The sequence below is a fragment of the Ursus americanus genome, chromosome 6, assembly GCF_024610735.1.
Source record: "Ursus americanus isolate L20-20 chromosome 6, mUrsAme1.1.p, whole genome shotgun sequence".
Taxonomy (NCBI): Eukaryota; Metazoa; Chordata; class Mammalia; order Carnivora; family Ursidae; genus Ursus; species Ursus americanus.
In genome coordinates this window covers 718,726-840,621 of record NC_142132.1, presented here as the reverse complement: position 1 = coordinate 840,621, position 121,896 = coordinate 718,726, and the positions used below count along the sequence as shown (strand labels likewise).

General features: G+C 54.8%; 1 protein-coding gene and 1 pseudogene across 3 annotated transcripts; one reads left to right on the top strand and one right to left on the bottom strand.

Annotated features, from left to right (window-relative positions):
• Positions 1–410: 410 nt before the first annotated feature.
• On the bottom strand, positions 411–89,128 carry CFAP46 (cilia and flagella associated protein 46). Of its 3 annotated transcripts, none has more exons than XM_045809411.2 (60): positions 89,029–89,128; positions 88,475–88,599; positions 88,140–88,271; positions 87,559–87,623; positions 86,070–86,234; positions 85,041–85,164; positions 84,484–84,578; positions 83,499–83,609; positions 80,178–80,294; positions 79,170–79,269; positions 75,621–75,719; positions 73,867–74,057; positions 69,541–69,769; positions 69,308–69,428; positions 67,955–68,078; positions 67,592–67,722; positions 66,654–66,781; positions 65,606–65,739; positions 64,086–64,298; positions 62,633–62,798; positions 62,135–62,284; positions 61,363–61,470; positions 60,942–61,108; positions 52,708–52,839; positions 52,195–52,357; positions 46,626–46,710; positions 45,949–46,087; positions 45,426–45,609; positions 42,259–42,418; positions 41,840–42,045; positions 40,817–40,981; positions 39,959–40,108; positions 34,412–34,560; positions 33,541–33,639; positions 33,028–33,160; positions 32,105–32,251; positions 29,952–30,152; positions 29,751–29,857; positions 28,432–28,608; positions 27,440–27,575; positions 23,155–23,343; positions 22,264–22,452; positions 20,617–20,751; positions 20,363–20,542; positions 19,723–19,893; positions 14,925–15,022; positions 14,367–14,446; positions 13,685–13,815; positions 13,051–13,172; positions 12,229–12,308; positions 10,732–10,893; positions 6,186–6,250; positions 6,037–6,097; positions 5,931–5,966; positions 5,256–5,358; positions 4,126–4,238; positions 2,823–2,904; positions 2,074–2,210; positions 1,906–1,986; positions 411–993 (listed from the first exon to the last, which is right to left on the bottom strand). In XM_045809411.2, exons 1-60 carry the CDS (start codon positions 89,075–89,077, stop codon positions 869–871), a joined length of 7,917 nt encoding a protein of 2,638 aa, XP_045665367.2. In that variant the 5' UTR covers positions 89,078–89,128; the 3' UTR covers positions 411–868. The 3 variants fall into 3 exon arrangements, with proteins under 3 accessions (XP_045665367.2, XP_045665369.2, XP_045665377.2); XM_045809413.2 differs by having other exon boundaries at positions 20,617–20,715; XM_045809421.2 differs by lacking the exon at positions 80,178–80,294 and having other exon boundaries at positions 14,367–14,443.
• On the top strand, positions 35,795–36,212 carry LOC123800027 (phosphatidylinositol N-acetylglucosaminyltransferase subunit P pseudogene; annotated as a pseudogene).
• Positions 89,129–121,896: the final 32,768 nt, after the last annotated feature.

Below are 121,896 nucleotides of genomic sequence, written 5' to 3'. Positions count from 1 at the left end.
CCTTCCTGGGGACCAGACGTCTTTTCATCTTATGGCCACCCTCAAGTCTGGCTGAATGTCCAGCTCTGCGGACAGTGGCTTCTCCCAGGGCTCCCCTGGACTGCTGTGGTGCCCACAGGGGTAGTGACACGTCCCACCCTGAGGGTCTCTGAGACCGGGGGCGGACGCCTGACTCCAGCAGACACACCGTGACTCCCTGTGGGGCTTCTGGTGGCCTCCTGGGGGGCCAGTCTCACGGGCACATCCACGCGCCCTGCCTGGGGCTGGACGTCATGCACGCACTCACTCATTCGGCAAACATTGGCTGAGCCCCACCATGGCACAGCGCTGGACAGAGAGTGACCCTCTTGAGGGACTCGAGCCCGGCCGCGCAGCCGTGGTCACAGACAGCACCGCAGACACGTGAAGCAGACACTTGATGTCATCGTTTACTAAAGCACTTACACCCAAAACGATGGTGTTCCCTGTCCAGGGACCACCGTGGGCCTCCAGGGACCGAGGGCCTCACCCCCAGGGCCGGCCCCTACCCCAAATACAGGTGGTTCCCCCACCACGGGGACAGAGCAGGAGAGGATTCTGGGGGTCCAGGCAGCTGTGTGGTCAGCCCCGGTGCACTCCTCACCCCACCCACCCCATAGAGCCCCCAGAGAGACTCTCGTCCCCTCCACGAGGGTCCCTGTGCGAGCCAGGCAGGAGGAGGTGGGGGAAGAAGCGCAGAGCAGATCAGACTCGGGAGGGCCCTGGCGTGACCCTGAGCAGAACTGGGGTTCAGGGGCGGGGCACTGGAGGAAGGGCGCCTACGGGTGGGGAGGTTTGGGTGGTGGGTCCTCGGAGGGACAGTCAAGGTCCCTGCCCTGGGAGGGGGGTGTCACCCGATGGCCAGGTGTGGCAGCCCGTACAGGACCGAGTTGAGGACGATGGGCAGCCGCTCAGAGTCGCTGAGCTGTGGCCAGACGTACAGCAGCTTGTCCCTGGAGGCCCACGGAGGCTCACCTGAGGGGGAGTGGGACAGCGTGTGTGGACAGCCTCGTGGACAGCGCTCATGGGGTGCGCGGCTCCCTGGGGGCAGGGCACATGGTGGACAAGGGCGCTCCTGCCTCTGCCTCCAGACGCAGCCCCACACGGGGACGCTGCCACATGTCTACACCCACAGACGCTGAGGCCCACAGGCAGTGGCACACAGCCAGGGAGCGACCTTGCCAGGCCCGGGCCCGCCTGCCCCCTCTCCACACCACACCACTCCCAGCACTGTGGGCAGGCGGCCGGGAGATCCCACCAGCTCCAGGCCTCCTCCTGCCGCCAGCTGGCTGCCACTGCTGACCAGGGGGAGGGCTTGCGTGACAATCACGGTTTTGTCCCTTCCTTCCGACGCACATTCACGCAGAACAACAGAGCCCACGTGGGCGCCATGGCTTCCCCTTCCTCTGTCCCCAAAGCAACTCGTTGGCAGCTCCTCACACCCCTGGCTCTTCTAGCCGCCCTCCACCTTCACACACCAGCCAGCTCTCCACCCCCCCCCCCCCCCGCCCCGCTCCGCTCCCTCCCACATGCATTCAACAGCGTTTGCTGTTTTGAACCATGTTCTGGGCACTGGACCACGTCACTTCTAAATTTAAGCTCCTGCTGTGCGGTATATTTTGAAGGGTTCATGCTCCCGCCCCAGAGAGCAGGCCTGGGCTTCCAGAACTCGGGCGGCTTGAGCCCTTCTACCGCCCAGTGTGTTTTGCCCCGAGGATCGGTGCTGCCGGATCTCACGGGGGCTGTGCTTTCCGTCAGCACACGCTGAGCCGTGGAGGTGGCCCGGAAACACGGGCACCCCAGCCTGGCAGCACCGCTGGGACGCTGGCTGGCAGGTGGCCCTGCTCAGCCTGAGGAACGGCGGGGAGGAGGGACAGCTTCTGTTACCGTGGTTCCTCAGGTCACCAGCTCCCATCTTCTGAAGGAGACGGACTGCTCTCCCGATTGGCCTGCCAACTGTCAACAGATCTAGGAAGGAAACATCCCTCAGGCCGGCAGGCTTCCGGAGAGGCGCACAGGGCTGGGGACGGGCCCAGGACGCCCGCGCCCACTCACTTTCCCACAGGACGCTGGCCCGCAGTGCGTTGTCCTGCAGGAATGTCGGCCACTGGTTTGCCAGGATGCTCCTGACCCCCGCCAGACTCAGAAGGACGGCCGTCTTGATGGGCTCCTCCAAGGACAGCTGGGGCACGCTGCAGGGACCGAGCTCCAGTGGGACGGCCCGAGCCGACCCCAGTCCACAGCCCAAATAGCACCAAGTATTGGACTGACGGCTCTTCAAGTTCTTGAAAGAATCAAGAACACCCTCCCCCATCCCCCCACTCCCACATGAAATGTCATTTAACAAGACAAGGCATTCCGGAGTGCTGCCAGTCCCTCTGGACCACTCCCAACCTTGCGGTGGGGTCAGGAGGCAAAGCACCCATCATGAGACTCTCCGCCACCTTCGCAGCCCACACAGGCACTGTGCTGCATGTGATGTGGGGAGCTCTGAAGCCAGGGCGCCCTCCCAGCTGCCGGCCCTCTGTCCCCTGGCCCAGTCCCCGCAGGCCTTGGTCTGCTGCTGGAGCTCCCCTCCTTCCTCCCCTGCACCCCCCTCCAACCAGACTCCTCCAGGGAAGGGTCTGGGCAGATGGTAGAGTTGGCTCCCTCATGGGGCTCTGCCCATGGGACGCAGGGACACTCTGTCCCCGCACACTCCCTGGGGAGCACATCCGTTAGTCCTAGGCCCCCCAGGCACCCCCTATTCAGTGTGTGGGGGCCAGGCTGCTGGCTCAAGCCGGTGCAGGGGGGACAGCAGGTACCTCTTGTTCTCTGACTTCTCCATATGCCGCCGCATGCTCTCGTAGGACCGCGTCAGGCCCAGCAGGACCATCATCTGGCACTCTGCAGGACACAGGAGGGGCAGTCCAGCAGCTGCACGCCCAGGAGCGGGAGGCCAGTGCAGGCTGGTGGTGTCACCCAGGGCTTGGGAGAATCAGGCTCAGACTTGACATCCGTAGACCCCTTCCTGAGACCCAGTGGCTGCACAAGCACACGGGGACGTTAAGTGCTTCGGGAACCCCACAGCCTGCCCAGTCTTCTAGTGCAGTCGGCTCAGCTCCAAGCATGCCATGCCAACAGGCACCCCAGCCTGCCAGGGGTGGTCTCAGGCACGTGGCCCCCCGTGTGTCCACTGAAACAGCCACACTTGGCCACGGGCATGCTGAGAGCCCCATGTGCACAGAGTTGACTCCCTACTTCCTGCAGTGGCCTGGCTGAGGGCAGGTGTGGGGGGCTGTGCCCAGGGGCAGGCAGGCCCTCCAACTGCATGAGGGTAAGTAGCATAGGGCACCAGTGGTCACCCCACATGAGCCTGGTGAGCTTCAGAACTCCTCTGCCCTCATTCATCTGAGAAGGCCTTGTTTCTACCTCCCCTTGGGGCAAGGAATGCGCCAGGTGACAGGCTTCTAGGGTGGGGTGCGCTGTGGGGTGGCCTGTCTCCAGGGGGCTGGGAAGGAGACAGGTAGCAGGTGATGGTGTGGGGTGTTCAGGTGCCCTGACCACGGAACACACGTCCACGTCCTTGTTACGCTGTCGTCACTGGGCCATGTGCTTCCTGAGGGTCCCCGAAAGGCTCTCCTGCGACTGCGTGGTGTGGCCAGTCAGCCACTGCCTCAGGAGACGGTCACTCAAGGGCAAGACAGACGGCCCACTCAGAAGTCCTCAGGGGATAGCCAGAGGGCATACAAGGCCTAGAGTGCCCACATTTACACTAGGAGTGGTGGGGGGGCTGTGGTCAGTGTGTTCTGGAAATGCCCACCCTATCCTTCCTGGACTCTGCAGGCCCAGCCCTGGGGGGTGACCATCCCAGCTCCTGCCTCTGGCCGTGCCTGTCAGGTCTGGAACTCTGAACTGGGTCTCTGAGAAATGGAGGAGGGGGACAAGGGCAGGAGGGGGCTTCCCCCCACTGTGTTTCCAGAGTGCCCCGGCCCCCCAAACCCTTTCTCAGACAGACGATGACTGATGGAGACACAGGGCCTCGCTCTGTCCCTGTGTGGATCCATCTCACGCGCTGGGGTCCTGGCAGAGCGTCGGGCTTCTGGGGGCCCTGACGGGCTGTCTCACCTGGTAGGTTCATGGCAGCCAACCTTTCCACCAGTATGTGCGACAGGAAGCTCTCCATCCCATAGAAGAAGAAGCCGCTGCAGGTGCCCAGGAGATGCTCCCACTCGGCCTGGCTGCAAAGGGAATGCGGGTGGCCCGGTGGGCGGAGCCAGAGGCAGGCAGCGGGCGTCCCAGGGTGTCCCGGGGGTGCTGCAGCCCGGACCACATCTGTCCTGGGCCTTCGGGGCTGCGGCTGCAGGCTGGGCAAGCTCTCAGGACGGGTTTTGAAAGCAAAGCCTGTCCTGAGCTCTTCACTCCTGGTCCCACCCCTCTGCTAGGACTGGACTAACGTCCACTCTCCTGGTGCCCAGCGTCAGCCTCCATCCTGGGTTCTACCCACATGATTCTCCTGAGCATGGACCTCGGGTCCCTGGAATGAACTCTCATCTCACTGAGCAGTGGCTCTGGAAAATGCTAGAAGGACAATTCCCTGATGGCCAACCGCTTCCAGGTCTCTGAGAGAACCCACAGGAGAGTCCGCCCCCAGCAGGCTACACCACTCCAGCAGGCCCTGCTCACCGCCCACAGGCCCCGCCCACGTGCGGCCCTGCACTTCTCCAGCAGGCCCCTCCACACTGCTGCCCTTCCTCATCTCACAGGCCCCGCCCACTCACTCCCCGCTCCAGGGGGGGGGCCTTCTCTCCCGCAGCCCCACCCAGCGGGCCCCGCCCCTCTCCAGCAGGTTCTCCCCCCACAACCCCTTCTAGTCCCCAGAGCCAGGGGCACGCGCTGCACTGGACAGGCTGGGGGACCCCGGCAGAAGCACACTCCCGGGTGCCAGGTCCTCATCTGTAAATTGGGGATGAGGACAATGCCGCCCCCACTCAGGCACTATGAGGACCAAGGAGCCCGCTGTGTGATGAAGAAAGGCCAGACACCTGGAGGCTCTGGGGGTGGGGGCGGCAGGGGGGCTTGACAGGACAGAATGGGGGGGTCAGGGTTGGGGGGAGCCTGAGGGAAAGAGGGAGGAGAGAGGGAGAAGGGCGACTCGGAGCACAGCAGTCCCTCCCACCATGTCTGGAGCACCCCCCAGCTGGCTCGCACCACCCTGCTCACTGCAGGACGGTGTCCCCAGACACCCTGACACCAACCTGGGGAAGTGCTTATTTCCCAGATGTCCCACCCAGAGAGCAGTGAACGTGTCTTGGAATCTTTCCAAAATCTCCCGGGTGACGAAGACAGGAGTCAGCCTTTCTACAACACGAATTGAATGGTGAGGAAACACAGGAGTTTGTCTCACATGGGGAACAGTAAGGGAGACAGACCGCAGGCCGTCCCCTGCTGTGGCCCCTGTGTGGACATACAGGACGTGGTAGAGTCAACGTTTGCTGCGTGCGGACAGGTCAGGGCTCCTTCCCTCCTTTGTGAAGAGATTTTACACTTGATCTTAGCCGAAAGGCTGAGAAGCGATGGAAAGAGATTTTAAAAACCAATTTAGCAAAAGAAGAGCCCACAGGAATTAGACAGAGCTGCAGTGGGCGGCGGGAAGTCGTTTTGGGCTCTGAGAAGGGGGCAGCGTACCTCACTTCAGGGGTTCGCTTTTCCTACAACCATCGTCCTGACCTGGCTGTGATGGTCAAGGGCCACAGGACCGCACTCCACCCCCGCCCCCGCGGTCAGTGTAACGGGAGGCGGCAGAAGGCGGAGGCCGTGCACAGGAGGCGGGCTCGGAGGCCACAGCACTGAGCCCACGCTGCTCTGCGGCTGAGCCCAGAGGGTGGCATGTGGCGCGTGTGTGCACGTGTGTGCGCGTGGGAGGCACTCACCTATGCCCTGGGCCTCCTCGTAGGGGTCCACGACGACTAGGTCTGCGTTAAGGAGAAATCGCGCACGCACCTGCATGTCCCGGGCAGCGGGGCCGGTAAAGGATACACTTGAAGTTGTCGGCGTCGACTATGATGCAGTCCGGGGGGATGAGCCGGGGCGGGGCGTCCTGCACCACACACAAGCGTCGTTGGGGGCCGCTGGGGGGTCCTGCGTCCTGCAGGGGGGACCCAGGCTCCCCAGGCCCATCTGCCCACCTTCTGTCCCTTCTTCGCCGGACTCCTCTTCTTGCCTCTGCCCTCCTTCTTCACGGGCCCCTCGGCTGCAAATAAAAGGTGGTGTTTGGGGCCAGCGCGGCTGGCGGCCCACAGCCTTATGATGAACGCACTAAATGTCCCTGAACTGTTCACTTTAAAATGGTTAATTTTTTCACCTTAATAAAAAAAACAAAAAGTAGCGAGAACAACTGACTTCAAATTTTGTAAAGTTGAAAGAGCTATAGGTTCTAAATGTAAAGGATCGCAGGGCCAGGGAAGGCCTGAGCCAGGAGACCTCAAGCAAGGAACAGTCACCAGAAGCCCCGCTGCCTACCTGGCTGACTATTCACACAGCACGCTGGGCACCCACCAGTGTGCCCGCGGCGGCAGCCCAGTGACAGGGCCGGGCCCGGGGGGTTCCTCTGCTTCCGGCACAAGAGTTTACACTTCACTCTTCCAGTGGCTTGCAGATTCTTTTGGAAGGTCCAGAAATGATGACAGTTTACTTCCTCTCTTTCCGCCCTCATGCCTCTCATTTCTGCGCGTCTGCCGGCATCGCGCCTCCCGCAGAGAAGGGACCGGGGCTCCTGCTGTGTCTGGCCAGCGCGCTCCCTGGGGTGTCCCATCAAGAAGGCGGCTTGCTCTAGGTCTGGATGGAGCCTCAACCACGATGAGCTATGTTCACTGTCTCTGTGTGCTAGGGATTTCTATTACGAATGCACACATTTTGTCAAATGCTCTTTTCCTGCAGCAACTGAGATGCTTGTAAGTTTGCTTTCCTTTAATCTAATGATACTTGTAAATTTTTGAGGTCAGACTGGGTGATGCAAGTTCTATTTTTCTTTCTTGTGCTGTTCTTGGCAGTTTCGGTGGCAGGGGCTGACGGAAGGCTGGGACAGGTTGGCCCCTTTTCCCTCCTCTCAGGGAGATCTGTTAAGACTGACGTGAACGGTTTCTGGAAGGTCCGGTAGATCTCAAAGAAGTAAGTCTGTTCATCCCCTTTCCCTGCTGGTTCTGAGGCCATTTGGAGTCTTCCTTCTTGAGTCGTGAGCTGCCCTTCCCCAGGACGTGGTCCGCTTTGCTGAGGGGTTTGCACGTGCCGCCGTCAGGTCTCTCAGGCGCCTTCAGAGTCTGAGTGTCTTTTCATCCCTGACTTTGTGTATTTGTGCCCCATCCACTCTTTTTCTTGATCATTCTTGTCAGAAACCGTCTATTTAATGAGTTTTTTAAAATTTTTATTTCCGGGGCCCCTGGGTGGCTCAGTCGGTGAAGCGTCTGCCTTCGGCTCAGGTCATGATCGCAGGGTCCTGGAATCAAGCCCCGTCAGGCTCCCTGCTCAGCGGGAAGCCCGCTTCTCCCTCTGCCTCTGCCGCTCCCCCTGCTTGTGCTTTCTCCCTTTTTCTGTTACATGAATAAATAACATCTTTAAAAAATTTTGTTTTGTTTTCTATTTTGTTGATGTCTGCTCATGTGTTTATTGTACCCTTTCCTCTGCTTTCTTTGAGTTTTTCTTTCTTTTCCTTTTTTTGCTGTTCTTGCTCTAACTTCATAAATTCAATGCTTAGCTTTTACACTTCCAACATTTTCCTTTTCTGATACGAACGTCCAAAGCAGTGAGACCCTTCCAGACCCTGCTGCCGTAACACTCCACCGGCCGTGGGCTTGGACCTTCCTGCGATCCTTTCTCCTGAGCCCCAGGAAATATGCAGAAGTATATTTTTAAATTTCCAAATGAATGGAATTGAGGAGATCCACCCTTGGTGGTGGCTTCTGCCCTCATCATCCTGTGATGGCGCTAATGTGCGTCGCTCCGGGCGTTCGTGGGGAGGATGTCCCCAGTTGTTGTGCGGCTTCCGTGTCTGTCCACGGCGCAGCTCAGACTCTCTGCTTTTCCTCTGTTTGTCCGACCTGCCCGGACGTGGGGGCGTGCGCGGTCTACCATCGCGGGACGGGTCCCTCGGTCCTGTCCTGGGATTTGACTGCTCGTCGCTTCACATATTTTATCCTGCTGATGAACCGACCGTTATCACCGTGGAGTGACCCCAGCCCTGAGGGTGCTTGCGGTGGTCACGGCGGCTCCTCGTGGCAGCGGGTCACTCCGACAGCCTGCTGTCGAGCGCATGTCCCGCGGCTTTGGCGTGCCTCGTCATCCACGCTGTCGTGAAGTTGGCTGGTGTGGCCCATTTATTTATTTCTTTTTTGATTTATGATCCAGATGGACTAATTTCCACCACTTTGCCTTTTGATTTTTGTTTGTTCCACTTGTCCTGTCACTGGCTGCTGGCCGCTCGGGTGAGCTTTGTTTTTCTTCTTTCTTTTCCCTCTGTCGTCTGGAGCTCATACACCGATTCTCTGCCTTTGGTGGTTCTCCTTAAAGATTTACCGGGAGCGTCTCACCCGCAAACACGCCTGTGGCCGGAGCAGCTCACGGCTCTGACAGCGCCCTGCTCAGCTGGGCGGGCCCTGGGTCAGCGCTCAGGCGTGTGTCGAGAGGGACTGAACTCACCCTGCCGGCGCTGTTGTTCGAGTTCGGGTGTGTTTCCTGTCGCTGCTGTAACAGATCAGCGCACGTGGGGGCGTAAAACCGCACCAGGTAGTGTCACAGGCCTGAAGGTCAGGGTCGAAAGGGGTCCCATGGGCGGAAACCGAGGTGGGCAGGGCTCTTTCCTCCCGGGGCTCCGGGGAGAATCTGTGTCGGCCTCTTCCAGCCTCTGGCGGCCACTTCCGCGGCGGTGGCGCGGCCTCTTCCCGTGTCTCTGTCCCCCTCCTGCCTCCATCTTAGAGGCGCCTGGTGCGCCGTCGGGCCCCCCGCTCAGCCAGGACGCTCTCCCGTGTCAGCATGGTCACTGGGTCACACTCCTGGATGCCGGGAGCAGGGTGTGTAGCCTCCGGGCCGCTGCTCCTCCCTCCACCCCGGGGTGGCGCCACGCTGCCGCCATCGCCACGGCAACACTGGCCACGCAGAGCTGAGGGGAAAGAAGGACCCTCCCGTAAATGGTGTGCAGCCCGGGGTGGTCCAGCGGGGAAGAAACGTACCGCACCTCACACCGGGGGTCAGGAGGGGGGTCACCACGTGAAAGGCAGAAAAGAAAAACAGATGTATTTACGAGGTATCATGGGAGAATAGCTGCATGATTGTGAGGTAAGAAAACAAGTTTTAAAAAAGACCCCAAAGCACCAGCGGTTAAGAAAAAGATTGATACATTGGTCTGTATTACAATATTGTGTTCAAAAGGCACCATTTCGGCGTGTGAACGGACACGCCACAGAGTGGGAGGGGACATCTGTCATTCCTGTACATAATAAGACAATCCATATGCAAACCTCTGGAAACCCCACAAATCGAAAACAACAAAAACCAGGTAACCCGGCAAAACTTGGCCCTAGACTCGGACACGAGCGAGTCCATGGCGTGGTCAGCGGGGCGGGGGGGGGCGGCGTGTTCTCTGTCCTGTTATTTGAGGGGGTCTTAGATGCAGCGAGCTCGCCCACGAAGGGCCCTCCCTCCTCACTGGGGGCTGGCACCGTCTGCGGAGATGGGGCAAATACACCTGCTGTTCTTCTCCACCAGCCCCATCCGCTCTGTGTTCCACTTTCCCTCTTTTTCTGCCTTTTGCGCATTCTTGTGTATTTTGTGTTGTTTCCCTTCATCTTCTTCATTGGTGTGTGGGCTTTAGCACTCAGACTTTCTGCAGTAACGTAAGGATGTCACTCGTGACCTGCGCTGTCTCCATCGGGAAGTCGGGGTCACTCCTGGCCTCGATTCTGGGTGTTCCGTGGCTGCGGCTGAGATGATGTCAGGGTCCTCGTCACTCCAACCACCTTCCCTGGAGTCTCCTCTCTGATTCCTGTGTCTGGGGCTTATGGAAACTTCTGGACATGTGGGATTATGGTTTTCTTCAGATCTGGGGGTTGTGGGGGACACTGGTCATTATTAATTCCCATACTCCCCCTCCAAGGACTCTGATCCCAGGTCATCAGCTCCTCTAGGCTCGAGGCCGTCCTCCGTGGGGTTTGCCCTGTTCTTGGGGACCAGGTTCTGCACGGCCTGCCCTCCAGTGTCTGAAACCCACTGCTCCATCTGTTTTGGGTTTCCACTTGTTTCTGTTGGAAGGGCAAACCCGGTCCTTGTTACCTCCTCCAGCCTACAGGGGTTCGGAAGCTGGGCACATGGGTGTGAACAGCCCCCAGGACAGGACACGGTCAGCCCAAGTCGCCAGCTGCCCCCAGGCCTGTGTGCCGTCCACCCTCCCGGTCCCCTCCCTCACTGCCCCTCGCCACCTAGGGAATGAGTAAGCATGTCGTTGGTCATCACCCATCCCCGGTCTGTAGGGCAAGAACAATGTTTAATTTCTCCCTCGGGGGGCCTTTAGCACCTCACAGACACTGGGCACACAGCAGGTGTTCTGTGACTATCTTGGAGCGGATGAGGGCCTGGAATAAAGCGGGAACATCTGATAAGAAGCGTCTGACAGGAGTCCACGTCAGGCACTTAGACGGGCCCAGTGCGAAGGTCAGTATAAGCGTGGCCGAACGCACCTCTTACCTGTCTCCTCTTTGTGGAGACGATTACACAACATCTGCAGGGAGAATTCTCGGGACACGGAGGAGACCATCCCCTCCTCAAACACCGAGAGGCCTTCCAGCGGCAGCCCCAGAAGATGCTCGTCCACAATGAGGATGGTGTTGTCTGCAGCCTCGAGCTGAGCTGTGGGCAGGGACAGGAACTACGAAGGCAGCAGGAGACGCGCTTCCGCGGACAGGCAAGCCCCTGGGGTGGGCCGCTGGTCCGGGTCTGTCTGTCCTTGTGGAAGCCGTTGCACCGCACACATAGGAAAAAGTCTGAGCTGGGCTCAGTGTATGAGGAGTGGGGTCACAGGGTCGTCAGGTCCTCCACGGTTCGAGGACCTGCCCCCACATGGGCAGCCAGTGCCCGGGGCGGGTCTGGGAATGTCATGACTCCTTCTAACCACGGAGCCCGCTTTCGAAGGATGAAGATGTGTGCTGAAGGATTTGCACCCCTGCGATGTGGCAGCTTCTCCGGGTGACCATGGAGCGCTCGGAGGAGCTGTTGGACCTGCCTGGCTCGTGAGGAAACCTGCTCTTTGTGACAGGTGGAAAGGGGACGAAGGGCGAGGCCACCAGACACTTGAACTGAATTCACTATACGTACAAAGTAAAAACAAATTACTCAAAAGTGAGCAAAGGCCTTCATCTGGGGAGTTTTTAGGGCAGAATCTCAGTTCACAAAAGTGACCTCAGGTGGGCAAACTCTGGCCCCTCACCCTTACAGCGGGCCCCAGGCGGCCATAGGCACTGGCACGTGAGCTGGAGCGACCGCGTCTGGGGCGCGGTGCTGGCCGGAGAGCACTGCCAGGTGCTTTTGGAAATCAAAGCACCCTTGGATAGAGCAGCCCTGCTTTCCCTTCATCAACCAATGAAAATGACTCTGAGAAAAAGCGATTTATACCGTCGCAGGTGCCGGCTGAGAGGCTGAACCCTCATGGACGTGCCACAGCCCTGGCCAGGAGCGGGGCGTGGATGATGGTGCTGGCACCTTTCACACGTGTGGAGACACATCAAGTGAGAAACCAGAGGGGCTGTCCTGGCGACGCAGAGGTGACCAGGAAGCCACTGGAGCTCGGGCACTGGCGCCCTCTCCCCAGCACGCTCACCTTCCTTCAGGACATCAGATCACTGAGGCAGAAGCACGTCTGCCCCTCAGGTCATCTGGGGCGCGCGCACTCAGGATGCAGATGGGCAACCTCACACATTGTTACTGCCGTCAGCACACACACGCGGGCGGCCGGCTTTCCGAGGAAGGGCGAGCATGCTGGGGTCGCTGGTGCTGTCGGCAGCGTTGCGCAGAGCCCCCACCCGGGGCGCTGGTGTGGGGCTGTGCACACAGCCTTCTGGGGACCTTCCCACGTCTCTGGGAGGCCCTCTGGGGAGGCCTGTTCTCGACCCACCTAGGCTCTCCCAGAGCAGCGGGTGAACCCCAGCCCAAGTTCTCCAGCAGAAACTCCCGTCAGGCCCCACTCACCATGGGGCAGGGACACTTTCCTTTCCTTGTCTTTGCCTTTTGATTTCCCAGAATCTGCGACAGCCGCGGGAATCTGTGTTCTGGAAGTCAAAGGCACGTCGTCAGGTTTTCAGAAATACAGGAACATCACGCACCAAGAGTGGGAGTGAGTGTCATGAGGCTCCACGACTCCCTCTCCCTGTACTGGAGGCCGAGGAAAACTGGACACACAGGGGCAGACGGGACTCGAGTTCATCTCCGACCTACTGGCAAATCTCAGCAGTACCGCCTGCCCAAGCCCTCTGCCTTTTTCCCCACCGAGCCTAAGTCACAGGGGCTCAGGACCGGGCCGCGCTCGCCACTCCCATCCTGCCTCAGCAGCAGAGGGGAACAGCGTGGCCGGGACGCGTCCCCAGAGGTTTTCAGCAGCATTAGGGCTTCTTCCCCGCGACGACGGTCCTGAGCTGGGCACCGTGGATGTGGATTCAGCACGCGAAGCTCATCCCTTTCACGGTATCAGAGACTCCGACTTGCACGTGGAAACAGCACCCCCCACCCCACAGCCAGCTCTTTCTGGGATCAGGAGGCAGCAGAGCTGGCCTGCAGGCTGAGCCCCCACCCTGTCCACCCTGGCTCCCCGGAGTCCTATTCCTGACTGCTCCCAGCATTTTGGGGCACTCCTAGGGACGGAGAGATGGTGACCCTCCCCTCTGCCCCGAGGAGAGTGCCAGCTTTGGGCTTGAAACCCACGCCCGCTGGGGCTCGGAGATGTAACCAGCCCCTCCCTCGCGCTCCGCGGCCTCAGCCCTCGGACGCTGGGAGCCATCAGCCCATGGCAGGTACCTGGCCTCAGGGCTGCTGAGCACTGGAAACAGTGGCTGCAGAAACTCCTCCATGGATGCCAGGACATCACTGAATTTCTGCAGAGAGTGTCCTTCCCTTTCAAGGTACGCACTTTCCAATTCCTGTCTCAACCCAAACATCAGCTCGTGATCAGAAGCATCTAAGGGGGGGGACTCATTAAATCCCAACCCGGTTAGAGCAAAGAGTGGGAAGGACCCTGTACGGCCCTCAAACCTGCCCTTCCCAAAAAAAGCCTGGTGGCCAGGGGCCCAGTCAGCTGCACAGCAGGGCTCCATGCACCCGCCTGCCCCAGGACCAGGGCCCGTCAGATCCCCCTGCGGACAGTGCCCCTTGCCTTGTCCGCCTGCCCACTCCTCCGAGAGGCCACCCTGGCACCCCCAGCCCCACCAGTTTCCCTGCTGGCATCAGGGAGGTGGCCGTACCAGACTAGCTCAGGGATTCAGAAAGGAACTGCCTACCCTGTGTGTCCTGGGTGTCCAGCAGTGCCTGGGGTCCGGATGGCCAGTGCCACTCACCTAGCCCTCCCTGCCTCACCTTGCTGCCGCTTGGCCAGGGTCCTGGTCCCCAGCACTGCAGCAGCAGCAGCCTTGGACGCTGGGCTCAGGGTCCTCACCTCGCCTGAGCTTGGGGCCGGGCCCTCTTTGTTCACCTCGGCCTGGGTCAGCTCCCGGAACTGCTGAGCACTGGCCAACAGGCAGGAGAAGGTGTCTGGATCCACAGCCACCCGTGCCACCTTGCAGGAGCCTGTGGAGACCGACACCCCTGCTGTGTGTGCCCACCCCCCGGCTTTGCAGACCACGCTCTGGGGCTGAGGACAGACAGAGTGGAGGTGTGCATGAACACTGGGAGTGGGTCTGCGTGAGCAAACTGCAGGCACGTGAGAAGATGGTCCTGGCTCCAGACACAGCTTGCTGTGGCACTCTTGATGGCTGTGAGCAGTGGGGACACAGATGGATGTCTCTGTCCCACAGCCTTCCTTCGCTCTAAATGAAATGCTAAGTGGAATTTTATGCCTGAGATGTAAGGAAGAAAGTGGGAATATAGTGTTTTTTGAGAAAAGAAATTCTGAAGGGGGAGTGGGGGCAGCTGGTCCTCTCTGTGGACTGGAAGTCCAGGAAACACACAACCCTGCCTCCTTCCCCATCTCTTACAGACTCAACGACCCCCACGCGGCATGCACCCCCACCCGGCAAGCACACAAGCCGCCAAGCCCCACAAGTGTGCATTGTGGCCCCTCGCAAGTGTGCCCCCTGTGCTGAGGATGAGGCCTAATAAACACCTCTTGCAGAACTCACCTCCCACTTGGAAAACCTTCCCTTTGGCCGCGGAGATGGACTTGGGTCTCTCATAGGCAGCACAGTACAGATGGGCCCTGCTGGCAGGACACAGGGCAGGGTCAAAGCCCAGCTCGTGGGGTCCCAGAGGAGCCCCAGAGATGCCGATTCGGTGAACCACGTACACCCCGGCAGGAGCCCCCTCCCCATGAATGCCTTGGCCAAGTCAAGACCCAGAATGGAAACAGGCCCATCTGGGCACAGTCAGTGAGCTGTTCACACCAGGCGAGGGTTCTGTTCCACGGCAAGGATGGCCTTCAGCAGACGCACAGGCCCCGTGCCATGGACAGCAGGCAGATCGGGGTCCCCAGTAGTACCAGCGTGGCTTTTCCCGGGGGGATGCTGCCCTACCCCATCTCGGCTGGGAGCCTTTGCCAGCCGGTGTCTGTCCAGCCATGGCCTTGGGTCCACCCCTAACATGCCCTCCATCACGGCATCCCTCGAGCCGTGTTCACCCCGCACCGCAAGACTTCTTAAGAGGGTGGGGAACGGCCCAGAGCAGGAATAGGAAGGCCTTACCGGTCCTGCGAGTGCTGCAGGATGAGGATCCGAAAGGTAGGCGGGATTTCATTCAGGAGGTTAAAATGCTGCTCAGTGACCCTGAGATTTTGCCAAGCCTGTGCGTGATAAACAGGAATCAACCATGCACGATGTAGGGTGCAGGCCCAGGCGTTGTGGGGGGCCTCAGGGTGGGGGCGCGACCCCTACAGGACTCACGGCTGCCACAGGGGGGAAGAGGGCACACGCGGACTCCACCGGGACCCGCCGAGCTTCCACTTGCCCGACAGGAGCGAGCCCGAGAGCCCAGCAGGCAACACACGGAAGATCCTCCAGCACCCTAGTGTCTTCCCTCCGTCCTCCGCCCGGCACCCTGGGCGCCCCAGGTGTGCACACGGGCGCGCCCCGCCGGCCCCGCCGTGCTCCCCGATGAGCCCCAGGGGCCCGCAAGCACATCGCCCCACTTGCTGATGAAACCAGCTTCGTGTCCACAAGCGCCGACGGGCCTGCACTGGCGTCCAGGGGTGCGGGTGGAGCAGACAGAAGACAGTCGGTCGTACGCGGGCCGCACCCACCTGCTCGCAGGCGCGGAGTCCTGCGCCACCTGAGTGTGCCCCCGGCCTGCGTCCCCTCCGGGCAGCCCCCGCTTGGCCGAAGCTGCTGGACCGGCCTCCTCGGGGCGCGTTTTCCCTGGGGCCGGGAGCTTCCGGAGAGGCCCTTCCATCGGGGCGGCCCCGCTCCTGCTGCCGCACCTGCCCCACTGTAGCCGTTGGGGGGTCTAGCAGTAACGGAATGCAGGTTTAATTTTTGCATCTCCCTGGGAACTAGTGAAGCTGGGTGCCGTTAAAAATGTTTACGGACCATTTGGGCATCTCTTGTGACATTCCAGTCTTAGAGTTTTTCTTCTGTGGGAGCGTCTGTCTTTTTCTTATTGAGGGGACACAAAATGCGAGCTCCGAGGGTCTCCTCCGGGACTGGTTCTGTTGAGTTTTTTTTTTAAACTCCAGTATAGTTAACACAGTGTAGTCGTTTCAGGCGTACAACATAGCGAGTCAACACTTGCACACGTTACCCGAGCGCAGCACAAGTGCATACCTTCATCCCCGTCACCTATCTCCCCTTCCCCACCCACCTCCCCCGGTGACCATCGGCGCGTTCTCTGGAGTGCAATTGCTGGGTCGTAGGGTGGCTCTATTTTCAACTTTTTGAGGAACCTCCACACTGTTGTCTGCAGTGGCTGCCCCAGTTTACATTCCCACCAACAGTGTAAGACGGTTCCCCTTTCTCCGCATCCTTGACAGTTGGGCCTGGGATTTTTCTTTGTGGGGATGTTTTTAATAAAAGACTCAATTTCTTTAACAGATAATAAATTATTCAGATTTTCTATTCTGTCAACTTTGGTAAGTTGTATTTTTGAGAAATTTCTCTATTCCATCCAGATTGTCAAACTTCATTAGAGTATGGTTGTACAGAATATTCCCCTATCAGCTTTTTGAAGTTTGAAGGATCTCCATGATGTCTTCTTATTACTGATAGTGGAATTTTGGGTTTTCTTTCTTTCTTTTTTTTCATTTTCGGGTCTTCCTAAATGTTCATCAATTTTATTAGTCTTCTCTTTGGAACCTTCTATGCTGTTGGTTTCCTCTACTGTTTTAATTCCATTGTGTGTGTTGTATTTCTTTCTCGTTACCTTCTAGTTTTCTTAGAGGTGTTTTTATTCTAGCTTCTAGAGGTCTAAACCTAAATTACTGTTTTTAAGATTTTCTCCATGTATTCAAGGCTATATTTTCCCTCTAAGCCCTCCTGTAGACAAGTCTCATAGGTTTCGATATGTGGTATTTTCATTCTCTAAGTCAATTTAAAATATTTTCTAAATTTCATTGTGATTTCTCCTTTGACTAATTCCTGATGATAAGTATATTGTTTAATTTCAAATTTATTGTATCTTTCAGTTATTGGTTTCTAATTTAATTGCATTGTGGCTGGACAACAAAGGGAATGTTTTCACTTGGTTGGAGAGTCTTGAGGCTATGGCCCGGCACCGGTCCATTCTGGCCCACGCTCCCTGCACACTTGGAAAGAAGAGAACCCAATCATAGTTGGAATTGTGCTCTGTGAATGTCAGCCTGGCCACAGCTGCACAGACCTTCTGCACGCGAACAGCTTTCCTATACAGCCCTACATGCTTACCAATCTATCGTCTGGGCTTCCACCAGCCGCCGGGCCGGCAGTGGGTCTCCCACTGGATGCAGGCCTGTCCAGGGCTCCTTTTATTCCTGTCACTTCTGTTTCATGAATTTGAAGCTACATCATTGTACATACAGACCGAGGATGCCGATTCCCTGTTGACTGATCCCCGGGCCACCTGGCTTTCATCAGATGAGTATCTTCATGACTTAGATACTATTTCTCATCTTTTCCATCCAACATTTCTGTGTGCTTATATGTGAAGCAGGTCTCTTTTAAGAGGCATATGATTGGATTTTGTTTTTCTTTTCAGCCAATGTGACAATCTTAGTCTTTGACTTGTAGGGTTTGGTCCATTTACATTTATTGTAAATATATATATATATGAGTTTCCAACTACCATTGCCCTGCTTTTTTCCTCCTGGGACCATATGTTTTTATATTCTTTCCCCCTACTCTTTTTGTCTGTCTTTGGGATAATAAAATACTCTTATTTGATTTTTTTCTTTTTATTAACTTAGTACACAGTATTTTAGTGGTTACTCTAGGGACCATGACATTTGCCTTTAGCTTGTTATAATCTAATAAAAATGTAATTTTACCCTTCCCTAGTAGTGACAGAACCTCTGCATTGTAAACTCTGTCTAATCCTTCCTGCTTTTTGCATTGTCTTTCATTTTACTTCTGCAAAATAAGCTAAACTCCACAAGATGTTAAAATTACTGTTTTACACACTTGAAATGTATTTCCTTGTACCTAAATGTTTGCCTTTGTAGTATTCTTGGTTCTCCCACGCATTCTGCCATTTCCTCCTAGCTTCTTGTGCCGCAGGCTACCTGGTGGCCCACTCCCTCAGTTTCTGTGCATCCAAACGTTTCTCTGTGCTGCCACAGTGGGCAGCGGTCTCCTGGCCTGCTCGCAGGCACCCGTGGCTCCTCACTGACTGCCCTCAGGTTTCCTGTCCTGGGTAGCAGCGGCTTGGTGCTCGTGGATGCACTGCAACTTTCTTGTGTTTCTCCTGCATGGGGATGCCGGCGCTCCTGAGTCTGTGGACCGTAAGCCATCATGTTGTGTCACTATTGCCTCAGCTCCATGTCACGCTCTCCTGGCCTTTGGAGACAGGTTCCACATGCACTCGGCCTTCTGAGAGTCTCTCCCAGAGCGCTCATCCCTGTTTCCCTCTCCAGCCAGGGTATCTTGTGCTAGTCCACATTCCCTGTGCCATGCTAATGCTCTCTGAGGAGACCTCATGCAGCATCTTGCTGGAGCCAGTGACCTCGAGGCCACAACCTTCCAGGATGGTCCTTATTTCCCAGGTGCCATGAGAACCACAAGGAATTTCACCACCATCCACGAGTTTTCAGGCAAACTCCCCACAGCCCAGGATGCAGCTGCAGTCCCCAGGCAGGTCATCACAAGCCTGCTGAGCGTCCCAGCGGGTCAGCACTGATGCAGGGGCAGTCGGGGACAGGTCGCTGCGGACATCTTCCCCTCTCAGGAGCTGTAGCTCAGCCTGCTCTCCTGTCCACAGCAGAGGCTTTACGGACAGCAGTTTCTGCTGATCACCAGGCTCCTGCTGTGGCTGCTGTGGTGGCCTGGCTGTGGTCTGTGCCCCCACCAAGTGCAGCCGAACCCCGAGTCTGACTGCTCTGTGCACCTGACCGAATCAGTGCAGGTCTTCCACAAGAATCCTTGAAACAGCAGGAGGAGGAGGAGCCGTCACAGCACCTACGATGGAGTTGGCCGCCACAGACCCGTCCTGCCACGGACCTGTCCCACACTGGACCAAGCCCCTGCACCCCCCACATCCAGCCCCATCCTCAGCACCATGCACACATCAATGTATTTGGTCCCTCAAGTCTCCTCTGAGGTCAGTGCTGGGTTACGCCCACCCCAGCCTCAGTGGGACACACATGGATGTGTCCTCCAAGCGTGGGTGTCTGGGCTGTGCTGCTTCTCTCGGTGGACTGGCCTGGTTGTCCTTGCACCTGTGATGGGCTGTACTGCTCTTCAGGAGAAGGGGAAGCTTTCCAGCACTGGCTCTCAGCTGGGGGTGATTCTGGGGACCTCTGTTGTTGTCGCAGCTGGGGTGGGGCGGCCAGCATCTGGTGAGCACCCCACGGGGCACAGGACACCCCACCACAAATGACAACCTGGCCCCCAGTGTCACAGGGAGAAAAGAAACTCTGGATGAAGGGCTGAGGTTGGACCCACACAGGTGTGCGCAGAGCAGCAGGGGAGGAAGAGGAGTGGGATCGGTCAGAGTGCTCCAGGCTGTTGTCCCGATGCCTTGCATTTCATCAAGTCCTGTTTCCTTAAACACCCCAGTTCACATCTGCTCGTCCAAGCAGAAGAGGACGTGCTAGTGTCTGCAGTGTTCTATTGCGGGCTGAAAGAAGTGTGCCCCCCTCAAGAAGACCCTCAGGGGCCCTGTCCCCTCCCGACCTGCTGTAGGCCTGGGCACTTACAGTCACCAGGAGGCCCTGGGGGAGGCGGAGGTCAGAGAGGGCCAGTGGTGCCCCGGAACCACACAGCTATGGAGAGGCTGCACCGGTGAGTGCTGCCGTCAGGCTGGCAACAGAGTGGTACCGCAGGGCTGAGTGGCCAGGGCAGGTGCAGACGGCTCGCTCACCTTGGAAATGACAGCCAGCCTCTGTTCCACGCTCGCGAACAAGCTGGTGGACATCCTCCCCTTCTGCTTCAGCTGGTGCTCGAGCTGCAGCAGGGCCGCCAGCTGCGAGCTGCTGGTGTTGGCTGTGGCCGTGAACAGGACATCCCGCATCATCTCTGAAGCCAAGCAGCTCTGAAACAGACAAGGGATGGGGCCAAGAGACCTGAGCCCTGCCTGCCCGGGGCCAGTGGGTGCCCAAGTGGGAGAGTAGCTAGGGGCTGCTCAGCCTCTTCTGGCACCAGCTTCTTGGGATGCGTCTCCTGCCACCAGCAGTCACCAGGCCCTTCACCACTGTGCCCCCAGCACCTGCCCACTCTTTTGCTCTGAGCCCCAAGAGCATAAGGCTTGGTGGACCGTAAGATGTCAGTAATAGGGGCTGGGGCTCAGGAGAACCTCAGGAAGATGGGACAGCCTTCCCTACTTCTTCTGGTGACCGGAAGCTCCCTCTTCCAGCCGAGCACTGCTCTCTCAAGGCAGAGACCCCCGACGTAGCCTGGCTGGCCAGCCTACCAGCAGGAGGGAGTGCCGGGTGCTCAGGGAACTCCCCCTTCCAAGGTGGCCAAGAAGGGACTTGAGGAAGAGGCACACAGCAGAGCCATACCTGAGACAGCGCCAGGAACTGGCAGGTGGCTGCGGGGTCCAGGGTGCCGGTGCACTCCACCATGTCCAGGCTGGCCGCAGCAGCAATGTCCAGGAGGCCGCTGCCCAGGGCGACCTGCACACACTGCAGCAGCACCTCGGAGGCCTGGGCCAGGTACCGCTGGGCCAGCACCAGCCTCCTCTGCGGGGCGCAACGCTTGGGCTCAGGTCGGGTCTGTGGGCAGGGCACCACGGGGCAGGTGGGAGTGGCTGTACCTGCTGATCCGAGCCCTTCCTGCCGTGCTCCTCAGCGGCAGACCTCGAGGCCCACAAGTCTTCGTAGGGATCCTTGCCGGCCCTGTCCTCTGGGACGGTCTGCAGATGCGTGAGGCTGCTCAGCTCAGCGATGGCCTACGGAGGAGCCACCTCCGCTCAGCCGGCCTCCAGCCCACTGCCCGGCCCGGCGTGCCTGTCGCGCTTGGGGCATCTCTGTGAGACCCCTGGGAGAGGCATGCTGTAGGCGGCAGTCAGGCCTCTCACCGACTGGACTGACCTGCGGGGCCTTGGCCCAGGAGGCCTGGCAGCTGGCAGGTGCGGCCTGTGTGGTGAAGCAGCTCTAGAGAAGCAAGCCTGAGTGTCCCCGGTCTCAGAACAATCAAATTCTATGCTTACTTTCTTCAACCTTCAAAATCACCTTCCCCAGGCATCACCACCAGTCCGACTGGGCAGCCAGGACTGAGTACGTCAGGTGCCCTCCTGCCCCCGGGGACCTGGGCCTGCCTGACTGCAGGGCCAGCCACCCTGATGAGGTCCTTGGGGGTGCCAGGGGACTCTGCCGGGGGGAGGCAGCAGGTACAGGGGGAGGCCCTGGGTCTGTGGGATCACGACAGGGAGCAGCAAGCGGAAGGCCGGCTGGGCAACGGGGCTGGGGAACAGGGGTAGGGCAGCGTGGGCACACTTCTTGGAAGCTACCTGTGTATGTTTCCCCGACGACCCCTCTGAGAGGGAGCATCGTTAGTGCTGTTCCATAGACGAGGACCCCAACCCCAAGGGGAGGGGATTGCCAAGGCTACATCTCTGGTCGACATCCACCTGACTCAGAGCCACCTTGCAGGTGCTCAACAAACACAGACTGAGTGAGGGGCTAAAATTCCATCATTTCCCCCAAATGTGAGTCCAGTCCTAGGTCCTGGGATCCAGACAGACAATGCATCAGGACTGGCAATCACACAGGGGTACGGAGCCCAGGTGCTCGGGGCTGGGGGTTCTTCCTAAAAGAGCAGAGTCTGTGGGGATGCGCCTGACTTTGCTTTGGGCAGGTGCCTTCCAGATGGAGGCAGTGGCATCCACAGAGGATTTTGGACGGTGGCCGGCAGCTGCTACAGTGCCAGTGGCTGTCCCCAGCACTCCCTGCGAGGGGTGCGGTGCTCCCCCTGGGACCACCAGGCCTACTGGGCAGCCTTGCCAGGGGCTCGAGAGAAGGGAGCAAGCCTGAGTGCATGACGCCAGGCAGTGTGGGTGGCGGAAGGGAGTAGGTGGCTTGGGGTCTCCTGCTGCTTGTGAGGGGGGTTTCTGCACCCGGCACTCAGGCAGACCCCAGACCCCCTGGAGGAGAGGTGCTGAGGTGCAGGCGGGACACCCCCATTTGGGGCTGGGGCTTCCTGACCTCGGACCACCTATGTGCTCGCTTTCCCTCCTCTCCGGAGTCTGTCCCCAGAAGTTTGTGTTTCTCTTCCACCCACTGGTTGCACCAGACAGACTACTTCTTGCTTTTTTCCTCCCTTTCTGAGGCCACACAAGCCTTCTTAATCAGGGACAATTCGAGGTCTGTTTCATATGCCCGTTCTTACCGAGATTAGGCTAGCTTTAAATAGCCGCTTTTGTTTTTACGCATGGCCGAGGGGCTTGCGGGGAAGCACATACCGAGAGGCCCTCCTCCCAGTAGTAGGTGGGGTGCACGGGGTCTGCGTGCACGGCCAGCAGGCGGAGGGCCTTCCCCGCGAGGCCCAGGACCTGAGCACGGATGTCCACGCAGCCGGCGCACAGTGAATGCATGGTCCCGAGCTGCGCCAGCGCAGTGTGGGCCAGGGTCCGCTTCAGCGTGAACCATTTCTGTAGGAACACAAACGGCCTCGTGGTTACTTGCACCCCGCCCTGGGACATGCCAGAGGCCCACCCTTGAACACCCCCTGGATCTCCCCCCACCACTCCATCCTGTCCCCGAGTTCCCTGGTCTAACGCCCCCAGGAGTGGCGACATCCAAGCTGAGAAATGCACCCTCGGGCGTTGGGGGAGGGTCTCCAGGGCTTAGGTGTTGGGAGTGTCACTAAAATCTACTTATATAACCTTAATTTGGGACTCACTGACAAATAGAAAAGCTCGTATAGCTAGCTAGTTCACTGTTAGAGCTATCTTTGATATATTCATGGTTACATCAAGTTAATTTGATTCATAGTACATGAAATCAAAGAAAATGTCTGAAATGGCAGGATGTTTCTTTCAGATACTTTGCAAACTCCACTTTTTTTTTTTTTAACAAAATCAATTCACCTTTGTAGAGCTCTTTAATACGCTGCCGTAGTTAGTTGAAGCAAATGCATACCCCAGTAGGAGCCTGCCGTGCACCTGGGAACATCCCCCAGGAGACCCCCCAAGGCCGTCAGACTGGGGGCCCTGGGAGCCGCTGGGGCTGGGAACACCCTCGCGGTCAGAGGGCTCGGCCCCGCGCCTTCTCCTGGTGAGTCCTGCCGTCCCAGGACAGCACCCGCACACCAGACCACGAGCACGGGGCCCACTGCGTCCCGGGGCGGTTACCAGGCCAACGGAGGTGTAGTCGCTCAAGCTGTGCAGGTAGTCGGCCAGCAGCTTGTCCCTGGAGCCCCGCTCTTGCCGCCTGGCCTGGGCCTCCGCCCACACGAGCTGCAGTGTGTCCAGAGACGCTTGGACCAGCCTGAGCCGCAGGCGCGCCAGCTTCCTCATCAGAGGCGTGTTGATGTTCTGCACCTGGGCGTGCCACACACACCGTGGGAGTGCCGCCCTCACAACAACGCACGTAGCCCCTCCCCCAAATCCTCGCGCCCCTTTCTCACCGGTCCCTCCCTCCCGGGCAGCCCGGGGCCACCCTCCAGCACCACAAGCTGGTTTGCAGGTGCCAGGGTTTGTCCCAGGGGAGTCACACAGCGTCTGCTCTCTCTGGCCGATTCCACTCGCGTGATAACTCAGACCCATCCACGTTGCTGCGTGCACTCACACCTTTCCACTGACGAGGAGCACGGGTTGTACAGGTGGGCGCCAGCACGTGCACCCCTCACACCCGGGGCTACTGCAAATACAACGGCCGGCTCCTATGGGGGCCCGTGTTTAACTGCACCCCCGCCCCCCGCAGCAGCGATGAGAGTTTGGTCCCTCCGTGTCCTTGCTAACATTTGCTACGTTTGGTCTTTTAAATTATAGCCATTTTAATTGCTGTGGTGGTTTCCCTGACCCGCTGGTGAGTGCATCATCCCCTCATGTAATTACTTACCATCCACATATTTTCTTTGGAGAAACGTCTGCTCAACTCTTTGCCCACTTTTTATGGGGTTGTTTCTTTTGTTATTATTAAGTTTTAAGAGGGTTTTATATTCTGGATACAAGACCTTGTCAGTCATACGGTTTGCAAATATTTTCTCCCAGTCTGTACCTTGTCTTTTCATCCCCTGAATAGTGTCTTTTGAAGAGCAAGCTCCAATTTGTCCGTTTTTCATTCTCACATGGATCATGCTTTTGTTGCCATATGTGAGGAATCTTTGCTGAACCCAAGGTCCCAAAGGTGCTTTCCTCTAGAAGCCTTACAGTTTCAGCTCCTACTTCCAGGTCTATAGTCCACCTGGGGTTGGACCCTACGTCTGGTGTGAGGTATGAACTGAAGTCTGTCGTTTGGGTGTGGATTTCCAGCTGCCCCAGCACCACTGTTGTATAGGGTAGACTTTCTTCACTGAATTCCCTTTGCTCTTTTGTTGAAAAGCAATCTTCTGTCGTCTTTGTGTCTGTTTCTGGATTCTGTTATGTTCCATTTTCTGCTTATCTTACATTTACACTAAAACCACACTGCTTTGATTCCTGTCACTTGATAATAAGTCTTAGGTAGTGTTAGATCTTCAACTCAGTTTTTCTTTTTTAAAGTTGTGTTTGCTATGTTACATCTTTTGCAGTTTCAAAGGAATTTTAAAATGTTTTTTTTCAATTTTTATAAAAAGCCTGCAGCTTCTTGGTCAGGATTGAAGAAAATTTTTGAGGTCTTAGTAGTATCAAGTCTTCTGGTCCATGAACATGGTATATCTCTCCATCTACTTAGGTCTTCTTCAGTTTCTCTCAGTGATGTTTTCTAGTTCTCAGGGGTAAGTTTTCACTTTTTTGTCCAATTTCATTTTTATGCTGCCAAATGGTTTTGTTTTTGCATTTTTAATACCTGATCAATTGTTGCGAGTATATAGAAATATAAAATTAGTATTTGCATATTGTTCGTGTCCTGAAGCCTTACTGTCCTATTACATTTATTATTGTTTTTGTAGATTGCGTGAGATTCTTTCTTCTTTCTTCTTTTTCTTTTCTTTTTTTTTTTTTTGAGAGAGAGCTTGAGCATGCAAGCAGGTGGGGGAGGGGCAGTGGGAGAGGGAGAGAGAATCTTAAGTAGGCTCTTCACCCAGTGTGGAGACCAACGCGGGGCTTGATCTCGCAACCCTGAGATCATGACCTGAGCTGAAATCAAGAGTTGGACACTCGACTGACTGAGGCACCCAGGTGCTCCTGTGTGAGATTTTCTGTACAGATGATCATGCCATCTGTAAGCAAAGACAGTCTTACTTCTTTCTTTCTAGACTGGGCATTCTGTATGAAGGTGGAGCGAGGGCACACCGCCGTCTTAGTGCTCTTCTTTCCCACTAAGTGTGACATGGGCCCTAGTGTTTTCACAGACGCAGTCTATCAGCTCAAGGAGTTTCCTTCTAGTAATAGTTTGTTAAGAGTCTTTCTTTCTTTCTTTCTTTCTTTCTTTCTTTCTTTCTTTCTTCTTTCTTTTTTTTCAATCAGGAATGAGTATTGGGTTTTGTAACTGAGGTGATCATATGGTTTTTTAATTTTTAAAAAAATATGGTGAGCCAAATTGATTGATTTTTGAATGTTAAACAATCCCAGGATAACCCCAACTTGGCATTGATGTGTTATCCTTTTCACATATTATTGGATTTAATTGGCTAAAATTTTGTTTAGAACTTCTGCATCTGTGTTCATGAATAATAATGACCTGTAGTGTTTGTTTTGCTATCAGGGTCAAACTAGCCCTACGGAGTGGGCATGTGTTCCCTTCTCCTCAATTTTCTACAAGACTTTGTGTTGAATTGGTGTTATGCTGTCCTTAAATGTTTGGTGGGACTCACCAGTAAAGCCGTCTGGGTCTGGTGTTTTCTTTGTGGAGAGACTGTTAACTACAAATTCTACATCTTTAACAGAGGGAGGGCTATTCAGGTGATCTATTTCTTTTTGAGGTTGTTTGTGTCTTTCAAGGAATTGTTCTATGTCATCATAAAGCTGCTCAGAATATTCCCTTATTATCCTTTTAGTATGTATAGGGTCAGTGGCAATGTTACATCTCTTATTTCAGATCCTGATCGTTTATGTCCTCGCTCTTTCTCCTGATCAGTCTGGACGGAAGTGTGTGGACTTATTTATCTCAAGTAACAACTTGTGGTTTTGTTGATTTTACCCTTTATTTTTAGGTTTCCGATTTCACTGATTTCTGCTCTGATCTTCACTTTCCTTTCTTCTGCTTGTTTGGAGTTTGTTTTTCTTCTACTTTCTAACCATGAAGGCTAACATCATTAGTTTGGGACCTTTTTTCTTTTGTCATACAGTTATTTAGTGCCACAAATCTCCCCCTAAGCATTGCAATTAGAGACATCTTAAAAATTCTGACATGTGTTTTTTTCCCCTTTCAGTTCAGAAATACTTTCCCTTTTGATTTGTTCTCTGGCTCATAGTTATTTTGATGGATGTTATTTACTTTCCAAATATTTGGGTATTTCACCCATAGCTTTCTGTCTTTTTTTTTTAATTGAGGTAAAATTCACATGACATAAAATAACCATTTTAAAGTGTACAATTCAGTGGTTCTTAGTGCGTTCACAGCCTTGTGCAGCATCACCCCATCTACTTCCAAAGTGTTTCGTCATTCCAAAAGGGAACCCCCTCTCCACTCAACGGCCCTGTCCTATGCCCCTCCCTGCCCCTCCCCTACCACCACTAATCAGCTCTCTGTCTCTATGGACTTAACTATGCTATCTTTTATGTTGCTTTTTGATTTCTACTGTAATTGCATTGAGGTCTTGGTACATACTGTGGTCAGTAGTAACTTTTAACACCCTTGTCTTTGCATTCTGATACCTGTGCCAGTTCTTGGTTGGTCTTGATGGATTGTTCTGTATGTTATGAGTATGTTTTCTCTGCTTTTTGGCATGGTAATTTTGCATGCAACTTTTGATTGGGATTTCGGCATGGTAATTTTTCATTGGTTGCCAGACACCATGCATTCCTTTTTTGGCAGATGGACACTTGTGCTCCTGGTTTTGCCTTTGTTCTGGGGCCACCAGACACTGTGGTCCTCTCAGGTCTTCTACGAGTTTTCAGGCAGATCCAGGGCAGGGTTCATCCAGGGCAGATTATACCTGACAGAGACAAGACCTTCTGTCCGCTCTGCGCAGCACCCTGGGGTCACAAGGTTGTCTGGTCTGGCTGTTGGGAGCAGGTGCTACTCTGAGCCTGAGGGGGGGCCTAACACCTTCCTGACCCCCTTGGGCCCCCTGCTTCTGCAGTGAGTGTGGATGGGGTGGGGCCACCTCTGCTCACAGATGAAGGTGCCCATGTGGACATCTAGTGTGCTGAAAATCTGTTTCACATTTTTGTCCACTTCTTGGTTATTTCGGAAAGGAGGGCAAATCGCGTTGCTGCTGCTGAACCTCAGCCAAACCGGAAGCAGGCCGCCTGCTTAGGGCAGGTGCAGGCCCGTCTGTGTGTGCCGAGGGGTGCTCTGGGCGCCAGGGAGGGACCCAGGACACAGACTCACCTCCTGCAGGGACAGCAAGCCCCGCACACTGAGGAACAGCTCCTCTGTCTCAGCCACAGCTCTCTGGACCAAGTCATACGCCTCCAAGCGATATGCGGTTTTTTGCTCTTCATCTTTCTCATTTTGGGCACATAATCTTTATAAGATGGAAGAGTGGAACTTAGAACAAACTTTGAAGCATTATACCATCGGTATTAACAAAATGCACAGTACATAATTTTTAAATAATTATACTGCATTTCTATTAGTACTTCAAATTTTATGATTAGATGTTCTATAATTTTGCCCTCTATAATATTTTTGTAAAATTAAATCTATGCCTAACAGATCCAGTGAACCAACACCATGACATTAATTGTGCCGATTTAACTGCCTTGTTTTCCTATTTGTGCTTTTCTGGATTTCTTAAAGTTCTACAATGACCATATAATCGATTCTGTAATAATAGGATCAAAGTTACATTCCACACGTGTCCAGGTGGCTTTTCCCTTATAAAGGCTGCTTTTAACACACAAGATCTGTTTGTCGTGCTCTGGAATGCGTGCGTGTACACCAAGCACGCGGGTGGCCCAGGGCCGGCTGGGTGGAGGGGAGGTGGGTGAGGGAGGCCGTTTACTGAGGCCCGGCCTCGCTCCTCTGCCTCCGGGCCAGCCCCTGCCCTCGATGACAGAGCAGGTGCGGGGCGTGCAGGGTTGACGTGTGTACGGCTGTGAGCGATCACCGGTCATGTGCACGTGGGAATGTGGCCTGTGGCTGCACAAATGTGACCAATGTGGGAACGCTGTGGGTGTGTCCGTGTGTTTGCAGAGACAGCAGGTGGGACACTGAGGGCACAGCCCCTGTGCCGCTGTCCTGGAGGGAGGTGCAGGCAGCCGCAAGGCCAGGAAGAGATTCTGTGAGAGGGCAACGGGGCCCCGAGGGGGGCTTGACCCTGTGCTCAGAGGGCAGGCCCCTCAGCCACCCCAGGAGGGCCCCCCAACGGGGCTGCTCACCTCTTTATCTTTGCGCGCTCTAGTTTTATGTCCACACAATTCTCTTTGTAGCCCCAGGAGGCCAACTTTTCCTCGATCTCCATCAAGTGGTCGTGCATCTCCGTCAGCAGAAACAAGCATTCGGGAGGCTCACAGCCAGCTGGTTCCTGAATGGCCCGGATCTGGAGGCTCACACATCTGCGGGGGCGTGGACGTCCCACGTGGCGACCTCAGTCTGGCCAGTGTCGCCCTGACGCTGAGCGCACTTCCCGCAGACCAGAAACCACACCGGCCACACGCTTCCATCACAGACAGTCAAGCTGGAAAGTAGCGCCCCCGCCCCCAGCAGCAGCCTGCTGTGACTCAGGGGCAGGAACCCACAGGGAAACCCACATCCGCCCGCCGTGCGGGTGCTGCCCGCAGGAGTCCCAGGGCCCCTGAGCAGGAGCGGGAACCCGTGCGGGTGGAACAGCCATGAACAGCCCCTCAGAACAGAACAAACACAACGTGGAAAACAAAGAGAACAAGACTGCTGCTTCTTTGTAAAGGTCAGTGAAACGGTGATGCGCAACTCTGACTTAGGGGAGGAGTGGGGCACAGGCGCCAGGGGACACACCTGTGACAAAGACTCCGTGACGTTACGGAAAAGAGTCCAGAAACAGACATGCCAACACGACCCAAAACCCAGAGGAAACAATTTTCCAGAAGAATACAAATTCCCAGAAAGATAGCTCAAAAAGAAGCCAAAATTCTGAACGACTGATAAGCACAGAGGACCGGTGCCGCTCTTCAGAGCTCCGCGCCCAAAGCAACTGCCACCTGCCCAGACAGGCGACAGGCTCGGGAAGCAGCCAGCGCGGAGGGGAAGACAGAGCAGGACAGGCCCAGGGAGGCACCTGCTCATACGCTGTCTCCGGGGGGGGGGGGGAACCCTGCAGCCAGACCCCACCCCACGGGTGTCTGCAGAAACCCCACGCACACCTGGGGGCAGCTCAAAAGTGTCCCCTGAGCATTTAGGAACCAAACAAGCTACCTGCATCCCTGTCCCAAGAAAAAGGGCACATTGGAAAGGAAGAGACACTGCCCCCAGGAGCCGGAAGGCCAAAGGTCAGGCTCTGGAGACTTCTCTGGGCTGCCCCCTCCCCCCAGGGGCCACATGCCGCAGGCAGGGGTCCCCAGGGGGCAGGCTCTGCTTCAGAGAAGGTCAGCTAGGTCAGCGGCGTGGGCAGATGGCTCTCTGAATGTGATTCTCTGCACCTCAGAGGTTTGGAAAGCCGCATAAAGAATAAAGTCAACCCTGACTTTCATGTGAATTAACAGTTTTTCTTACGAAGAGCTACCTGGCTTCTAGGTCTGTGATCATAAATTGCAGGATGGGCACTCGGTTAGGTCTTTCCTTCTGCAGGACCCTGAAGGCGTCTATGAGTCTTTGAAACAACTGGCAGGCCTGAGGAAGACAGGGCGTTGATGTTTGCGTGAGGTTCCCGGCCACGGGGACCCGGCCATGTGCCCCACTCCGCGAGCGCCAGGGCGGGCCCTACCACCGCTTCACTGCCTTTGCTTTCCGTGGCCAGGAGCGTGTCTGCCAGGGTCAGGGCTGAGCTGTACCAGAACTCCTCGCTGCCCCCCAGGCGCCGGGCCTGCTCCACCATCTTCCTGGCTTGCCCGTGGTTTTTCTCCCTGTTCGCCAGCTGTGCTAGGAGGTGCAGGCATCTCGCTTCTGCACAAGGGTCATCAAGCTCCTGAAGTAAATGTATATGTGGACAGAGGACGGGGAGGGGAGCGTGAGAGCAGCTCCGGGCACCAGGCCTTCGCACACACAGCGTCCACTGGGCTGGTCCCTCACCTCTGAAGGACGCCCCGCATCTGCCCTCAGGGCACGGGGCTGGGCAGGCTTGCGGCCTGTGCATGTGCTAAAACCCACTTCCAGAGTTCCCGACCCCACGCCTTGGCGGCAGTCCCCAGTGCTCTCTGGGGAGCCGCCGTCCAGACGCTGGCTGAGGGCAGCGGGGGTGGGGGGGGACGGACTTCTGCATCCTAGCCGGCCAGGGCTGTCTCATCCCCCATCCATTGCACACAGTTGCAGGTGGCCTGGGCGTGGGGTGGGGGTGCTGCTGGCCTCTGAACCACACCTGGGCAGGAGGACGTGAGGTGCCCAGGTGGGAAGAGCAGAGTCCAAGGTGGCTGGCTCCAGACAGGGCAGCTAGCATGCAGCCCGAAGAGACTGAAGCGGGGGCCTGGTGGGCCTGGGGCCTGTGGTCCCAAGAGCCAAGGCCCCGGAAGGCAAACACAGGCTGGAGACGAAGAGGGGGAGGTGGATTCAGGAGGCAGACGTGCTGGTGGGGGGTTGGGGGGAGCCTCAACAGAGAGGCGGACTGCGACCTGCTATGGACAGAAGCAGGGGCTGGTGCCTGCAGATGCCCCCGGGAGACGTCACCAGGCTCTAACCGCTATGGCCCCACAGAGACGTGGCCATGGTGTGGGCGGTTCAGGGCAGCAGACGGCCAGGAGGGAAAGGCCCGTGGGCAGAGCACCATCCGTGACAGAAGGCTCAGGAGGGGCAGTGTGAAGTCTGGAGGAGGCAAAGGTGCCCCAACCACCCTCTGGGGACAGACACTCCCCCGGGAGCTCTCTGACACCCGGCTCCTCGGCCCCCTGGTCTCAGAAGAGGCCGTTGCCAGCAGACTGCAGCCTCTCAGCCCCACCCCAGGTGCTCCCCCTTCTGTCCCCGGCTGCGCCCCCTCTGCAGCTGGCCTGCACATGCCCGTCTCACCGCCAGGCCTGCACACAGCTATCTGTGTTGGCCTGTGCTGGCCGAGACCCACACACCTGAGCGCCCTCCCCACTGCCCAAGTCTCCCACGGCCTTGAATTTTTGTGCTTTTATTAGGGACTTCTCTGGAGTCCTTCAAAGCAGTGACAGCCTGTCTGGTCCTGTAGCTTTGCCTTTGCCCCCAGGGAATGCAGTTCTCTGAGCTGGACGTGGATAGAAATCCCTGTCTGCAGGTGCCCGAGGGCCACCATCTCTGCGAGGAGGGACGCACACACGGGCTTCCAACCTCACGGGGGACAGAGCCCAGGAGAAAAGCAACAGCTGGGCTCGGGAGGAGACAGCTGGGGCTTTGGGGCCTGCAAGTGCTGGCACTAGAAGGGCCAATCACGGGGGTGGGGGTGCAACAGAAGGGCCCAGAGATCTATGCTCAAGGGCAGAGCCGGTTTAAGCAGTTCAGCAGGGGGGCTAAGGAGCTGAGCTGAGATCTGGACGCCAGGTGGGAATGCAAGCCTTTCCGAGGAGGCTCAGAACACCCCAGGCTTCCAGTGAGGCCCAAGAGAACCCAGACACCTGCAGGGCTCACACCTGAGGAGTAAAACCCAGCCCCAGGCCCTCCAGGCTCTCAGCCTCTGCATACAACATCAGGAAACACAGCACTGGGAACCCCGCCATCCATGGAATCAGACCCACAGCCACCATAGGGAAGCAGGGACTTTACCAAATCTCAGTGAAGAGTGAACGAAAACCAGAGAACGATAGCAAAGGTCAGAGACTTAGATCCAAGTCCAAGACGGACATTCCAGAACCTCAAGCAGACAGCCCGCATCCCAGAGAGCAGTGGTGGGTGGTATGCAGGCATGTGGGGCTGCTTCCAGCAGGACAGGTGCCCCCCCCCACGCCCTAGGCCCCGGCAGTCCCTTACCTGGAAGGCCAGGTAGGCCTCCGACAGCAGCAGCCTCGCAGGCTGGTACAGGTCCATCTCCAGCAGCACTTCTGCTTTGAGGGCCCACAGCTGGGGGAACGATGTCCCTTCCAGGCCCTTCCCAGTCTCTGCGTTTATCTTCAGGAGCTGGAAGGCAGAGCAGGCAAATCTGTGCCTGTGGCTGGCGGGAAGCTGCTGGCCATCCATGGCTTCCCACCAGGCTGGGCCCCCTGCCTCTGCAGCGTGAGGTCTCCTGGGACAGCCATCTCTTCTCACCCACCAGCTCACATGCAGCACGCCCACCCCAGGTGCGTCAGAGCTGGTCCTTGCTCCCGCCCGTGTCCCATGCTCTGTGACCCCACTCTCTGGTACCAGGCAGCACCCAGATTGGCATGGGAGGGGTCACTGAGCCCCTGAGTTCATCAAGATGTACAGGGGCCTGGCATGTTCCTACCACGTCTCCCAAATGGTTGACGTTGGGGGCTTACAAATGGAGTCCCAAGGGTGGTACTCCCACGGTGACAGGTGTTCGGAGCCTGGTGGCTGGGACGGCTACTTTCCTTCATGGGCGGGCCCACACAAAGTGAGCCCGCTGTGTGGAGAGGAGAGCTGGTTAGTGGTCAGACCTCCTGGCCACTCTCTAGCTGCCCAGGCCTCGACCACACTGCCCATCTTCTCTGAATTCTGCCCAGGGCCCTGGCGGGCATGGTCCGAGGTGATCTGTAGCCCTGGCTTCCCCAGAGACATCCAGGGCCCACGGGGAGGGGACACGCCTGACCAGTCCTTGGGTTTCCCAGGGAACCCGGCATGAAGGTTTGGACACAGTTCATAGTGAATACGCGTCCTGGCTAGCGGCCCGAGCTGCAGCCTCGGCGCTGCCTCGCTGGGCTAGGAGCAAGGTGCTGCCAGCAGAGCGAAGCTACCTTATCCTTGGCCACGAGGGGCTTCATCTGCACCGGCTCCACTGCGGTTATGGGTTCAGCCAGCGTCGGCACACTGTCTTCTAAGAGAGGTTCCTTATTCTTCTCCTTTCTCAAGGCAATTTCTTTCCTGCAGCTAATGTAAGTAACATAGGTGATATGCCAAAGAAGAAATACAATGGCCAAGAAATACTGGAAAATGGTCAACATCACTAGTAATCAAGAAACGCAAAAGAAAATAGCTATAAGAAGCCATGGGTCACTCACCTATTTACAAAGACAACCAAAAATTCCCATGACTGCCCCCAGGCACGGCCCCCCACCTCTGGCACAGCCTCCCCACCCCAGGCTGAGGGTCCTCCCACACCCCATTGTCTGGCTGTGACAAAGGACTGGGCCTGGGGCTGGAGGGGACACAGCCGAGAGCAGCACTGCGCTGGCCAAATCCTTCCTTGTTCACAGGTGAGCTGGTGTCCCACCCACGGGGGACGTAACAGCGGTGGGGAAAGTCCACACCTCGCCTGCTCCAGTTCATAGATGTATGTCTGCCCGGCTACCTCTTCATGGTAAGCAGCTGCTTCTCGCAATTTCAGATCAGAACAAACAAGGGCAAGTCTAGGGGAGGGGGCGATAGGGAGAAAGAACACGGTCATGTGGGACGTGGTAGATCAGAGTCTGGCTATATCGTGCCTAACGATTGGTAAACAAAAAAGGAATGTATAATTTAGTGATGTTTTCAATAATTTTTAGACCTAAGCAAAATGACACAGGTGCCTCTACCAAATTTCAGGTAGAAAAAATTTTAATATTCACTCATTCATCTTACTCAGTACGTATGTACCACTCAGGGTCACCTTCAGAGGTAAAAATAAGGCATCGTGGGTGGGGCTCTGGCTCCCGTGACAACTGCCAGCAGAGAGGAGCTTCGATTCTGGGGTAAAACGGTTTTGTTCTGACGGTCACATAAAAGCGGCACGCACACTACAAAGTATCACCGTGCACCTCGCCCCGATCCTTCAGCACAGGCGCACCACTGCATTTGCTCTAGCCTTTGCCTCCCCGCCCCCACCCCTGAGATTTCTTCCCGGGGGAGTAGGCCACAGACACAGTGGCCCTTTATTCTAACACTTCAATGTACATTTCCCTAGAACAAGGATCTTCTCTTAAGGACCGGGTCGCAATTTTAAAATAAAATTGTTATTTTTATGATCAAGAATATTGATTTATTTGGTTTTACAAATCAGAGGAACTATTATTTATAGAAATAGTCAACCACAGAATTAATATTTGGAAATGCTGTTTGCTTTCATATTGCTTTGGAGAAATTTTTCCCTTTAGCCACCTAGATATTCCCCCATTTCCCCGAACATAAGATGGTTATACTGACCGCAGGTGGTAGAGATCTTTGAGGCTCTTGCTTTCTACCACAGAGGCCGCGATTACTACGCCCAACTGCAGCACTGGGATGGTGAGCTCATAAAGGGACACCTTCTGCAGGGCTCTGACCAAGTGGTCCAGATAATATAAAGTGTACGTCTACATAAATACACAACAAACACGTAAGGTCAAAGAGGGGAGGAAAGTTAGGCCACTAGCTTATAGGGTCTCTCTTCAAAAACCTCTGTCCTTCTCCACGCCAAGCACAATCCCTGGCACGCAGCAGGTGCTCAACAGTGTTTGCTGAATAAATGATGTGCTCTCCCCCTTCTCTCCCTCATTCAGCTTGTCATGTGTGATCATCCGTAATCTTCAACATCCAAGTACAGATAAACATCCTCAAAGAAACAAGCCATTTACATATTTACTCAAATTTACTCAAATTGATACTCACCCTAAAAACTGCTGATCCATTAAAAACAGAATTTCTTAATGAACACGGGTAGGGAAGAACCAATACTTATAAAGACAGATGGGGTTTGATAAAATAATTATTCTGCAGTAGAAAATCAGAGAAGTTGGATGAAGTGTTTTAGAAACGTGCCAAAAGCTCCGAAGACTGGGTGATGCTGGGAGAAGTTACTGGGCCAAGCACCAGAAGACAGTGGGTATCCAGAGAAATGGGCCTGCCACATTGAGGTACGTTTGTCCTGGGCGTTTCTGCGGATTCAAGAGGCAGCTGGGATTTTGCTTGTTTGTTTGGTTTTTTTTTTTTTTTTTTTTTGAAGGGTGGAGACAACAAAGTGGTGTTGAGGGCCCACTGAAAGCTACGTGGCCAGGCTGGGCCCCAAAGGGCTGCACCTGAGGATTAAGGGTGGTCCACAGGTAAAGTGGCCGTCTTGGGGACTTGCTGGAAAGCCAGTGGCTTTGGGCAGCCTGAGGACACGTGGTTCTCTGAGAGACTAATAATCGGTGATGCCTGGGGAGGCTGGTCAGGAAAGAGGGGTGGGGAGACACAAACCCTACAGACCCTACAGACACTAAAAGATAATAAAAGGACATTAAAAACAACATTATACTACAAACTTGAAATTTTATATGAAGTGGAAATATCCTAGAAAAACACAATCCACAAACCAAATTTACAAGAAGAAACAGAAAATCTGAAGAGCTCCAGAACTACAAAGTAAACTAAGTCATAACTTAGGAAAAGGCCCAGAAGTTTCCACCAGGGAACTCTCCCAAACTTAAGGAAGAAATAACAAATAATCTTATATAAATTCTCCCCAAGAATGTTAAACAAAGAAAAAAAGTGGGGGTGCCTTCCGCGGTGGCGAGCAGAGTGTCCTGGCTGGCCCTGCCCTCGCACCCCGCAGGCCAGCAAAGATTGTCTAAAGTCACGGGGAAAATGGTAGAAAATTCACTGTCACTATTGCCAGAAAGAGCGATTTATGGCTTTGTTCTTTTCTTAAGCTCCCAAGTTGGCTTCGTACTATATCTTGTGTGAACTTTTACTCCTGAATCTTGACGGAACTCCTTAGGCTTAGCCTATCGGCCTCAAAAATATCGGGCAGGTGCCCTGCTGTCTACCTCCCCGTTACTATAGTACTAGGTTACATACTTTTATTTGGAATGAATGCGATGAGCACCTCTTCACTCAAGCCCATTCACGCCACCACAGGTAACTATGCTGAGACCCACGGCAGAAGACAAACCACGTAGAGGCCATCCCGGCATTAGGAGATATTCCCATTAGTGAAGTAAATCAAATGTTCTTTCTTACAGTCAAAGAACTTTATGCCGAAAACTAATTTGTATGTAGACTAATACCAAGCATTTATTTTAAGTTTTGATGTAATAATTTTGACCATAATTATTTTTATTATCTCTTATTAATACCCTGGGATTGAAATGTAAGAAATTGAACTTCTCTTAAGATTATGTTCCATTAATACTAAAATGTTCTCAAATATCAGTTATTAATGGACAGAATAAATAAAATACCATTTTGTCATATACCAGACTTTTAAAAAAAATAAGTATCAGTAAAAGCACAAAGTCCCTCCGGAAAAAGGAAGGAGGGAGGGAACACTTCCTAACTGACCAAAAGGTCAGTGTGAGGTTGTGACCCAGGAGGACGTGTACCCTTGGTCTTTGTCCCCGGTTGCTGGCACTGAGCTCCTAAAACCCTTGCAATCTTGTGACTCGTGCACCCCTTCCAAGCACACCCCAGTTTACGCCCGTGAGGTGACTCCGGGCAGCCCCTAGACAGCTCAGGATGGGAGCTGCGTGCCAGGGAACCAACCCTGTGACCAGAGGGCTGGAGCTGATGCCGGGGATGGGGAGAGGCTGGAGACTGAATAAGTCACCAACGGCCAGTGATGTCATCACTCATGCCTCCATAATGGAACCTCCCTAAAATTCCTAAGTGGAGCGGTGGCGCGTTTCCAGGGTGGTGAACACGTCCACACGGGGGTGGCGCACCCCAGCACCATGCGCATAGCAGCTCCTGTGCTCGGCGCCCGCCCAGACCTCGACCCGTGGACCTCTTCACCTGGCTGTTCGCTTGCACCCTTTCTAATAACCCGGTAATCTAGACAGTCAAATCCTTCCCTGAGTTCTGTGAGCCGTCCTAGCAAATCATCAGCCCCGAGGACGGGGTCATGGGAGCCTCCAATCTGTAGCCACGTCAGACAGAAGTGTGGTGGCCTAGGGACCGAATACTTGTTGACGTGGGGGCCGCCCTGAGGGACTGAGCTCTGAACCTGAGGAGCCCACGCCCACCAACCCTGGGTGGTCCGTGCCAGGACTGGGTTAATTCATAGGATGTCCCGCTGCTGTCCGCAGACAACAGGAGAGCTGGGTGTTGGGGTGGGAAAGCCACATGTCTGGGGCCGGTGGGGAGCAGGAAATGATTCAGAGCCTGGGCAACTTTTACCAAATCCTGACACAGGTGCCATATGAACGGAAAATGAACGTGGAGGCAAACACCCCAAAGTGTCAGTCAAGCACGATTATACATAAGATGAGTAATATGTTTCAGGCACATTGATCTTATTCTGATAATCATCAGCAAAAGATCAATGTAATCAAAAAGAATAAAGGAGAAAAAACATCATCACTTGAACAGATGGAGAAAAATACTCAGTAAAAGTCTACAGCCATTGGTGATTAAAACCCTAAGCAAAGAGAAATAAGAAACCCCCCCCCCCAGGCAGTAGAGAATGTCTGTAAAAGCACACCACCACCAACTGTACTCCCAGGACGGGTGCGAACCCTCCGCTGAAGCAGGAAGTGAGACGGGCCATGTGCTGTCACGGCGTTTATTCGACCCCTGAGCCGGTAGAACCAGGTAATGGAATGGAAGGTGCAAGGACTAGAAACTAGAAAATAAGCAGCTGGCTGTAGGTGGAATGATGTATACACACGAGGTCCAGGAGAATTTACAGGTAAATCACCAAAATTACTAAAAGGTTAACAAAATCATATTTCCGTATTTCACGTGGAGTTCAAGCATGACACAGAAAGACGTGTTTACAATAGCATCGAAATATCAACTACATGGAGATGAACCTAACATGTGCATAAGCTCCACACAGAAAACTCGCTCCTCTGTTGAGAATCGAGGGGAGGCCTCAAGCAGTGGAGAGGCAGACTGTGTTCACGGACCGGAAGGCTCTCCCCGAGTCTGCGGCTGACCCAGAGACTCTGTGCGATCACGACCCGAACCCCACCAGGGCGTGAAAGTGGAATCTGACACCCAGATTCTCATGTACATGTGGAAACGCGAGGAGGATGGAAAGCACGGCCAAGACCTCCTCGGAGAGCAAGGTGAGGGCACGTGAAGCTCGACCATGAGGTGTGGGCATGCGTTTGTGGCCACTGGATTCAGGACACACGTGGCTCTGCAAAGAAGATGGGCAATCGCTTTTCCCATAAATGGGGTTGGAACATTCAGACACCCAGGTTTAAAAGCCTGAGGCTGACCTCGCCCTACGCCACACCCACCAATCTCAGGTGGATGGTCAGTGTGAATCTGGCACGTAAAACCATAAAGCTTTGGGGAAAACATTGTGAGAGAATATCTTCATGACCTTTGGAAACAGTCTTTTTTTTTTTTTTAAGATTTTATTTATTTCTTTGACAGAGAGAGACAGCCAGCGAGAGAGGGAACACAAGCAGGGGGAGTGGGAGAGGAAGAAGCAGGCTCATAGCGGAGGAGCCTGATGTGGGGCTCGATCCCACAACACCGGGATCACGCCCTGAGCAGAAGGCAGACGCTTAACCGCTGTGCCACCCAGGTGCCCCTGGAAACAGTCTTTTTAAACAGGACACACAACGTACTAGTGACAAAGGAACAGATCACTAATTTTATCACATCAACACTTGGAATCTCTCATCATGAGAAGACCTCAGGAGAGCCAGGCCACAGAGCGGAAGGTGATCTGCCCTTCGTAAAATGTTGAAGTGTTTTCAGACCAGAAAAGAATTCCTTATTCAACAAGAAAGAGACAGAAACCTTAATAAAATGTGGGCAACAGACTGGACAGGCTGCAGAGAGGACGCCCAAGTGGCCAGTGGGCCTGGGAAGGTGTGCAGCCCCGCTGTGATCAGGGGGGAACCCCATGCAGCCTTTGCGTGGCCAAAGTAGGAAGGGAACCACACGAGGCCGGCAAGGGTGTGACGACGGCACTCCTGCCCGCTCCGGCAGGGATGGCGCTGCACGACCCCTTCTGAAGGCAGTTTGGCCAGAGATGACACAGTTGACCAAACACGCGCTCCAAGACGCACGAGTTCTGTCATGAATGTTCACAGCAGCTTCGTGTGTGAAGCCATGAACTGGAGACAACCCGAATGTCACCCAGTGCCGAACGGACACACGGACCATGGTCCAGTCTCGGGGCCGTGGGACTGCTCCACAGCCATGAAAGCCAACAGGTGATGGAAACACAGACGACTGTGGACAAATCCCACAAAATACTGAGTGTATGAACCCAAACACAGAAGGTTTTTATGGAACATTTCCATGTTTTTAAGCACAAAAGACAGGCGGAAGGCAGTGGGCAATGAAGGTCCCCAAAGTCATTGGGTCTAACCCCTGGAACCTCACATGGCCAACGGGCTTCCTTGCCAGTGTGGTTAGTGTGAAAATCCAGAGAGGGAGAGATTTCTGTGTGTTACCCAGGGGGACCCTGAGGTCGGAGCCCGAGATGGGGGGGGTGGCTGCGCTAACCGCCACAGCAGCCACAGACACTCCCACACAGCAGCATTTCGTGTCCAGGAGTGTTCGGGGTGGGGGGGACTGCATGACGAGAGGAAGCTCCCACCGACACTGGCCGTTGTCTGGGGAGGGGCTGACGTGCCCTGCGCCTCGGCCTGGACGTCGACGCACAGGTGTCTCCTTCTCCACGAGTCACTAAGCCAGCCCCCTGCTTACGTCCCCCTCTTTCTGGATATACTTCACCACAGAAAGGCTACCGGGCAGGGAGACGGGATTCGGAACGCAGGCTGGCTGGCACCCCACCAGAGCCCACACCGCCACGTGAAGTCGCCTTACCGGCTTCTGGATGCTTGCCGGGTTAATGGTAAAGTCACTCTTGTCTTGTTTAAACACCGCCAGGACTTCTTCAGGGCAGGAGTAGAAAGCCCACTCTTCTATGCTCGCAGGCAAGTCTTCAAGCTGTTTGCCAGGAGGCGCGGCTGGATGCTGTGAATGGGAAGCAGGACCTGCTTTAGAATCCAGCTCGGCCTGAGCAGACAGCGGTGAGCCTTGAGAAGGCAGCCCCTCCCTGGCACCGCCTTCGGGGACCGGTGCTGCCTGGACCTGGGCCCGCCCCTGCCCCGAGGGTGCCCCTGCACGTGCCCCTCCTGTGATCCAAGCCCGGGCTGTGACCCACACCACGGCCACATTCCGCAGCCAAGATTTCGCAGCCAAGACGCGCTCTGACGTCACTTGCAAGAGCACAGAGCTGACGCTCTCTGCCACGTGCACACCCAGCGTCTACCCGGGTGCCCCGGCTCGCGGTACTCCAGCACTGCACACGCGCGCAGTCAGTGCTGCGATGGGAGCGCCCGCTCTGGACGGGCTGTGCAGACAGGACTGTCCGTCGAGCTGCAGGCCCCATGGGATGCAGGGGCTCTTTGCCCACTGCTCCCAAGAGCTGCCCTCCCTCCCGCACACCCACAGCCAGAGAGGAGACATACATCCTGGGTCGCCCTCCTCACAGCCCGGGGTTGGGGGTGAGGTCATTGCCTCCACTTTATAGAAGAGGAAACTGAGGCACAGAGGGGTTTGTCAGGCCCCACAGCCTGGGTGTGGGTCCAGGCCCAGCCACGTGGCCCCAGTGTGTGGCCTTGGCCCTCCACTGTCGGGGGGTCCAGACACAGCCTGCACATTCAGACGTGCACACAGTACCTGCCTGGAGTCTTTGCCCTTCTCTCTGTCCTTCTCCTTCTCCTTCTCCTTCCCCTTCTCCTTCTTCTTTTCCTTCTCTTTTTTAGGCAATAACAAATGTGAACTAGCTCTTGCTGCTAGAATTTTACTTTCTGAAATTGCTTTTCCTGCTGTTAATAAAGACACCTGTGGAAAATGAAGTCCAGATTTACAACATTAAGAGCAGCCGTGCGCACACTCCCGCGCCTGCTCAGATCTGAGGGGCGGCCAGTGGTTCCAAGGCTCTGAGTGGCAACCTTGTGTCCACTCGGGCACCAGGGCCACACCCGTGAGCCCACCCCGTGCACAGGTGACTGAGTGTCCCTCGGTGGAAGGGACGCTCAGCCTCCAGGACGCTGGACCAGCGGGGACGCAGAGCTGACCTCCGAGGAGTGCTTTCAGCTCCGAGAAGTGAGTTCATGTCTCTAATTAAGAACACATAGAACTTTCAGTGGTTCTCCTAAAAGAAGTGTTAGAAAATCCTCGTTTTGTGTATAGTGGGAGAGTGGACTGGGGGATCTTGAAGACCAGGGATGCCTTCCCAGTCCCTCCCATTCTTCCCACTGCCAAGGGCTGACAGGCCCACTGTCTCCCAGCACATTGCTGGGATGGTCGGGGGCACTGCCCTTAGGTGGTCCTCAAGAACCAGAGGCTCCAAGAGTTGCCCTGGTAAGGCCCTCTAAAGAGATGGTGGGGATGGGGGATGCATGGAAGAAAGTTCTGGAAGCCAAGTGCCAGGGCTGCCAAGGGGCAGGCAGACGCAAGCATGGGAGGGCTGTCCCCTTCACATGAGGAGGCTCTGGGCACCATTGCCTGGGGGAACTTTGTGGTGGATGGACAAGGGTGGTGGGTGGGTTTCAGAGAAGAGCGTCCCTGGCCACTGCAGTGGGGTGAGGGCCCTCCTCCGAGGGGCTGCACGAGCAGGCGAGGCCCATGGGCTCCAGGGCGATGCGTGGGCTCCTGCCAAGGGCTGGGGACCGAGCAGGGAGCAGCCTCACGCCTCACCTCCCAAATGCGCTTGAGGTACGTGTAGGCCATGAGGCAGTAGTCCTCGTAGTCGGCAGCGCTTGGGGACACCATGAGGGCCAGCAGGGTGCAGGCGCGGGCCAGCGCCTCCAGCTGTCTCACATTCTGAAGCTTCTCCAAGGGGACTGTCCCCACATCCTCGGACACTGTACCTTCTGGGGCTCCCTGAGTGGACAGGGGCTCCTCTGCAAAACAGGAGTGCCCGAGCCATGAGCATGTCCCGACCAGGCCCTTCTAGAAGTGGAACCACTGGCCGCCCCTCAGATCCCAGCCAGGGGACCGGCTGGCCTCAGGGATGGCATCCCAGGGCTCCTCCGCCGGCGGCAGGACCCAGCAGGGGCCGAGAGGGCACGCCCACCCCACGCCCGGCTGTGAACCAGAGCAGACCCCACCCTCACCTGCCAGCTCAGGTGTGTCACTGGCAGGAGTCATCAGCAGCAGGATGTCAATCGCCCACTTCAGGTGGAAAGTCACGTCTTCCATAGGAAACTGCTTGTAATACAGCCACTCGCTGAATTCCATGATGTACTCAACTTTTTGCCACTCACTCTCTGGCTTCTTTGGGATGAAACAAAAAAGGACAGAAGAGACATGTACTTACCACTCAGCATCCCAAACACTGAAACAGAGGGTGTCAGCTGCTCCATTTTCCGGAAGCCAAGTGGTGCGCACTGACCCCGCCTCCACCGCGGCGGGACCCTCTATCGGGACATCTGCTGCCCCCACTCGTTAGAACCTTTCCGTTGCTGATAGTTTTGTCCCAAGACCAAAGCCTGGCAGAGTCTCTCCGGGCCCTCCAGTCCCTTTGCGGGCTCCTGCCTGCCCCACCTGCCCCCCCACGCCCCCGGCTCCCCAGCCCCTGGGCCCCTGAGTCGGGCTGTCTTCAGTCTGTGTGCAGCTCTGTTTCCATGGGCACTCACTCATGTGTGTGTGTGAGGCGCTCTCTGGATGGCTTTGCGGTTAACCGGGGCTCCAAGGGTCGGGGGAGATGCCACCCCATCCAGCAGGCAGCCCCAGAGCCCAGCCCAAGGCCTGGCCCATGCACAAACTGGTCACAAATCAGTGGAGTGGAGCTGCACCCCGGGCCTCACAGAGCAGAGCCAGCCCAGCCGATGGCACCTCCACCTTCCACCCGCCCAGCCCCACGCCTGACCCCTGGGCAAGGGGAGGAGAAGCTGCCATCTGTGGGGCTGGGAAGGCAGGAAGGAGCAGGGTGGCGCTGAGGAGCAGGAGTCTGACTTTGGGTGTTGGGTTGACACATGGTGAGATGGAAGGGGGAGTGGGCAGAGGGACATGTGAGGTGAGGGTGCAGGGGGCTCCAGGGTAGACACTAAGTTGTGAGGAGACTCAGGGTGGAGGTGGGGTTTAGCCCAGGAGCCTGGTTGAGATCACCAAGGATGGAGGGTTGTGGATGGAGGGGATCCGAGCCCTGAGCCCCCGCCCTCCGCCTCAGTAAGTAGCGGTGAGGGGGGGAGTGAGCAAGAGACAGGGGGATGTGGGAGCCCAGCGAAGGAAGCCCGTCGGGGCGGGGACAGGTCAGGTGGGGCCTCAGGACCCCCGTGGTGGTCTCGATGGCTTTGGCAAGAGCTGTGCAAGAGAGCTGGAGGGGGTGAGAGCCGGGTTGGAGGGTTTATGACACAACCACCATCTTCCCCACAAATGGTGCTGGGAAAACACGGCACCCACATGCTCACACCGGCCACACAGTGTGACTCAAAACGGATCAAAGACTTCAGCGCAGGGGCTGCAGCGATGAAGCCCCTACAACAAACACGAGAGCAGGTCTTCATGACCTTGGACCACGGGACAGCGTCTCGGATACCATCCCATAAGCAGAAGCAACAAAAGGAGAAATAAGTTGGACTTCATCAAAACTATAAACTTTTGTGCTACAAGTGACATCATCAAGAAAACGAAAAAGTGGCTGAAAAAACCACACACAGAGTGAGAGAAAAAATTTACAAATCTTGTATCTGATAACGGGTCATGCCCAGGATGCACGAGGAAGTCCTAGAGCTCAACAATAAAAAACAACCAAATTAAAAAATGGGCAAAGCATCTGAATAGACATTTTTCAAAAAAATACAGACAAATGGCCAATACATGCATGAAAATACATGCATCAGTCACCCGGGAAACGTGATGACACAGCGCTGGCACCCGCCAGGATGCTAGAACCGGGCAGCCAGGTGACAGTGTCACCCGGGCGCCGAGGGACTGGAGCGCTCGCTGCCACGGCTGGTGGGAAAGCACTCCTGGAAGGTTAGGTGGAGTGGTGGCGCGGGGCCCGTGGTTACGCTGCTCGGGCTGTGCCCAAGAGAGAGGTGACCGTGTGTCCGCATGGCGCTATGCACAGTAGCTGAACACGGAAGAGCGCGAACACCTGTCCAATGCAAGACTATGAGCCCTGAGCATGAGGGAAGCATGGACACGGCCCGACACTTGAGGCCTGGACACGCTATGCAAAGGGGAGGAAGCCAGGTGCGAGGGACACACCTCGTGCGACTCCACTTGCGTGAAATGTCCAGACAGACAGACCCCTATGGACAGAAAGCGGACTGGCAGCTCCTTGGGGCTGGCGGTGGGGAGAGCAGTGAGGGCAGACAGACTGGGTTTCTGGGTGCTGATGGAATATTCTCAAGCTGACCGTGGGGATGGCTGCGTGAGCCTGTGAGCTGACTAAAAACATCCTGTCCCGCTGAGAAACAAACAGGAAGCGAGGGAGGAATGGACTTGGGGTCAGTGGGGACAGAGAGCCTTTGCAAGGACCCTGGTGCCTTTCTCTGGAGCGGCAGGGTCCATGCTGCCCTGCCCCAGTGAACCCTGGGGGGACATTGGTCCCAGGAGCAAGGCCTCTTCATTGACCACTCAGTGATGACCACACGGGGTGGCATCCTGACCCATCCCCAGTTAACTCCTTCCCGAGAGACACACCCCCCCAGGGATCGTGGCTCAGTCGAGAAACCTCACAGCAGGATTTGCTCTGAGAGAGAGTGACAATCTGTGTAACAGACACCTGGTGCCAGTGTGTGTCTTCAGGACAACCTCAGTCCCGCACCTGACAGGGCTTCCCTGTCTTTCCACAAGTCCCACCTGTTCTGCTGCCACACAAGCCACCTCCCCTCCCCTGAATATGCCCCTGCGTCACCCCCCGTCATCTTGGTTCTTGTTGGGGTGGGGAGTGCCCCAAGACCCCTGAATCTCAGAAGGCTGCACAGCCCTGCTCCCTCTGCAGCCCAGCCCAGCCTCAGGCATCCCCCCCTTGGGTGGGCCTCACCCCCCTTCCCCCACAGTCGTCTCCCCTGCAGCAACACGGTGCCCCACCCATACGAGGACCTCATCCCTCCACGCTGGGAAGGTGCAACAGAAGACAGGGGTCTGTCTACTGCCCCTGACTCATCAGAAGGGCACGTCCCCTCCCATGGCTGCATCCTGCTCCTCTGCTGGGCAAGGTCTTCCTCCAGGGGCCTCGCACGCAGCTGCCCAGGGGCCCGGCCTCCCTCCATGGGGCCACATCTGTACCCAAGAAGCTGAGGTCACCACCACCAGAGCTCCTCACGCAGACCTGCAAGGCTTGGATGGCGTTGTGGTAGCAGACCAGCTCTCCGTAGACACTCTTCGAGTTCAAGGCCAGACGGTGCCACATGTGTGCCAGATAATCTTCACTCTCATCTTTGAATTTCTGTATTTCCATTGTAAAATTCTGGCCAAGTTTGGCCTTCACAATGACCATATGTTTAAAAATCAAGCTAAAAAAAAGCAAAAGGGAGAAATTAATGCTTGAATGATAAACAAATATAGATAATGCATCTGAAACTAAGGAATCTGTGTCCCTTTTCCTCCTTCTAAAAAATCAGAACCGAACCTGAGTTACTCGGCCCATGTGTTGTGTTTCAAATCCCCACCCTTCTTGTGCTGAGTTCCGATGGGGAAATAAAGTCATCCGTGGAAATGGGATTGTGGGGGTCAGCACCGGTGGGGCGAGCAGGGGAGGGAGGCTCTCTGGGAGGAGGTGCGGGGGAGGGGGGGGTCCCGGGTGTCCTGTGGGGGGAGGGGACAGGGGCTCCCAGGAGGGGAGCAGCACTCACAGGCGGTGTGCCGTCCGCGGCAGCACCTGCACAGCCTCGTCCAGCACCTTGAGGCCGCCCTCCCAGTCGCCGAGGTCCGCGTGGCAGTGGAAGAGCAGGCCGTAGAGCGCGGCGCGGAGCGTCAGGTCGTCCTCGGCACCTACAGCGGGGGGGGCAGCAAGGCTGGGGCGCCACAGGGAGCTCTCTCAGCAGCACCTAAGAGCCCGAAGCTGAGGACGCACCGAAGGGCGATGTGTGCTGTGTCTGTCACACGCATCGGCAACCCCGGCGGCCTGACCACCACCCTCGGGCCAACACGATGCCTGTCTGTGGGGAGCAGAGCCACGTGACATGGGTCCTTCAGGACCGGTCACTCAGAAGAGGCTCACCAGGGGCTCCCCGTCCCTGCAGCTGCCCCACTGTGCTTCCTGAGCGCCTCCCGCCCCCACCCCGCGCTGGGCTGAGAGCGCCTGCCCTGACCCCAGGGGGCCCCGGACGGGGGGCCGTTAGGCTTTGGTGTCCTTGTGCGCACAACGGGGATGCCGTGAGGTTGTTGCTCATCGCACCCAAGCGCTGAGCAGACGCTCCTTGTGACCGCCCTCCTGGTTCAGCGGCTTCACACAAGGCTGCAGGAGTTCACAGCGCTGAGCACTTCCCTTTCGTCCCGCCGTGGCTGTGTCTGTCTTGTGTCTACAAACCTGGGAGAAAACGGCCTTCTGCCATCCCTCCGCTGTGGAAGTCTGCCGTAGGCCACTGGTGCAGAAGCAGCACTTTCCCTTTTCCCTGAAGTAAAAACAAAGAAGCAATACGTATGCTTGAAAGTTGCAGTTTATTCTTCCACCATTTTGATGTTTATTTGGCTCAGTATCGATTATAGAAATTGCAACTAAATTTCTGAAATACTAAGTCATAAAAAGTGAAGTGACATTTCACCCATGAGAAAAAGCTCCCCAGTGCACATGAGAACACACACATAGAGACCACTCCCAACATAGCCTGCAGCTTTCTTAACGACTAGAGCATCCAAATCCATTTCAGAGCTTGGATTCAACGGGATCAAAAGCATATTAGAAAAAGCTTATAAGGGGCGCCTGGGTGGCACAGGGGTTAAGCGTCTGCCTCCGGCTCAGGGCGTGATCCCGGCGTTATGGGATCGAGCCCCACATCAGGCTCCTCCGCTGTGAGCCTGCTTCTTCCTCTCCCACTCCCCCTGCTTGTGTTCCCTCTCTCGCTGGCTGTCTCTATCTCTGTCGAATAAATAAATAAAATCTTAAAAAAAAAAAAAAAGAAAAAGCTTATAAGAGGGATGCCTGGACGGGTCAGTCAGTTAAGCGTCTGACTGTTGGATTTCAGCTCAGGTCATGATCTCAAGGTCCTGGGATCGAGCCCTGCATCGGGCTCCATGCTCAGCAGGAGTCTTCCTGGGATTCTCTCTGCTCCCTCCCCACTTGTGCATGCTCAAAATAAATAAATAATGAGAAACTTGTAAGATATAGCAAATGCAGTGCTCAGAGGGACGTTTATAACTGCAAATGCCTACATGGAAAAAGAAGAAAGATCTCAAATCAACAACCTAACTTTATACCTTAAGGAACTAGAAAAAGAACAAACTAAACCCAAAGCCGGCAGAAGGCAGGTAACAATAAAGGTTAGAGCACAGATAAGCAAAATAGAGATTGGGAAAATAATAGAGAAAATCAATGTAAAGATCAAGAAAACTGGCAAACCTTTAGCAAGACTAACAAAGAGAAAAAGACAGAAGACACAAATAACTAAGATCAGAAATGAAAGTGGGAATATTACCACCAACCCTGGAGAGATAAGAAGGACTCTAGGAGAACCCTGTGGGACAGCATGCACTAACATATTATAAGACAGGAAGAAATGGGCAAATACCTTGAAACACTCAACAGAGATGGAAAATCTCAACAAACGTCCACAAGTTGAGTCTGACTCCATAATCAGAAACCCCCAATACAGAAAAGTCCTGGACCCGACGGCTCACGGGTGGGTTCCACCACACATCGAAATGGCTGACACTAACCCTTCTCAACTCCTCGAACCACTAAAGGGGAAGAAATACTCCCACAATGACTCTGACGCCAGCATTACCCTTGAGAGCAAATCCAGACAAACACATCGCGAGAAAAATCACGGACCAACACCCATTATGAATATAGACGAGGCAAAATCCTCATCAAAATTTAGCAAGTCAAATCCAGCATCACAGTAAAAATATTATTTACCATGACCACGTGGGGCTCATCCCAGGAATACAAGGGCGGTTCCCCATGAGATCGATCAGTGTAATACGTCACATTAATAAAATGAAGGAGAAAAACCACATGATCACCTCAACTGATGGAGAAAGGCATTTGACAAAATCCAACAACTTTTCATCATAAAACCTCAGAAAACTAGGAATAATGGGAACATTTCTCAACACATAAAAGGTATTTATGAAAAACCCACAGCTGGCATTGTGCTCAGTGGTGAGCAACTGAAGCTTCCCCCTAAAATCAGGAACAAGATGAGGGTGCCTGCTTTCACTGCTGCTGTTCAAAATTCCACTGGAAATTCCAGCCAGAGTAATAAACAAGAAAGAGAATTAAAGGTATCCCAACTGGAAAGAAGAGGTAAAACTGTCTCCATTCATAGATGACATGATCCTATATTTAGAAAATCCCAAAGAATCCCCAAGAAAATCGTTAGAGCTAATAAATCAATTTAGCAAAGCTGCAGGCACAACGATTAAACAGTCAGTTGTTTTTCTATGTATCAGCAACAAACAATCTGGAAAGGAAACTAGGAAAGTGCTGTGGACTTACTTGTGTCCCCCACCCTCAATACCAAATTCACATGGAGAAGCCCTCATCCCCAGTGTGCTGCTATCTGGGGGGTAATTAGGATTAGATGAGGTCACGAGGGGGAAGGGGGAAGGTCCTCATAAGATGAGACAGCAGAGATCGTGCTCTCTGCCCCTGGAGGAGGACAGAGCAAGATGGCAGATGGATGCAAGACGGAAGAGGGTCTTTATCAGAACTTGACCACACTGGTTCCCTGGTCTTGGACTTCCAGACTCTAGAAGAGCATGAAACAAATTTCTGTTGGTTAGGCCACCCAGTCACCCAGCATTTTGTTACGCCAGCCAGAGCTAAGACTGAGAGCAATTTCATTTATACTAGCACCTAAAAGAATTAAATACTTCCAAAGAGGTGAAAGACGTATCTGCTGAAAACTGTGAAAACATTCCTGAAAGAAATTAAGGAAGACCTTTATGAATGGAAAACACCCATATTCATGGATAGAGAGTCTTAACAATGTCACACTGTCTGCGCCCCCCAGAGTGATCTGCAGATTCAACACAACCCCTCTCAAAACTCCAACACTGTTTTTTGGAAGAAATGGAAAAGCCAATCTTGAAATTCATGTGGAATTGGCCCCAAGTAACCAGAACTATCTCAAAATGGATTAATAATGTTGAAAGGCTCAGAGTTCCTGACTTCGAAATTTACCACAGTCTACAGTAATCAAATCAGTGTGGTCCTGGGATAAAGACAGACATACAGACCAATGGCATAGAAGAGAGCCCAGAAATAAACTCTCACCTGTACGGTGGAATGACGTTTGACAAGGATGCCAAGATCATTCGATGGGAGAAGAGCAGCCTCTTCAACAACTGGTGCTGGGGAAACTGGATTTTCACACTCAGTGAGATAAAGCTGCCCCCACCCCCTGCTCTACAGCACACACCAAAATTAACTCAAAGTGGGGGAAACCCAAACACAAGAGCTCAATCTGTAAAACTCTTAGAAGAAAACACTGGAGAAATTCCTCATGACATTGGCTTTAGCAATGAGTCTGTGGATGTGACACCAAAACACAGGCAAAGAGAGAAAAATGGTTGAATTTCATCAAAATTAAGAAGTTTTGTGCATCAAAGGATACCATCAAGGGAGTGAAAAGGCAGTCAAACAAATGGAGAAGAAAATCTGCAAATCTTATGTCTGCAATCCAGAATATACAGAGAACTCCTACAACTCAACGACAAAAAACAAAGCAATTCAAAAATGGGCCAGGAACTTGAAGAGAAGTTTCCCAAAGAAAGTATGCGGATAGCTAATAAGCACATGAAAAGATGCTTCATATCATTAGTCATCAAGGAAATGCAAATCAAAACCACAATGAGGTAAAGGGGCACCCGGTGGCTCAGTCAGCATCTGACTTCTGCTCAGGTCATGATCCCAGGGATCGAGCCCCACGTCTGGCTCCTTGCTCAGCGGGGAGTCTGCTTCTCTCTCTCCCACGGCCTGCTGCTCCCCCTGCTTGTGCTCTCTCTCTCTCTCTGACAAATAAATAAAATGTTAAAAAAAAAAAACCCACACACACAATGAGGTACAACTTTACATCTACTGGGATGCGTATGATTTTTTTAATGGGAAATAACAAGTGTTGACAAGGATGTGCAGAGATTGGGACATTGCTGGTGGGAATGTACAATGGTGCAGCTGCTGTAGAAAATAGTTTTCTTCCAAAGGTTAAACCCGGAACCACCATAAACCCAGCAATTCCACTCCTAGGTATATGCCCAGAAGAACCAACAGCAGGGACATAGAGATACTTGGACACCCATGTTCACAGCAGTGAAAAGGGTGAAACAATCATGTCCATCAATAGATGAGCGGATAATCAAAATGTGGTCCATCCATACAGTGGCATATGATTCAGTCATTAAAAAGGAAGGAAACGCTGACACCTGCTACAACGAGAACAACAAGTGTCCTTGAGGACACTAATCTGAGTGAAAGAAGCCACACATAGAAGGACACATCCTCTATGATTCCACTTAAACGAAGAACCTAGAGTCATCCCATTCATAGAGACAGAAAGCAGAGTTGTTGTCTAATGGGGACAGGGTTTTTATTGGGGATGATGAAAAAGTTTCAGGTATAGACGCCGGTGATGATCATATAACATTGTAAATATAATTAAGGTCACTGAATTGTATACTTTTGAATGGTTAAAATGATAAATATTAAATTATGTATATTTTACCACAATTTTTAAAAGCAAATTGGCAAAAACTGAACTTTAGGCTAAGGTTGTAAATGTCTAGACCTGGGCTCAGCAAACTTTTTCTGTAAAGTGCCAGGTAGTAAGTACTTGTGGCTTTGCAGCTCACACGGCCTCAGTCACAATTACTCCATTCTGCTTTTGGAGCCAAGCCACAGACAATATGTAAGCGAACAGGCACGGCTGTGTCCCAATAAAACTTTATTGACGAAAACAGGAGGCAGGCTAGATTTGGCTCGTGGGTGGTGGTTTGCCCACCCCTGGCTTAGATTATCAGAGGTCATAAATATCTTTGTAGGAAAATAGGAAGCAAAGACCAATTTCTTATATGAGGCTATGATTTTCAATTTTCTTCTTGCTGTCTCTTGAACGACAGTTTCCCCGGCCAGGGACAGCCTTGGGAAGGCCCAGCTCTGGAATCAGCAGAGGTTAGCTCCCCCATCTCGTCCCATCCCTGCCAAACCTCCCATAGCTTGTCTGGCTGCTGGCTTCTGAGGATTCGCTGGGCCCTGGACTGAGGGCTCGAGAAGCCCCATCCACAGGCTCTGTCCTAGACTGTCTGGGTACGGACCTCTGCCTGCCAAAGCCTTTGACCTGCAGGCCTTGCCTTCAGAAGGGCCCTTCTGAAGACCGAAGGTTTAGGGGTAGGAGTGTGGCCTTCCCTGGCAGATAGGAGATGTGCTGGAATCTCCAGGATGTGTACAAGACACACATCGTCAGCAGGCAGGAGGGCAGCCCTCACTGACCTCCACACACCCTCTCAAGCTGGGTCTGGTCCCCGCTCTGCCGGCCTCAGGGGCCAGGTGGACAGAGGGAGCCAGCCAGGGACCGTCACTTTACCAAGACCACACGTGCTGGTGATGGGGTGGGAGTGGGGTGGAGGCAGTCCAGGACTTTGGCTCTTCTATGGTTTTCCTCAGCTGTCTGAGTCTACTGTTCTGTTCCTACCTCCTGTGTCCTTTCCTCTCTCCTGCTGGAACTTTCTGGGTATGGCTCAGTGTTCTCTAGGAGAGGAGGAGGGAGGGGTGGGATTTTGCCCAGCTGGGATTTTGGAGATGTCATTGTCCTTCAGGCCCCCACTCTGCTGGCCTTTGTGTTCCCGGTTTCAACAGCTCCATGGGGTCTGTCTTTCCTTGGGATCTTGCCCACCCTTTCTGGAAGAAGCCTGCCCCACTGTGGCCCCACACAGCCCACCTGCTTTTTCGCTTCTGTCTTGTTGATGATGCTGACGATCCTCTGTATGACGTTCTTGGTTTTCTTCCTGTTGGCTGCAGAGGACAGGAACGGAAGCCAGGTGTTCCAGTAGTGCCTTACGGCCAGCATCACCAGGGCGCTGCTCCTCGCAATGCCCCCAAACCTGAAAGGGAATGCTGACCTGGAGAGGCGCAGACATGGGTGCACAATGCAGCGGCAACACACGAGGCTTCTGGATTCACAGGGGAGGGGGTGGAGTGGGTGCCATGAAGTGCCCCAGGATGTATGTGCTCCTTCCCTCCGATGGCCACGTGGCCTCTGGTGACCCGCTCATGCCCAAGGGGGTGGTTTGGGGTGGGTGTCACCACAAAGGTGAGATGGCCACAGGGTCACCAAGGGAGAGCCAGCCTCAGTGACAGTTCCCACTGAGCATCGTGCCTTTCACGCAGGCATCGTCTCCCATGCGCAGTGTGCACCCCAAGCCCCCTGGCCGCTCAGCACCCCACGGCATACTTGGCGCTGTCTAGGAAGGCCTTGGCGGCCGCCAGGCGCAACTGCTTTCTCCCCTTCAGGTTCTCCATCATGCTCCTGCCCTGGATGCAGGCCGTGGTGCTCAGCATCTCCGCCACCAGCTCAGTCTCGACCCTGGACACAGAGAAGTGACTCACGCATGACAGCTCTTCAGGGCAGGCAGGTGCTTTGCAGAAAGCTGAAGGAGCCCTGTGGGCATCCACGGTAACCTCACAAAAGTCCCCAAACCACAACTAACTGGCTGAGCCCAGTCAACTCACCGAACCACAACACAGAATCGCTACCTAGTGTTTTGAATGACTGCTCTGTGAAGAGGTTTTATTGTGTGGCAGCAATGGGTGAGCACAACAAGCCCCTCTGCTGAGCCCCTCCTTGTAGAATGGCCAAGCACCACCAGGAGCAATGGGGCTCCATTCCCTGTGCCCCAGACATACTGGGGTGTGCTGAGAGCTCAGTCCTATACGGTTTTGACCCAAAGTAATGTCAAGAATGCTGTGTGATCCTTTCTCCCTCAGTGTTTCCTATCCTAGCCACGCCGTGGCCTGTGCACATCGAGCACCACATACGCTAAGACGTCACCCCCTGTCCAGCGCTGGAGGGGAGTAAATCCCTGAAACTCCACTCAGGGGAACTGGATTTATTCTAAGAGAAATACACCGGTTCCTGGGCGGACTCCTCCATGGGCCACGCGAGTCTTTATTTTTGAAGTGTCTCTTGAAAACAGCTTCCGGTTAGGTCTTACTTATTGCATTCAGCGGGGTATTCCCTGCGTGTTTGGCTACAGTGACAGGCCGTTCACATTGCGCTTTGCTGTCCTTTCATCCCATCTGTTGTTTCTTTCCTCCCCTTTTGGGTTAATTGAATTTTTTTAGCATTCTATTTTGTCTCCTCTATTGGATTTTTAGTTATACTTTTTGTTTTATTATTTTTTTAGCACTTGTTCTAGAGATTACAACATACATCCTTAACTAGTCATAGTCTACCTTGGATTAATGTTATATCATTTCACAGGTGATGTCAGCACTCTGAACGCTATACTTCTATGTACCTCGTTCCTCTCATTGGTGTTCTCATGGTCATGCACTTTACTTCCACATTTATTAATAACCCCACAGTTCAACGTACTTTGCTTTCAAACAGGCAAATGTCTTTTAAAGAACTGAAGAACTGAGGGTGAAAGCCTTTTATATTTACCCACCCGTTCACCACTTTGGGTACTCTCCACGGCTTCTTGGACCAGCTTTCCACTGGCTATCATCTTCCTTTAGCCTGAGGAATTTTTTTTGGCATCCCTTCTAGGAATGCATTATCTTACCTTTAGTTTATCTTAAAACTTCTTGATTTTTGCCTTCATTTTCTGAAGGCTATTCTTGGACGTACAGTTTTAGATTGACAGGTTTTTCTTTTTTAACACTTAAAGTGTTAGGCGGTCTGCATTGTGTCTGCTGAGAAGCCTTACAGTTTTAACCTTGCTTTCCTATATGTAATGCATTGTTTGCCTTCTGACCTCTAATGATCTCTCGTTACCTTTGGTCTGCAGCAACCTGACTACAGTGAAAATAGGTGTGGTTTTCTTTGTGTTTATCCTGCCTGGAGTCATTGAATGTCTTGGATCTCTGGCTTGATGTTTTTAACGGAATTTGAAAAATGTAAACTAGTCTATCTTCAAATATATGTATTTCTGCCTCCCTCTCTTTCCTCATCCTGAGACTCCCATTACACTTGTGTTAGGCCACTTGGTTCTGCCCACCTGTTGCTAAAGTTCTGTTCATTTTGCTTTTCTGTTTTTTCTCCCTATGCTTCGATTCCAATGCTGTGTTGACCTGTATTCAGAGTTACCCATCACATTTTCAGTATTCTGACATTAAGCTCTCCCAGTAATATTTCTAGATACTGTATTCGTCAGTTCTAGAATTTCCACTTAGTTCTTTATTACAGTTTCCATTTCTTTGTTGAAATTCCCCACTTGTACACTAGCTTTTCCACTAAAAATACATTCCTGTATTTATAATAGTTGTTTTAACTTAAATTTTAAATTTGTTGTTTGCTGATTTCAAAATTTGTGTCATATCTGGCTCTGTTGACTGTTTCTATTTTTTTAAAGATTTACTTATTTTTATTTCAGAGAGAGAGAAAGTGTGAGCAGGAACAGGGGAGAGGGGTGGAGGGAGACAGACAAGCAGACTCCCCACTCGGTGGGGAGTCCAACGTGGGGCTTGATCCCAGGATCACAACCTGAGCCAAAAGCAGATGCTTAACCCACTGAGCCACCCAGGCGTCTGACTGTTTCTTTTCTATTGACTGTATCTTCTCCTGGTATGGGAGAACATTTTCTAATTTTTTCCATGTGTCTAGTAATTGTTTATCTTGTGCTGGACACTGTAAGGACTATATTGTTAAGAGTATACTGTTGAGAGTGTGGATGATGTTGTCTTCCTTTAAAGGAAAGTTGGGTTTTGTTCTGACAGGCAATTAATTTACTGGTAGCTCAGCTTATCTTATCAAGATTTGAATGAGGCTTTTTAGGGCAACTCTATAGTAGCCTTTCTAGCCCTATTCCTGGTGTGATCTTTTTGAATGCCTGGCAAGTTCAGTGAAGCCTCCCTGACTCTCGTTGGTCAATTCCACCATCTCTCTTCAGCTTAGAGAGCACACCTCAGTGCCCGTGAGCACACATGCTCTGTCCAGTAACCTCCGCTCTCATATCATATCCGTAAATGCCAGCTGCCTCAGCAGCCCTCGGCATGGATCCCTGTTGTACCTCAGTACGTCTTCTGTCTGGGCTCCACTCCCCCAATACCCCTTCAACCCCACTTGGCAGAAAGTAAGGGTGAATGTAGAGCCAGCCCACTTTTGATGTTCCCTTCGTGCAAAAATTTCTGCTTTGGACCATCTGTTGTCCAATGTCTGAAAATGATTATTTCATGTATTTTGTTAAGCTTTACAGTTGTTTGTTGGTTTTTTTTTTTTCACAGAACAAGAGTATAATATCCATTACTGTATCATGGCCAGAAATGGTAGAAAAGGGACTTTCAAATTTATATAAAGACCCAATGCTGATGATTATATTAATTAATGTTGAACAAAGTAGAAATGTCCCAAATATTCTTAGACTACTCCCTTTTAACTTTGTGTCTATTTTAAGGATCCACGTGAAATTTCTTATTAATGTATATTCCTTTACATTGATAGTGTGAATGTGAAAATCATTCTGGTAATTAAACACTCAGAGGTGAAAATACGAATTGATTAGGAACTGTACTATTTTCCACCAAGAACTAAAAATTACTTTTCTATTTAATGTGAAGTGCTATAATAAAATAACTCTGTGACCAATTCCACACTAGTTTCTTCATATAACTTGCAAAATGGAAAAATTAGCACAAAAATTTGAAATATGTGTAACTAAAAAAAAAAAAAAAATCATCTGCCGTGCATGCCATGTGGCTGAGTGTGACCATGTATCCTGCTTGCCCAGGCACAGGGTCCAGCTCTCTGAGTGACCAGCAAGATCACTACAAAGTGTGGTTTCTCTTACAGAACCAAAGACCACTGCTACCTGTCTCTGCAGCCGCCTAGCACGGAGCAGCACGCCTAGGTGTAGCCAGCACCCAAGTGTGGTTGGATGAACGCTCAGAACTGCAGTCAAACCCAGGCTAGATGGGCAATTCCACTGGGTGCAGTGACACTGGTTACCAGTAGAGGACAGCGATGTTCTACAAATGAGTTTTCAAAAGTCAAAGTGGAAATTAAATTTTTATAGTACCTGTATTTCCCTAGCACTATATGTATATATTTATATTTTTATCTTAGTATAAGATTTGTCATTTTAAAATAAAACTCAATTTAAGAATCACTGATGAAGAATGGCAAGGCCAGGGCACATGTACTTGGTTACCTGAGCATGTCCTCCTGACCAGGCTTCAGCCAGCGGCGAAGTACGTTCCAGCCCAACTACAGAAGGACTAATGCAGGGGCACTCATGTACCGACTCCTTCTCTAACAATGTCTTTGCAGTTTGTCTTTTCAAAATAACTTTTGAATTTTTATCAAGTGGCACCTGCACATGGTTAAGAGTAACTACCTCCTACCCAGCCCCCAGTGCTATTCCCCAGAGGGAATGACTTCTAAGTACTTCACCCTGTCGTCCAGTAGGCACGTGCTTGCCTCTAAAACCCTGCCATCTCACTTGATTTCTCAGTGTACCAACTTCACACAGTACCTATGAAACTCTTACAATGATCCGTGGAAGCTTAAGTTACTCAGACCCTCCTGTTGCCCGCTTCCCAACTTATGAATATAGCTGATTACAGCATTATTTTAATTCCCCTATTTATCATCTTTGTGACTTACAATATTATACTAGCTCCAGGTCTTGTGGACCCTGAGCCAGTGACACTCGACTGCTCACCTTCTCAGGCAAGGGTGTCATCACAGCTCTTCTCCTCCCTTCTGGACACTCCCCTCCCTACTAAAGCGTATCTTCCATATTGTCAAAACTGAGAACGGTTATCTTTTGCTAAGTAATCACAAAGAGGTCTCCTTTGTCAAAATGTTAATCCTAAAACTAAAATATCAGTGAACACCTTGAAAACACAAATGTTTTTCACTCAGGAGTCAAGTTGTGTATGACTCTTGTGTCTTCTGGAGTTTCCAACTGCTTTTTTCTCCATTGCATCATTTTCCTCTATCACGACACCTTGGGTCCTCTGTCTTCCCTGCCCTTAGTCACCAGGCCCTCCTCCATCCTGCCCCAGCTTAGACAGGTGGCTCTCTCAGCTAGCAGCACAGCTTGACAGCTTTTCTGGGCTGAATGTATTATTTCCAGCATCCCACATTTTTCTCTTTTTTTGGTTTATTCCCTTGTTTTTCTGGAGCATATCCTTCAAGGAACTTTCTAAAAACAGGTGTGTGGGACATATATATTCTAGGTCTCTGTCCTTCTAAAAATGGCTTTCCATACCCATGGACTTGACTGAAAGTTTGGGTGAGTTAGAATTCTAGGCTCAAAATTATTTCCACCTAGAAAGCTCCATTTTTCCTCTACCTTCCAGTGACGGGTTCTCAGAAGCCTGTCACACGTCTGTCTCCTGTGACCTTGTTGGACGCTCCATTTGTGGTGACTTAACGTGTCCCCGTGGTCTGCACGGGAGGGTCTCTTCGCTCCCCTTGCTGCTCATTGGTGGCAGGGCCGCTCAAAGAAGTGGGCTGTCTGCCTGGGGCCTCTCTTCATCATCCCCACTCAGACATCTTTCTCAAGAGCACTTTCTGCTCCTTCTGGACTTCCAGAAGTTACATGTTCCACATGTCTTCTGGCTTCTGTCACATTTTCTGTACGCCTGTCCTTTTTCATCTACTTCCCGCGAGATTTCCTCACACTTCGTCTGCACTGAAGTACGCTCAAGAGATCTTGGGTCTTCCGTTTCCACAGCAACACTGTGCTTCACCTCTTCAATGCTGCATCTTTTTCTTGATGTTCTCCTCTGGTCGTTGTGCAGTGGCTAAGATGCTGCTGGGGAGCTCTCGGTACATGGCTTCGGCCCATCTGCTGACGGGCACAGCTTCATGCTGGCTGGTGGAGAGCCAGTGGTGGGTGGGGCACCCCCGATCCCCCGCCTGGGGCCAGACGTCCAGTAGGCGGCCAGGTGCTCTGCCAAGGCTGCTGCACATCCCGTCTCAGTGCATGTGGCCTACGTGGGCTGAGGCCAGCAGTGGGCAGTCTCCTTGCAGCCCTCGAGCTGCATGGCCAGAGACTGCCCCTTGGTCCCCACCCGCTGCACAGTAAGCCTGGGTGGGAAGTCGCAAAGCATGGGAGATTTTCCTTTTGGAAGCAAAGTTTCCAAAGATTGTGAGATTCCAAAGATTACAGATTGTGAGAAAAAATAACACCTAGCCTCTGAGCACCATCAAATACAACATCACCAAAATCAGTCCACACTGTTTTGGAGGAAGGGTCACTCATGATGGAAAGCCCCTCAGTGCTGGTGGTGAGAAACAACAGGCTCCATCACCTTTGCTTTCCCAGGGAGCCTTTCTGACGTCCCCATGGCTACTGCCTCACCTGGGTGGACATGGGCATGTGGGCAAGGCTGGCGGGCACACGTCCCAAACACTCAGCTCCTCAGGGGGCTTAGTCAACTGCGTGCTCATAAACTGCGGTTCCTATGACTTTCCAAGAGCCCTCACCCTCTGCCCGCTGACCTTTCCTCCCCTCTCGTGGGGAAACCTCCTCCAGCTCTACCTCATCCCAGCAGATGTCCATGGCTTGGGCATTCTGGAAGCCTGTGCCTCAGAGGGGCAGCCCTGCGCTCCAGGCTCCCTCGGGGGTGGCCCTGTCTTGACGGGTCGTGCAGCCCGGGGTCCTGGGCATCCACCCTGACTTTCCCTGTGGGGCCACCTTGTCATCCACGCTGCCACCCACTAGGCTGGGCCAGTGCCTGCAGCCCCCCAGCAGGACTTTACGGCCACACATCCACCCCCTCCCCACCCTGGCTGCCCCCAGAGCAAGCTTCCTGTGCCCCCATGTGGTTGGAGTCACTCTTCACGCTGGGTCTCTTGCCCTGAACTCCCACTCCCCCACTCCAGGCCTGAGCGTCCCATCTGAGGAGGGAGGGCCCTGGTGGGCACACACCACCCCAGCCCAGTCCCCATGCAGCGGTCACCCTGAGGGTGGAAAGTCGGCAGCTGAAGCGTGTGACTCTGTCTTCTGTTTGCAGGGCAGCTGGTGCTTGCGCAGGCTCTCAGAGCGGGAGCTGCCATCAAGGTGTCTGATTCTGGAGGAGGGTATGTAAACTAACCAAATACGAGGATTCCTAGTTCAGCTCAGAAGGTCTTCCCAGTCCTTTCCAGGAACGGACCTTGTTCCTTGGGCTCGGAGCCCTCCCGTGGGAGGGAGGCCTCTCCTGTGGCCAGCTGCCCTGTGGCCCAGGAGCTCCTGTCCCCCTGTGCTGTGCTCATCTCGGGGACGCGCACTCACAGGGACCATGGCTGACTCTTCTGGAAGCTTCCGGCATGCTCCTGCTGACAGAGTGGGTGACACGCTCACATCCGAGAGGCAATGTCCAGTGGTCTCTGGGAGTGTGGGCTTATAGAACCAGATGCCTGGGCCCAGTCCCAGCTCTGTGCCTGCCAATAGGGTGGCCTCAGGCCAGTGATTTGGCCTCTACCTGCCTCAATTTCTCCCATCAATGTGGGAGCCGTGGTGGCTACCAGAGAGCTGCCCCGGGCAGTGAATGAGGCCATTCCGCAGAGCCCTTTGGGTGCACTGTGCACATGGTCCGCCAGCCACTGCCGGCCCCTGCGCTGAGGCCCTGGCCACGGGCTGCTTGGGGGTGTGGAGACATCTCAGGTGGCATTCACCTGTTGCCCCCAAATACACATCGGGCGTGTCTGACGCAGGCTGTGGAGCTGCCCCTGAGATATGGCGGACGCGACGCCCTCCCCGGGATCTGGAGTGGGAGACAGACCACCCCCCAACTGCCAATCACGCGGCTGCAGTGGGCAGCCTGAGACGGGGGCGCAGCCCGAGGCTGGGGACGCGTGGCTGGCAGACACACGTGGGATCTGGCCTCGGACAACTGGACCAAGTGTTTGGTCACCACAAACGTCTCCATACCCTTGGGTCAGTGATTTTGTTGTTTCCAGGAAATAACCCAAAAAGAACCTTAAGCAAAGCTGTCTTCACCTCAGGAACATTTACGACAGCAACAGATTTGAAACGGCCTCGTACTCACAAGTGGGGAGACTCAGCGTCGCCGTGGCCTACGGAGCGCGGGCGCCGGCGCCGGGCAGGGACTTCTGAACTTACGTGGCGCGTCTACGCTGCCTGTTCACAATGACCTTGATCAAAGCTCTGCGTCCATCGGGAATGGCGGGCGGCTGATCCGGGAGCCCCTTTCCGCCTCTGTGCCTATCACGTCACAGCCAGTGGGGCCGGTGAGGCCTTGGAATCCTGGGCACAGCTCTCGGGGGCCAGGGCCGCTGAGGCCGTCCTGGCCGGCAGTGAGCCGGCAGATGGAGGCGGCACAGACGCGTGGGGGAGGCCGCTGGGATACTGGCCGGGATGATAGGGGCCTGGGGAGGGGCTGGCGCTCACGCTCTGTGACCTCTGCCTGCCTTGCTCCTCGGTCCTGCACACGGACGCGTGACACGGACACCTCACGTGGGGAACGAGCATCGTCGGGACGCCAGGAGTCAGGTGTCAGGAGGCTACTTACGGGCTACACGTCCTCAGGTACCTAATGCCCATCTGGATGGCCTTCTGTGAGCAGAGCATGGTCACCTCGTGGTCGTGGGCCGCGTGGGCGAAGCGGGTCAGTCGCATCAGGGTCTGCAGCTCCGCCAAGGGGTCCGACCAGGTGCACTCAGAAGCCATAGTCACCAACTTCCGGGCGGGGGAGAGGGGCGTCTGTGAGCGCGGCTACCGTGCTCTGCACTGAGCGCGGAGAAAGCACGTGGGGGAGCTCCCGTGCGGAAACCATCTCGGGCACCCCGCGGGGACAGCACCGGCTCTGCGGGATGCAGGGGATCGCTGTGGCGAGGACGGGGTCACTCCACAGGGCGCCGAGTCTGCCCCCCAGGCGAGGCTCCCTGACCCTGGCTCTGTGTCGGAGCGGCCTCGAGTTGGGGGATTCCTACCTGGGCCAGGGGGGGCACGGTGAAGTCCATGAGGCCCAGCCCATTGCTGGAGTACATCTCCAGAGCGACGAGGACCCGTGTCACCAAGTTGATGTCCTCGTTGGGACTCTAGGGGACGTAAGCATAGGCGTCTGTCAGCCCAGGGGTGCCGGGACCTGCTGGGACACCGAGGACGGTGGCCCTGGGATGCGTTAGCATAGTGGCAACGGCCAGAGCTACTGGTGGGTCTCTCCAAGGTCCCTTTTCAGGCTGCCAACAGGCAGGAGGGCCGATGGCTGGGGGGGCCAGCGGGGTAGTGCCTGCACTCCCACGGCCCAGGCGTCCGCTCTGACTGCCTACCAACTCAGAATCCACATCTGTGGGAGCAGAGGCTGAGGGCCCCCCGCCCCCCTCCTCTCTGGGACCCTGTTTGCCTCCCAGCCCCACCCCCACAGCCTCAGGTTCACAGCTCAGGGGCTCCCTCCAGCCTGTGTGCACCTCCAGGTAAGGCCACAGGACTAAGGAGAGGACACCGTGGCCCAGGGTGGTGACCTCAGAGGGACAGACCTTCCCGGAGGGCAAGCATTCCTCTGCAGGACAGGGGAGCCCTCCCCAGCGCGCAGCGTTGTCCAGGCTGGCGAGGCCCCAGGTGGGAGACAGGGGAAGATCTCAGCAAGAGGCGCCTGCCCTACAGGTTCGGGCACGTGGAGACGAGCCTCCCCCAGCCCCTGGGCACTCTGCCCCAGCCCCCGGCCACTCCCAGATGCTGGCTGGCACCCAGGGCACCCGGCACCTGCTCGTCCATGCCCAGCCGCGGCCCGATCTGCTGCTGCAGCAGCTGCTTGGCCTTCACCCAGGTGGCGATGAGTTGCTGCCGGGCGCTGGTGGGCACCACCTCCTCGGGCAGAGTGCCGTCGGTCAGGCTCAGCGCAAACTCGCAGACCTATGGCGGACAGGCCCTTGCTCACACCCCTGAATTTTGAGCAGGGAAACCTGAGCCAAGACCCAAATTATTAAAAATAGGTGGACGAGGTTGCTGGTCAGACCACACTGGTGGTTTAAACGGGCACCAGTCCTGCAGCCAGGTGGCCTGACTCCCGCCTACACCTGGCGGCCTGCAGCCTCCCTGAGAACATCCACGTCTCTGTCTTGTTTCCTTGTTTCTAGAGAAATGCATGTTTCCCACCCATCCTCGCCCTGCCCCCATTTCCCCGCCTCCTAACTGCTCTGCCTCTGTCACCCCCACAAATTGAGTGAGGGTCCTGGGCCTCGCTGGGGGGGGGGGGTGTACCTCCACGGCAGTCCTCACTTCGGAGCTGGCTTCCGAGTCCAGCGGCGTGTGAAACAGGTTTGAGCGCACGGGTCTTTTAGATTTTTCCGGCACTTGGGCTGGAATCCAGGTCATCATCAAGCCTCTAGCCAGCGCATTGCAGAGCGCCACCAGCATGGTGGGGTCTCTGGAAAGCAATGCGGCAGCAGGTGAGAGCACGGTCGCACGCACAGACTCCAGCAGATGCAGACCCGGGAACCTCGGGAGACCCGGCTCCCATCCTGCTGGGACGACACAGACAGGCACCCATGGCTCTGGCACCCGTTCACGGGGCTGTTCTCAGATCTTCCAAGGGACACTGGCTGTGGTGAGGGCTGCACCGGGGACGCCTCGGTCCCCCACTACAGGCGGCCTTCACACTGAGGGGGCGCCTCCCTGCCTGTGCCAGGTGGGCAGGCTCCTCAGAGCGTCACTGGGTGCTGGACAGTGAGGCCCACCGGGCCTCCGCACCCACTCTGGGGCACCTGTCTGTCCAGCCTTGGTCATGGCTCAGACATGCCCATCAGTCGGTTACAATGGTTGAAAATGGTCTCCGCGTGTCAAGAATCAGGGACTCAAAGTCTGATCCCCACCCACAACGGTAATTGGCAGGAGAGTTGCTGAGAGGGGAGAGGCTGGTGTCTACGGGGTCCCGGCCGGCACTCAAGTCAGAGGGGTGTCCGTGGGGCCTGCTGAGCCTTTCTGGATCTCGTGCTCCATTTTTGTTACTTGTCATTTGCAAAAATCCACACGCACATTGCTGCATTCCGACCCACTGTAACATCTCTACCTCAGAATCTGATGCAAAAATCTAAAATCTTACTGTTCAGACTACAAGCCAACAACAGAGGAGAGTTCTGAAATGTCACCCTTGTCAGGAAAACGTTGACTCGACTTGATGGCTGCAAATGTCCCATTTTAGCTCACATCTTACGTCCACCTGGATGAGTAATCACAGACGCAGATTTTCAACCCTCTCCGAAACCAGAGTGGGATTCGAATACAGGGTTGCTCTTTCCTTCCATTTTCCCAAGGGACTTCGGTCTCAGCAAATGTTCCTTAAAATCCTTCTGTTTGGAACAGAGTGTGCCAGCAGGAATCCATTGCAGGGGCGCTGCGGGGGCACGGGGGTGGGGGCTGCGTGCGGGCGAGGGCGAGCATGTGCTCAGGACGTCCAGCTAGGAAACAGAGACTGGCATGGCTTGAGCAGCTAGCCCTGCGTCCCCACGGGTTTCCCCGCGTCCCTGCCACCGCCGCACACCGGCCAACAGCAGCCCTGCCGTTCACGGGAGGACAGCACTGACTGGGGGGGGGGGGGCAGCGGACCCACGTGCGAACCCACAGTTCCCAGGCCCGAACCAAGGTCTCTCAGGGCATCAGGGTGGAGCCAGGCCGGGAGTCAGGCGTGCACACAGTGCCGGCCGGCCACACCTACCCGCTGTGGCCCGTGGCCTTGACGATGCTCAGGAGGTGGTCCAAGGCGTCCACAAGCTCCTTCTGCCTCCCGGCCGCGATGAGGTGCTGGTTGTGGTTCAGGACGTAGACCACCGCGTTCTGCACGATCCAGCCCTCCTGGATCTCTCGTCCAATCTCAGCGGACCGTAGCCAGCTGTTCATGGCACTCTGCGACAGACTCTCGATCCAGTTCCTGCGGAACACACCCCATCAAGCTCCTCCTTTGACGGAAGACCGCCACTCCAGACACAAGACAGCTGCCAGTGGCCCAGCTGTCTGTGGCATCTGGGGTCAGAAAGGTGCCCCTGACAGGGGTTGCCCGCCGTGACCCACCGTGTTCCCTCCTGGGGCCTGGCCCTGCCCAGCGCGTCCCGTCCCCCAGCTGGACGTGCTCCCTCAGCACTGAGTTCCTGCACATGTGAATCACACCGTCTCACTCCGTGCCTCGCCCACAAAGCTTCCTCGGGCCGCCGGCTGCCCGTCCACCCCGGCAGCCACCCCTCACCCTCACCCTCCGCAGGGCGGCCGGTTCTCTTGGACCCGTGTTCCCAACACCTGTTTGGTAAAGGGCCAGACAGCAAGTATGCTAGGCTTTGAGCCGCAGGTAGTCTCTGCTGCACATTTTTCTCTATTTTACTTTACAGATTTTTAATACGTCAAAACCACTCTATGCACGTGGGCTGTACAGAAGCAGCCGTGGGTCAGGTGTGGCCTGAGCCGTGGTTCACTGCGCCTCATCCACAGGCATGCACCCCCCGCCCCAGCCACGTGGCAGTAGGCTCCCGGGGCCCAGGCCGCTCACTGTGTGACGCTCTGAGGACTGAGGCAAACACACCCGCCACGTAACAAACACCAAGACACATGTCCGTGCGCCGAACGAGTGTGCCGCCCTCCACGGGAGCAGGTGGCGGCCGAGAGCCAGCAAACAGGCTGGGTGAAGCCGACAGGGAAGGAGGCTCACCGCCCCCTTCAGTGAGCGAGCCGTTGGAGGGGTGGCGGCTCCTGTGAGAAGTGTGGGTATTCACTCGTTACCACATTCGCTTTTAAAAATACTTGGTTTTAGATTAAAGATGACTAAACCCCGTCACTGTTAACACAGCACCTCAAACTCATGGGTGTTTCTGTGGCGGCAGCTCACGTGGCATGTCTTCTGGGCTATTCTTCACAAAGCGCTCCTTCCCATCCACACTCTGGGGACGGAGGCCCAGACGCCGTGGGCAGGTCCCGTGGCAAGAGCTGACCACGGCTCCTCCTCTGAGCACGGAGCCACTCCCCTTCCATACTCCCACCGCGAAGACCATCCCCTGTGCCCCCGCTGTCGCTAATAACAGACTAACTGGAAGGAGTCACGTCTGTCACACACGACACAAACCACGCCCCTGGTCTGGGCCCAGCCACCCCGAGTCTGTGCCCTGCCGCCCGCAGCCAGGCAGCCCGTGTTCCATGGACAAGCCATACCCGCAGCTGTGGGGGATGTCTGGGCCCCATCAGGCCACCTACTGGTACGTGATCCACTGTGAGCTGTCCTCCGGGGCCTCGACTGTGTAGCCGGCCGAGTGCTGGCTCAGGTCCTCCGGGGGCTCGGGATGGTTATTTAGCTCCACGCCCTCTGAGCGCAGCAAGTGGACAGTGGCCTGTGAAGGAAGTGGGCGGCAGGAGCGGTCACGGGTGCAGGCTCCCGGTGCCAGGCGGGAACGTACAGCCAGGCACGAGTGGGCAGACACTGTGATGAACCCCATGGTCTTCTCAGAGTGTCCTCCCCGCCCCCCAGCTGCCCCCACCTCACCCACAAGTACTGTGTCTCAGGAAGAGAAGCCCAGCACAGTCCTGGTCACACCATGGCTCAGACACAGTCACTTCTGAGCGTCTGCCTCCCAACCCAGTCACTCTGCGAGTGTGCGGAGACACTGACAACTGCTGAGAGCGCCGGCACGGATGGAGGGGCTGCATGGGGCGGGGGGGGGGGGGGCGGTCCTGCCAGCACTGGCTGTCGCCTTCCCAGCACCGGCTCTGCCCCTGTCGTCACCATGTCCCCAGCTCACGGCACAGACTCAATCATTCAGTGAGTGCTCTGGTCAGGTTTCCCCACGGACCCCAAGACAAAGAGTCCAAAGTGGTCCTGAGAATGATGAAGTCACAAAATGTCACCACGGTCACCTCCCTGGGCGGAGTGCAGGTGGCGTGGCAGAGAGCTCAGCCCCGGGGCCCCAGCACTGACCCTGGGGTCCTGTGTGCTGTCTCTGGGAGAAAGGCCAGCCCACCTCCAACAGAAGTAGATAAAACACGCACACCTCACTCAAAGTGCTGTCGAAGCAAACACCCCCAAAATGCAACAGTCGCCTCAGTACCTACATAACTTTGGGTTTGAGATTCAGAAACGATTTCTAAGGAAAAATGTGTATTGACACAATTGCAATACATTTGCGAACCCAGGAAACGCCCGTCCTCTGTGCTGGCATTTCAGGAGACGGTCTCGGGGTGAGCGCCCCACACCCGTGCAGGGGCCACGCTGAGCGCACACCCGCGACACCGCTGAGCAGGGACGCACCTCTGCATTGATGAACCCCACCTCGGCGAACTTCCGGAGCAGGCTGGGGGACACCTGCCTCTGCAGGGTGACCTCCGACTGGCCCACGGCGTTCTGGGCCAGGCTGTCTCCACCCTTCTTCTTCTTTCCTGGGGACAGGGCGGCGCTTTAGCCTCAGTCTGACATGCCCATCTTTTCGAGCAAATAAAATACAAGGATTCCTGGCCCAGGAAGGGGCCGGAGGAAAAGTGGGCAGGGCTCCCCTGGCGGGGGGTGGCTAAGGAGTCCCCAAAACCAGCTCAGCCCCAGCTCATCTTGAGCTGACGGCCCCGACAACACAGTCTTGGTTCTCCTTGTGCAGTTTTGCCACTCGAGAAGCCCCCGGCCCCACCAAGCCTGCAGCACCCACGTCCCTGGCCATCTGGGACCCCTGGCACGTCCCAGTGTCCTAACTGCCCACTAGACCGGAACTCCTCCAGGGAGCCGCCCACCGAACTGTCCCCGGCCTCCAGCCCCACTCCCAACCACACTGCCTGCCCACACTCGGCCCCACCTTCACAGTCACCTCTGCCCTCTGCCCCCAGGCTGCCAGCCCAGTGGCCTCTGTTCTCTTGATCACAGCAGGTGCTGTCCCCTTTCTCAGCCCCTGACGACCTCGAGTGACCAGAGCAAGCAGACAAGGGCCAGAGCAGCCAACAGCATGGAGGGCCCGATGGGAACAGGGAGCTGGGTTCCAGCACCGCCGCACGGACCCAGACCCTGGCCTCTAGCAGGAGCCTGTCCCACAGACCACCCTGAGCTGACAGCCCCTGCCCAGCCACTGCCCGCAGCACCGAGGCACCACGGCCGGGGCAGCCACGCGCCCTCTCCGGCTGCGGGTTTCGGAGAACGCACAAAGCCCCGAGCTGTGCCCCGGCTGGCGCCTTAGCGCACGTGCATGAGGGTGTGGGCCCTGGTACCTTTCTTCAGCCGCGCCACCTTCTTCACCTTGACGTTGTCATACAGGAGGCAGAAGCGGCTGGCGGCACGGCAAACATCCCACACACCTTGCTTCCGGGCGACTTTGGCGAGCTCTGCCCAGATCTGGATTCTGCTCACCAGACAAGGAGGAGGGTCAACACGTGAGTGGGTGGCGAGATGAGGAACAGCCCGAACCGCCGCTCTGCACGAGGGGGCACCGGTGGTTCCACGGTTTGGTGGCAGGTGCCCGTGTGCTTCCCTCCAGGGCCGTCTGCCCTACAACTGTGTGCGGACGACCCAGCAGAGCTGGTGCCGGGCGGCCACGTGACTCAGACGCCTGCGGGGCCGCACCCCTCACCCACCTCTCCTTGTCGTTCTCGTTCCCCAGACGCCGCAGGTGCCCGGCAGCTTTGTCCACGCTGATGATGTGGTGCCGCGCCTTCGCAAACAGGTAGGTGAACCGGCCCCTGATTTTCCCCACGGAAACTGAGGGCGGAAATGGAAATGCCAGGCTGACGCGCGAACGTTAAGGGAACCCAGGACTGGGAGGAGCTGTGTCTCTGTCCCTGGGACCCTGTGCCATGGGCACGGCGGCCGCGTGCGGCAGCCCAGGCTCCGTAGGCCCAGCAGACGTGAGGTGGGGTCCTCTGGTGGTCTCTCCCTCACACCGGCCCCTGCCCGATGCCCCGCCCGCCCCCACGGCCTGGCCCTTTGATCTGCTTGGTGGTGGGGGCTCCTCCCGGTAAATGGGGCACAAGTGAAGAGAGCTCGGCCTCCCTGAGCGCCGGGCTGCCCAGCACGGCGGCACAGGGCATGTGGCACATGCTGCTCTCTCAGCCAACGCGCCAGCCACCTCCAGGAGACAGCCCTCAGGGCCCCCCGAAGCCCCTCAGCATGCAGGGCCATGAGGCCTTCTCCAGCTGGGTCGCTGGGTCGCTGGCGGGCCGGCACCACGGCGGCTGACCGGCGCACATCAGGACTGCTGACACAGCCCCACACTTCTGGGGTGCGGGCCACATCCCAGAGCGGTCCTCTCCCCACTGCTGGGGCATGACAGCTGGGGGAGCAGAGCCTTGGGGCGGCCTTGGGTGGGGCTCCCCAGCTGGCCACAGACCTGCCATCCACAAGGACGTGATGTGCTTGGCGGATCCGTGATGATGGGCAGAACTGCACCCCCAAAACTGTATGATGAAGCCCTAACCCTAGAACCTCAGAATGTGACCTTATTTGTTGTGTCTTTACAGGGGCAATCGAGTTAAAATGAGATCATTAGGGTGGGCCCTAATCTGTTGTGACAGATGCCCTTAAAAGGGAGGAACTCCGGACCCAGAGAAACAAGTACTGAGGGAAGATGGTGTGAAGACAGAGAAGACTGCTGTCTGCAAGCCCAAGGGGGCTGGAGCCACCCTCCACCCGACCTCAGGGGGAGTTCCTAGCCCTGCTGACACCTTATCTGGACCCCTGGCCTCCAGCCCCTGACGGTCGGTCCTGCTGGGAAGGAGGTCCTTGGTGACGGCGGCCGAGCTGGGACACAGCCTGGCGCTTTCAGAGACCAGACTGCACGCACATCAAGGCCTGGACGGGCGGGTTCAGAACTTAGGCGGGCACAGCATGGTCCTCAGTGCCGGGCTGGGGGTCTGCCCCAGACGGCATGAGGCTCAGGACGGCTGCTGAGCGGAAACACGCTGGGCTCCGGGAGTGACAGCAGTTTGTACCTTTGGCCTCGTTCTCGCTGTCGAGCACAATCTGGAAGGTGTCGGGGGCCAGCGCCAGGCCTGCATTCACCAGCAGAGCCCGCTTCCTCCTGACGCTATCTTTTGGGATGGCTTTCTTCGCCTATAACAGAAAGGGATGGTATGATGGGCAGGCTATACATCATCTTAAGCGACACTGTCCCCGGGCTGTTCTGTAGGCCCCCAGTCCCTGGGCAACCCCAGTCCCATGGCACCTGCTCAATGGCCATGATGGCCTTGTCCTCGGCACGCTCTGGGGACTGGTACAGCATGGTACACAGGTGCAGCCGGTTCAAGGCCATGGTGAGCTTTTCCTGGTAGAGGCCCAGGCTGTCCAAGAGCACGGCCTTCTGCAGGTGCCGCATGGCCGGCTCCAGCCGGTCCTCGTCCTCCTCGATGTGCGCCATCTCCATGTGCACTTGGCAACGGAGCAGGACCATGAGGCTGGGGGAGGACAGCATGGTGTGACATGGGCCTGGGGCATGCTGACTTCCTGTGAGACCCTCCTGGCGCTTGGGCTCTCCAGCATCCTTCAGCTCCCGCCCAGCTTGGCCTGGAGGACTCTCGGGGGGTGGGGGGACAAGCAGGGAGGTCCCTGCAGAACAGCTAGGACCTGGGCTCTGGGGCTGAGAAGCAGCAAGTCAGCAGACTGGGGACCATGCCAGTGAGACCTGCTGGGTGGAGGACTCCGTGGACATGGGAAGCCTGTGACGCTGCCACCACCACTCTGTCCTCAGGTACCGTCCCAACCACTGTGCACCACTGCCACCTGCTGCCTACGGCAGAAGCCTGCTCTTCGCCCCCCTGCTCTGGTCTTAGCAGCTGAAGTACACCCCCCACTCAGAATGGCCACCACGTCCCACCACATCCCATTCTGTGCATGTCAGTGAAGTGTCCTCAGAGCTTTTCCATCCACACGAGGCAGAGACCCCACATCACAGCCACTGCCCTGGGACACCAGCATTAGCAAATCCAACAAGTCCGGCCGAACACAAGTTCTGCAGGGCCCATGAACGGATGGAGCAGATGGAGGTATAAATGCCATGTGGTCTGCCTGCGACCTCAGGGACAAGGAGGCAGGACGTGCCTGTGGCTTCACCCACGCCCGTGAGGGGCCCCTGGTTAGTGCCAGGGGTGAGGTCCATGCTCCGCGTCAGGGAACCAGGCTCTGCAGACTCTGCCCAGAGTGGGCCATGTTTCTGGGGCAGGCCCTGCACTGAATCACGCTCTTCTGGGCAGCATGAGCCCGGATCCCACAATGGGAGACCCGTACAGGGCCGACGGAGCCAAGGAGCTGGCTGAGGCAAGCCAACACCACGCAGACTGCAGAGGGGGCGACACAGAGGGACAATCCACGTCTGGAACAATTTGGCAGAGCACGGGGCCGCTGAGCCAAGGAGGCGAGATCGGAGCACAGCCGGGGCCGCTGAAGTCACAGGTGGGACGGAGGGAGGGGCTCCGCAGTGCCGGAGACCAGACCTGTAGGAGCTGTTCATCACCAGACATGCAAACTTAACACCTACCACAACAAAAACGAACGCTTCTGCAAGAGGCCGGCAGAAGCCAAGCACTTCTTAGGGCGTCACGCACGATGTCCAGCACACAGCAAATAACACTAGACGTGCACGGAGAGAGAAAAACGTGAGCCACAGTCAGGCTTTGGGAAGGGTCAGGTGTTGGGTCTACCAGATAAATCCTTCTGTGCAAATATTACGATACAAATATAAATGTATTCAAAAACCTGACAGAAGACAATGCTAAGGACAGAACAGATACGGAATCTCAGGAGAGGAGAACCCACAAACTGAGACACTAGAGCTCAGGAAGGAAACGTGAAGTTGGAAAGCTCCTGCTTGGGGCTCACAGCTGGAAATGGGGAGGAAGAGCCAGTGAGCCAAAAATCATCCATCGGAGGGACCGATTGAAGTAGATTATTTATTTATTTATTTATTTATTTATTTATTTAATTTTTAAAATTTTTTTAAAAGATTTTATTTATTTATCTGAGAGACAGCCAGCCAGCGAGAGAGGGAACACAAGCAGGGGGAGTGGGAGAGGAAGAAGCAGGCTCCCAGCGGAGGAGCCCGATGCGGGGCTCGATCCCAGAACGCCGGGATCACACCCTGAGCTGAAGGCAGACGCTTAACGACTGAGCCACCCATGCGCCCCTGAAGAAGATTTTAAAAATGAGCGGAGGCTTGGGACTTGAGGGCAGTATTCAGGGCACATGCGAAACTCAAGTCCCAGGAGGCAGAGAGTGAGGATGACAGATAACAGCTACTAATTTCTGATGAGAGGCCACGTCACATGTCTGAGCATCTCAGCAGACCCGAGGAGGAGTTTTTAAAGGCTCCCGGGAATTCCACGATCAGAACTCCGAATAAAGAAAGGGGCAGAAGGACATGCAGTATGTGGCGGAACCACGCTGGAAACTGTGCACCTTTTTTGCAGGAACTACGGCAGCCAGAAGAAACAAAACAGCCTCTTCCAAGTGTTTAAAAAAGAAAAATATCTGCAAACCCAGAACCCAGTAACCAGTGACAATAGTCTTCAAAGATGAGAGTCACGGAAAGTCATTTTCAGATCAACCAGAGTTCATCACCAGCAGGAAGGTCTTTGGGCTGGGTTAGAGCAGGCAGGAACTTGGATGTGTGGGAAGAAAAGAAGAGCCAATGGGATGAGCAAAGTAGGTAAACATGAGAAACTACTGTTTTCGTCTGTAATTTTCTTAAAAACAAACAAGGAAGCAAAGAAAACCACTGGCTGTAAGACCAGATGACAGCAGTGCAAAGTGAGGTAGTTCTATTTATACGTAAGATACGTCGCACTATGTCCAGACGTGAAACCCACGATCACAACAGCGGAAAGGAAGTGGGTGCAGTGAGGGGGGAGAAGCAGCACAGGGTCCACCGTCAGGACGTGAGGAGGGGTGCGCAACCGGCCCACGCGGACGTCACTGCCCAAGGACCCATATTACTAGCCCTTGAGCAACCCTCCACCCCAGGAGGTATGGTGGGGAAACAAAGAAGCCAGTGCAGGAAGTGGAACAGAATTCTAAAAATTAACCTCAAGGAAGGCAGGGAAGGACCAGCAGGAAGCAGAAGGGATGAGCAGAAAGAAATGAGGTCAAAGACAAGCTCAATGCAACACCAAACACAAAGGGACTAGAGCTCCAGTCACCACACAGATGGTCCCAGTAGACGAAAGGAAGATGGGTGGATGCTGCCCACCAGATGCGAGCTTCAAGCCCTAAAACGGCAGCTCCTGCCCCTCTTCTCCCTGCTCTACTGTCTTCTTAGCACATAACACAGCCAGCCTACTCAAAGCAGAGCGGAGGTGCAGGTGTGGGTGCAGGTGTAGTCAGAGGTGCGGGTGCAGGTGCGGATGCAGGTGTGGGTGCGGGTGCAGGTGTGGATGCAGTATAGACGCAGGTGCCGGTGCGGGTGCAGGTGGGGGTGCAGGTGTGGATGCAGTATAGACGCAGGTGCCGGTGCGGGTGCAGGTGTGGGTGCGGGTGCAGGTGTGGATGCAGTATAGACGCAGGTGCCGGTGCGGGTGCAGGTGGGGGTGCAGGTGTGGATGCAGTATAGACGCAGGTGCCGGTGCGGGTGCAGGTGTGGGTGCGGGTGCAGGTGTGGATGCAGTATAGACGCAGGTGCCAGTGCAGGTGCAGGTGTGGGTGCGGGTGCAGGTGTGGATGCAGTATAGACGCAGGTGCCGGTGCGGGTGCAGGTGGGGGTGCAGGTGTGGATGCAGTATAGACGCAGGTGCCAGTGCAGGTGCAGGTGTGGGTGCGGGTGCAGGTGTGGATGCAGTATAGACGCAGGTGCCAGTGCAGGTGCAGGTGTGGGTGCAGGTACAGGTATAGCCGGAGGTGCGGGTATAGCTGGAGGTGTGGTGTGGGTGCAGGTATAGACAGAGGTGCGGTGCAGGTGTGGGTGCTGGTGCAGGTGTGGGTGCAGGTGCTTGGCTGTACACCCTCATGGCACGTCTCTAGGACCTGCTGTTGTGCCTGGCCCAAGGGAGGTGCTCAGCAAGCATGTGATGAATGCATCCAATCCAGTGCGGACAGAAGGCATGGTGTCGCACACCTCAGCACAGACCCGTTGGGTGTTCCAGACACCGGGTGATGGGCACTGGCTTCATGGCCAGCGTGCGCCACGCTGTGGCCATGGCAGTCTCTTCCGTCAGAGTCTGTAGGGCAGAGACAACTCCGAGGAGGTTAGACCTAACTGTTGCTGTCAGTGTGTACCTGCAGCCTCCTGGAGCCTCGAGGCTGGGACCCGGGCTGGCCTGAGCTTGATGTCAGCCAGTGGGGAGGGCCACCCAGCCCTGACCTGGGGCACCCTCATGGCTTCGTCCCCGTGGCAGCTGTGCAAGCTCTTTCTGATACAGGCCGAGTTTCCCGCTGGCACCACCTTCTGGGGGAAATGCGCTGGATCTCATCTTTTTCCTGCTGCTAAAGGGTTCTGCCCCAGCCCTCCCCACACGAGCATGCCCCTCTCTGAGAGGACAGCCCCGGACCGGGAGGCACAAGCTACCTGTCCACCTTCTCCAGGATGTCCGCGATGTTGGTCAGCGGCTTGCGCAGGTGGTGCCGCAAGTTGTGCTGCAGCAAAGGGAGACACATGTTCCACTGGGTGGTGCACACTGTGTGGATGAGCCCGGGCTCGGCCAGGCGCATGGCTCGCTGCAGCGCCACGTCGAGTCTCTGCACTATGTTCAGTTGGGTCTGCACGGAACACACAGGCCAGTCTGTGAAGACCGACGGTGAGGCCCGCGTGCCACCTGGGGAGCTGGAGGGTCGGAGGCAGCGGGTGGGGCCAGGGCCCCAAGTCCAAGTCTGTCTGTGGCAATGGCCCCGTTCATCTTTTCTAGAAGGGACTAGTTGTCTAGAAGATACTTCCTTAAGGCCTAAAGTGGGCTCTGCACACCCATGGATGTGCTTCTCTTCCACGAGTTGATTCTATCCAAGTGTATGTATCTCTCGGGCTTGTATATTCACTGTGGCCGGTGGCCAGTTATGTTTACAGCCCAAAGAACATCTCCTCTGTTCTGTGCTACCTGCGCCCTTCCCACCAGACAGGCTCTGGTCCCACGTTTGAGGATGTGTGGAACGGCTTACGGCCCCACGCTTCCTCGGAGCCCCGAAGGCTCTCTGGAGGCGCCACGAGCTAACCCCACGAGTGCCCGCCGCGGCTCCAGACCAACACCACTCCTCTGTCCAATAGATTTTTTTTCCTTTTAAGCTGCAAAACTGTCATTAAAGAGTAGTCTAAAATAATCTCTGGGTTCCTTTCCTGGCAGGGGCTGCTTGTCCAAATCCTACTGCGTTAAATAAGCAGATGGGTGAGTGCAGCCAAGCTCACGTCGCCTGTAATTCTCTGCCACCATGTTTAGACAGCTGCTGCCATGCCAGCTCATCAGAAAGACAGCTGCCTCCTCTCTAACTGCAGACGGAACGTGGCGAACAAGTCCACCGTTTCCAAATGGAGCAGCTGAGGAAGAGCGGCTCCCGTGAGCATGGTACCCCACCCCCCCAGTGAGGGTCCTCTGGACTTGCCTTCCCTGGGCTCCCCACCTCTTCCCCTGTGCCCCTGGGTTCCCCGCCTCTCCCTCCATGCCCCTGGGGTCCTGCCTCTCCCCACGCACCCCTGGGCTCCCCGCCTCCCCCCACGCACCCCTGGGCTTCCCCCTCCCTCCACCCATCCCTGGGCTCCTTGCCTCTCCCCACCTATCCTGGGGTCCCTGTATCCCCAACAACCTCTGATGACCCTCTTCTGCCCACCCCCGGATCTCCCCCTTCCCTCCATCCCTTACAACAACCTTACCACCTTCCCAGAGCCCCCCAGGTTTCCAGGCCCAGTGAGGCTGACGGACCCACGCTGTGGCAGGGGGTGACTTTGCCTTCCTGGACATGAGTCACAGTGGCAAAGAGCCAGGACAGGCACACAAAGGCGCTGACCAACGGCGAGTGCTATCAGTGTGCGTGGGGGGTGGGGGGAGAGCAGCTCCACACAGGCTGCAGGAGGGCTCGCCAGAGGCTCACCCTGGGCCCCCGTCCCCAGCCCAGCACACAGGTTGCATGACCCCAACACACCCGGGAGGCAAGATGGCCCTGGGAGCCATGAGGGCCTGTGCTCACTGGTGGGGTTCCTGCCAGAAAGGGTGTGTTCATGGGTGGGAACCCGAGGCACGGGAGGCCGGCCTTGTGTCCCCCCTCGCCCGGGAGCCAGGAGTTTCCAGGAAATGTGCAAAACCTTTCAGCGATGCTGACTCCTGTTCAGAGATTTACCTCAACGGCTGCTCGGACATAGATCTTAACTTTACTTTCGAGTCTTAAAGCTTCTAATTCATACTCCAGGCATTCAATTTCGATCAGCTTCCCAGGATCCTGCAGGACACACACAGTTTTTGTATACAGGGGAGATTTTTAGTGAAAGCAATCACGTACATTAACTTCAAAGACCGTTTTAAAATACAACTAATGTGCCGGTAGAAACTCAACAACAAAAAAACATAAGCAAATACAAAGACATACAACAAAAACTAAAATGTTCCCCCAAAATGCGAAGATTTAAGTGAGAAAGCAAACAGAGTTTTTTTGATACCTTTTTAATCATGGGGGGAAAAGATAGTTAATTTCACTGGACATTGAATTTTTGCAGAATTACACCAACTTCAGATAAACTCATAAAATTTGGCAAACGTGTTTTCTTTTACTTAGTCCCTGACAGGGCCAGGATGAGCTCCTTGCTTGGCCGAGGTCGAGGCGGTGGGCAGCACGAACCTGGGATTTGTCTTCACAGGGCACACTTGGCTTCTACAAAACTGCTAAGCTTTTCCAAAGGCGCTGTGCCATTCTGCGTTCCCGCCGGCTGTGACAAGAGCTGCGGCTTCCCCACACCCTCTCTCACGTGGAGTGCGGTCAGTCTCTAATTGCAGCCAGTCCAGTAGGTGTGTCACTGTGAGTTTGTACAGAATGTACATTGGTCTCCGCCTCGGTTCCCAGCACAGAGCTCCTGAAACCCTAGTAATGCTCGAGTGACGGAGCACCAGGGGCATCTTTCCTTCTAAAGACGTAACTCCCATGGGCTCCTGGGTGGGGGCTGGTCACACAAAGACCAAGCCATGATTACAAGCCTGGGATTCTCAGCCCTGCCCCCATCCTCCAGAAATGCATCAATAATTGGGTCGTGCCTACGTGAGGAAGCCCCCATAGATTCCCAATAGTACAGGGTTCGGGGAGCCTCCAGGTTGGTAAACATGTCCACATACTGGGAGGGTGGCCCACCCCAACTCCACAGGGACAGAAGCTCCTGCCCTCCCAGACCTCACCCTCTAGAGCTCTTCATCTGCATCCTTATTATATAATAAACTGGTAAACGTGTTTCCCTGAATTCTGTGAGCTGCTCCGGAAAATTAACCAAACCCAAGAAGGGGATTGTGGGAACCCCTCATTTGTAGGCAAAAAGGACAGAAGTTGTGGGTAACTTGGGGCCTTCTACTCACCACTGGCACCAAAGTGGGGGAGCAATTTTGTGGGACTGAGTCCTTCTCCTGTGGGATCTGATGTTGTCTCCAATAAGAGCAACGGAACTGTCTCAAATTGTAAGACACCCAGCTGGTGTCTGAGACTTGCTCGCTGTGGGGAAAACCCACACACATTTGGTGTTGGCGGTGCCGGAAGTGCACTGTTCTGCGGGAAAGCAAGGCAGAAACAGGACTTGGAAAACCAGCTCCTCCCAGAGTAGTCAACATCACAAGTAACGATAATTCCACACCTTTTCCTCTTCCCAACCATGTATTTTCACTGGGGGAAGTGTCTATTCAGAGCTTTCCGGTTTTGGGTTTTTTTTTTTTTTTTTGGTTGTCTGTTTTCTTGAGTATTGAGAGTTCTCTGCATATTCTGGATATGACGTCCTTTATCAGATATGTGATTTGCAGACATTTTTACTCAGGACCTGGTTTGTATTTTCATTTTCTGAACAGTATCAAAGAACAAGATTCTTCATTTTAACAAAATGTATCAATTTCGTGTACGAATTATGCTCTTGACATCAATCGAAGAACTCTTTGCCTGACTCAGAGTCACAAAGAGTTGGGCTTGTTTGTTCTTCTGAAGTGGCAGAGTTTTGACACTCAGAGTTAGGTCCACGACGCATTTTGAGCTAATTTCTGTATGTGGTGTGAAATGGGGAGCCAATGCTTTTTTGTTTGTTTTTAACATGTGGCTATTCCCCTGCTCCAGTACCATTTGTTTAAAAGACAAATTTTTTATCCACTGAAAGCCATTTCAGTGACGCCTCTGTCAAAAATCAACTGGCCATATGTTTGCGGGTCTGACCCTGGGCTCATTCCATCTTTGTCACTTCCTTCAGGCCAACGCCACACCGGCTTAACTACTGCATCTTTACCATACGTCCCGGAGCGAGGTAGAGTACATCTTCTGACACTGTTCTGTGTTTCCAGAGTGGCTTCTCGTTCTCTTGGCTCCTTTGCATTTCCATACAAGTTTCATGATCAGTGTGTCCGTTTCCGATGCACTCCTACTAGGACTCTGCTCAGGAGCACGCCCAAGCCACCATCCGACCTGCCTTGGTGCTCTCCAGCCTCTGCTGCACCCACCCTGCATGCCCGTCCCACCTCTCCCACCTGGCAGTCCTATTCAAGTACTACCAGACTGTCGAGGTCCAAGTGAAGTTTTTTTCCTTTTTTAGAACAATTTCCAGATCAACATAACCACAAATATGACTGATTTCCCTTCTGCTGAACTGCACCATGAAAGGGGCACTACTCTGCAGCTCCATTTGGAGGGAAACTTCTGAGAAGCAGCTGATATCTAAGACTCACAGGTACTGTGGGACTAAACACAGCAAGTGCTTAATGGAAAGGGCAGGAAGTGATGCTGGTGCTAATGGTCCCACTGTCCGAGCGGATCCTCCCTCACCTCTCTCGCCCTCACGGGCAGCAGCACCCACAGCAGCACCTGCTGTCCCCTGGCATTACGTCCCACAGCACCAGCGCCGGCGGCGAAGTGAGCCTCTAGTCGTGCAAGAGCCCGTGCGGCTTCTTGAGTCATAACACGGACACCTGAAGCATGCACTCTGAGAAACTCCTGGCAGGAATGTCAAGTTTTCTTTGGAGGGCAATATTGTAATATGTATTTTAAAATCTTGAAAGTGGGGCGCCTGGATGGGGCAGTTGTTAAGCATCTGCCTTTGGCTCAGGGCGTGATCCTGGCGTTCTGGGATCGAGCCCCACATCAGGCTTCTCCGCTGGGAGCCTGCTTCTCCCTCTCCCACTCCCCCTGCTTGTGTTCCCTCTCTCGCTGGCTGTCTCTCTCTGTCAAATAAATAAATAAAATCTTTTAAAAAAAAATCCTGAAAGTGAAATTCCCAAGTAATTTCAGGTCCATGAACTTGCTTTAGGAACAAAAACCTAAGTTCAGATAAAAGCTTTAGGCACAAAATGTTGACTGCAGCCCTTTATGTAAAAGCAAAGAGTAACAGGATTGAAGCGTCCAATAATGGGGCTGAGGAATAAGTTTTGGATCATGAATATTATGAAATATGGTGCAGCCCTTCAGATGAATCGCGTAAACAGCTGGTGGCAACACAGGCCGCTGCTGCCACGGAGGCGAGAGCTCGTGACGCACATGTCACATCATCTCAATGGGGTGAAATGCACGTGTGGAAAACTGGCAGCATGTTACCAACCACACATTGCTAGGCCCTCCTGCTGAAGGGTTGGAATTCCGCCCCCTCCCCTTGGCCTGGTATGTCCGGACGGCAACAGATGACGACGAGCAGGTGCTGCACGCCCACCGCCACCCCTCACTTACTTTGCTGTCGATCCCCTTCAAGTCTGACAGGCAGCCGGAGGAGATCTCCTCACATTTCAAGGTCAAAGAAAGACGAGCCAATTCAAAAAGCAAAAGAATTCTGGAAATGAAGAAACAGAAGAGCAATGCATCAGTAGAGGGGTCAGGGAACATTTACCTGCGTGTCCTGTAGGGGAGAAAAAGCAGTCGTCATTTCACCAGAGGCGGGAAATAAAAATAAAATAAACATCCCATGGTGACGGTCCCCAAGCCCAGCCCCCGCCAGGCCCCGACACAGAATTTGGCGGAAATGAAGAGCTGTGTCCGCTGGGCAAACTGCTCCTCCTCTGCCCTCGGGTGGGTACAAGTGCGGGGAAGGACGCAGGGACAACAGACCTGCACAGCAACTCAGAGCCACGGGGGTCACCGTCTGAATCATCAGAGAGTGCAGGCAACACAGAGAACAGACACGAATTTCCTGACTCAAAGCCTCTTCCTCCAACCACGGGACAAGCATCAAGGATATCACTCAGCCAGGTCTTTGCAGAAAGTGGCAGGCTGATGCTAACATCTATATGGACGTGCAAAGGACCCACGATGGCCGAAGCGACTTTGAAAACGAACAAGGCTAGAGGACTAGACTACCTGATCTTGAGACTTAATATAAAACTGTAGGAGTCCAGGTCTGATGTAGGACAGGCCCGGGTCCTCCGCCTTGACCCTGACATCCTGGACCAGGCACTTCTTTGTTGGGCATGGGAGACCCATCCTGCACACCCCAGTACCTTTAGCAGCACCCCCGGCTGCCAGCCACAAGATGCCAGGAGCAGCCCCCACGGCGGCCACCGGCACTCTCCAGACATGCCAAATGTTCCCCTGGGAGAAGCCGGTGCCCTTTCTGCCCTTGGCTAGCTAACCATCACAGTCTTACCCAGGACCCCAAATGGCTTGTCTGCTATAATAACTGAACTTGGTGTCGCCACCTCCCCTCCCTGCACTCCCACCATCCCCGCCCCCCTCTTCCTCCACCTGCTCAGTCCCTGGAGCTTCAAGGGCCCTGGCAGTCCTGACCTCCTGACATCCTGCCCCTCAGTGCTCCCTGAGCTCCGGCCACATGGAACCACTGTGCAGGTAAGAAGGGACAACCTGAAAACGCACAAATCACTGGGTTTTAGTCCTTTTTTTTTGTTTCAAACTAACAGAACATTTTTTTCCCACCCAGAATTTCCCACCCAGAAGCCCGGTTGGAGGGGTGTCAGCAGGGTCCCTCACTCAGAGTTGGGAGCCCAAGGCTCTTAGACAAGGAGGGACCTGAAAGCAAACAGCTGTGGCTGGCGGGACAGGTGGCCCAGCCAGCATAGGACACGCCCTCTCCTCCAGGCCCAAGGAACACCAAGCAAACGCAGACTGCACATGAGGCCAAGGAAACTTAACTGTCCCAGGGCAGAAGCTGCTGGGGTCAGCCCTTCTGCCCACACATGGTAAAAGCAGAAGTCCTTACAAAAGTAAAGCCACAGAGACACCGCAGGGGAAAGAACCATTTTCAAACCTGGAGGGTGGGAGGGCCTTGCTGGGCACATACGTAGAGGTGGGGGACACAAGGCCAAGGCTGGTTCATGGTTGGGGGGGCACACAAGTGGGGGTCAGGGTGTGCAGCCAGCTCTGAGCTGGGGCTGCACGGCCTGGACTTCTGGGGCACCGGGTCAGCCTTGACTCACAGGGCTGTTGGGCAAAGAATCCGCCATAGGCCAGGACTGACGGGAATAAATATGAGTTCGAATTATTCTTATATTAAATAAAACATTTCTGTACATCAAAAATTAATTTTAAAAACCAAAAAGGTACACAAACTGGGATAACTGATACATATACTGGAGCTGAAGGGCCCATATTTTAAATTAGAAAAAGCTTCTGCAAGTCAATAATGAAATGGTTTATACCCTACTTATAAAAAAATGGGCAAAGTAAGTGTATAGGAAACTAATAAAAGGAAAAAATGCCAGGAAACACAGGACAAAACAGCAGCAGTCAGAGGACAGGACAGGGTGAGAGCAACGGCATGCCCCTCTCCTCCGACTTGCTCCGAGATGATCGGAGAGGTCAGAGACGAGGGCCCTTACATGTGTGCTCTGTATGGCTTTTGCAGCATGTATCAAGCGCCCCAGAGTCCCACTTCTAGAAACTTCCCCTGGAGCTGCTCATGTCAGAAGTGAGAACCCCAAGGGAGGACCCAGTCGTAACAAGGGACGTTGGAGGGGACACTGTACACGTGCCTATGCGTGTGCGTGGGTTCTCATAACCGAAGTGCTCTGACTGACCGCCTAGAGGGCCTGAAAACCATGTGAAGAACTTAAGTGCAGAATATTTTGTGATGCGGAAACATGCTCACAATTTAAATGTGAAAAGTAGGTTAAAAACCTATGTGATAATAATGTTGAAAATATAGATTGATCTATTTTCAAACTTCTTATAATTATTGCATATTAAATTTGAAATAAGAAAAAAATGATGAAAATCATTTAAAGATTTATTTATTTTAGAGCAAGTGAGCACGGGGTGGGGGGGATAGGTAGGGGCAGAGGGAGAGAAAATCACAGACAGACTTTGCACTGAGCGCAGAGCCCGATCTCACAACCCTGAGATCATGACCTGAGCCGAAACCAAGAGTCAGATGCTTAACCAACTGTGCCACCCAGGCGCCCCAATGATGAAAATCATCTTAAAAATATGTATATACGCCATCCCTGGCCCATTCAATCTGTGTAAATTCAAGAGCCGTGGAGGAGTTCCTACAGGGAGTGACATGAACACGAGACATGTTGTGGCCCCTTTCGTCCAACCTACCACAGGTGGCTTCAAGATGCCCGGTGACCCTGCACCCTGGTGTTCATGGCCTGGGTGACCCCTTCCCTTTGAGTAACTCACTGCTAACCAACAGGAGACCTCAACCTTGGGCCTGATCAGATCCCAAACAATTCTGACTTCCCTTGTGCTAGTCAATTATCCCTCGCTGGCTTTGGTAAAGCACCTGCTTGTCGAGCTTCAGAAGTCACCACAGCCCTGCCAACACCTGGGTGGCAGCTGTGCCTGGACTCCCATCCCGCAGACCCCGGGAGCGAATCAACGTGCATCGTCACAAGCTGCTAGCTCTGTGGTAATTTATGACGCAATTGATCATACACCCCCTACGTGAGTTTTCTAAGGCGACTGTGATGGATTACCATCAACTAATTGGCTTAAACAATTGAAATTCCATCTCTTACAGTTCCAGAGACCAGATGACTAAAATCTAGGGCAAGAGCCTTCTTTGCTCTGCCAGCTTCTGATACTCGCCAGCAATCCTTGGTGCTCCTTGGCTTGCAGCCACCACTCCAATCTCTGCCTCTATCGTCACCTGGCCTTCTTCCCCATAGGCATCCGCATCCCAAATTTCCCTCTTCTTATAAGGACAAAAGTCACTCATTAGGGCCCATCCTAATCCAGGATGACCCATCTTAACTTGACGACATCTGCAAAAATCCTATTTCCAAATAAGATCATGTTCATAGGCAGCGAAGGTTGGAACTTGAATAGATCTTTCTGGGGAACATAGTTCCACCCATAACACCCTAAAATCAATGAATGAGTGACAGACTGAAAAAATATATCAATAATTATTATAGACAATGGCCAAAATGTTTCATGTGTTAGGAGTGCAGAGAAGTTGATGAGAAAATCATTGAGAACTCAAAAGATAAATTCTCGAAAGTGGTAGTTCCGAGGCCTGCACACATGGCTGAGCATTACACCTCACAGGTAACTGGAGGCGCACAGGTGGACACCAAAGCAGTAAGATAATCTCAGCCACCATGTTACCGGGGCGGCGGTGGTGTCTGTTCTTTTAAGTCAGCACCCATGAGAACAGGACAAAACAGCTGCTGGACTGGGAAGCACACTCATCATTTCTCTAGAAATAAACTAGAGGCTCCATTCTAGCTCATTCTGTCAGCCTCTGGCTCAGCTATCCATTCCTGGGAAGCCAGCACGCCTCCTAACAGCAAACGGCACCAGGGGAGGGAGGAAGGCACAGCACTGAAAACCTGAAGTGCTGAGGGCGGAGGACTCTGGCTGCTGAGATGTGACACTGCTACTCAGAAAGGTGTGAGAGGTTTTAATAACTGGAAAAGTACCTATGCTTAGAAGTTAAATTTGATTTAAAAAGTACAATATGTAGTTACATATCCCACATGCTCCCCAAACAGTACAAACCTCAAGACCAAAAAAAAGAATAGCAGAGTCTCCACAGTGGCTGAGGCTTGATCCAGTACAACGATTATGTAGATGTAAAAGTGGAAAAACACGGACACTTACTTTTCCTCTCTCACTGAAGGGAAGCGCTGGTGATTATAATTACTTAAATGTTTATAGGCCTTCTTCAGAATTGTGTTCACATCTTCAGGAAACTCATTTTTATCCAATTTTCTAGAATTTATTCAAACATTAAATAACCAAAATATCATGTCAGATTTGTTCAAATTACCCTAAAAGAAACTCCAGGTCTATGAATCTGTGTTTCTCACTGAACAGAAGGCCTAAAAAATCCCTCCTTCTTCCTTCCTTCAGTCTCCAAGGTGACTTCTCACGCTGCCTTACTGTCCTCACTCCCAGAGCAGGCTCTTTCTCCCTGTACAGCCCCTCTGCCAGAACCAGACCCATAGGACGGCAACCTTGTAGGCTGGCTTGGCCTGTCATACCTCCCCTGCTCAGGACCCTGGGCAGCAAACTGCCTCCCTCTGGACAGCTTCCCTCTACTCACACACACTGGACCTCTTTACTGCCCTCCCCTCACACTCTCTGATCTCCTCATGCCTTCTCCTTACACACACTGATCTCACTGCCCTCACCTCACACAGTGGCTCTCCTCACTGCCCTTTCTTCTCACACAGTGGCTCTCCAGGCTCCTAATTCCCTCTTGCCACTTTAGCAGGTGTCTGCCTGCATACAGTTCCATTCTTCCTTCACTTTCAACCACTACTGTCAGAGTGTTACCCAAATTGGCTACTCTTGTTTTACTCAATGTCAAGGTCAAATGTCAAGCCTCATCTGGAAGGGCCTATCAGACAGATCTCACCCAGCCTGTGACTCCCCTCCTAAACCAGCCTCCTCCGTAGAAGCTACACTCACCCACTGGCAGCCTCTCTGGCTGCTTCTAAGTAAAGGGAGGCAAGGCGGAGTCCCGTCCTCTGGGCCCCGGCCTCTCCCTGCTGTTCCAGCCTCACTCACCCCTGGCACAGCCGTATCCCTCTACATGGCACAGAGACCCTGAGTCAGCACCTAAAACTCCTAAACCACTCACGCTTTTAGCATATTAATGTGGTAAGTGACGGCCAGGCTAACGGAGGTCTTCTTTTCTTCCTGTAACTGAAGCTCGTCCAGTAATTCATGTCGCACCTGTTATAAAGTGGAACAGTACTGTGAGTTGATTTAAACAAATAACTTAGCTAGAAATCCAGGTATTAGTTATTTACAATTACTCCTCCTTTAAAATTAGTGTTTGTGATGAACAAGCGTCTCTTCAGTAACTACATTGTATACTCCGTTTTCATACAGAAGCTCGGTTGATTTTCTACACGCGGCAGGTGGTGGATGACGCGGTCCCTCATACACATTGTAGGGCGTATGATTACTTTACCTTAACAGATTTTCTGCTAGCCTTAATTCAGTGCTGTCACAAGTGAAATACTCAGAGACCACAATGAAGGCAGACGATGTTTTATTCCGTCAATGTGTGCACGATGCATGTACGCTTTTGTGTCTCTCAGTGGATGGACTTGGCTGTTTTTACACACAGTTCTCCAAAACTGACATTTAAGAAAATTACTTCTACCTACATTTTTCAATATGCCAACTTACCATAACAGAAAACATGTGTCGATATTTCTGTGGCACATTAGCTTTTATAAATGGTGCTGCAGTGACACAAAATTTTGCGGCCTCTTCCTTCCTTCCAGCTTGTAGATAACAGTCCAGAAGCTCCCTGGATCATATTAAAATACTGGATATGAAAACCTGATGAAATCATTCTCTGCTGCAAATGTCTAATAACCAGGTTATTATGCATTCATTATGTTTCACGAACTTCAGAAAGATACACGGATCAGCCAGCTCCTTACCCCACACCCGCAGCGCGTGGCTCAGCAGGGACTGCGGGCAGGGGCTGAGCAAGCTATGCTGCTCCTGGCAGGAGGGAAAGGAAATGTCTGCACTGTAACTACCTCAAACATTTAAAATAGCATTTGTAAGAAAGATTGTATTTATACTTATTTTCTGTTAAAAGCTCCCCAAGTAGCCATAAAGCAGGTGAAGAAAGCCTACAGATTCTGGATTCCAACTTCAGGGCAGATCCTCTGGGTCCTCCTTGCAGACACGCACCCAGTCGCTAGCCTGCATGTGGGGCCCCCCAAAGACAGGAAGAGCCCGGCTGATTGCCTTCCGGTCCACCCAGCACAAGGATCATACGCTAACATCTCTCGCTGTGGCTTCTCAGGGCTGTCTCTATGGTGATGCACGAGGTGCATGCTTCCCTAAACAGGGCCATTCTGGCTGAGTTTTCTGTTGCTAAAATGTCTACATTAACAACTTACTGAACTAAGTTGAAACCACAAGCCAGGATTATGACACAAGCTCACATTTCCTGTGTTTTGAGTCTAAACACTCATCTTGTTGTAACACCCATGTGATCACGACATAGTGATTTCATCTATAGACCTCATCAGACAAAACACACAAAAAACCTAATTCTAACTATGGAGTAGGAAGCGATGACATCCACACCCTGCAGTGTAAGATCAGCATCCCCATGGGAGCAGGCAGGAGGGGAAGGAGGTCAGAGGCTGCCAAGTGTGGTTGGTTAGGGACTCGTGGCAGGACGCTTCAACTCACAGCATCAGCTCTGCCCGCCACTCCTTGTCCTCTTCCTCAGTCTGATTTAACACGTTGACGATTTGGGAGAGGCTGGAGATCAGATGGTGATGATACCCTGGCTTGAGAAATGGCCTCACCATTTGCCAGTAGAGGACCGATGCGTTATACACCAGGAAGTAATACCTGCAGCACGAGCAGAGGAAGTCTGAGACTAGGTCCCGAGCCCGTCAGCAGCCTGTCCGGAGCCTGTCCCCAGTCCCCGAGTCCCCTCCAGAGCCTGTCCCGAGCCCCCTCAGGCAGGAGCCTCGAGTCCTCTGTCTCCAGTAGATGGCAGCAGCACCATCGGAGCCGCTCGGAGCCGCTCCGACCCGACCCGCCCCGCCTACGCACAAGTTCAACCCCAGCCATGGTGACCCAGCCACATGACTCCTGAGTCCAGACTAGAGATCCCTTCACCCATTCAGTCATTCCAAAAGTGATCAGCTCCCTGTGAAAATACACCAGTCAGCAAGGTCTCCTTTGGTTCCCAAGAGATAGACAAGAACAGGCAAGTGCAGGGGGAATCAAGGAAGGCTTCCCAGAGGAAGTAACATCCTGCTGAGACCTGAAATGTGACGAGCACTCAGCCAGAGAGCAGTGCAGGGAAAGGGTCTGGCAGGCAAAAATAAATAAATAAATAAATAAATAAATAAATAAATAAATAAATGGGGGAGAGCAGAATCTTTGGGGAACGGAGTCCTCATGCCTGCACATGAAGTGCAAAGTGGGACAGGAGGAGGGGTGAGGAGCGGAGCAGGGACACCCCTCAGAAGGTGGGCTTTTCCCCGAGGGCTGGAAGGAGTCACTGGAGGAATATGAGTAAGGGCATCCCGGGGCCAATTTGCCTTTCTTGCTCCAGGCCTCTCTGAGAGGCCAGCTCTGCCTTGTAAGACCCCAGGTGCCTGGGCAGGAGGCTCTCAACAGCCCTGGTCAGGAGACCGAATGAGTGGATCAGGATTTACACCTCGATCTCCTTTAAATGGTGTATCCTACTTAAAGAGGTTGTATTAATACCACTTTGTGTGCAAACTTCACAGCTTCAATAATATTTCTTCTTGATGAAGGAAACATTAAGTAGAAAACTGTGCAGCTGAATCTGTGTGGACATGAGGCCTCGGCCTGGGCAATCTGCCAGAGGGATAGAGGCACGTGGGGGCAGGGGAGGGAGGGAGCCTGATGCTGAACCCTCAGAGAGGCCCAGAAAGTAAGGGGCCATGAAGACCGACCAAAGAAGTTCCTGCAGAGAAAGCAGACAAAAGCCCATGTGCAGATCACAGAAACCGCAGGCCAGACAAATGGATGAGGCTAAGGGAATGGGGTGTGTATGCGGCCCAGCTGCACACGTTAGAGCAGCCGCAAGGACACAACAAGGACAACCCCCGGTCTAAACAGGTAGAACCGCTTGCTAAATCCCGGCTCTGTACCTTTTACGAGAGCCCCGTAAGGCGTGCGGCCCTGCTCCGCCTACCTGGGCTCTCCTTTCGCAAAGTTGATCGCTTTCATATACTGAGTAACACAATTTTCAAATTCCTCCTAAAACAACATAAAAAATGCACAATCACATTGAATTTGCCACTGAACCACCAATCATCGCTCGCGGTCACTTCCGTGGACAGTAAGCCACACTGAGGACTGGCCTGGGAGCCCATGCGTAAGCAGCAGCAGCCGGGGCACCTGGGGAGTTCTCAGGCACACGGGCCAGGCTCAAGGGCGGCTGTCGTGGGCACAGCCAGGGCAGCAGGAGGCAGAGGCCGAAGGTCAAGCAAGAGCTTAGAGGAAAAGCATAAGCAGGAAACACGGCCGGTGTCCCGTCACCGACCTTTGCATAAAGAGTACTTTAGGATTTGTCTAGCCTGACACGATTTTGGAAGCAGGGTGAGACTGTAACTCTTCTGACATAAGATGTAAAATCGTGAGGAGAATCAAGGCACCCCGGGGAAAACCCAGAGTGGGACGCACCGTTAGGTATTCATTTAGGAATGGCGAACTAGCACGGCTGTGTGTCCCAACCAAACATTAGGGTTGTGCCCGCGAAGCCTTCCCCCTCACCAGGTTTTCGGCGGACTTGGGGGCACAGAGCTGGGCCCTGCACAGGTGCGCTCGGCCCAGGAACTGGGTGACTGGCCCCTTCACCTTGAAGTACATCTGGACGCAGTCGTCGCTCATCTCGGGGTGCCCCATCTGCAAGACACCGCCGCCGCCGCCGTGAGCCGCCCCGGAAGGACGCCTGCGGACGGTGCGCAGGGCAGCGGCTCTAACAACAGCCCCGAGGACAGCAGATCCAGCAGCTTCCTCCCGGGACCACCCCCCACCCCGGTGCTACTCCCCTCTCCAGCTCCACCTCCTGCCCCCAGAGACCTTCCGAGGACTCCCGGACTCAGTACCTTCAGGGCCTGTTCTGCACACAAAACAAACAGGTCGGGGCTGAAGCTTTCCATGGGGTCAAACTCTGATTTGCCCAGGTTGGCCGACTTAATCAGCTCATAAGCCCTCCTCAGGGAGGCGTCATCTACCAGGACGACAGTGGAGAAAGGTCTGGTCTGCAGATAGCCTGCGTGCCATCACTATGCACGGGGGCGGGGGGGGGGGACGGCCGGGTGTCCCCCCGCTCCCACCACCGAGGACCGGCCTCCACCCCGCGCCACGGCGTCCACCCCCGCGGCTGCGCCCCCTCCCCAGCCTCCAGCAGGCCCGAGCCCCCGCACAGTGGGGGCAGGGATCCTGAGCAACCTTGGAGGATGACAACGCGGGGGTCGCGGAGGTCCTACGGGGGCGAGGGGCATAGGTTCCGGGACCTCCCCAAGATGGGAATCCCGAGTGCGGCGGGACCCGGCCGCCCCAGGTGAGGGGTCTGATGGGTCGGCCGTGTAGCCTCCCCGGGGGCAGGGTACTGCCGGGTTCCGGGTCCCTGCGGCTGGGGGTCGGGGCCCCAGCCCACCCTGCTGGCTCTGGGCGCGGGCCAGCTCCTGCGTGATAACCAGGTCCATGGCGCCGGGACCGAGGGCGGTTGGCTTTCTCCCGCTAGCCCAGAGTGGGTGGTTGCCTAGCGACCGAGGGGGACGCCCGCCGGTCCTACGGGTCGGCGACTGGGCCACACTAGTCCGGAGGCGAACCGCCGCCAGGGGATCACCCTGTGCTCGTTCCTCCCGCCCTTCCGGCACAAGGACGTGGGGGCGCGGGGCGCGGGGCGTGGCCCCGGGGCAAGGGAAGTGGAGCGAGGGCAGGGCGCGCTCCCGTCGGGGTCGTGCCCACGCTGGCCCGGGCGCCCCCACTCGCACCAGCCTCAGCCCACCCCCGGGGTGATGCTCCGGCCCAGCAGCCCCCTCGTCCCCGCCCGCAGCCCCCCCCCCCCCCCCGGTCAAGGATGCCCCTGGATCTGGCCCTGACTTCCGAAACATATTCCTGCCTGCCTTAACTCATTCACTCGGGCATTCATTCATTCATTCATTCGTGCATCCTGCAGACCGAGGATCCCACGGACAGTTGTTCGCCCCTGCCTGAGCCGGGGCTGAGCGCGCCTGGAAACGCAGCGGGTGCAGGGGCCGCTGCGTGCGCAGAGGACGTCAGGCAAACAGTGATTGCGTGTCTAGGGGTCCAAAATCGTGTCAGGCTAGACAAACCCGACAGCTTCGCGCAAGCACGGGAAGGGCAAGCTGAGATTTGCAAGAGGAGAGGAGGCTCCCCACAAAGGCGGGAGGACAGCACCTGCGCAGGGCCAGAGGAGGGAGGGGCGCCCGCAAGGGCGCGTGGGCGGGGCTGCGGGGGGGCTGGGGGGCCAGCGCTCCGGCCAGGGCGGGGTCCCCCTCGTCCAAGGGCGCTGGACACGGTGAGCCCAGGTCTCGGCATCTTCTGAGGGTGCCAGGTGGAGACTGGTTTGGAGAGGGTGAAGCTGAAGAGGCCGCGGGCTCACACCGAGGGCAGGAAGGGAGAGCGTGTCTGGGTGACAGGTGTGGGGCCAAAGAAGGCCAAGAGGCCACAGCCCTGGGGCTTACACACAAGGCTGGTTGGGGTACGCCCCGGCATGGGGAGCTCCAGGAGAGGGCTGGACAGGTGGCAGCTCTGGAGCAGGTGCTGGGTGTCCTGTCCCAGCATGCGTTATGCCGAGGTCCGCAGAGCTCATCTTTGCAGGAAGGCTCTGGGCTGGAGATGCAGGTCTGCTCACAGCTCCCACATGCTGGTGTGTGATGAGTACAGCAGGGGTGGAGCGGGCTGGAGACCAGCAGCCTTGGACACCTCTTGGCCAGGAGCAGCAGGAAGAGCTGCGGGTGGGGGCAGAGAGGTGGAAAGGAAGCCGGGCGGAGTCACAGGGAGCCAAGGGAAGGGTGTTGGGGGAGGGGTCAGTTACGTTAAATGCGGCCAAGATGCCAGTAAGATGAGCACTGAGAAACAGCGTTGGGATTAGCAAGGTGGAGGCTGTGAATAGCCATTTCCCTGAATGGGGGGGGCACAGAGTGCTGGAGGGGTGGGAGAGTGAGTGGGGTCTGGAGTAGAGACAAAGAGAGGTGCACAACTTTTTCAAGAAATTTGGCTTCCCATGGAGTGGAAAGAGACGAGGCTGGGACTTTGTCATCTGAGGAGGGATATTTCTAAAGGAATAAGACAACTGAGCCCTTTTAAAGTTGGTGGGTTTTTATTGGCTAATGTGATGGCATCTACAAAAACAGGCAACTGCTAAGAAGTGAATTTAGCAAGGAGCAGGGTACAGCATCAGTATGTGAATATTGACTGTATCTGTAAACACCAGCAACGAACAGAAAAGGACAGAAACACGCGTTTTAGAATTGCGTCAGAAACAAAGCCCCGTGGAATAAATTTAACGGAAAATGTGTGCTGTGGCCGCACTAACTCTACAAACATGATGGAGAGAGGGTCGCGGTGGGAGTGGGAAGACTCGGACTTGTGAGACATCCTTTCCCTCCAATACGCTTCTCACTCAGCGCAATCCCAGGCACAGCAGACCTTTTTCTGGAAATCGAGAGCTGACCTTAACATGTCCATGGATATCCACAAAGGACCTAGAGTGGCCAAGACTACCGTGAGGGAGAAGAGCAGCGTTGGGGGACTCACACTCCTTCATTTCAAGACTGACAGTGAGGTTGCGGCAGTAGGGAAGACGGTGTAGACCAGCGGAGCGGAACAGAGTTCAGAACCAGATCCCACGTCCAGAGTTCACTGATTCGGCCAGATGCGCTGATTCAATGGGGAAAAGGACGGTCTTTTCCACAGTGGTGCCAGAACATGGGGGGGGGGGCATGGGGACACCCAGCCCCGCACCACGCAGGGCGGCCCTCATTAGAGCCAGGTCCCAGGCTTAGAAGGGTGTGTAAGAGTGAAAGAAGATACCACAGCATCTTGGGGCGCCTGGGTGGCGCAGTCGTTAAGCGTCTGCCTTCGGCTCAGGGCGTGATCCCGGTGTTATGGGATCGAGCCCCACGTCAGGCTCCTCCCCTATGAGCCTGCTTCTTCCTCTCCCACTCCCCCTGCTTGTGTTCCCTCTCTTGCTGGCTGTCTCTATCTCTGTCAAATAAATAAATAAAATCTTTAAAAAAAAAAAGAAAATGAACAGGTTGGAAGAAAATATTCGCAATAAATATACCTGACACGGAAATTGTACCCAGGCTATATTTTTAAAAGCCAGTAAATCAATAAGGAAAGCCAAGCAACACACAAAAAATTGGGCAGAAGACGTGAATAGACTCTGAACAGTAGAAGATCTAAGATTAACAAGTAAGCACATAAAAAGGCACGCGGCATCCTGAGTAATCAGGGAAACACAAATTTTTTTTTTTAAAGATTTTATTTATTTATGTGACAGAGAGACAGCCAGCGAGAGACGGAACACAGCAGGGGGAGTGGGAGAGGACGAAGCAGGCTCATAGTGGAGGAGCCTAATGTGGGACTCGATCCCGAAACGCCAGGATCACGCCCTGAGCGGAAGGCAGACGCTTTCATGACTGCGCTACCCAGGCGCCCCCAGGGAAACACAAATTTAAATCAAAATGAGATTTTGTTGTAGACCCACAAGAATTGCTGAAATTAAAGAGAGTGACGTGATGAATATCGGTGAGGCCAGTGGGGATGAAAAATGGTACCATCACTAAGAAACAAAGTTTTTAATAAAGTTAATCAAGCTGGTACCCTATAGCCCCACATCCTACTTTTAGGGGTTTACGCAAGACAAATGATGCTTCCGCAGAAAGCACACGAGTGTCCACAGCAGCTCTGTTTGCATTAGCCCGGAAGTGGGAACAGCGCAAGTGAAGTGCGGTGTGGTCACGCAATGGACCGCCTCCCCGCAGTGAGGAAGACGGAGCCCAGCCACCACACCAACACAGCAGGGGCCCGTGAACGAGGGAGGGCAGCAGCACCGGGCGTGAAGGAGCCCTTTCTGTGAGTCCCTGTCCACCCAGTTCCTGACCAGGCAGAGGGAACCGAAGACCGGGGAGATCGGGGTGTGGCTAAGAGGGAAGAGGTGGCAGGCAGGGTCCACATCTTTTCTGGAGCACCGGACACATGGTTGTACTCCGTTCAGAACTCCCCGCAGTCTCCGTTTACAGCGGAGCAGACGTCAGAATACCCACAGGCGGTCACGGAGGCATCCGGGAGCCAGGGCCAGTGGGACCAAGCTGGGACCCAGCCCCGTGGGGAGGCCCCAGGGCAGAGTGGCTGTGAGCCGGCTGGCAACTGGGGGGTCGGGTGCCTCCGGGTGAGCCCAGAAGGGCAGACAGAAAAGGAAAATGTGGAGCACTGTTCAAGTGTTAGCTCTCCCCTCTGCCTCGCCTCCCGGACTGTGGAGAAGTCCATGCTGCTCCACATACTAGTCGTCTCTCTTTACGCTCTCCCCTCCCCTACTTCTGTCTCAGGAATAGACTCCAGTGTTTGGCAGGCACAAGGCTACCTCACTTCTCACATCCCTTGTAGCCAGTATGGTCAAGTGACCAAGTTCTGACCCCTTTAAAGCAATTTTAGGGGAGTATTCTCACAGGGAGAGCAACCCATTGGTTGGTCCTTCCTCTTGCCTGCTAGTGGAAATGTGGCCATGAAGGCTGGAGCTTGAGCAGCCATTTTGTGCCATGAGGAGGTAATCTCCGTGCTATGGACAAAGAAGCCTGCCTCTCCTGTCTGTGGGGCAGCTGCTCGGTCCTGGATGGCCTTATGTGAAAAAGAAATAGACATTTCTCTTGTTAAATCTAAGTTGCTTCTTTTCCCCTGGGACACTCCCAGCTGATGTCCTCACCAGGGCTTCAACTTTGCCTTTTAAAGAAGATTAGCATGCAGGGCAGACCACAGGGCAAATTTCTGGCAAGTATTGCGTCTGGGTTTTCGTAGATAAGATTTAAAATTCAAAGCATGACGAAATGCATATACACACACGTACCTGTGTGCACACGTGACAATATGTGGTATGTGTCGGTGTGTATGTATGCATGATAAAATAGCTTCTGCCCGCATATGATTCTGAAACCCACACCCCTGTTTCACTTGGGGTCGGAGTCACTCACCATCACAGAGGTAGACTCCAGTCCCTGTTTCGTCGGCCAGCTGTTAGCTCTCTCAAATGTGACTTTGTTTATTCCGAGGGATGCTTGGCACCGTGCACACAGCAGGAGGCATCTCCCAACATTATGGAGTAAGAGATTTTCCAAATCCTAGAGCATTAAATATTAAAACTCATTTCTCTAGTTATACGGTAGCCTTAAATTTGAAGAACGGGACACAGAGTTCTGTTTTTGCTGGATGGTATTCATTTAGTAAAGACAATTCAGGTCAGGCCCAACCTGTTCTTTTCCTTTTTTGCCTGAGACCCGAGTGTGGAATTTGTGGGGCACTGTGCGTTTCCCCGGCCAGCGTTCGTCCTCATCCGCGCTCTGACCCAAGACGCCTCAAGGACAGGCCAAGGCAGCCTGGGCAGACACCGTGGTGTTGCCCACGTAGGGACACTCTGAGCTCACAGGAAGGCATTGGGGTGGGTGGCCGTTCCCCCGATGGTTCCTTGTGCCTCCCTGGCTGGCCTCCAGCCAGCACCTGCAGCAGGAAGTCCCTGATGCCCACCCTGAGTGTCCCTCAAAGCAGCACTTCCACACAGGGACCGCGGCCCGTGTCTGCTTCCCAGGCCTGCCGCCTCCGTCAGCTCAGGCTGCGCGAGCAGCTCCACCGCCCGCGGCTCAGGTGACAGCGGTGCCTGGTCTCGCTGCCCAGGGGCAGAGGTCTGCGAGCCGGCGATGCAGGCTGGGGCCTCCTGAGGCAGAGGGAAGGGTCTGGTCCTGCTACCAAGTTGCTTAGAGTCCCTGCCTCAATGCCGGCATGGGAAGTGGTTCTACGGTTTCTGTCCAAACAATTCAGAAGCTTGTCCTCCGTCTACACCCTCGGACTGCGTTCATAACATTGTAGTCACGTGTTCCTTCACGTTCCGCGGTGCTTGGGAAACTGGACGTGCTCTGTTTGCTCTGAGTGTGTGTGTGTGTGTGTGTGTGCATGGTTCTATGTGGGGGTGTGTGCGTGCACGCATGCCAGTGCATGTGGCTATGTGTGTCCTGTGTGTGTGCATGTGTGCGTGCGTGGGAGTGCGTGGGCGTGCATGTGCGTGGGCGAGAGTCACTGGTTCCTCCCAGGCCGTGTGTATTTTTCTGAAACAGCGCCCGTGTCACCCAGACTTGAGAACACACAGACGTGAACGTGGGGTTGTCTCCCGTCTCCTCTGTATCTTGGGCTGTTTCCTTTCTACTGTTTCCTTACTTTGTGTCTCTTTCTCTTCTTCTTGGTTGGGCTACCTAACAGTCCTACTTTATTATTTTCCTTTAAAAAAAAATGAGCTTTCGGGTTTATTGATCCTAGAATTCATTTTTGACTAATTCTTTTCTTTCTTACCCGACCCTTTTGTCCATTTAATTGACCGTACGCTCTAGTTCTTCTGGGGTTGGATGCTTAGTTTAATTACTGTCACCTTTCGCGTTAGAGCCGGGGTGAAGCAGCCTCCAGCAGGCATGCGCCCCATCCACCTCAGGGGACCCCCAGCCCGCCTCACGCTCCCCTGTACCCAAAATGGGGATGCGCCCTTTGTTTCTGGCACCAGGACTGAGGCCGATGCCACGTCTGCACCTGTTTGGTGCAGGCCACCCCGCACACCTCCCTCCCGCCCCCAGGCATCACGGGGGATAAGAGCAGGGCCCCACGGAACCACGGATTCAAAACAGTAGCTTCCTTTGGAACTGCTAAAAAACAAAATTCAACCAAGCAAATTTTAAAGATCTCCCTGGCTTTGTTCGAAGATTCAAGAATCGGGCAGCATCCCATCCAGCAGACAGGAAGGCGCTCGAGATGCTGTACGGGGAATTACAGGCAGCGGGGAGCAGGACGAGGAAGTTGCAGCAGCAAAACGCGGTCGGTCATCTCAGGGTGACTTTTCCTTAGGGGATGGACGCGGGGGCCTGTTGGGCAGAGGACCTCCCCAGGGCTGACCGGCGGTTCCTGCCTCACTGCTTTAAGGGTCCATTTCTGGGTTCGGGTCGGTGACCTGGGGCTTGGGGCGAGCGATTCCATTTTGGGCCTGTTGTCTTGTTTGTACAGAATCTTGTAGGAAGGTGACTGTGGCGGGGGGGGATCCTCTCAACTGACCGACCAGTGTGGGAGGGGCCTCACTCCCCCCCACCCACCCACCCACTGGAACCTGAGGACTTGCCTTCCCAAGGCTTTGGTGGTGGTGCCCTGGGGTGATGGGTTTTCCCTTTGGCCCCCGGTCTGAGGATGAGAAAGAGGCAGGGGTCAGGGAAAGGATACCCAGAGGGGTTTTCCTTGTGTGCAAAACACAAGGCAAGGAGAACCTTCTAGAGCTGCAGCTCTTCCCTCACTCTCCCAAGCAGGATTTGGTGAAGGAAGCAGCCTGTCTGAAACGTGGTCCAGAAAAAATGTCCCGCAAATAGGAAGAGACGTGCTGGCACCTTTCTGTATCAGGGGCTTCGCATGGCCCGTCCTCTCAGGGACAGAGGGCTCGGGGTCACGGATGGCTCTTCAGGCAGAAATGTCTGGGAAGGAGTGAGACTCCTCCAGGAGGCCCTGGCAAGATGGGACCCTTATCCTCGCCCCGGGGGGAAGCAGAGCCCTGGACACTTGAGAGGTTTGGAGCAGACACTTTGGCACCTTTGCTGTGCGCTGGGCCTCACGCAGCAGCGCCAGGGCTGCAGGGATGAAGGGAGGGGAGCAGGACCCCTGCACACAGCGCAGATGCAGGCCCTGCATGGGTGCAAAAGGAGTGTGGTTTCTGAGCGCCCAAGGCTGAGCGAGGCCCAGGTGCTGTGACCTCTCCCCGCTGGCTGGGCAGATGCCCCTGGGATCCCCCCCACCGGCTCAGGAGCCCCCAGGCCTGGCCTAGAGCAGCACTTGGTGACCTCTGGCCATTGCCTGTTTTAGGAGACCCCAAATAGTTCCTTATGTGTTCAGGTCTCCATACTTGGGGGCTCTCTGCTCTGTGCTGGACAGCTGCCCTGTGCTCTGGGCCTTGGAGTCCAGCTAGGCAGGCAGGTGGCCCGGCGCTCTCGGGGAAGGCGGACCATACAGGACAGGCCGGCACAGGAGGGCGGGCATGCAGGGGCTGTGACCCAGGGCGTCTGGAGGTTGGCGCGGGGGTGGACAGGGGTCCTTCTGTGGCAGGCTGTCGGCAGCTCCCAAGCAGAGGGATGGGCAGCGATGCCTGGTGAAGCTGCTGGGAAGGAGGGATCGTTCGGTAGAGGGGGTGTGGAACTTGCCACAAGCGTCGGTGTGCGGCGCCCATTCCCGACTAAACAGGCCGACTGCACAGGACGGTCTTGCAGGATGAAGGCCCAGGAAGGAGGGGCCCTGCTGCTCCAACAGTCTTGCCCCAGGAGAGGGGATTTCAGATGCTCCGGAAAGTTCTGGAGCAGCCCCCACCAGGGTGGACTGGGGTGGGTGCAGACGATAGAACCGCTCAGAGATGGGTCCCTCCTGACCGGCACCATGAAGGGCAGGGACCAGACCGTGTGTCCTGGACCCAGAGGGTGAGCAGCTCCCCCGGCCAAGGCCCAGAGCCGTGGGCACCCGTGTCCTTCTCCAGTGAGTGGGCGGGAGGCTCCCTCAGTTCTGGGCCCGCTCCAAGGGTGCCGGGCCCACACGCCGACCGCTCTCCTGGCTCCTGTCAGCAGAACCTCAGAGATTCTTCCTGGTAGCTCACCCCCGCCCCAGAGACTTCAAGGATCTTATTAGAAAAAAATGTATTAAGGGGGAAAAGTCAGGAAAAAAGTCAAGGTGGGGGTGACGAAGTGGGAGGCTCCCTGGGGTACCAGTGGGGCCGCGGGAGAAGCCTCACCACAAGGGCACGGCCTCCACAGCAAACCACACAAACCCAAGCAGGGGATTCACAGGTTATTTGGGGAAAGAAAAAGATAAAAAACAATAAAGACAGAAAGTGTCACATAAAAATTCAAAAACATGAGTAAACCTAAAATATAAATAAAATAAATAAACATAAACATGTAAAATATAATAAGACCAAAGTCATATCCATAAATGTTATGGGTCTCTAACACCGCTGTTGAATGAAAAAAGACTCAAATTGGGACACAAAGCACACTAGTTACCTGCTGTTAGAAGAAACCTCCAATACCCGAGTGGCCCAGAGGTCAGACAGACGAGAATGGGCGGGAGGGAGAGTCCTGCTCTCGGACAAGGTTAAAATCAAATTAAGAAAGCATCGACAAAAACAGTAGGGAAATATTCATAACAAGAAAGCTTAATTCTGTCTTATCTAAAATGGGCCGAGAAGACAGGTGTAAAATTTTATGTATCCACTGGAGACGTCCAAGTGAGATCTGTATCTTATGCTGAACGTAGAGAACAAAACTTTTGTTTCCCATAGAATGTTCCATTATTGATCCCAAATGAGGTTCCTGAAAAACCCTCAAATAGTCCCCAAAGTAGAGAACATTGTCTGATTGTGACAACAAAATTAGGCATTAAAACACTACTGCAGACAGCCCTTCTAACCGAGTAAAAGCACCTGTGTCTTAACCAGCTCTGAGATTCAAGGAGAAATGAAAACAAATTTATTAAATAGAGCATCTCAGAGAGACCAGAGGGAAAGCCAGACACATTACCGCCAAAGGCAGTCCTCTGAGGAAGCATGGATATTCAAGATTATGAACCAGAGTATCAACCATCCAACTCAAGTTTTAGAAGGAAGAGCATTAACATTAAAGCACAAGAGAGGGAGGAAAGCGATAATAATAGGAAGGAGGAGAAAGCACAAGGACCAGAGCACCCCTAAATAAATTCAGTGCCAAGTTAGCCTGTCGCTAGCTGGCAAAAATGGGAAAAGCACAAATACACAAACTAATAAATGAAAAAGGAGGAATTGCATGGAGATTTAAACTTAAAACTCATAGGAGAGTACCTTGTTTTATGGTGTTTTCTAGGAAAATGGGAAGGAAGAGAACACCCAGAAGAGAGAGCCCTCTCCGTGGACCCGTTACCACGGAGGACACAGAGCCATGCACCCCGAACACAAGTCTCCCCACCACGGGGGACAGGCCACAGAATCTTCGCGGGAAAGCCGACTCCGCCGCTGTTCCCCAGAGGCTGGAGAAAGGACGAGGGCCTTGGGTGTTCATGGATACGGAGACTCAGTATTATGAAGATATTAATTCTTTCAAACAGAATTAATAATTAATGCTATGTAAACAGTCCCAGAGCACAGAAAAAGAAGGAAATCTTCCAAGTTATGTCTATGAAGACAGAACGGCATTGGTATTTTATTTTGACAAGATAGCACAAGACTGAAAGCTACAAACCAGTCTTGCTTGTGAATATCGATGTAAAACTCTTCAATAAATAAAATATTAGCCAGCAGAATCTTAAGAGCACAAAAAAGAGGATGGCCAGGTGGGCTCGTCCTGGGAATTCAAAGGTAGCTTAACACTCGGACATTTATCCTTGTAAATCAACATGTAATGGGCTTAAACAGAAAAAATATAATTATTTCTGTCAGTGCCTAAAAGGTGTTTGATAAAAACGAGCATCTATTCTTGATTAAAAGCTCTAAATTAATTAGAAAAAAATGAGCATTTTCCAACATCCTAAGGAAATATTATCATTACTCTCATTAGATTAGAAACAAGACAAAGGTGTTCGAGATTACCTTGGTGCAATTTGGTAAAATAAGGGAATCAGAGGCATAAAGAGGGGAAAAAAGGAGTAAAGTGACTTTTATTTCAGGAAGGCAGGGCCATGTGTCTGGACCCTCCAGGGGTCTGAGGCTCTCTCTCACCCGGCTTACTGCCCATGGCCCCTCCGTGGTCCTCCCTCTGCTGGTTGAGTCTGTGGCCTCCATCCGTGGTCCACAGGGCTCCTGTTCCTGTGAAAGCCACGTTCCCTGCTTCCAGAGGGATGGCCTCTGTAACATCCCACCGAGTCCACGGAGCGGCCCCACTCCTGTGCAGACAGGGACAGGAGCGCCTACGTCTGCTGCTTGAGCTCCTCGAGGTCTGAGACAGGACCTGGAACGCGCTTCGGGAAGGTGCTGTGGCCGTGGCCTGGGGACTTAGGGGAAGGAGCTGGCAGGAGCCGCACGGATGCTGCCGGGAGGACCTCTCTGGGCATTGTCCCTCCTGCCCAGTGCCATCGGGGGCCTGGCCACTTCCTACCATCCCAGGAGGCTGGGCTCCCTTCATTCGGTCCACAGACAGGGCACAGTTCCAACTTACCCTGAGCATGGGGGCCCCGGGGGTGGCTGAGGGGTGGTGGCACAGGAGCGGGCTCAGGCCCCACCCCACTCATGCCTCCTGGGGCAGCTGCAGGCCACTCACCCAACCACCAAGCCTGAGTTTCTCCATCCGTGGACTGGGAACCCTGCCCGTGTGTGGGGGCCGCGTTGAGGCCGGCGAGGAAATCTATGCTTGGTGGGGGTGCTCCGGTGGCTTTAGGGTATTTTGGTGCCCAAACCTCGGGACTTGGCTCCCGGGCTCAGATAGCAAGGTCCAGCTACAAAGGACGCCTGCCCGGCTTCTCCGTGGCTTTGAGTGCTCGTGTCCGTGGAGACCTCCCTTCCTGTGTCTGGGGAGGAAAGAGCCGGCCTGAAGGCGCGGGCTGCGTATTTTTAGCTGTGCTCTCTCCCTCCTGCCGGCTGCCGCTGCTCTCGGGCACATCCTATTCTCCTCCCCGCGCTGAGACACAGCGGGCGGCACGTTTAAATGCAAGCTCAGGCGGCTGTGACAGAGGCTCAGCGATTTGACAAAATGGGAAATTTCACAATTCCGCTCACCGAAGTTGGGAACACATGGGAATGTCAGCCATGAGCCCACTGTCCTTGCACACGGACCACGGCAGCCCGTCCTCCAGGAGCACGGCCCAGGGGCACCACGCACACTGCCCAGAGGACGGGCTGCCCCATGGCTCCCTGACGTCCTGGCACCACCCGGCCTTGAGGTCCATGCCATGGAGCCCCCCGGGGCCCGGATCCTGCAGGCAAGCCCCAGTGTGAGGACCCGGCACCCCTCCAGGACTCATGGGCATCCAGGGTTCCTGTCCTTTCTTGGGGCAATGCTGCGGCTGCTGGGCCAGTCTGGAGCTATCACCCCAGCTGGTAGACAGGGCCAGGGTGCCTCAGGCGGCAGCCACACCAGGCCAGGCATTGTTGGGGCTTGGGAGCTGCAGGCAGACCCGCACAAGGAGGCCAGGGGGTCACAAAGGGAGCAGAGGGACAATCTAGCTAACGTCAGGGCCAGGGCCCCCACCCCAGCCCCAGTGCTCACCCCTGGAGGGTGGGACAGCCAGAGCCAGGGGCTTCTCAGCCTCAGGCAGGAAGCCAGTGTGCTGGTGATGTCCAAGTGGCCATGAGCATCCCAAGGCTGGGACAGCACCAGACAAGGTTTCCCGAGAATCACAGAGAGGTAGCCATTTGTGAGCAGATCAGTGAAGGTTCAAGAGGGTCCCAACGGGGAAACCAGGCTGGGAAAGGTCCAGCTGTGGTGAAAGCGTCAGATGCCCCCGGACCAGCGACCAGGCCCCTCACTCCCCACTGGACAGCCCACGTTGGGCTTCACTCACAGCAGGGAAACTGGGTCCTGGAGGGGCTTCCACACATGAAGACCCACTAATGAGGCCACAGTCCTGCCCCAGCCCGACACCCCCAGCCTCTGGGAGGTGGGTCACTCACCCTTGGGTGAGCAGCGACCTCCGTGGGCGGGACTTCTGTGTCTACTCTCAGCATTTGGGGTGGAACATGAGGAAGTGCCCTTGGACCCCTCTGCTGACCCAGGCTCTCTCACCCGCTGTCAGGGCCCCGAGGCTGCCTTGCAGTGCTCGAGAACACTTGGCATTCGCAGCCACGTGGCCGACAACCTCGTGGGGCTGCTGTGGCTCCTCTCTGCTCCCCTGAAGACGGGGTGTCCCTGCCTATGGCTCTACCTCCACGGCCTGTCCCCGGGCTCTGAGGTGGCCCGGCCAGTGCAACCCTCTGAAAGCAGCTCCCCACTGGACCTGGTACACATACCCAGCCCAGGCCACCACAGCCCTGGAGAGTCAGGTCCTCCCCATGCCTCCCAACTCCAGTCCCCCACAGGGGTCCTGGCAGCCCCACTCAGGCCCAGACCAGGGTGGATGCTGGAGTGATGGGTCTGGCTGGGCCCTCAGGGTGCCCAGCGCTAACCCTGCCTCCTCCAGCTGGCCCAGTGGGCTGTGGCCCCCACAGGGGTCTGCACTAGAAAGCCATTCAAATCTGGGGTTCTGAAGGTGGTGGCCCCCAGCGCTCCTGTCCCAGGGGGTGGTGCTCAGGTCGGTCAAGCCTACAGTGGGAGCCCGTTATTGAGGCCCCAGGGACCCCTTGCTAAAGGAGCAGACTGATTTGAATTGTCACCTTATAGTTCTCCTTACAAACATCCCCTTAGGTCGAGGGGAGCTAGCATTTCTCAAGTGGCCATGTGGACAGAGGCCCTAACTGAAACCTTCCTACTGGCGTGTCTTGTTTTCTGCAGAAGGGAGGCTGTAATCTCTGTGAGCAGGGCCAGGCCCTGTTCTCAGGGTGCTGAACCCCAAGACAATGGCAACATGGCCAAGGCCCCTGGGGTGGAGAGGAGCCAGCGGCCTCGGAGAAGGAGGCCATCCTCCCCTCACCACTCTTCCCCGGCCTGCTGGGGGTCAGGACGGACTGTCTCCCCAGCACAAAGGAGCCAGCACCTTCTGGAGCCCATCAGCCCGGGGGGTGATTCTGTATAGTTACCCTGGAAGGGTGGCCCTTTGTAGTTCCCACGAAGGCACGGTTGGTCTCCCCACCCAGGAGATCTGGCTGCTGCGAGCCCCTTGACCAGGCTGGTGGAACCCAAGGGTTCTCCATGTCTCCTGGGTCCCAGCAGGACTTGGCCCCAGGCCCAGAGCATGAGTCCACGTCTACACTGCGTACTGCCTCCCTCCACCTCCTGCCTCCCTGCCCCATCGTGCTCCTGAGGCCCTTCCCTGGCACACGTGCACTTGGACCCTTATACCAGGCCTGTGGCCAGGCCAGCCCACGACACAGCCAAGCAACCTCCTGGGGATGCACCCTGGCCTTGGGGCCGACCCAGCTCAGCAACCAATGTCCACATCTGGCCCACCGGGTCACATATCCCACCCATCTGGCCAGGCTGCTGAGCAGGTAGGGGAACAGGGGTGTGGACAGAACATGGAAGGGGTGAGGGACTCAGCTGCCCACCCCCACAGCCAGGACGGGCCGCCACCTGATTGCCTGGCTCGTGTCAGCGGCCTTGCCCCAACGTTGCTCCCCCCTCACACTGCTAGGAGCAGGGCCCCCGCAAGCGCGAAGCCACGGCTGTGGGTCAGTGTGGAGGTCCCAGGGCCTGGCCACACCTCGCAGGGATGCCACAGCTTGTCCCCTGAGGGGAAAGAACATGTGTGAGTCCAACTATCCTGTTCAGGCCTCAGGCACGTGGGAGGTTGACGGGGCCTGGGAGACGTTTCTGTGTCCCCGACCGACGGGCTCCCAGCTCAGCGCCTGCCCAGGAAACAAGTCTGCTCCTGAATCCAAGAGAGGGCTCCTTCCTTTAAGCCGTGAGAGGTAGAAAGGAGAGTGTCACTAGTTAATGGCGTAAGCAGAAGTCCTGGAAAATTTGGAAATGGTTTGATTTGAGGTTGGCTTTAATTATGTTCCTAAAGCCTGAAGCAAGGACGAGGGGCTGAGTTTGCGCGCAGATAAGCCAGAAATGTCGAACTTTCTGGGCAGACGGAAACTTCCGGCCACCAGCCTGTGCTCTGGGGCCCCCTGGGTGAAGGCCAGCTGGCTTTCGAGGATGGTGGGCTGTGTGTGAGGATGAGCACACGTGTGTGTGAGCATGGACGTGTGAAGATGTGAGGACACTTGTGCATTTGTGGGTATGTGTGCATGTGAGCACACGTGTGCACTTATGAGTGTTGTGTGGGAGTGTATGAGTGTGAGCACATGTATGTGTGAGTGTGAGCACACATGTGCGTGTGTGAGTAAGCCGCATGTACGTGTGTGAGTGTGCACACTAGTGTGAGCACATGTGTGCGTGTGCGAGTGCGTGGGTGTGTGAGTGTGCACCTGAGTGAGCACATGTGTGTGTTTGTGTTAGACGTCCCCACATGTGCGTCCCAAACAGGCAAGACCCCCCTCCCCGCCTCCCTCACCGTGCACGACGGCTCCCACTCCCAGGTGGGCCACTGGTGTCACTGAGCTGTCAGCGCCGCACGAGGCAGACGTGATGAGGCGGGTGCTTACCGCGTCGTCCACAGGAGCGGCAGCCAGAGCAGAATCCAGCTTAACTGAAAGCATCTTCCGCGAGCTGAAGAGGCCACCGCTGTGCGGGGAGGTGTGCGGATAGATACCTCGAAGGTGTCATCTTGAATATAAATGTCTTTCTTCAATGAACTGGAAAATGAAGCTAACTCCTGCCTTAATTTTAAACAAACAATATCAAGAGAGTCAGGGGAAGGAGGCCTGGCTCCCCCGGCTCCCTGGCCCCCGGCCCCCGGCCCCCTGGAGGCCTTGTTATTGCAATATATGGAGCCTTCTATTATTTGCTGAAATATTCATGGAGGGATGAAAAATTAAGCATTAGTAGTTTGCCTTGTGTTTCATTATTTATTAAGCTAGTGACTTACTTTTCTTTTGGCAAGGAGCTTCCAATCTCTTCCAAGAAAAAAACCAAGTGGGCAAGAGTAACAGCCCTCATATCTTTGAGCCATTAAAATTAAAATTTAAGTGACCTCCCACCCAAAGGGAAAACTGAGTAAGTGGCTTGATTGAAAATGACACATGTAAGAGCCTTTTGTTATTTGCTTTATTAGAGTCAAGTTTGTTCCAGTAACTCCCCCGAGCTGACCCTGAGCCCCGTTCCCTCCACGTCACCACGGATGTCTGGCCTGTGGTTCAAGGGGTCCCGCCTTCTTCCCCCGGGCACCCACCAGCATCGCTGGCCACCTGCCCTGCAGGCAGGGTGTCCGGAGTCTATGGGAGGGAGCGGCCTTGCGCCAGCCTCACCTCACGAGGGGCAGGGAGAGCCTGCTGGTCACTCCCCAGGAGCACAACACCTCTGGATGGATGTGGCCCCTGGCTCCTGGCCCCTGTGTGATCACCCCCCACCCCAGCTGCTCCCGAGACCATCCCTGATGCCACACACTCCAGGAGAAGGCAGAAGTCGGGGGACTGATGGTCCGGGGGCATCGGTTTCCTAGGGCCGCCGTGACAAATGCACACTAGCAGAGAGAAATCTGCTCTGGAGCTCTGGGGCAGGAGCCCAACACCAGCTTCAGGCCGCCTCCGAGGCTCCAGGGGAGGACCCTTCCTGCCTCTTCCAGCTCCTGTGTCCCCAGCTGTTCCTGGGCTGGTGGCATCGGCCCGGTCTCTGCCCCATCTTCACATGGCCCCTGCCCTACTCTGTCCTCTGTGTCTGTTGCGAACCTCTCTGTCCTCTCTCGTGGGGACACCTGGACTTGCATGTAGGGTCCATCCTCTATCACGAATGATCTCATCTCGAGACCCTTAATCACATCCGCGAAGACCTTATCTCCAGGTAGGGTCACGTTCACAGGGCCAGACTAGGACATGGACACATCTGTTTGAGGACCACCATCCCAGCAACGGCACGGATGACTGCGCGCTCAGAGGAGGGAGGGCCACACAGCCGCTGAGGCCTTAATCCAGCGTCCACGTCAAGATTTTAGTAAAAAGGAGACTGAACTGCAAGAATCCAACGTGTGTGTTTTAATGCGCGAAGTGCTTCTCCGACAGCGGCTGGGCAGCAGGGCGTCCTACCGTCCAGCTCAATCTGACACCGTCCACCTGGAGAAAGACCCTCTCCCCCGCGCTTCTGACCATTTGGCGTTGGATGGGAGGTCCCCACAACCGCCTCCTTAGGCTCGATCTGCTGGAGCGACTCACAGAACTCAGGGAAGAGCTGACTTACTGGATCATTGGTCTATCATCAGAGGCTGTAACTCAGGAACAGGAAGGTCAAAGACACACGGGGTGGGGGTGGGGGAAGGGGCACGGAGCTTCCGCGCCGGCTCCTGGGGCGTGGCTCCCCCAGCAAGACCCTGTGCTCACCAGCCTGGAAGCTCTCCAGACCCCCTCCTTTTGAGGGCAAGATGAAATCTCCAAGCCTCCCTCGCAGGGCTGGTTCCCAGTGGCCAGGCTCCACCCTGTGGTGGTCCTGGGGCTGCGCTAAGTCCCCTCATTAACAGAACAAAGGGTGCCCTTAGGCCCAACACTTAGGAAATTCCAAGAACTTTAGGAGCTGTGTGCCTGTGCCAGAGCCAGCAAAGACCAAATATGTATTTTTATTATAAATCACAGTTATCACAAAGGGGAACGCCATAAATATTAAAAAGAGAGCTGACATGAGAGGAGGCTTCCAGCGAGACCCCAAGCCCAGGCTCTTCGCGAACGTGGGAGGCGGGAGGTGGTGGAGGCTTCGGCCCCTGGGCCCCCAGCACTGGTGGTACGAGGGTCACCCTCACGCTGGGGCAGGAAAAGTCCCACGGTCAGTAATAAACCCCTCTCTCCTGAGCCCACACTCGGAGCCCCTTCCTACCTCTGGGGATAAAGTGTTGGAGGGCAGGTGGCTGGGGGAAGTGAGGGTGAGGACAGAGGAATCAACCTGCCAAAACCCAGAGACAGGCCAGGCACATTCGCTCGCTCGCTGCCAGAGGCGTGCCAGGCGGTGGGCATGAACCCCGCTGGACGCCGGACCCTGGACCCCACAACCGCCAGGGCATACCTCAGCAGGTCTGAGGGAGGGCTGCAGGGATGATGTTTGTAACTTACTTCTCTTGGTTTTATTTGTTTGGTGCCTGTTATTAATGTGGGTGTTTCAGAAATCATATAAAATGCCTAGAAATTTGTCCATGACCCTACTGTGCATATAATCAGTCCCATTGGCAATTATTATAACTTCAAAATGTGGCACGTTACAGAAATGACGGAGTTCCCTTATCAGCGGCATCGTGTTTTACTGGAGAACTCCCAGCACATCTTTCCCCCGCTGCCACGTTGCGGCTTGTCATTCACACCGACTGTCTTACTCTCGATTCTTCCCTGACAGTGTTTGAGTCAACCACAGGCAGTCCCGGACAGGACCCTGGCAAGTACCGCAGAACACCGGCTTCTGGGGACTGTAGCATCACACCCTTGAACTCGTGAGAATGTCCACAACTCCGACGAAGAAACTGATTCATAAAACCATGAGCTCCAAGCCCAAGCAAACCAAGAATTAATGGGATGGGGGCGATTATAATGTTTATAACTTTTTCTTCAAAGCATTGTTGGTTCTTTAATGTCATGTTGTCCGGATTTGAGAATCTCCTTTCTCCTTTCTCTCAAGCTATCTGTAACTTACAGCAATTTGGTGAAGTGTACTTTTGTATAAACAGAAATTTTACCTAAGTTCGAAAAGAATCTATCCTCCTTGGAACAGGACACAACTGGATGAGTCCTTAGCTTGGCTTCTTAGCCTGGAGATGCTTTCACTATCTCATCTGCGATTCCTTATTCTTGGACAGTTTTAAGGAACCAAGATTGACTTTTTGGAGCCAATAAAGCCCCTCGGATATTACCAAAGCTTTGACCAATATATCCTATTTGAGAATATGCATAAAATCGTGATTCCCACTGCACTTGTGTAAATAATCAGGCCATGCTCAATGAAGCCGGACTGACTTTGTCTCCCCTTGATTATCTTTGGTAAACACGGCTGGGTGTAGGAAGAGCAATGTCTCAGTGGAGACCCGCAGTGTACCCATCACCAGAGTCCACTCCGTTCATTGTTTCTTCATATGCTCCCCGTGAACTGGACTGGGTCCTAATTCTTCTAGTTTCCCCAAATATCTGGCTACAACTCTCCAAATTAATGTTTCCAATTTTCCTCCACCTTGCTGACTTGGAATTGCTAAGAATTAAAGCTGCCCTTTTCCTGAAGCCCCAACAGCTTGACGGGCAGCTGGATGGCTTGACGTAAACTTCAGAGAGGTTACCACGACAGAGCCCGTCGGAACAGCCCTCCGCCAACTGTGTGGACCACTCAGCGAATTCACTGGGACACCTGGTGACATCATCAAGGACCAGGAACATCCATCAGATCGAAACCCCCGTCCTCAGGTCACCTGGGTGACTCAGTCAGTTCAGTGTCTGCCTTCGGCTCAGGTCATGATCTCAGCATCTTGGGATCAAGTCCCGCATCGCGCTCCCTGCTCGGTGGGGAACCTTCTTCTCCCTCTGCCTGCCGTTCCCCCTACTTGTGCACTCTGTCTCTGTCAAATAAATAAAATCTTTTTAAAAAATAAGAAAGAAAACAAACCACCATCTAAAGATGGTTTAAGCTCAAAGCCAGAAAGTTTCTCAACTGGCTGCTCTCCAAACTGAGAAATCGAGTTGATAATAGTAACTATTATTTGTTTTTCTTTTGTTTCCACAGAAATGCCTCTCTTTCAATATCTGATGGTTGACACCACATAGAGGCCCGAGTTGGACGAAAGCTGGCCTGCAACACGGCCTCGTCACATCCGACCTGACGCAGCTCAGTCCTGCAAGGCACTCGGGTGACATGCAGAGACACGTGTGCCCCCGGCCCAGAAGCTCTCTGGGTATTCACTTTCGACAGAAGATAGCATGCCCCACACACCAGAACCTGGGGACTTAGCCTCTTGGAAAAGAAGGCAACAAAACGCCGCCTTCGAACCCCCTTGGCAGGGACCTATCTGGCGAAAATCTCCGCAGTTAACGGCAGAAATCCGTAAACGTTGCGCCAGAGTCGTATTAGACGACTGTGTAACCTCAGACCATCTGCTAGCTGAGCGAGGCAGAGAGCCTGTTACTACGTCACGTTGTGCCCACGTAAACAGCTCAGAGAAAAAGGAAACCCAGTTAAACATTATACAGAAAAATGCAGATTGGCTTGGAAAAGTTAAGCCTGAACCCGATGATAATTTAATCAATTAGTTAAATTAATTGATCAATTGATTCCATCAGTTATTCTACTTGGGGAAAGTAGACCCCCTGGCTTGGGTTTCACCCCTCTAGGGGCAGAGTTCGTGATCTCCCTCCAGAGCTGTATCCTCCCCCAAGTCCTAAGAGCCTTCCAGCGGCCACTGACTTGGCCCATGGGACTCGACCTTCAGGTGCCCTTGGAGGAAGGAACCTTAACCAGGGGTCTGACTCTCAGCTCAACCGAGACAATGAGCGAGAGGGGCTGATTGTCAGAGAGAAGCCCGCACGAGGCCCTGTGGGGTCGGCCCGCTTGCGCTCGCCAATACAAGGTTCACGAAGCCAAGCCGTCGGCACTCTCCTTCCCTTTGACCCTGAACGGGCTTTCTAGCCCCTAGCTGTATTTCTTCTTAACCTTGACGTTTTCATGACGTTCAGGTCAGCTCGTCTGAGGATGCCCCCAGTTTAGGCTGATTCCACGACGGTCGGTGCGTTGTGCTCTTCCGTTTATCCCAGTTGTCACCATGAGCGACATGAAGTTGCTTCTCGAATCCCCCTTCTGCCTCAGCGACGGGGCCTCTGGCGGCACCTCCCTCGTTGCGGATGCTGGCAATCTGTGCTCGGTTGCCCGACGGGTCTCACAGGGACACATCCAAACCGTATTAATGCTTCTAAAGAAGCAGCATCTTCCTCCGGCCACTTTCCCGGATTTGTCTTCAACTGCAGTTTCCCGCCTGGCGAGCTCGCCTCATCTGGACTTGTCTTGGATTCGCTAAGCTGCTGGCATCTGTACGCTTATGGTTCTCACCAAATTTAAGAAAATTTTGGCCATTATGTCTCCAAATTTTCTTCTGCCCCTGTGTCTTTCTCCTCGACTCTCGGGGCTCCGAGGCCTGCAAGTCAGGCCACGTGATATTGCTACACTCTGCTCCTTTCTAGAATCATCTCTCTCTCCTCCAGGGTGGCTGACTTCCATTGACCTGTGATTCGGAGCTCGTGTGGGAGCTGCCAGGGACCTGGGCATGCAGCGCTGCGGCTGGGCTGCAGTCGGGGGTCCACGGTCTCTGTGGTGAAAAATCCCCATCGTGTGGGGGGTGGGGGGTGGCGTGGGCCCCTCTCAGCCTCCACTTGGGGTCAGGACTCTGCAGTAAAAGCTCCAAGTGTGATCCCTGCCGGTCACTCCCAGCACAGAAAGGAGTGGTGAACTTGCCTCCCGCCATGTGTGGTGCCTTTGCGCAAATCCCCCTCGCCGGGCCTCAGTTCCCAGGACACCCAGGCTCCTCCGTCAGGTCGCGTGGCCCTCCTAGCCTGCAGGACATCACGGGGCGTTCCCAGCGTGCCCAGCACCAGATGTAGAGACATGTCTGTGATGGCCACTGGTGCCCGAAGGCCTCCCCCAGTCTCAGAGAGACTGTCCTGCCACGAATCACCAGCCTCCATTGTGTGTGCCCAGTCCCGTCCTCGGAGCCGTGCAGACGCCCTGAGAGGCAGAGGTCCACCTCAGCGGGCTTGCACAGAGCCCTCTCTGGGGTGCACCTGCTCCAGCAGGAGGGTCCTGGGCAGGCTGAGGCTGTGCTCTGTGAACGCAGATGGTCAGGCAGCCCTCTGGGTGGCCAGCCAGCTGACCTCAACCCCAGCGGATGCTGACTGCTGCCAGGTGACCAAGGGCAGCCCCTGTCCTGTCTGGGCGCGTTGGCCCTGGGGGGGGTCCCCCCTCCCTCCCTCCGTCCCTTTCTCTGTCTCTCTGTCTCTGTCTCTCCCTGTGTCTGTCTCCCACTCCCTCCCTCCCTTTATTTTCAAAGGTTCCTCTCACACTTTTGTAAACACAGCACCCAGATTACATAAGCTCCCCTCTTGCAGCCCGAGCACATGCAGTTAAACATAAGACTTGTCAAGTGTCATCACCCTCCCTGAGCTGTCTGGCCTCAGAGCTATTTAGAGCCTCAGCAGCACCGGCCTCCAAGGGGAAGGAGCAGAGCCCCCCTTCCCTTTGGCATCACCCTCTAGACAAGGAGCCTGGCTGCTTCTGAAGGAGCAGCCGCTGGAAACGCGGAGACATGACCTTCTACGTGAGCGAGTCAGGACCCAACGCAGAAGAAGCCTTTCCTGATGGAGACACAGGACCCCCGGGCACCAGGGAGCCCTGGGGGCACCAGGAAGCACCCGGACGCAGGCCAAGGCCTGGGTGTGAGTCCGGAGGTAGCGGCTATGTCTCCCAGAGGCACAGGGTACACATCCCACCCAGAAGACACCGGCCTTTGCTTAGAATTGGTGGGTTGGCGGGCGGTGGGTTTATGGCCCTGGGAATAAGAGCAGGGAGACCCTCGGGCAGTAGACCAAGCCCCGTCCCTCAGCCGTGTCCTGGGAGGAATCGAGACTGTTTTCCTGCTGGCATGGAGCCCTCCTCCCTGGCCCTTGAAGCAATCAAAGTACCCTAACCCTCTGCTCCTCAGTCAGCCGTACAAAATCACGTGCAGGGTGAAACTTTCCGAATTTCAGGTCCTGTAACGATGAAGGGAAGGAGCAGCCCCAGCAGGCGGCTCAGCCAGCCACGCCATGTGGACCTCTGCCTGTCCGGCGGGTCCCGGGTTTGCAGGCAGGGCGCGCCCTGAACACCTGCCCACACACGTCTCGGCGTTCACAACAGAAGCTGTGCCCCATGTGCGAAACACAACACGAAATCAGGTTTCCTTGTTTCCCTCTCTGGGCCTGAAGTCTGGTTTCTGGCCCTTCCCACTCACGAGAACGACCTGGCATCGGTTCTTGATGGAATTCTCCAGGTGGCCGGATGGGCGACTCGGTGAAATGTAGAGCATTTATCTTGGAATTACATTTCTGAAAAATCAAAGCAAATCTCAAGACCAGAGTGTCATTTGTCTTGAAGATGGGAACATTTGTGCTAAGGTTGTTTTTGCCAGATACTGTTCTTTTTCCAATTATAGGATGAAAATGTCAACCATCGTGTGAAAACTGGCATCCAGCTTTGTTCTGAAGCAAATAAAAATAAGGAAAATTGTGTCTGCTGTGCCGTGGCCCTGTATCTGTCCTTCACAACTTTCCGTGTGTGGATAAACTTGAAAACTGGTTGGGGAGCAGCCAGGACAGCAAGCCCCTTGGTTTCTGTGTGCGAACATTCGGAGGCGTAGCTCTCGGCGAGGAGCTCCGGGCGCCGGGCTGGCCAGGGAGCAGATGACCCTGCGGGGACCTGTAGACCAGGTAAGGACCCTGGGGCGAAGGAGACCAGGCTGAAAAATCAGACCCCTGGGCTTCTGCCCACGGGCACGCGGGAGGCCTCCTTGTGCCCACTCCTCCCCTAGAGGAAGGTGGTAGGACATCCAGCCTCTCTGGGGTCAGAGCCAGGTGTGCACGAGCTGGACACTCCTGAAGGGGTCTCTGGCTGGGTCTCGAGGCCGGCTGGTCTGTGTGCGGACGCTGTGGAGTGGGGACCTGCCCTGTTTTCCTCTGCTTCCGGCTACAGACACCCACGGGAGTGAGCAGTCCGTGTTCTGTTACTAACAAACTCTTGCTTCTTATTTTCCTATCTCTTTTCCCTGAGACCTAAGTCATTTCTTATGATGTGCTGTGGGTCTCACTGGATCCTCTCAGTCACTGGAGAACGGAAGGATATGGACACAGAAACTCGGGAGACGTGCTTCCTGCCCAACTCCGTGCAGAGGAGGGCGCAGGGGAGGGGCACACCCCGGGCCCGGAGCCGACTGTCAGGCGGGGCAGGAGCCTAGCGTGGCCTGCTGCGGTCAGCATGGGTCACCTGGCGGGGTGGGCCGGGACCGCAAAGGCCGTGTGCCCTGGAGGCTCGTCATGCCTGGCTACTTGGAAAATCCCTCCTGGGTGAGTGGTCAGTCTGGCTTCTCCCTGTTGGGACCAGCAGGACTGTGTCCGGGGCTCTCTGATGGGCTCGTCTGCTCTTTTTTAACGATCAGTCTCACTCCGGCATCTGGTTACAGGGAGGGGGAAGCTAGCAGAGACAGTGTTCCAGAGCCCAGAGGATTCCCCAGGGAGGAGCTCCGGGCCTCTAGGATGTCAGCCAACGGGGCCACAGGGTCGTGGCCAAGAACTTCGGTGGGTCCTGAGGCACTGACTTCCAGACCTCGGTCCTGCAGGATGGAGGACTGTCCCTGACAAAGGCCCTGCTGCCCCTCGCCCCCATTGGAGCACGTCTCCCACCAATGGTCAGCAGGGGGTGGCTGGAGGACCCCACTCAGGGCTCTCAGAGCAGGGCTTCGGGCTCCACGGGTGGCTCCAGGCGGGACACGGAAGCTCTGTGCTGGGTCCGTAGAGCTGTGTCTGTGTCCTGGGGACACCTGTGGGGACAGAGAGCCATTCTTGGTTCTGGGGCTGCTGTGACTTCCAAAAGGGCGGGAGCGACTTCTCTGCAGATCACAGGGGATCGCAGCATCTGAGCCTCTGGATGGAGGGATGTGGCCCCGTGGTTATGGCGGGCACCGCTGGCGGCCTGTCCGCAGACGTCCACAGGCCTTCCCCTCACCGGATGCAGCCTGTTTCCAGGGTTCCTAATTCTCTGAGCAGTGCCACCCTTGGGCATATTTTCATGTTTCATCCTGCTGGTTCGAGACCTGATAAAAAGCTCGGCATAAATACTTTATTCTGCATATTGAATTAATTTTATTTCTGCAGGAGGAGAAACTGGAGGGAAGGTAAATTAATTATCGGTGGGCGTCAGTTGTGTGGGAGGGGCATCGCTTTCCGAGACCCTTCAGGCGGTGTGAAACCAGACATCACCACCTGGACAGTGGCCACACGGAGCAAATGTGGAGAGCTCTGGGCAGGGAGCGGGGCTTCGAAATTCAACGTTCCCACCGCTGGGGGGAGGAGCTTCATTGGTGGGCTAGGCAGGGGCCAGCCTGGGCAGGGTGTCCCTGAGGCTCCTGTACGCTGCCTCCACGGGGCCATCACAGCTGTCCTCAGTAGAGAAGGCCAAGAGGGGTCATGGCGGCCCAGGAGTGGGCTACCGGGGAGCAGGGGAGGGGGCTCCTCTGAGCCTCTCAGCCAGCCTCTGGAGGGGACGTGGACGCGGCTTTCTGGCAGGAAGCCCTCCTAGCCCATGCTTCAGAAAGGCACTGAGTGGACAAGGCCACGAGCGTGGGCCCCGGTGGGGGGTGTTCACTCAGGGAGGCCACAGGGCCCCAGTGGCCGAGCTGGAGGAGTGAGAGCTCACGGCCACGGTCAGGAAGCTGGTGGCGGCACCTTCAGAGCGCAGCAGCTGGTTGCGGAACTGTGTCTAGTGTGCTCTGAGGAGCTGCAGGGGGAGGCGGAGCGGGGCTGGAATCAAACCACCCAGAAAGAAGAGGTCAGGACTGCGCAGACTTTGCACCGAAGTGTTGTAAACCCGACCGCTGAACTGCAGGGACACAGGGAAAGGCTGTGGCACGTGGGCTCGGGACGTGGGGGCTCCAGCTGGCACCGGCGCTCCTCGGCTCTTCCTTTCGGGGCTCTCCCCGAAAGTGCGTCTGAATTCACTGCAGTTCCCTCTGCAGGAACTCGTAAGGACAATCAGGTGACACAGCACATGCCCTGGGCTCCGTGGCCACACACACGCATCACACGTGTCTCCAGATGGACGCACTGCAGGTCCGTGGGTCCCAAAGCCATCGTCCTCCGCATGTCTTCTGTCCTTTGATGCTGGGCGCCGCCTCTGCTGGGAGCTCACCACCTCATCCTTGCTCCCCCCCTTCTCAGACCTGGGAGGACCTCTGCCCTGCCCCAGGGCCCCCAGCTCTGGCCGGTGCTCCGGGGGTGGTGCCGAGTCCCTGTGAACTGCCCCTGATTCCCATCCCTGCAGACACAGGCGAGCTTGAATCTCCAGAGGTATTTACAGCGTGAGGCTCTGCACAGCCACAGACGGGTCACCCCGGAGCGTGTGGCTGGCCCAGCCACCCCCGAGGCCGTGTCCCTGCAGGTCCCTCGTGTGAGCCTGACGCAGTGCACGGCCACTCACCTTGTTCAGCATCCCACGTCCACGTGTATGCAGTGTGCAATCACAAACAATGAGTTTACTTCCAGACCCACAGAGTGCCCATGTTCAATCTAAGCCAAAGCTTGGGGGACGCCTGTCCGAAGCCCCCGTGGTTGACCCAATCGGCCCGAGAGCAGCACAGTATGATGTCTTCCTGCCCAGCTTTGCGAGGATTTAGCTCTCTGAACCCAGAATGTCCCATGGGGTTAGTTACGGAAGCAACATCCACACCGTTGGAAAACTTTCTGTGCTGACTCTCGAGGTAGATTGGGCAAACAGCGGCCTCTTCATTTAAATACATGTTGGGCTTGAGTGGTTTTGTATTTATAAAATAAAGGACTTCTGTGTTTTTTTAAATTAAAAATCTTAACAAACGTTATCACTGAGATGAACACAATTAGGTGAGACCCTCTAAATAATAAAATGTCTTTGGGTATAAAAATAAAACCAGTGAACCTGGGGGGATTGTTAGCGTGGTGGTGGAGGGCCGTGTGTGCGGAGACGGCAGGCGGTCCGCCGTCGGCTTCCAGCTGGGCTTGGCCGTGGGTCTTGGTTAGTAACAATCACAGAGAAGCAGCCCCACGCGCTGTCTTCCGCAGCCGGTGGGCCTTCCTCTGTCTTGACCTCCTCGGGGGGACAGAGAAGTCCAACCTCAGGAAGACTCTTTTCCCATGGGCAGTATTTGGGCTCCTCTGATGTCTCAGATCTCTATGCAGACGCTCTCGGTTCCAAGGCCACGTCGTGTCCCGGGCCTCCCAGCGGTTAGCGTGTAGCACCTTTCCTCTCAGAGAAGCCGGAGGGGCTCAGACAGGCAGAGGGCGGTTCCTGTCATGGCGACATCTGCAGGCTCCCATGGAACGGAGGGCTGATGCTGGCTGAGGCTGGTCTGACAGTCCCAGTAGAGGCCACTTTTGGCCCAGGACATCAGAAAGGAGGTTGTGGGCGAATCCAGGCTGTACCCGACCGGGCTTTGCTCAGTGAGCACCGCTTGGCATTGGGGCAGCAGCTGCATGTCCACTGCCCCCACGTGCCCCCAAAGGCCTTCTGCTCTGATGCTGGCCACTGCGGGGCGAGCTGGTCACCTTTGGGGTCTGACCTCTAAACCGGCCGGATGTGAGCTCAGGCTGGGGGACAGGGGGCCTTTGGGCCTGGGGTAGACAGCCAGGGCATGGGGCACACAGATCTTCAGTCTCCACTGCAGAAACCCTGGGTGTCCCCATCCTGGGAGTCACTCAGCGTCCAGACTGCATAGCCAGCCACCAGGTGTCTACTGGCTGGCACCGGTCACAGTGGGGTGGAGGCAGGCTCCTCTTTATTGGGTCCTCTGGGGGTGGGACCCATCACTCACCCACAGAGGTAAGGGCACTGGAGGAGGGTGGCCATGCATGGATGGTGTGACCTGAGGTCTTCAGGACATCACATCCCTGAGACCTTGCCTTGAACAGTGGGGACGACAGGGTGGCCTACACCCAGATGGGGGTGTGTCAGGGTTGGGGTGCACCGGAGATCAGGAAGGAGGCCCTTGGGGGGTGAGAACGCTAAATTGGGGCATCCTCTGCATGACCCCATACTCGGGCTGCGTGGAGAGGCTTGCCTCCTATCCCACATGCCTGGTGGGAGCAGCAGGTATGGACAGTGAGGCCCAGCCTCACAGGTGTGGCTGGCCTTGGTGTCCCAGAACGAGACTGGCCCATTTGAGGCTTAGCAGGTGCCAGGCGTTAGAACCTCAGCTTCCAGGTCAGAGCAGGTCTTATGTACCCTTGAGCCCAGCTGTGCTGGTGGAAGGGGCTGCTCGTCCAGTCCAGGCCAGCAGGCCCACCGAGCTGCCTGCTCCATCCTCTAGAGCCGATGCTCAGAAGAGGGGCTGATGGTGCACTGGCCCTCCCACCTCGCTCCAATACCAGGGAGCTCACTCTGACGTCAAGTGTCCTGTCTCCTCCTGGACCAGCAGGTTCTCCACGCAGGAGGTGGACTTGGGCGCCCAGGTTCCAGGGTTCGGCCCCACCGTGAGCAAGGGGGCTGGAAAGGGGAGCCTCGTCTGCAGGTGTCTGGGGCACAAGTCCCGTGGCTCCTTCAGACCCCATGGCCTCAGTCCCTGTAGATGTGTGGCCACGCCATCTTGTGTTTGTGCAGAGAGGAGCCTCCCTGGGTCTGTCCTTGTGAGGACACACAGGCTGTCCTCATGACCCGTGCAGAACACCCCACTCCTACCCCAGCATCGGGTGAGGGCCGCAACATACAGATTTGGGGGGGCCACACACACTGAGTCGGAGCAAACATGACGGCACGTTGTAAACGGCAGGCAGACATCACTAACGCTGGAGAAGGTGTTCAAAGACCAAGGCTCCGGACGTCTCTCTGTATCGGCTCGTGACACAGGAGCAGGTGAGCGCGTGTGAAAGTGTTCGTCCCGGGTTGTGCCTTGCCCAATCCCGAGAGGAGCAGCCCCTGACAGAAGATTCTTGGGAGCCACTGAGGCAGGAAGGGCCCGCCGGCGAGGTAGGGAACTCGTGCTCAAAGCCCGTCTCCAACAAGAGCTTCCACACTCGCCCTGAGGAGCGCGGCTCTGGTCCTGGGGCTGCGTCTGCGACCATCCGCGGCTTCCTCTGGCGACCAGCAACGACGTCCAGCAGGAGGCCTTGTCCCACCGCATCTCAACAGCCAAACACGGCAGGGAGGCTGTCTGCACCTGCTTTGTAAACGCTGGCAAGAGGATGCGTATCCAGCGCCCGACGCCCCACATCCCACCTCAAGGGCGATCTTTCACCAAGGTACTCTCACTGCGCTGCCAGCGTGGACATGACAACCAGAGAAGGATGGAGCCGAGAGCGGTTTGACGCGCAATGAACGCCCGGCTTCGTGCAGCTTCAAAGGGAACGAGTGGGGGAGTGAGCCTCCGCGGAGCCGGGATGGCGCGGCGCTTACCCTGAATCCTGCTGAAATCACGCTCCTGCTGCCCGGGAAGCAGATCCGCTGAGCAAAGCCTCCAGAGCCAGCCTTGCCCTTGGGAGGGATAGACAGCGGGCGCAGCCGAGGCCTTGCCTGCAGGGGGTCTGCGGGCGCAGGCGGCGAGCGTGGGGGAGCCGGACGCACGGGTCCTGCTGCCAGAGTGAGGGCTGCAGGTCCTGCCACCCCCCGGCACCCACGGGTGAGAAGAGGGAGCGTGTGGGTGGCAGCGGCCCAGCGGTGGCCCTGCTGCGAGGAGCTGGGTCACAGCCAGTCCTCACCGTGCAGCAGCAGCCTTGTCGTGGCATAATTTACATGGACGAAAATGCACGTGTTGGGGTACGATTCGCGGCGTTTTAGCGTCACAGTCAGGATCGAGTCTGCTAGAAACCCTGAGTTCGTCCCGCCCCTCGGCCCCACGCTGAGCCCCAGCAGCCACGGGTCCTCTTCTGACCTACGGCTGAGTCTTTCCTGTGTAGGGCTTGATGAGCGGGGAGCACACAGAGTGGGTCTCGGGGATTCTCCCTGCACGCGCGAGCAACCAGAGCTCCCGCCCTTGCTGCTCTGGACACGGACGCACCACAGCCCGTCCTGCCCCTGCCCGGGGACAGCTGGCTTGTTTCAAGTGTGGCCAGGGTGAAAAAGCTGCTCTAAATTCTCTCGCTCAAGTCTGTGGGGGACGCGCTCTCATTTCTCCTGGGTGAACACCCGGCGGTGGAACGGGGGCCATAGGTTCGTGTGCACGGGCAAGAAACCGCCAAGGGCTTGCTACGGTTCCGTGAGCCCTGACCACACACGCGTGTCTCAAACACGCCGCTCACTCCCACTCACCTTTTCGTTCACTTACTGCGTCTCTCAAAGAGCAAAAGTTTCATTGAATCAACTCTGATTTTCCAATATTTCATTTTAAATAATTTTCTCATTCCTGAATCAGTGTTTTCTGCCCCCCTTCCTGATCAGTCTAGCTAAGAGTTTATCAATTTTATTGATATTCTTAAATTGATTTTTCTATTGTTCTCCTGTTTTCTATTTCATTGATTCTGCTCTGATCTTTCTAATCCACCTTCTTCTGCTTACTCTGGATTCAATTTTCTCCTTTTTTTCAAGTTTCTTGCAGCGCAAGCTGAGCTCATTGATTTGAGACTCTTCACTTTCTACCAGAAGCATTTACTGTGATCCATGCACCCCCAGGGACTACGTTAGTGGCATCCCACAAATTTTGAAATGTTTTATTCAGATCCAAATATTTCTTAATTTCCTCTCTGATTTCTTCTTTGACTCCGGGTTATATGGTGTCTAAATACTTGCAGATTTTCCAGAGCCCCTTCTGTTACTAATTCCTGGTTTTATTCCCCTGCAATCGGAGGACATTCTGCACAGTTTGGATTTACTGAGACATCCTCCCGGCTCAGAGGCTGCTCTGTCGGTGGACACCCTGTGTGCTCCTGGGAGGAGCGTGCCCCCCACCGTCGCAGGGTGTTCTGTGAGTGTCGGCTGGACAATGGTGTGATTGAGACCTTCCGTGTCTCTTTGTTCTGGAATTAATTCTCTGTTTGGTAGAATTCCCCAGGGGACCCCCCTGGGCTGGGCTTCTGTCTGTGGCAGTTTGCGTACGGTTAACCCCATCTCTTTATGCTGTAGTGTTACCAGATGTCCTATTCCCTTTGAGTCCGTCTCGGGGTTGTCTTCCCTGGGATGTGTCCGTCCTCACCTGGGTTATTTTCATGGGCAACCATTCTTCGTGTTTCCTTCCCATCCTTTTCATTTCTGCAAGGCTGCCAGTCACTGGAGTCCTCTCTTTTTAGCTAAAGGGTTGTCAACATCGTTGATCTTCTCAGAGAATCTGCTTCTGGTTTTGCTAATTTTCCCCGTTGTTCTTCAGCTCCCTACTTGGTTTTTCTGTGCTCTCGTCTGCTACCGCCTGCCTTCTGCTTGCTCCGAGCGGACCTTGCTCTCCTTTTCCGAGCTTCTAAAGGCAGATGACTGAACTATGGATGTGCGCGGTCTCCCCTTGTTGAACCTGTGTCCCCGAGCCCTGCTTTAGCGGCGTCTGGTGGCCTTTGTCATGTTGTATCTTCCTCCCTGACCCAAGTTATCAGGAGGGTCCTGTGCACCTTCCAGACATTTTGAATTTCTCAGATTTCCTTCTGTTATATGTTTCAATTTTCGTTCCATCTCATCGCTGGGTCAGAAGCACACTCTGTATGAGTTCAGACCTTTTCAACGTCCTGGAACTATTTTTGTCCCAACATACGTCCTAATCTGGAGAATTCTCGAGGATGCCCTGGGAGCACGTGGGAAGAACATTGCTGTCGTTGTCAGGTGGGGTTTCCGGGGCGTCTGTTAGGCGGGTCCCTGTACTGTCTGTCTGTACTAGTCTGTCTGGCCATTGTATGCAGGGTAGACGGTGGGGGATCGAGCACACCAGCCATTATACTGAATGCTGATTTCCTCCTTTAACTCTGCCAGTTTTTGCTTCCTGTATTTAGAGATACGTTGTGAGCCATATGCATGTTTATAATTGTTCTATCTTCTTGAAGGATTGAGGCTTTTGTCGTTTAAGCATGTCCTTCTTTCTCTCTAGGAACGGTTTTTGTCTTGAGCTCTCTCTCGTCTCGTGTTGGTGTAGCCAGTCCAGGTTACTGTTTGCAGGGTATACATTTTCCATGTTTTTACTTTCAATCTATTCGTGTCTTTGAATCTGGTGTGTCTCTTGCAGAAAGTGTACAGTTGGATCACTTCAAAAAATCCATTTCATTGATCTCTGCCTTTTGAGAATGCGTTTAACCCATTTGCATTTAATATAAATACTGATAGGTAGGATTTACGTATATCGTGTTATTTGTGCTCTACTGTCTTTTTAAAAAAAATGTGTATCATTTATTGAAAACCCATTTCAAGTGTCTTATTAGATGTTTAGATTTTTTCCCAACCTTTTTATACTGTGCTACAACACACATAGCATAAAATTTACCATGTTAACAGTTCGTAAGTGTACGACTCAATGAGATTAAATACATTCATAATGTTGTGCAACCATTACAAGCCATTCTTCCCTGAAACAACTTTCATCTTGTAAAAAGGAAACTGCATCCACTAAACCCCCAATTCTCCCCTCCCCCAGCCCCTGGCACGCACCTTTCTCCATCCCGTCTGCATAATTCTGACTACACTAAGTACCTCCTAGAAGTGCAATCCTAGATTTGTCTTCCTGTGCTTGGATTCTCTCCCTGAGCCCAGCGTCCTCCAGGTCCATCCATGCTGTAGCAGAATTTGTGTCCTTTTTAAGGCTGAATAATGTTCTGTGGCATTTATATAGCACATTTTGGTTGTCCATTAATCTATCAATGGACGTTCGTTTTGCTTCCATTTTAGTTCTTGTGAAAAGTGCTGCAGTGAGCATGAGGGGACAACATCTGTCTGAATCCTGCTTTCTACTCTTTTGGGTGCACACCCAGAGGTAGAATTCCTGGACCACGTGGTAGTACTGTTCCCAAAGTGACCGCACCATGTTACATTCCCACCAGTTTCTCTACATCCTCCCAAACATTTGATATTTTCTAGCTTTTTTGAAAGTAGCTGTCCTCATGGACGAGAGATGGATACCTCTTCTTTGGAGGGATGTCTCTTCAAGTCCTTTGTCTGTATTTTCATTGGGTTTTTTGTTGTTGTCGAATTCTAGGAATTTGCTATATGTTCTGGGTACTAGTCTCTCACCAGATACATGGTTTGCAAATACTTTCTCCCATTCTGTGAGCTGCCTGTGTACTCTGGGGATAGTGTCTTCTGGTGCACAAATTTAATTGTTTTACAAAGTCAGATATATCTATTTTTCTTATTCTGTTGCCTGTGCCTTTGGCATCATATCCAAGAAATCACTGTCATGTCCAGAGTCATGAAGATTTTGCCCTGTGTTTTCTTCTAAGAGGTTTACCTCTTACATTTAGGTCCTTGATCCATTGTGAATTAATTTTTGTGTGCGGCGTGAGGTAGGAAGTACAGGTGGCCAGAAGCAGAAGCGGATTGCTAACACGGCTCGGTTTGTGAAGGACCACGCGTATCTTCGAGGTGGCCCTGTGCTGGGATTGTTGCAGGTCTGAGGACCGAAGGTGGGGCTGCAGGGGAGGCATTCGGGGTCTAGCAGCCACATTGCTGTGGGCACCTTCCCCTCCCTGCCCCTGGACTGCTCACGGCGGGTTTCCAGCTCTGTGGGACAAAGGGCTCAGCGGACTTGGGTGGGGGAGTGTGAACAGCCAGGCAGACCCCACCCACACTGCCCCCAGGTGCAGGGCTCCGCGCTGAGCAGAGCCCAGCCTCCCTGGTTGCGTGTGCTGAGCCATAGTGACAGATTTCCTCTTCTTACTGTGCACCATTAATCAGCTCCACGTTCTGTAGGTGTTTCCACAGTCCTGCGATAAAGCAGCCTA

Excerpts from the sequence above, each read along its gene's own strand:
- CFAP46 (XM_045809411.2), bottom strand. The coding sequence starts at position 89,077 with ATGGACCTGGTTATCACGCAGGAGCTGGCCCGCGCCCAGAGCCAGCAG. Across the intron at positions 85,165-86,069 it reads TGGCGGGCAGAGCTGATGCT|GGAGCTTCTGGACTGTTATC; the intron begins GTGAGTTGAAGC and ends AATATGATCCAG. Across the intron at positions 13,816-14,366 it reads GAAGGTTTTCCAAGTGGGAG|GCTCCTGCAAGGTGGCACGG; the intron begins GTGAGTTCTGCA and ends CGGTCTCCACAG.